Genomic DNA, 124428 nt, shown 5'->3' with positions numbered 1-124428 from the left:
ATCCATCTTCCCATCAATTTTAACCATCTTCCCTGTCCCTGCTGAAGAAAAGCAGGCCCAAACCATGATGCTGCCACCACCATGTTTGACAGTGGGGATGGTGTGTTCAGCTGTGTTGCTTTTACGCCAAACATAACGTTTTGCATTGTTGCCAAAAAGTTCAATTTTGGTTTCATTTGACCAGAGCACCTTCTTCCACATGTTTGGTGTGTCTCCCAGGTGGCTTGTGGCAAACTTTAAACAACACTTTTTATGGATATCTTTAAGAAATGGCTTTCTTCTTGCCACTCTTCCATAAAGGCCAGATTTGTGCAATATACGACTGATTGTTGTCCTATGGACAGAGTCTCCCACCTCAGCTGTAGATCTCTGCAGTTCATCCAGAGTGATCATGGGCCTCTTGGCTGCATCTCTGATCAGTCTTCTCCTTGTATGAGCTGAAAGTTTAGAGGGACGGCCAGGTCTTGGTAGATTTGCAGTGGTCTGATACTCCTTCCATTTCAATATTATCGCTTGCACAGTGCTCCTTGGGATGTTTAAAGCTTGGGAAATCTTTTTGTATCCAAATCCGGCTTTAAACTTCTTCACAACAGTATCTCGGACCTGCCTGGTGTGTTCCTTGTTCTTCATGATGCTCTCTGCGCTTTTAACGGACCTCTGAGACTATCACAGTGCAGGTGCATTTATACGGAGACTTGATTACACACAGGTGGATTGTATTTATCATCATTAGTCATTTAGGTCAACATTGGATCATTCAGAGATCCTCACTGAACTTCTGGAGAGAGTTTGCTGCACTGAAAGTAAAGGGGCTGAATAATTTTGCACGCCCAATTTTTCAGTTTTTGATTTGTTAAAAAAGTTTGAAATATCCAATAAATGTCGTTCCACTTCATGATTGTGTCCCACTTGTTGTTGATTCTTCACAAAAAAATACAGTTTTATATCTTTATGTTTGAAGCCTGAAATGTGGCAAAAGGTCGCAAAGTTCAAGGGGGCCGAATACTTTCGCAAGGCACTTTATTATAGATATATATATATATGTATATATATTTAACCCCTTTTTTTGTTGGCACAAAACTACCTCCATATGTCCATAATGTTTTTAAACCAGTACCTTCAGACAAGTCCCGTGACACATATTCGTTTGTAGCTCAAACAGACTTCAGACGAGTCCCGTGGGGCTTATGGAAGTCATGAATCAAAATAGAGAAGATCACCGTGTTCGTGAGAGTCTCATCTTTCTATATAGTGCCATGTTAGTTACGGACATTTTCCTGAGAAGACCGATTTTCAGGTGTCTCCTGGTCTGACAAACAGTGCTGTAGCTCTGCAACTTTCCACTGCAGATAGGGAAGGCCGCATAGGTGGATGCGCTGGATTGAGATGCAGCCCATGCAAAAAAACTGAAATCTCTATCTCAGACTGGCAAATGTTATTATGTTACATAGATTGAAGCACAGGTACATCAATATTAATAAGGGGAAGGTAATCCAAAACTAACTGAAAGTAATCAGATTATGTTACTGAGTTTGGGTAATCCAAATGTTACTTTACGGATTACAATTTTGGACAGGAACTGTAACTTGTTACATTTATAAAGTAACCTACCGAACCTAGGTCTTGGTGCAGCACATGTGGATGTGTGAAACTCACTCCTCATTCTGAAGTGCCACCAAATAGCTAACTTTTTGATGTCGCCGACTGGTAAGACGCTTTGTGAGGGCGTTCACATGTGCTAGCAAGGCAGAGGTCCTGGGTTCGAGCCTCGGTGTGAGCCTCGTCAGGAGGATGTGGTACTTGCTAAGCAAGCAGCGTGATGTCTGTTACATTGACACGTGGGGAAGAAGAAGGCACATATTATACTTGCAGGGTTTTCTCACGGGATGGGCTCCAGTTCTTAGAAGGGACCTAAGGGGCCCTTGGTTGACCCGGCCTGACTTTCTAGTGAATTCTAGTGATAAGGTGTTCAATATAGGGAGATCCCCGGTGACATCCAGTCAATACTGCATAGAGGCAGTGCTTGACTTGGACAGGAGCTCACCGGAACTGAGTACAGGCACCTCAAATAGATATGGAATTATGGGAGAGGGAGAAAGGGTTATAGAAAACTATTCTGCTTGATGAAAGGAGAAGCCCCTTGATATGTTTGTAGACAAACTGTTGGTGGTAGATTGCCAGGTCTAGGTATTCTGTGTTAACTGCATGTATTAAAATGAACATTTATAGTAACTTGCTATCCTGAGAGGACATGTACCATAAACATTTCTATTGAAAAGTAGTAGTGGATTTATACACGCCAACGAATGTATCATATGGATTGAGAGTCTTCAGGGACCAAGACTCGGTGCCACAAAAAAAACAGCGTATCAGATACTTCTGTTTTTTCAAAATAAATGATGAGCATAAATGTTCAGCCTTTGAAAAAATATGTTCAAATATTAAAACTGATTCGATGTAAGGTGAGGTTGAGGAGAAATATGAAAGTGAGATGGAAGAACCGGATTTGGGTTGGGATGAGAGTGACACATGAGTCTTGAAGCTCATTTCTTTGCAAATCCTTTGCGCTCTGACAGTGGTGTGCCACCCAGCCAACGATGATGCATCAAATTAGGTTGTTAATCATTTCTAGATATTCAAGACTGAGTATAATGCATTATTTTACCACAGCAGTAAACAGGACTTGAAGACAAAAAAAGAGTTTGGACACAGTGTCACCTAAACCTGAAAGATATACATACTGTGCATGCATAATGAAGTGAAGGAAGATGTTTTGTAGGCTACAGATGAGAATATCATTATTAGCTTAATGACATTGGCCATCCAATTAATGGCCTAAATGCTAATCAGATATCTCTGGGCTATGTCAATATGATTAACATTCTAGCAAGGTAGGCTAAAAAAGACAAATTATAATGACTATTGAATATGCAAAATGTCACAGTGTGTAACAGAAATATAAGCAATACATAAAGATTACACAGATACATTTATTTATAGGTTTTGGTGGGTACTCATTACACCATTACATGTAATTGACTAAATGTGTATTCCCAATTCATCATCATCATTATCATCATTATCATCCTCAGTAGTATGCCTGTTTCTCTGCTCAGCTCACCAAAATGTGTTTAAAGAAATGTGTGACCACCATTACTGTTTTATAACAACAACACAGTGCTATTTCAATCTGACGGTCCCCTGTAAATGTGCCAGATAGGGGTTTGGATTCCTTGCACGTGATTGGTCATGGATCGATGCACGTTCACGTTATTCTGTGGGTGCCGCGCGCCCGTGCTTTCAGCATCATTTTGGAGAAGAGGGAAGCGGTAACAACCAAGTCTGCATCGAATGCCTGTCTCTAACAATTGCCAATGAATTATCTTCGAATTCCTATGTCTGCCAGTTGACATAGCCTAACCTATCACACGCACTGCACACCAGTTCTGCAAAGAAACAGGATATTCGCAGGCTGTGCGTTTTTTCAGGTAAATCATCAAAGAACGATTGCTTATTTACATATTTTCCTTTTATTCACGATAGATCGAGACAAGTGATCAAGGGAGCGGGGCTTTTTGCTGTAGCTGTCCATGGTACTGAAATTATAGGCGTCTTGGCTTGATAGAGACACTTCATTGACTATTAGCTATGTGATGATGGGAGCTAAGGGAAGACTATGATATTTACATATGCTATGTATTTTGGAATAATCCTTGAAAGGATGCGGTGGGTGTCGTTTGGGGCGAAGATTAGATACGGAACCTCGGATGCACACAAAATTGCCCTCGATCATTTCTCACCGTTTGTAATGAAAGGGTATTTTGTAGACTTTGTATTCACGTTTTGTATTTCAATGGCAATAAATTAAATGTATTTTACACATTGTTCTTTACTTTCCCTTTGAGAAACAACCCGAGCCTATTTCGTTAAGTCCCCTACATCCACTGTTTTTGATTTAGAGCTTGCCTGCACGTTTTCTTGCCACCGTGCTGCCTTTTCGCATCTCAGGAGCTATTGAATTCTCCAATGTCAATAAGCACGATAGCAAGGCAGAAATCAATAAGGCCTTTGTGTAAGCTTTCATTAAATCTCGATATTGTGCATATGTTAATCGGGTCGAATAGTGAAGGAATGTATATAATGGTAAAATATGAAATGATGAGGAGGAGGAGGAGAATGATGGTGATGATTATAATAATGATGATCACATCACTGTAATTACTGCTATTTGTACTGAAATTAACCAGCCAAAACATTTAGTTAATACATAAATTAGTTGATGATATTAACATTTCTACCATGTTAGCCTATGATTGGAAATAGACTCACTTACATCTAATAGGTAATTTTTATGCACTCAAAGGATTCTTCTATTTTGTATGTAGCTTAAAGGTAAGGGACATTTTGTTCCTGTAGGATTCCTCTTTAATGTTTCCATGCCATAATGTTCTCCACTGTCCTATCTCTCTGCTTCAGCACCTGAGCATTACTGAGGCTGTTCACCCTACTGGATCATGGCACAGACCAACAGTGTGGGGAGCAATGGAGTAGCCGATGAATCACCCAACATGATTGTATACAGAAAGGTAAGGTGTGCAGAACAGTGTTCAAACTGGGTGAAAACCCATTCTACCTCAGTGCACTTTTTTTGTGCACTTCAGTAGCGATAAGACACTGTGTAGGCTGATACAAACCCAATGCTAAAGGACACACATGTACAACTAGAAGGCTTTGACTCTACTGAAATCCATGTTCTTGATTTGGTTTTGTAGCGACAGCTAGTAAAGGTATGTGGCATCGAAATGATTGTATGACGGGGGTGTCACCATGTGCACTGATGCACATGACTGTACATAAATGCAAACATGCATATAGACACTTGTACTTGCATGCAAACACACTCAGGTTACATGGTCTGGTTTGTTCCAGAGGCTCTGGTTGTGTATATATGACATTCAGCCATTTTAACCAGTTGAGTTACACATTTTGGAGCAAAAGGAAGGAAAATGCATTAGAATGTCTAGTATGTTGTCAATGCAGTATTTCTTTAGATTCAGCTGTGGAATCTATCTAGTCCATCAGTGCAACTCCCCACTGAGAAAGATAAATGTATTGATGATCTGTAGGGATATCTTATTAATATATTCTTACCTCAAGCTTCAAAATAGCTTGAAAAAATATAATGAAAAGTAGGGAGAACAACGAGATTAACTTTTTTCTGTGTATTTTACTCAGTGAATGAGCATGTGCATGTGATTTAGCATGATTTAGCATTTTTCATAGCTGCAGAGTATATGGTTAGTGGGGATTTGGATTCAGCTCACTATTTTGTTTTGTTTTATATGGAAGAGAGTATTTATTTGTTTATTTGTTTTGTTTTGTATGGAAGAGAGTATGTATTTGTTTATTTGCTTTGTTTTATATGGAAGAGAGTATGTATTTGTTTATTTGCTTTGTTTTATATGGAAGAGAGTATGTATTTGTTTATTTGCTTTGTTTTATATGGAAGAGAGTATGTATTTGTTTATTTGCTTTGTTTTATATGGAAGAGAGTATGTATTTGTTTATTTGCTTTGTTTTATATGGAAGAGAGTATGTATTTGTTTATTTGCTTTGTTTTATATGGAAGAGAGTATGTATTTGTTTATTTGCTTTGTTTTATATGGAAGAGAGTATGTATTTGTTTATTTGCTTTGTTTTATATGGAAGAGAGTATGTATTTGTTTATTTGCTTTGTTTTATATGGAAGAGAGTATGTATTTGTTTATTTGTTTTGTTTTATATGGAAGAGAGTATGTATTTGTTTATTTGCTTTGTTTTATATGGAAGAGAGTATGTATTTGTTTATTTGTTTTGTTTTATATGGAAGAGAGTATTTATTTGTTTATTTGTTTTGTTTTATATGGAAGAGAGTATGTATTTGTTTATTTGGCTCCCTATTGGCTTTTGCTGAAGTAGCAGCTACTCTTCTTGCGATCCACAAAATAACACAAAATATGACAAGTAATAAAACACTGATACACTGATAGACAAGGACAGTCACACACATTTACAATACAACCATATACAAACAATACAACAACAGCAAAATATGTGTTAGAGTGTGTATGTTTGTGTGTGTGTTTGTGTGTGTCCCCTCACAGTTCCCGCTGTTCCATGTGATGTTGTTTAATCCTGTTTTTAAAATTTTGCTGTTTGCGTGAATAATTAGAAATGGAAGGGATCATCGCTCTGTATAATACTGTGCAGTGCCATTAATTAGTTTTGGACTTAGGGACTTTTAAATGACCCCTGGTGGCATGTCTTGTGGGGTATGTGTGGGTGTCTGAGCTGAATGTTATTTGATTATGCAGACAATTTGTAATTCTCATCACATTAATATTTCTCATAAAAACTTGAAGAGTAGCAGTTAATCTATTGTCAACCCTCAACCAAGAAAGACTGGCATGCATGTTGTTGATGTTATTTGCAATGGACCAAAAGCCAACTTACTAATTGCACAGTAAAAATGACTTGTGTTCACTGTTTTCTGTTAATATTATTTGCCAGGTTAATGGCAGAACATAAGTGAAGAGGCAATAGCTGGGGTTTTGTTTTTCTACATTATTCTCTGACACATCTTTTTAGCAGATAGGTCAGATTACTTACATTGCTCTGTACATTCATTGCTGAGGTTAAATGTGAAAAATGAGGTCTCAATTCAATGTGAAACATATTATGGTACACTGTAGCTCTTTGTCCCTGGTCAAATGAAATCTCAGTGTTTTTAGGGAACTGTAAGAATTTACTTCTACTACCAGGTACTCTCCATATGTAGATGCTTTCAGAGTGTGTGTAGGCAGTTGGAAACAAAATTAGGTGTAAAAATGACAGAGATGGGCTCAATTGAATTCTAATGAAGTCTGTAGATAAACATATGACAGATTTTGTGTGAGGACTCAGAGGAAACATGGTTCCCTACTATTTCAATCAACTCTCCGGTACACATATCATTACAACTTGAAGCTGATCCTTAGAGACAGCCTAACAGTCACAAACCTCTGGGTCTGTGAATTCAATCACATGTGCGAGCTGTTTGTATGTTGCCACATAATCAGAGGAGGAAAGCCTCTGTCTCACGTTGTCAAATCCATCAATAAAGTGATAATTTTCCCATCACAGACCCTTGTGGTCTGTTCTCTATCGGGATTTCTTCTTCATTTCATTTCCTTCACCCATCAGTGGATTTTCACATTTCCTCTGCAACAGCACTTGTTTTCTATTACAAAGCAAGAAGAATGTGGGGAAACTATTCCATGTATTGTCTTTCATAGCTGTGGGATGTTGTGCTATATTTACAGTCCTTGTAGAGAGATTTGGTGGAAGTTTCTCCTTTCATGCTGTAGCTACATGTGAAAAACAAAGGTACAGTACTTAATGTCCTCCTTATACTGCAGCCTCCTACTCCACTGGAAGAGAATGGCATTCAAAGTTTGACTATTTGAAAACGGGCAAACACTAAGAGTGAGAGGGTTGGGTGGGTATATTTGGACGGATTTGTTATTCCTAATTTGGTTGGGAGGGGAATTGTGTTACTTATTCGATTAAATAAAGGAAGCGGTTTGGAGAAACAGTAACAAAGACTCCCGGACCTATTGATTTGTGGTCTTTTTGGCAACTCAATTACAGATATGATGTTGCTTCCTTCCTTCCGCTATTGATCTCTTGAACTTTCATTTTTGTCAGGGTAAAAAATTGTTCTGGTAATGGAAATAAATTAGCACCAGTGTATGTAAAATACATTTCTAAGCAACCTCCTTTCACATGGCTGAGATATCATTCATAATGTATTACCAGATCTATTTCTCATCTGTTCTATGACTGTGATCTTCACTGATCTCATCTACTCTTCCATTCGGTCACTTCTTGACTGCATGTGGCCGCTGAACTGCTGGATGACCCACTTACACTTCTGAACAAGATGGTCAATGCAGAGACTTTTCTAAGTGGCCTAATGGCACAGACACACTGGTAGCGTTAGTTGGCCGAGAGTACTTAGCACATGGTTTCCCAAACTAGGGGTCGCCTGATTTGAAAATGGGGCAGCAAGAGAAATTTGAGCTTGGTTCATAGAACCGGGGTTACGTCAGTAACCTCCAGTAGCTGCTAGACATGGTTGTAATAAACAGAGCGGTTTCTGTCTTCTTCCTACAAATGTGGCTCTATCTTTTGAGTGTTTTAAGCTACAAAATATTATGACCCCTTCACTGAAAGATCCTCAGGATCTTACATACTTTTCCCCTCTAGTTTGCCCACAAGCCGTTAGAACCGAGTGGACAAGAGCAGGCACTAAATCAGACTTCTTGTCACGACTTCCGCCGAAGTCGGCTCCTCTCCTTGTTCGGGCGGCGTTTGGCGGTCGACGTCACCGGTCTACTAGCCATCGCCGCTCCACTTGTCATTGTTCCATTTGTTTTGTCTTGTTTCCACGCACACCTGGTTTACATTCCCTAATCACACTACTTATATGTTCCCTCTGTTTCCCCCATGTCTTTGTGTGGAATTGTTTTGTTACATGTTTCGTGTTACGCGCCAGGCTGGTTTTCCCCCAGGTACCGTGTTGAACCCGAGTGTGTTTAATTGTTTAACTCCTGCATTATTTTGACTGTTGTCGCGCTTTGCACTTTTGCCATTTTGGCTGGAGGTTTTTGACGCAGTTGCGTCCGTCTGTTGTTACTTCTGCCAATTAAAGTGTGTGCCTGATCACAACTCTCCGCTCTCCTGCACCTGACTTCTTACCAGTAGCGCACAACCTGACACTTCTACACAGAAGGTCATACAACATTATTGCCTGATGATCTTCTGAACTTCCCAATACCTTTCTGATGAATTTCAGTCACTTCAAACCATACTGTCTTCATACTGTAAAAAATACTGTCAGACTTATTTGTAATAGACTGTCAAAGCCCAAATAAAAAAAGTAAACATTGGCCGTTGATCACATAACTTGTTTTACATGGTGGGGTCGTGAAAAATAATTTATATTAAAATGGGGTTGCGGGCCAAAAATGTTTTGGAACCCCTGACTTTGACTCTGAACACAGTGAAGTCTGTAATTTGTAATCCGAGTGCAAAACGATTCTACATGTAGAACCGCACGAAAATGACGGCAATCAGACGCCTACCGGCGGGGTGTTCGCTATTACACTGGAAGGTAAAAATGTCCTAGTTGGCCTGCATACTCACCAGACATGTCACCCATTGATCATGTTCGGGTTGCTCTGCAGCGACATGTGCGACGGCGTGTTCCAGTTCCCCGCTAATATCCAGCAATTTTGCACAGCCATTGAAGAAGAGTGGGTCAACATTCCACAGGACACTATCAACAGCCTGATCAACTCTATGTGAAGGAGATGTGTCCCGCTGCAAGAGGCAAATGGTGGTCACACCAGATACTGACTGGTTTTCTGATCCACACCCCTACTTTTTTTAAAAGGTATTTGTGAATTTAAATTGACTGATTTCCTTATATGAACAGTAACTCAGTAAAATCTTAGAAATTGTTGCATGTTGCATTTATATTTTTGTTCAGTATAACAGTAGGATGATATCATACCAAAAACATTCAGAGAATGTTTTTAATCAAATCTATTTATCAAAAATGTTTCAGATGAAAATCCTTTGAATATTCTCCTGACGTTCACTAAAATGTTGTTCACAACCTCTGTAACAACCACCACAGAACCTTCTCCAAAAGTTTGTATATTTGTGTAAAACATTTGCCTGATGTTGCAAGAACGTTCCTATAACACATTTAATCTGTTCTTTAATGGTTCCCAAAACACCATAACTGTCCAGTTGTGTGGATTATTCTACAATGTTTATTTTAGTGTGCAAAAACATTCGCCTGATGTTACAAAAACACTCACAGAAAAAATGTAGTCTGTTCTTTAATGGTTTCCAGAATGTTTCAAAAGGTTGTGGTAACATTTTTGGGACATGACAAGTTCCCAAAACGCAAAAACTGTCCAGTTGTGCTGACATTCAGATAATGTTTGTTTCATATTCTTTTGATGTTACAAGAATGTTGACAAAGCAGCCTTTCTGAGTTCTTTAAAGGTTCCCAGAACATGTAATTAGGTTGTGGGAACAGTGTGGGTACATTACAAAACACAAAATATGCTCAGTTGTGATGACATTCACACAACGTTTAAGTTAGGTTGCACATACATTCCCTTAATGTTGTAAGAATGAAATAAGTATTTTTTCTATGATCTTCATAGCATATTTGTTTTAGGTTTCATATTCCATTGATGTTCACACAATATACAGCTTACCTTGGCATGGAGGTCCTGAGAACATTTCAAGAACATTTAGAAAATGTTAGATTTAAGTTTGACCTAATCTTACCACAACATTCTCAGCATGCATATTAAAGCATAAGAAATCAGATTGGAATACAGCCCCGTTTTGTTTCTCTCCAGATTTCATGGCAATTTGCATTTGAGGACTGTATTGTAGGTGATATAGAGACACATGGCATTCTCATTTTATTCATAGGACATTTGAACAGAATTGAATTATGCAAGCACATCCATATTTTTTACACTTCATATGTTGACACTTCATACGTTGACAATCTGCACATGTGAGTTTTAAACTTGCAAACCCCACATGTGATTAAGAAAGAAAATCATAAAATACAGTGTTATAAGTACACATCATATGAAGAGGATGGGAACATTTTAATAACTGTTCTGTGTCCTGATTGACCATATTTGACAAAAAAAATTAAATAACAAGGCCACAGCTTTTGTCATGGTGTCCATGTGGTTGCCGTTCCGGCCTTTATTATGAGCTGTCCTCCCCTCAGCAGCCTCCTGTAGTCCCTACAATGTAAGCACCAGACTGTTCCCACAACCTAATGAAACATTCTGAGAACCTTTAAAAAACAGACTAAATGTGTTCTGGGAACATTCTTGTAACATCAGTTGAGTGTTTTTTGCACCCTAAAATAAACATTTTGTAATAATCTGCACAACTGTACAGTTTTGGCGTTTATGGAACATATATTTTGTGATGTCCCCACATTGTTCCCACCAGACTCTTCCCACAACCTAATGAAACATTCTGGGAACCTATAAAGAATATATTAAATGTGTTCTAGAACCATTCTTGCAACATTAGACAAATGTTTTATACAAACATTCTATAATCATCACCCAATCAGCACAACCCAATCATTGCCTACTCCCCGACTGGACAGTTTGTGTTATGAGAACAATGATCTGGGAACTGTTACGTTCCCCATTAAGGAAACTAGAAATTGTTGCTCAAACAGAAAGGGGAACTAACAAAGAGTCACTGACAACAACCAAAACAAAACAGGTGGGTTTTTAGGAGGGGTTCTGAAAGACACTCCTGGGGGTGTCCACTGAAAGCTGCATAGCAACAACAGCTGGGACCCAAAATACACCCACCATGAGCACCCACTAAATTTGCCCACTAAGAGGCAAACAAAAGATAAACCCACACCAAACCTAAAGACAATAAGCAAACCAAAAAGGTGGAGCAAAACCAAATCAGGGAAATCAATGTTTTTTATAAATCAAGTAGTGTGTGCCTTTAAAGGTGTTAACCCTCCACATCTATCAAGACAACTGGAGCACTGGGCCAGCCACTCTTAAATAGCACCTTGGCCAGTACAGGTTAAACACCTTCCCACTAATGAGACGGCAACCAGCACAGGTGTAACACATACTGACTAACAAGGTGAATTATGTCTGAGTGTTAGAGTTGCCCCTAGCTGTCAAAAAAGTAATAAAAAAGGAAATTGTGACATCTGGTTTGCTAAATATAAGGAATTTGATGTATAGAATTTACTTTTACTTTGTACTTTTACCCAAGTATGACAATGTAGTACTTTTTCCACCACTGTACTTAAGTACATTTAAAATTGGGTACTTTTGGACTTTTACTCAAGTAGTATTTTTCTGGGTTACTTTCACTTTTACTCTAGTCATTTTATATTAAGGTATCTTTACTTTTACTCAAGGTATGACAATTTAGTACTTTTTCCACCGCTGCCTGTAACAGAACCTTCGCAGAACAATTTTCTTTATTCATTAGATAATCAATTTCTGGCACAATGTTATCACAGTCATGCCATTTCTAAGTTGTTTGAAGTCCCTTTTTCAAAATCAATTGTAGGTCATCAAATTAATTTCCTGTAAAGATTTTCATGAGATATTGGTCTCTGCTCACTATTTTAAGGCATCCAATAAATATACACTTTCTGTAATCTGGCCAAGGAGAGTTTTACTGCTGATAGTGGATGGAGGTTTTACAGGGACTCCATTGGGAATAACACTCCATATCCTCTCTCAGCTCTTGTCGTTTACTTCTAATGAAAATGGATGGAAGAGGGGTAGAGGTGTTGACCTGATTACTGTGGAGCTGTGTGCCGCTTTTCCTCCAAGCATATTAATAGCATGCGCTGTGATTACCTGATTTATTCACAACACTCCTGGCTGACACTTAAGTTAGAGCATTTCACTGGGTTAAAGCAAACGATCAAATACGAATAGAAGATACAGTATGCAGCATCTCCTTTACGATGCACATACTTCAATTCGTGGTGTTTTCAGGCACAACCCAATCATTGCCTACTCCCTGTAATGTACTCTTTCCAGTCACATACAGTATAAAGCATCTGTCAATATCGCGGTTGTGAGTGTGGTTCTCTGAGTTTGGTCACGTGCTATGATGAATAATGCTCTGCTGCGTTCTGTATGTGGGACAAAAGCAGCCCGGTGAGGCGCTCATAGTCACACAGAGAATAGAACAACATCCTCCTCCAGTAGGTGTGTGTGTGTGTGTGTGTGTGTGTGTGTGTGTGTGTGTGTGTGTGTGTGTGTGTGTGTGTGTGTGTGTGTGTGTGTGTGTGCGTGCGTGCGTGCGTGCGTGCGTGCGTGCGTGCGTGTGTGTGCGTGCGGGCGTGCATGTGCCTACTCTAGATGCTTATAGATGCTTAGATTGATCTGAAACATCACAGTGCTTTCATTGAATACAACGGGTGCCTGTCACCAAAATGGCTTTGGAAAGGATGAACAACAGATGAAAGGTTGGGGCTCTTTCATAACATTTTAAACACCTTTGATATTATTGGTCATGCATATCCATTATTTTAACCTGTATGTCAATTATTTGAGTACCCACTTAATCACTTTATAAGCCCGTCCATGCCAGGATTTAGGTAAGCTTTTATAGCTCTATATAATGGCTGGGGAAACCTCCGGATCTTTAGTTACCAGGTTTTAAAACTTTGTGTATTTATGTCTCAATATTTGTTAAATTGTCTCTCTCAAATGGTTCCTAAGGTCTGCTTCAGCTGTGTGAGTGACTGTTTGAGGGTGTGAATGACTATTTGAGGGTGTGAGTGACTGAGGGTGTGACTGTTTGAGGGTGTGAGAGCCTGTTTGAGGGTGTGAGGGTGTGAGTGACTGTTTGAGGGTGTGAGTGATTGTTTGACAGTGTGAATGACTGTTTGAGGGTGTGAGTGACTGAGGGTGTGACTGTTTGAGGGTGTGAGAGACTGTTTGAGGGTGTGAGTGACTGTTTCTTTTGATTTGCATTTCTTCTGTCTCTTTAGCCAGAAGCTCGAATCTGCAGAAAATGTTTTTTCAAGCGGCCTGATCTTGTATTGTGTGTATGGCAGTTCAGGCTTTTGTTTTTCATGTCTTGGCAGCCAGTGAGTGGAATGGTGAGTTCTTCTCTCCACTCTCTAGAGTACGTGTATGACCATTGAACACACAGCTGAGCAAATGTTATTGTATGATTCCGTTATTGTTATTCTTACTTAATATTGGTCTCATTTATATTATTGTGCTTACAAACCATAAACAGCATGTGTGAATTAATTGTACTATTGATTATTGAATTGTTGATTGATGAGAGCATACTGTGGTGAACACGCAGGGCATTATGTAGGAACAAGCCTATAGTTTTGCCTCTGCCATGGTAACACAGCTGTGTAAAACGAATCCTGTCTACAGATATTACAGTGAATCATCAGCTGGGTATCAGGTCTATTCAGACCCTTGCAATTGTACATCATATGAAACGGAGTGAAGAGCTGTGAAGTGCCAAGCTCCCCCAAGCAGCATTCAAATTCACTCAGTGAGAGGCTCATTAATTGGCAGATCCGAGGAATCTTTGTGTGAAGCCCTTTGTGTGCTATGTAGGCCAGCGGAAATGACTACTGCCCACATTAAAAAATGCTATAGTATACTATGGTTAAATACTATAGTATTCACTGTATTGTTTTTGTGGACTTAACTGTAGTAATCAATGTACTGTTTTTGCGGACTAAAGTCCGCATAAACACTTCAGTGAATACTGTACTATTAATTGTAGTGTCTCGGACATGACTGTACTATACTGTATTATTTATAGTTTACTATAGTATAAATACTGTGGTAAAAAAACTAGTATATACAGTTGAAATGAGAAGTTTACATACTCTTATGTTGGAGTCATTAAAACTCGTTTTTCAACCACTCCACAAATTTCTTGTTAACAAACTATAGTTTTGGCAAGTCGGTTAGGACATCTACTTTGTGCATGACACAAGTCATTTTTCCAACAATTATTTTCAGACAGATTATTTCACTTAATTCACAGTATCACAAGTTTACATACACTAAGTGGACTGTGCCTTTAAACAGCTTGGAAAATTCCAGAAAATTATGTCATGGCTTTAGAAGCTTCTGATAGGCTAATTGACATAATTTGAGTCAATTGGAGGTGTACCTGTGGATGTATTTCAATGCCTACCTTCAATCTCAGTGACTCTTTGCTTGACATCATATGAAAATCAAAAGAAATCAGTGAAGAACTCCACTTTTGTAGACCTCCACAAGTCTGGTTCATCCTTGCGAGCAATTTCCAAACACCTGAAGGTACCATGTTCATCGGTAAAAACAATAGTACGCAAGTATAAACACCATGGGACCACGCAGCCGTCATACAGCTGAGGATGAAGATGCATTCTGTCTCCTAGAGATGAACGTACTTTGGTGCGAAAAGTGCAAATCAATTCCAGAACAACAGCAAAGGACCTTGAGAAGCTGCTGGAGGAAACAGGTACAAAAGTATCTATATCCACAGTAAAATGAGTCCTATATCGACATAACCTGAAAGGCCGCTCAGGAAAGAAGAAGCCACTGCTCCAAATCCGCCATAAAAAAGCCAAAGCCAGGTTTGCAACTGCACATGGGGACAAAGATCGTACTTTTTGGAGAAATGTCCTCTGGTCTGATGAGACAAAAATGTAACTGTTTGGCCATAATGACCATTGTTATGTTTGGAGGAAAAAGGGGAGGCTTGCAAGCCAAAGAACACCATCCCAACCGTGAAGCTCGGGGGTGGTATCATCATGTTGTGGGGGTGCATTGCTGCAGGAGGGACTGGTGCACTTCACAGAATAGATGGCATCATGAGGGTGGAAAATGATGTGGATATGTTGAAACAACATCTCAAGACAAGTTAAAGCTTGGTCGCAAATGGGTCTTCCAAATGGACAATGACCCCAAGCATACTTCCAAAGTTGTGGCAAAATGGCTTAAGGACAACAAAGTCAAGAAATTGGAGTGGCCATCACAAAGCCCTGACCTGAATCCCATAGAACATTTGTGGGCAGAACTGAAAAAGCATTTGCGAGCAAGGAGGCCTACAAACCTGACTCAGTTACACCAAAATGCACCCAACTTATTGTGGGAGTCTTGTGAAAGGCTATCCAAAACATTTGACCAAAGATAAACAATTTAAAGGCAATGCTACCAAATACTAATTGAGTGTATGTAAACTTTTAACGCACTGGGAAATAAAAGCCGAAATAAATCATTCTCTCAACTATTATTCTGACATTCCACATTCTTAAAATAAAGTGGGGATCCTAACTGACCTAAGACAGGGAATGTTTACTAGGATTAAATGTCAGGAATTGTGAAAAACTGTACTATATTAATTACTCTAGTGTTTTTGCGGACATCACTGTAGTATTTATTACAGCGTTTTTGTTTTATTATATTTTTCACATAGCAGTGGAGGCTTTGGCCTTGAGGAAGCCTACTGGACAAAATACTAAAAGAGCACATTTTCTATAACCTGTAGGTAGATAGGACTGAGGTCTGAATGGATATTTCAGAGCTTCTGCTCTTTTCTATAACCTGTAGGGAACACAATTTTTGCGGTTTTTAGTATACTGTAGTATTTATTATAGTATTTTACAGTATACTACACCATTCTATAGTAAGTACTACACATGATTGAGGTATACTACAGCGTCTAGTATAGTATTCAACAGTATTAATGATTAAGTAAGCAGTATTTTAGTTTATCAAAGTAGTTGGCTTTTGTAGTAGTATTTTATAGCAAACTGTGGTATGTTTTCATGTGGGTGTATATGAAAACATACAACCTCTAGTTCAAAAGGGATGAAAATATATTTCACAAGGAAATAGTGATTTTGATGTTGGATTGCTGGATTGCGTAGGCATTTCTGTCTTGGTGTTTTTCCACTATTGCATATAAGGCTAGGACTCATACAGATGTAAGATCTTAATTTGATCACCCTGTTGCAAGAGAACGTTCCTGCAATGTCTGGCCTTCCTGTGTGTCTCAGGTCGACTCTGTGTCTTCCTGTTGGACGTGTCTGACAGGTGTCTCCATCCTCTTGTTAAGCCTCTACAGAGGCCCCAGACTTTACAAAGCCTATACAGATGTAGGATCTTATTTGGATCTTATTTGATCAACCCTTTGCTGGAGAACTTTCTAAACATCAAGGTGTATTTAAGGTTTAAAAAAGCTTCTTAAGTTTTTGTAATTTCCACTTTGAAATTTCAGACTTGATTTTCCCTTATGAAAAATGTATCAACCCCTACAAAAATGTCCATTAATTATAATCCACATAATAGTTCACATATCCTGTTGCTGGAGGATTATTTTTATGCTGTGGCAAACTGGCTCTAATGAAGATGCTATGTCTGTATGACATCAATCCTAGAAATGATATCTCCTGCTGTCTATGAAAATGGAACAGCCTGAGTTTGTCTTTATAGTCTATGCCAAATGTTACTCCGAAAGTAGGACATTACAGACCACTATCAGTAGATTATGAAAGTATTGGTAAAATATGTATCATTATTCCTTGGCAGACTGTTGCATATTACTGACGCACCAAATACAGAATGGCCTGTACATCTAGATTTACTTCCCTTGCTGGCATGGTATGGCAGTGGGAGTGTCCACACATTTGGCCATCTCTCCTCCCTCTCTTGTGAAAAGCCTAACCGTTGTTGGCTAGCACTATAATCATACTAAACTATTTTCTTCTGTATTATACAAGGGGCTGAGGACGTCTAGGTATTAAAGGGATAGCTGACTCAGGGTCTCGTAGGCCTTGTCTGTCTGTCTGTCTGATTCATTTAATTACAACTCTCCATCTAATGGCAGATTAGCAGGGTCTGGCCACACCACTGATGAGCTCAATGAGCTCAGAGATGGTCAGCTCTTAATGACTGCAGGGAGAAAAACTGACGGATTGGCTTAACTGTGTCTCTCTGCTTTCCCCTTAGATCTCAGATGTGTCGGTGTGTCCATCCTGCTTCTTCTCTCTCGCAATGTTCTTCCTTTTATTTATTTCACTCGCTCTCCTCTGTTTGCTACCACCTCATCTCTTCTCTCTCCTTTCTCTCCTTTTTCTCTCCCTCTCTCTCTCTCTCCACTCTCTCTTCCACTCTCTCTTTCACTCTCTCTCTACCCCCCCAACCCAGTATGGAGTCCTACCAGCAAACCATCCCTCTCTCTCTCTCCTTTGAAGTCCAGAGAGAGAGAGAGACAAAGAGGGAGTGAGACAGAGAAAGAGAGCGAAAGAGAGAACGAGAGAGAGAATGTATTGAGGTGCTGCGTAGCATAATTATTTTTCCTCCCATATGAAATGTTGATTCACCCATGATTCACAGCTTTTTTGGTAGGAACACTCTAAATAAGCATGTTATGTTGCAGTCACATCAAAACTGTTATTCGAGGGGATTGTCTTGATTCTGTTCTATGATGATGTATTTTTGGAATAAGTCAGTCCTCCAACCAAACAAGGTTTATAATAACTAACAGTCACATTTAAATAAATACTGTATTGCATCATGCCTATGACAATTACATGACTAATTACCATACATATTTCAGTGCTTATTTGTGACCTCAATATGGAGTCACATTAGTCATAGACCAGCGGTCACAGCTCATCGAGTTGTCTCCACCTGCAACCCAGCTCACTGCTTCATGCCATTAGTTCAGCTTGGCAGCCATAGCCCTAGCTCACCTCACCAGTCTCCATCTTGGCTCTCTGTGCCTCTGCGTTGTCTCTGTTCACCCATAGAATGTCTTGCTGTAATAGTATTTGTGTGTTTTTCTGTCCGTACATGTGCCAGGATTTTTATATTAATAATGATGACAATACTAGTATTACAAAAGCCAACTACTTTACTACTACTACAAAAGCCAACTACTTTGATAAACTTGTACTTATATTGGGATTTTCATTCTCCAGTCTATGTATTCATTTGATAAATTCATCTTCCAGCTCTGTTAAAAATGAACCCTTATAATTGGTATCAAAATTACTTTTCTTACTTACATTAATTTAACATGGTGCAATTAATTAAAGCCTCCCTAGTTAAATTAATTGGTAGTGTGCAACTCTGTCCAAATCCCTAGAAATTCTCCTGAAGCTATGAAAGAGACTACATTCAGGATGGTTAAACAGTTGCAGAAATGCTCCAGGATGTTTTCAAGACGTACCCGCCATAGGAAAACGCAAGTCATTCTTCTTGTCATTATTTTTCTCACAGAGTGTTTCAGTCTCCCTGCTTTGGTTATCTACTAATTGGAATGTGACATTCCTGTGGACAATACCAGTGTCTGGAAAAGTTGTGCTTTTTCACTCTTCCCCACTCTCCACTGGGATTACTGATGGTTGCATTCCCATGACAACCAGCACTCAGTCAAACGCTATTATCTCCAACACTTCAACAGGGTGTCCAACAGATCTCTGGCTAACTGAGGGTGTGAGGAATGTGTCAGGGTTTGTGTGTGTGTGTACAGTATGTATGTATGTGTGTGTGTGTGCTTGCCTGCGCCCAGAAGTGCATGCAATGATTTCCCAGTTTCCCACATAAACACTTAAAAATAACAACCAAGCTGTAACCAAGCTGATGAACAACCAATTAAACAGTTCTCCAAGATAGAGGAGAAGAGAAAGACAGAACCCTGTCAGCAATCCTTCAATTTGAGACAAGGGGCCGCGTCTTACCGAGCTGCCTTGTACAATGCCATATAAATCAGATGTACAATCCTCTGTCTGGGCTTCCTGTGTGTCTCAGGTCGACTTTGTGTCCTCCTGTTGGACGTGGCTAACAGGCTTCTCCATCTTCTTGTTAAGCCTCTACAGATGCCCCAGACTTTACAAAGCCTATACAGATGTAGGATCTTAATTTGATCACCCTGTTCCAGGAGAACTTTCTAAACATCAAAGTATATTTGAGTTTTAAAAAGGCCTGATTTTCCCTTACGAAAAAGGTATCAACCTCAAATCAAATCCATTAGAAACAATAAAAACATAAAAATAAAAGTGAATGCCAATGTAAATGTTTGTCGAGCATCCAGAGAGTTACTGACAGAACCCTACCAGGTTAACAAAAAAGTTAATTAATTATAATCCACATAATTCACATTTCCTGTTGGTGCAGAATTATTTTTCTGCTGTAGCAAACTGGCTCAAATTAAGATCCTACATCTCTATTTCCCCCTGTGCCAGAGATAACCGGTAGATCATGTATTATCCTCTCAGTACAGTGCCAGCGGGAGCTGATGGAAGCATGCAAACCTTGCAGAGTAAAAACAAGGTTGATTCTTAAGCAGTGCATTAGGAGATGGTAAGCTATTTTTTGTGCCTTACTATACAAATGTAGAATCTTAATTTGAGGATCTTAATTAAGATACGGCATTTGTAGATTGATTTGGATTCTTTCAGCTATCTTGCTTCTCCTTTGTCCTTTCATGAGTGTGTCGAATTAATAACTGGAAGGATGTTATTGATGCAACCTGCTCTCCAACAGACCATCACAAGCCCTCTAGCAAGTATGTGAATGTTCAGTATAGATGTATCAATAGTGTGTATCAAAACGCTTGTGATCTCCATACAATTTTAGCATTACTCTGCCTGTCAGTCTAAGGTTATTGGCTGTGTGTCGGTCCCATCTGACTCTCAGTCCCTCTCTGCTCCAGAGACAGGGATGTGGCCCGGAATGCCCGTTAGGATCCAGCTGCTTCCAACTCATTGGTATTTGCGAGACAGAGCGTTCCCGAGCGTCTGTTGCACGTGCAAAGGAGGGGCTTGGCTGGGCTAGAGATGCTCTTCTCTCTCTCTCTCTCTCTCTCTCTCTCTCTCTCTCTCTCTCTCTCTCTCACTCTCTCTCTCTCATGTTATCAGGACCTAAAAATAGAAGCCATCCCCCCTCTCCCTCCACTCCCAATGCATCTGTGTTTTCCTCCACAACCTCCCTCCTTCTCCTTCCTTGTCTTTTTTTGTCCACAGATGAGACTCTTCACATGTTGAGAACTTTGGTCTATAAGGTTCTATCTGCATTCATGTCAAAAATGAGTTATTGACCTAGCCTTGTTCTGTTCAATGTTCTCTACCGATATACCCCAATTCATGTTGTTAAGTTCAAAAGAATACAAGATAGAAATTGCTGACACCATTCAAATCAATGAGGATTCAGAACGTTAAAGCCAATTATCTCAGAATCATCTTTTTGTAGATAGAACCTTATAGTCCCAAGCTCTAGATGTGAACCCTGACTATTTAGACTGTAGTTACATACAGTACTTGCCCCAATTTGGGTGGAGCCATGCTTATTAAAACTTACTGCTGTGGTACATTTCCTTGTTTCACATGATCAGTAACTGTTAAAATGCATCCATCTCTGAATCTTTAAACTGGGTTAAAGTTTGATGAACTCCCCCCGCTGTGTCATAGCTAATCAGCAGATGCTAACCCCCAGGATGCACTGTGGTTGGTGTATGTGGACGTAATGCCCCGTGCTGCTACATCACATCATTATAAAACTGGATTTGATGAATAGATTGCGCTCTCATAGAATACAAGAGAGATGAACGCATACAGTAGTATCAATATTAGAAAATACATTTACAGGCCAGGGTTAACTGTATGTATTTGTTTTGTGAATACCCTCATAAACATGGTCATGGGCATGTCATGTAGTAATATTCTCTGGTTTCTTTCTCATCAGTATCTCCTGTGGCTGAATTGTCATCAGTGCAGCTCAGCCAGCTCAGTTAGACACTGCAGAAAATGATTATGCATCTTTTATTTTTTACTTTATTTATTAATTTTCAGCAGGCTGTTTGAGTGATGAAACCACAGTAGGTGGGCAGCGTTATATACTCTCAGTGGAATTTGTTCCAGCACACGACCAACCTTGGCTTAGTCATTTCGCCCACCGTCCGCCCACTGAGAGACACAGCGAGAGAGAGAGGCCTTGCCCCAGGATCTCTATCCCACTATCAGCCAGAGAGACAGCCGTCCAAACAGCAGAAACAACAACAGAGAGCCTAGACTCAACATTAGAAACCATAGACCCATCAACAGACACCTTAGAGACAGCAAAGGAATAGAAACAGAAAGAACAACATACAGATACAACAGAGACAGCATTGGACATACCGGTATAAACAGTGGTTGTAAAGGCAGACTTAGCAATAGAAACAGTTATAATGGATCAATGGCTGCAAAGCCAGCATTAGAAACATCAAAATGGATTATTGGGAGAGTAACTGAAACAGCAGTATCAGGGTCGTTCCACCAAATGAGGGCCTTTTGCATCCCTTTGATATTTTAAATAGAAATTAAGAGTTTATTTCCAAAACGCTATATATCCATTTTCAGAAATGTTGGTAAATGAGCTTTTATTGTTTCAAGAACTTATGAAAGAGATTGGTATGTTTTTTTCAGTATCTAACAATGGCATCGGGTGGTTCAGTGACAGACAGGTATTTGTTTGAAATCTATCACTTGATGGTTTCATTTCAGAGAGACAAATAATGATAATTGTTTGCAAAATGCTATATATCCACTAAATAACTACATTTTTCATAAAGAACTGTTCAAATGATACATTTGTGACATTAATATTTAAAAACATGTTTTAAAAAATGAATCAATAGAGTAATATGAGATCTGTACTGTATGTAAAACATTTACATTTGACATTTTAGTAATTTACAGTTGATTTTAAGATAGCTAGGACAGACAACCACATATCACAGTCAAATATACAGGATACGAACATTTCATTCCAGCTAAACAATGGAAATATGCCTCCCGAGTGGTGCAGTGGTCTAAGGCACTGCATCTCAGTGCTAGCTGTGCCACTAGTGAACCTGGTTCAACTCTGTCGCAGCCGGGAGACCCATGGGGCGACGTACAATTGGCCCAGCGTTGTCCGGGTTAGTGGAGGTTTTGGCCGGCAGGAAAGTTCCTGTCCAATCGCGCACTAGCGACTCCTGTGGCGGGCCGGGTGCAATGCACGCTGGCTCTATCGCTAGGTTTATGGTGCTTCCTCCGACACATTGGTGCAGCTGGCTTCCGGGTTAAGTGGGTGTTGTGTCAAGAAGCAGTGCTGGATTGGGTTTCAGTGGATGCACGGTTCTCGACCTTCGCCTCTCCCAAGTCCATACGGGAGTTGCAGCGATGGGACAGGACTGTAACACATCAAATCAAATATTGGTCACATACACATGGTTAGCAGATGTTAATGCAAGTGTAGCGAAATGCTTGTGCTTCCAGTTCAGCAATGCAGTATTATCTAACAAGTAGTCTAAAAATTCACAACGACTAACAATGGAAGGGGATGGAATAAGAATATGTACATATAAATACTGTATATGGATGCGTGATGGCCGTGCGGCATAGTCAAGATGCAATAGATGGTTTAAAATACAGTATACACATATGAGATGAGTAATGTAGGATATGTAAACATTATTAAAGTGGCATTATTTATAGTGACTAGTGATACCATTATTTAATCCATTTATTAAAGTGGCCAGTGATTTGAGTCTGTATGTTGGCAGCCGCCTCTCTATGTTAGTGATGGCTGTATAACAGCCTTGAGATAGAAGCTGTTTTTCAGCTGAAGCTGTTTTTCAGTCTCTCGGTCCCAGCTTTGATGCACCTGTACTGACCTCGCCTTCTGGATGATAGCGTTGTGAACAGGCAGTGGCTCGGTTGGTTGTTGTCCTTGATGATCTTTTTGGCCTTCCTGTGGCATCGGGTGCTGTAGGTGTCCTGGAGGGCAGGTACTTTGCCCCCGATGATGTGTTGTGCAGACCGCACTACCCTCTAGAGAGCCTTGCAGTTGAGGGCGGTGCAGTTGCCGTACCACGCGGTGATACAGCCCGACAGGATACTCTTGATTTTGCATCTGTAGAAGTTTTTGAGGACCTTCTTCCCCACGCTGTCTGTGTGGGTGAACCATTTCAGTTTGCCCTTGATGTGTACGCTGAGGAACTTAGAACTTACTACCCTCTCCACTACTGTCCCGTCGATGTGGATAGAGGGGTGTTCCCTCTTCTGTTTCCTGAAGTACACGATTATCTCCTTTGTTTTGCTGACGTTGAGTGAGAGGTTATTTTCCTCGCACCACACTCCGGGGGCCCTCACCTCCTCCCTGTAGGCTGTCTCGTCGTTGTTGGTAATCAAGCCTACCACTGTATTGTCGTCTGCAAACTTGATGATTGAGTTGGAAGCGTGCATGGCCATGCAGTCATGGGTGAACAGGGAGTACATGAGAGGGCTGAGAATGCATCCTTGTAGGGCCCCAGTGTTGAGGATCAGCAAATTGAGGATACTGCGAAATTGGGGAGAAAAAGGGGTATAATTAAAAAATATATATATACAAAACAAATGTACAAATAATAAATAAAAATGACAAATAATGAAAAAAATCTATGGAAATTTAGCAAAAAAACACATTTTAATACAGAACTAAAATAGATTAATAAAAAAATCTGAAAACAGTAATATTCTACACACACACACATGAAGGTACCCATCCATAAGCAATCATTTCTGGTGAAAAAACACAAATGTGACAAATTGGTGGATGTAGCATTTTGGAAATTAACTCTTCAAATTATGCACCAATAAGCCAGTTATATTCAATGAAGTGCCCTTTAAAGGAAATATTCACCCATTTTGAATGTTGTATTGTATTTGTGCATCCCTGAGCGATGTTCTGTCGAATCCCGGGGTCATTTCATGTTTTCATGTCTATCTGAGATCTTTCCATTCACACAGGCAGAAATACAGGGAGGTGTATTATAATGGTGGTGGTGGTGGGGGGGGGGGGGGGGGGGGGGGAGAGAAACCAGCAAAGAAATGAGAAAGCGACCTGGCATAAAACTCCTGCCAGGAATATCTCGCCTGTTAATCAGACAAAATGTCAAACGAGGATAAATGCTGCCGTTTTTCCAAGCAGCAGGCCTACCTCACATCCATGATTCACAGCTCAGCTTCCAATACAGGGATAGGGAATGGCAGGATTCTCCCTGGGGAGGGGTGAGGGGGAGAGAGAATTCAACAATCCCCTGTAGGTATCCTGACATTTGGCTTATTCCCTCTGGACTCCAGCTTCGATCAACCACATCCTGTGAGCCTGGTACAGTAGCCCCAGGGAGTCACAATCCTCTCTCTCTCTCTTGCTCTCTCTCTCTGTCGTTCTCTCTCTCTTTCTCTCTCTCTCTCTCTCTCTCTCTCTCTCTCTCTCTTCTCTCTCCCTCTCCCTGAAAGCTCACACGTAGGAGAAATGGGGGCAGCATGTTCCAAACGCTTGCCTTTGATGAAAATTCACTGGTTTGAAAATTCAAAGGGATGGGTGATTGACTGTAGAATAGTATAGGCCTTGGTATATTTTTTTTATTTGCATTTATTAGGATCCCTATTAGCTGCTGTCAAGGCACTCTTCCTGGGGTACAAACAGGATTAAAACAATTATATCACAACAAAAACACAACAGCCCACATCATCAATAAAACAATACGTCATACACTACTTCATTATATTATTACTCTCTTATTACAAACGTACAATATAAAATGTATAATACTACAATACAACAACATTACAATGTGTGCGTGTGCAAAATCAGATTTTACTGCTAGCTTGAGTTCCATGTAGTCATGGCTCTATGTAGTACTGTGCAATTCCTAGAGTCTGTTCTAGACTTGGGGACTGTGAAGAAACCCATGGTGGCATGGCTTGTGGGGTATATATGAGCATCTGAGCTGAAAATAATTATTCGAAGCAGAATAGGAACGTTGGTGTCTCCGTCGGCAACCATCTGGAACACAATCTAAATTGAATACAGAGTGAGAACGCTATCATCAAAACCCTCTTAGAAATCACACCTGTATATTATTAACTGTGAACTGGGGTAGAACGTTCAGACATGTCGCTCTTTCGCTCATTGTCTGTCCACTTCAGGATGTTGTGGAAGTTCATGTTGTCAATTCAAATGGCACTTTTTAGGGGCCAGAGGGGAAACGCTGTGTCGAATGAGGGAGAGTTACAAAAGGAGACAAAAGAAGAGTTGAATTGCTGTGCCCACTGGGTTAGATGAATTGCTGTGCCCACTGGGTTAGAATGTACTATTCATTTTATGGTCCATTACAGTGTCTTCAAAGGGAAAATGCAATGACAATGACGTTATGATAATGATATCGTTTACTGATGTGGGCAAATGTTGCTTGTTCTTCCTCATGTTTGTTGTGGCATAACTCTTCTACAAATGGATAGTTCCCTGAATTGGTGTGACAAAACAGAAGCCTCTGGAAGTGAGCCTCTCATTTGCATGGCTAAGCGTCTCTTATCCGGGCACCATTTGTACTCAGGCATCTGCTCTTCATGTTCTCTAGCCCCGTCCTGCTGTGAGCCAGAATGCAGCCTCTTCAGCATGACTGTGCTCCAGGTTTACTAGTACCTACGAAAGGGAGGAAGAGAGAGAACCAAATACTGCCAGTCATGTGTATGACTGTATTTACAGTTCCAGTTACAAAACCAAACTCGCTTCTCCTCCCAGTTTTCCCGGTACAGGGGCTCTCCTTCACAGGACCTAAGTATCCTCCCACTCCCTCTCCGTCTCCTGTTAACGACTGGCAAACTGTGATGTCGTTGCAGTACTACGTCTTCCGATGTTGCCTTAGTAACAAAGAGACATAGACAGAGAGTGGTACTTAAAATTCACGTCATTCTTGCACTAACCTTGTCTCTAGGAGGTCAATAACTTCTCCCTCCTGTCCTGAAGGTAATGGCCATTTCAATGTCTGTCTGCCATGTGTTAATATTCCACTGTGCCAGTTTATGGGGGAGGGGGATTGGGGGGTGGGAGGGGGAGGGGGATTGGGGGGTGGGGGAGGGTGGGTGGGTGGGTGGGGGAGGGTTTCTTGGAGAGGCAGTAGTGTATTTTTGGCACTTGGCATCATTGCTTTTCTATCTTTATTAGCTGCAGAGGCAGAGCAATATCAATATATGTGTAACCAGAACCTTCACTCAGAATAAATACCCAGTTTAGATGATGAAACAGTAGGCTATGGCAATGCAGAGCGAATATTTTATGATGACAGCTTCATGTGTAAATGTAATTGATATTAAATCTGAATATGTCCATTATAGCATTGGGACATTATAACATGTCATATATTTCTATTCACTTCATATTTTGAAAAGTTGGACACTGGCATTATGGAATATGCTGAATGAAGCTCATCGGTCAATTGATAGACATACAGAATATTATTGTGACACATGCAGGGTATGCAAATATGATGATCAAAGTAGTTGATTGGTTTTCTATTTTTCAATCATTTATCATTTGTGTTTTTTGATGATGCCTCTCTCTCAAACAGTAAGCTCATATCACTATGTTTGACGGTTCTCTGCGAGAAGGATGAGTTTTAAGCCTGATATGTTTGCAGGTTAATTATCCTGTTGAAATGAGGTGAAAATGGTTACTGAAATGTGGGGGATTGAATCTAGAAAGGTATCTTATGAATAAAGACCATTTTAATATCTTAGGTCAGCACACCTTTATAACATTGGCTATTCGATTATTTATTTATTTCTCCATATAATTTACACTATATGAGCTTGAATATAAAAAAATAATTATTAACAAGGGCAAACAGTCTTGGATGGATTTAGCTGATAAAGCCACCAAGTCAGAGAATTGATCTATTCACATTTGACTCTATTCTCTAGATCTGTTCATATATGGCATGTACATTTGAATGAGGATCTCAAACAAGCCTATGTTCTGTTTTTGCCTAAGGCATGCGGAGAACATTGTGTTTTTGGAATGAGTCCATATTATGCAAACGCATCACACTGTTCAACACTGTGTTTCTTATTTGCTTGTCGACATAACTGTGTTTTCACTCAACATGCCACAAATCATGCCCGAGGACTGTGAGCAATTCTCTGTGTAGTGGATGATTTAAAAATGGAACGGGAAGAGGAAGTGTCCATGACCAATTCTCACTCAAATCTGCATTAAATCTGCCTGTATGCTCCGTAATGTGTGGTGTATTTTTCTTGTGCTGTATGTGTGACATGCAACAGTGTTGCCTTTCTAGAACACTGTGATAGAAGTGTGTAGGGTAACTATAACTGTGTAAAAATCTACACTTGTGTCCTCCTCAGATAACACTAGCTGGATAATTCCATTCCCCTCAGGATAAGCAGTTCTTAAAGCCCCATAATACACTAAATGCACAGCTTTCATTCAAAATCTGCAATCATGGTGCTGCCGGATAAAACGTAAATGTTTACAAGATAACACAAACCTGCCACAATAGGCCATTGTCGTTAAATGGGCAATTCATGAAGCTTCTGTAAAGCCCTACACGAGCAGCAGGCCCACTGTAAGGAAATGAAAAGCTCCTCCATTATTCTCCTCCGTGATGGATGAGTGTCCCACTTCCATGCTGGTGATGCTGTAAAAGAAACCCACTCTTTCCTTTCTCTCTCTTTTCCTGGTAGCGAGCAGTTCAAGTGAGTAGAGGTATGAAGCAGAGTAAAAAGTTTAGTGCTTCATTAAAAAGTGAATGTTTGTTCTTTTGTCTCAAATGCTCATTGGCGCTCCCTGAAAATTCTGAGACACATTATACACTACAGATGTAGGATCTTCATTTGAGCCAGTTTGCTACAACAGGAAAATGATACTGTAACAACAGGAAATGTAAATTATTATGTGGATTATAATTAAGGGGAATTTTTGTGTAGTGGATGAATACATTTTTCATTAGGGCAAATCAAGTCTGAAATGTCAAAGTGGAAATGACAAACTTTTTAAAACTCAAATACAACAAGTTTGCATTTCTAAGCAACAAAAGAGTGATCAAATTAAGATTCCACATCTGTAGTTGGAATAGCAAAGTGGTAGCCTTTATTATATTTGGAGCTTTTGTTAGTCATTCCATATTTACATACTTGTGTTCAGAAAACAGGCAATTCGCTGTAGAAAGGCAGCAAGGTGTAGTTCTAGGCATTCAGTACAAGAGAGAAACACTCTTCTTCATGATATGTACTCAGAAAAAAAAATTCAGTGGGAGGGAGAGACAGTGTGAAGTATCGATCATCACTCTGTTATCCTGCCGATTAGCTCAGTGAATCATGTAACTAAGTTCTAAAAAGGTGTCAGGATGTTTCATTTCTCAATGTGCCTGCTGTCATTTAGCTACTGTATGGATAATCTATTGGCATTGTGAATAGTGGTAGCAGCTGTCTTTTACCTAAGGATCTCTGTTGTCATAGTGACAGTGCTTTGTTAGAGACTTGCTCAGAATGATCTGATGAGAGCTGTTCAGCAAGGCGTTCGATCCTCTGTCTGTCTGGCAGCAGTTGCACCCGTTGAGGAGGGAGGACATACACGTTAGATAGGCATCTCTGTTACCCCATACTCTTTATACTCTATACCTTTCAGTCCATTACAAAGCCAATTACTCAATAGGTTTTGGCTTCAGGGTACTTGAAATAAGGCAAGCACTTTTTGTAAGATTCTCCATTTTCTCAAAAGAGTTGTGACATGCATGTCTTGGTTGCCCTGGTGAATTGATTTTAATAAGGACTTGTGTGTTTACATATCTATATTTGATGCAGTTGTATGTACTATTCTTGATTACAGAGGTGTCTGCTCTACTCTGTTCCATATTCTATTTCAGTTGAGACGTTGGTACATCCTAGGTTGCTGTGCTACTGTGTCCAGCAATTGCAATTATGTGTTATTGTCATCAAATACTTAGGACAACAAAACAGTCCATTGTGACTTCAAATGAAATCATCGCCTTCAGTGGAGGCGGTAAAACATTTAAAAAGTGCAGATAGCTAGTTTATCCTACTGTAACACCCTGCTCAAACAGAGGGGATGCTATGTTAGCTAGCTGGCTAGGACTATCCAACACAACACTGGAACTCTTCCAAGTCAAGGTTAGCTTTTGGTTTTACAAATGTATTGCCACCGGGGCCCGCTGGTGTTACTGCTTACTGACTGTACACTAACGCTACTGCATGATTGTAGCGGTTTTACTAATGCGTTAGTTCCATTAGCTATGCTGACTATGACGTTATTTTAGCTAATATGGGGACAACAATGTAGGCTGTGTGTAGCGGTTTGGCTTGGAAAGTTTTTTTCGCCTGGGCACATACAGCTGAGGTGTTGTGCATTGAAGTCCACAAGTGAAAGGAAGAGGTGAGTGGAGGAGAGCGCATAACGTAGATGCGAGAAGGAATACAACGTGGCTGTTATGAGAGTGAACTATGTCTATGCATGATCAGGGGTGTATTCATTCCGCCGATTCTGTTGAAAAATGTATCTTAAACGGAAGCAAATGGAACAAAACGGGTATACATTTGTCCGGTAGAAACTCTTGTTCGCAACTGTTAGACTAATGATTACACCCTATATCAGCTAGATGCAGGCAAGAGTGTGCAAGGCGGTATTGAATGTCACTCACTGTCACCTCAAATTTGTCTCTCGACCAGTGTGCACCTGCGTTGTAAACTTTCATTCATAGGCTAGGTTGTAGCAACCTCATGATGGGTATAGAGAAAATTAGAGTATCATGTTGTAGCCTAAACCTATCGCTGTTACACCGAACTGGGTGAATGGAATATGAATAAAAGTCATCCAATATGCTGTAATAGAATTAAGGCCGTCCTCCCTCATCTTAAACTGCACTGACTGCCATTGGACGTATCTGAAGATTGAACACCATTTCTCAGTATGTACCTCTATTTTAGACTATTGTACAAAGATCCAGTGCTTAGGTAATGGTAACTGAGACTAACATGGCAGTTTCAGGTACTCAGCCACAGCATTTTTGCAAATGACCACTATAAGAATAACATTATGGTAATGTTGCTGTGAAGAGAGGCCTTCAGGGGGTGCCTGCCATCTATACAGTGCCTTGCGAAAGTATTCGGCCCCCTTGAACTTTGCGACCTTTTGCCACATTTCAGGCTTCAAACATAAAGATAAAAACTGTATTTTTTTTGTGAAGAATCAACAACAAGTGGGACACAATCATGAAGTGGAACGACATTTATTGGATATTTCAAACTTTTTTAACATATCAAAAACTGAAAAATTGGGCGTGCAAAATTATTCAGCCCCTTTACTTTCAGTGCAGCAAACTCTCTCCAGAAGTTCAGTGAGGATCTCTGAATGATCCAATGTTGACCTAAATGGCTAATGAGGATAAATACCATCCACCTGTGTGTAATCAAGTCTCCGTATAAATGCTCCTGCACTGTGATAGTCTCAGAGGTCCGTTAAAAGCGCAGAGAGCATCATGAAGAACAAGGAACACACCAGGCAGGTCCGAGATACTATTGTGAAGAAGTTTAAAGCCGGATTTGGATACAAAAAGATTTCCCAAGCTTTAAACATCCCAAGGAGCACTGTGCAAGCGATAATATTGAAATGGAAGGAGTATCAGACCACTGCAAATCTACCAAGACCTGGCCGTCCCTCTAAACTTTCAGCTCATACAAGGAGAAGACTGATCAGAGACGCAGCCAAGAGTCCCATGATCACTCTGGATGAACTGCAGAGATCTACAGCTGAGGTGGGAGACTCTGTCCATAGGACAACAATCAGTCGTATATTGCACAAATCTGGCCTTTATGGAAGAGTGGCAAGAAGAAAGCCATTTCTTAAAGATATCCATAAAAAGTGTTGTTTAAAGTTTGCCACAAGCCACCTGGGAGACACACCAAACATGTGGAAGAAGGTGCTCTGGTCAGATGAAACCAAAATTGAACTTTTTGGCAACAATGCAAAACGTTATGTTTGGCGTAAAAGCAACACAGCTCATCACTCTGAACACACCATCCCCACTGTCAAACATGGTGGTGGCAGCATTATGGTTTGGGCCTGCTTTTCTTCAGCAGGGACAGGGAAGATGGTTAAAATTGATGGGAAGATGGATGGAGCCAAATACAGGACCATTCTGGAAGAAAACCTGATGGAGTCTGCAAAAGACCTGAGACTGGGACGGAGATTTGTCTTCCAACAAGACAATGATCCAAAACATAAAGCAAAATCTACAATAGAATGGTTCAAAAATAAACATATCCAGGTGTTAGAATGGCCAAGTCAAAGTCCAGACCTGAATCCAATCGAGAATCTGTGGAAAGAACTGAAAACTGCTGTTCACAAATGCTCTCCATCCAACCTCACTGAGCTCGAGCTGTTTTGCAAGGAGGAATGGGAAAAAATGTCAGTCTCTCGATGTGCAAAACTGATAGAGACATACCCCAAGCGACTTACAGCTGTAATCGCAGCAAAAGGTGGCGCAACAAAGTATTAACTTAAGGGGGCTGAATCATTTTGCACGCCCAATTTTTCAGTTTTTGATTTGTTAAAAAAGTTTGAAATATCCAATAAATGTCGTTCCACTTCATGATTGTGTCCCACTTGTTGTTGATTCTTCACAAAAAAATACAGTTTTATATCTTTATGTTTGAAGCCTGAAATGTGGCAAAAGGTCGCAAAGTTCAAGGGGGCCGAATACTTTCGCAAGGCACTGTATGCATACTTTCATCATTACACCTTGATCCATTATTCTTAAGTATGTGTATGAATAGGAGATGTAATGTTATTATGTTGTGCTATCATTTGTTCTGTCTTTGTTCCCTCTCTCTCCTCCCTCATCACAGGTGACGAGCTGTACCTGTGACCAGTGGGAATGGTTAATAGTAGAGTGCTATGGAGTGGGGCTGCAGGTCTCCTGGGTTCTGGGCCTGGGAGAACATGAGTGAAGGTGTCTCTGCAAGGAGGCCTTCTTATTGTGTTTGTTATTTTCAGTCTGAGGGCCATGTATTTGTAATAAATATCCCTCAAATGTTGCATCAGACAATGTGGTCCTGCGATTCTTTTCATAGATACAGCCTATGAAAATCCCTTCCAGAGGACAGCTGCCAGAAGAAAATATTTACGGAGTGTAGTTGTCAAGATACTGTACAGACTGAGGGGGAAAGTTGACGAGGCACAGGGCAGCCAGTCAAATTAACCAAATGCAATCAACGAGGGTTGAAAATGAGCTTTTGTAATCAACACTAACCAACAAACCCTAATGGTTACCAATTAGTTATCCTATATGATACAGTATATGGGAAGTACATTGAAGTCTATAGAGTAGAAATAGAACAACAGGCATTGCATTGTGTCTGTGTGTGTGTGTGTTTACGTGTGTGTATATGTGTGTGTGTGTGTCACATTGTTACATTGTATTTATTTATGCCAGAGGGCTACTTTGGGATATATTTTGGCATCCATCCGTGAAGGCTGACGAATCCGGGCCACGCTTCACTTCACTCTGTCCTGTCTGTTTCTGGAAATAGGGCCTTCCGCCAGGGCAGCTGAGCCATAGCAATGCTCCAATCCTGGAGAGTTGCGATGCAGATCTGCCTTTCTGTGGCATGTCTGTTTTTATCCAGGTTGTCATGTCACATTTCTTTTAGGTTTTAGCTTGAAGGTGTGATTCAGTCATCACAATGTCCTTTTATATTTCTCTGATGTCTTTTTTGTGACATCTTGTTTTGTCCAGTTTTTTTAAGACGCATAGGATGGGGAAATATTAGGCAGACACTTTGCTATTAGGGTTGATAAACTAAATTATCACTAATCCAGTAACATAAACTGACATTGATATGAGAAGTGTCTGGTTGAATCAACGTTGTTTCCATGTCATTTCAACGAAGGGACGTTTAACCAACGTGGAATAGACCTTGAATTGCCGTCTGTGCCCAGTGGGTCTGCTGCAAATATACGTCCCAGAGCTGTGTCACAGAGGCCATTCACAACAGCAGCCTTTTCCGGCCACTTTCCCCAGTCTCCTGACAATATTTCCACTGATCATTTCTAACATTATGTCTTCTCTCTTTTCTTCCAGATGGAGGACGTAATAGCCCGCATGCAGGATGAGAAGAATGGAATTCCTATCCGCACTGTGAAAAGTTTTTTATCCAAGATTCCAAGTGTTTTTTCAGGTAAACATCTTACCTAAAGCTTGTGTTGTAATATATTGTAAACGGTGAAATGGTAATGCCAGCTATTAAAGTCTTCTGGCTTCTGACTGACTTGGAGAGCTTTCCGTGGTTGTGAAACCCATACACCTAAACCAGAGATGAAACAGAATACCAAAATGAATCATAATGTTGCAGGGAGCTGTGCAGAGTTCTGAAAAGAGAACCTAGAGTTGAGAAACGACACTCAAAACTGAACACAATGGAAACTTGAAGGCTAGATAGCCTTGTAAATGTGTCTTGTTCTCTTTAATACCTTATGCAAAAGTGGAGCATGCGTATTCCTTTTGCAGGATAGCAAACAACAGATATGAGTTGCCATTATTCAGGAAGTCACTAGTCACCTTCCCTAGAATACGTATACAAGCAGAACAGTTGATGTAATGTGAGTGGTGATCCTGGAACAGTAAAGTACTCTGGAGCCAAGATGAAGTCCATAGAAAGACTAAATGAACAGCACAGCCACAGGATGAATGGAGGAACTGTTTTGTTCAGTCTTATTCAGTGCTGCTCAGCATTCAATTAAAATGAAATGCCCCCTATTTAGTAGTAGCTGCAGTACAATAGTTTGTTAATTGAGTCACGTATACACTCCCCTCCATATTTATTTAGAGAGTGAAGCTACATATTTTAAATACAACTCTACACTAAGCGTTCGGAATGTAAAATAAAATGTTTGTATGAAGCGACAATACAGAATGTCACCTTTTATTTAGGGTATTTTCATACATACATGCATGCATACATGCATACATACATACATACATACATACATACATACATACATACATACATACATACATACATACATACAGTACATATGCATCATACATACAGTGCATTCGGAAAGTATTCAGTCCCCTTGACTTGTCCCACATTTTGTTACGCTATAGCCTTATTCTAAAATTGATCAAATATGTATATTTTCTCATCAATCTACACACAACACCCCATAATGACAAAGCGAAAACAGGTTTTTAGAAATTTTGGCAAATATATTAAAAACCGAAAACAGAAATACCTTATTTACATAAGTATTCAGACCCGTTGCTATGAGACTTGCAATTGAGCTAAGGTGCACCTGTTTCCATTGATCATCCTTGAGATGTTTCTAAAACTTGATTGAAGTCCACTTGTAGTGAATTCAATTGAATGGACATGATTTGGAAAGGCACCCACCTGTCTATATAAGGTCCCAGTGTTGACATTGCATGTCAGAGCAAAAACCAAGCCATGAGGTCGAAGAAATTGCCCGTAGAGCTCAGAGACAGGATTGTGTCGAGGCACAGATCTGGGGAAGGGTACCCAAACATGTCTGCAGCATTGAATATCCCAAAGAACACAGTGGCCTGCATCATTCTTAAATGGAAGAAGTTTGGAACCACCAAGACTCTTCCTAGAGCTTGGAACTGAGCAATTGGGGGAGAAGGGCCTTGGTCAGGTAGGTGACCAATTGTGATGGTTACTCTGAAAGAGCTCCAGAGTTCCTCTGTGGAGATGGGAGAAACTTCCAGAAGGACAACCATCTCTGCAACGCTCCACCAATCAGGCCTTTATGGTAGTGGCAAGACGGAAGCAACTCCACAGAAAAAAGCAAATGCCAGCCCGCTTGGAGTTTGCCAAAAGGCCCCTAAAGTGTCTCAGACCATGATGATTAAGATTCTCTGACTGATAACATCAAGATTGAACCCTTTGGCCTGAATGCCAAGCGTCACCTCTGGAGGAAACCTGGCACCATCCCTACAGTGAAGCATGGTGGTGGCAGCATCATGCTGTGGGGATGTTTTTCAGCGGCAGGGACTGGGAGACTAGTCAGGATCAATGGAAAGATGAACAAAGCAAAGTACAGAGACATCCTTTATGAAAACCTGCTCCAGAGCACTCAGGACCTCAGACTAGGGCCAAGGTTCACCTTCCAACAGAATAACAACCCTAAGCACACAGCCAAGACATCGCAGGAATGACTTTAGGAAAAGTCTCTGAATGTCTTTGGCCCAGCCAGAGCCTGGACATGAACCAGATTGAACATTTCTGGAGAGACCTGAAAATAGCTGTGCAGTGACATTCCCCATCCAACCTGACAGAGCTTGAGAGGATCTGCAGAGAAGAATGGGAAAAACTCCTCAAATACAGGTGTGCCAAGCTTGTAGCACCAAGAAAACGCAATGCTGTAATCGCTGCCAAAGGTGCTTCAACAAAGTACTGAGTAAAGGGTCTGAATACTTATGTAAATGTGATATTTCTTTTATGATTTAAAAAAATACATTTGCAAAAATGTATAAAAAACTGTTTTTGTTTAGTCGTTATGGGTTATTGTGTGTATATTGACGAGGATAAAAAAAACTATTTAATCAATTTTAGAATAAGGCTGTAACGTAACAAAATGTGGTAAAGGTTAATGGGTCTAAATACTTCCCCGAAGGCATACATGCTGTCATAATATTACACTATTTTCAGAATAGCCTTTTAGCGGATTACCTCACACATCTCACCATTTTAACCTCCTAGAAAGTGATAAATTGCTGAAGGTGTGAATTTTACTGGGTGTATTAATGATGGTAATCCATGATCAATCTTATCTGGATATGCTAATGCTAATTGGCTGTTATCTTACAGTTTTCTGTAAATGCTATCAATTTTCAAAACAGTGTACTCAAGACACCGAACTTTGTAGCCTTTTGTAAAACAGTAAATGCATTTGATAAACACATTCATCAAATGAACACAACAGATGCTCTTTTGATGAAAAAAAGATTAACACAAACATTTCTCTTGAGTCTAACCTGACAAAACAGAAAGTAACCCTGTCTTAAAATAAATCCCAGTTGATCAATACATTTTATTTGCAGTCGATGATCACAATTGGACATACAACAATTAAAATGTGCAGAATTATGGGCAAATACTCTCCTTTTATGCATAATTCACCCAACAATTTCATACACATCAAATCAAATATCATTCATGTTCAAAAAATAATTGGAAAGTAAGCACATAGTGTACAGGATCCAATTCTCATCACAACACGTTTGTGTATTCAATACATAGGCTGGTCTACTCATAGGTTTTTTGACTTTCCATCAGCAAGCAGAAACACAGCGTTAATTCAAACAGTGCTTCCCAAACTGTGGGCCGTGGCAGGGTTAGGTGGCAGGGTTAAATGATTTTTGCATTACAACTCAAAAAATGTACATATACACATTTGTAAACATAAACAACAAAAAAGCTAATATAAAGTATGTAGAAAAGATACTGGACCTATATATTTTTTAAATAATAAGAGAATTGCTGAAATAGTAGTGGGCCGGATTCAAACCCATGCTGCAGCATTATATGTGGTCTAGTGGCAGCAGCTAAGACTACAAGACCAACATAGGTCACAATATTTTCTCTTCTGATGAAAACAACGTGTTGATATTCTTCGAGCAAACACTTTACATGGAATTTTGTATTCATTGATGACAATTGTATTTCAAGTTGTGCAAAAGTGGGTCTAAGAAATGCAATCCAGGTACAACACCAAGAAAAGGATCAGACATTCCGAAGATGGATTTAAGCGTTTGATCATTATTGTTCTGCTTTGCGTTAGTTTATCCACAGTTTTTAATCCACCTATTTTCCTGAAGTTGTGGTAAGACGTGGCGAGTCCTCAGGAGCTCATCTCAGAGACAGGGGAAGAAAGAGACAGGTGTGGAGAGTCACTCCATCTCTTGGTGACCCCTCTGATCCCTTTTCTTCACTTAATACATTCTGTCCATCTCTTACACCACACCTAGAGAGGAGAGATGGAGAGAGAGACACAGTGATAATAACTTTTCTATCTAAGCCATGTGAAAACCAGTGGTTGAGCTGGGGTGTGAAGATGGCTTGAGGCCAGATGTTGCACTCAATATTGTGGGCTGTTAAGATTATTTACTTGTAAGATCATTTTTATTTACGTGCACTAATGATGGCTTTAAATCCATTCTAAATATACTAGCCATGTTGTCCTTAGCATTAGTTAGACAGGTTCTGCCATGACTGTTCCAGCCACTATCAGGGGTGTAATTTGTATGAATGAGAACAGAGGTAGGTGGTTTCTAATGGTAATAAAAGCATAGTGTGTTGGACTGCCAATTACCCACCCACATGCTAGGAATTTGCATGTAATTAATGGACCGACTCTGGTGTATTAAAGGGGCAATCTGGAGTTCAAACAATAACAAAAACAAACATAACACCTGTCACGTTCTGACCTTCTTTTGTTATGTCTTTCTTTTAGTATGGTCAGGGCGTGAGTTGGGTGGGTTGTCTATGTTTGTTTTTCTATGAGTTGGTATTTCTGTGTTTGGCCTGGTATGGTTCTCAATCAGAGGCAGCTGTCAATCGTTGTCCCTGATTGAGAACCATACTTAGGCAGCCTGTTTTCACCCTTGATTTGTGGGTGATTATTTTCTGTGTCTGTGTGTTCCACACGGAACTGTTGCGTTTTTTTGTTATTTCACGGTGTTATTTTGTATTTTTCTGTGTTCTATTAAAAGTATCATGAACACTTACCAAGCTGCGCATTGGTCCTCCGATCCTTCCTACTACTCCTTGTCAGAGGAGGAAGAAGACCGTTACAACACCAATGTTTTGCAAACAAATGAGGGAGGGGGCTGGAGAAATGCAACCACTCTTAAATCCATAGATTCAGCTTTGGATGCAAGGACTGACCGTCAATACTATCCAAATTATAGTTTTAACTATGTTGTGAGAGTATGCAATGTTTATTTAAAATAACATTGTTTACAAACAATGGAGCAAAACAAGCTTATATTTTGGGTTGTGATGGGGTATGACAGTTGAACTAAGCTTATGAGGCATTTATACGTTATATTCTTCAAGAATTAGTGGGTACATATCATTGATCTATAAGTCCACAAATAGATGTAGCAATCCCATTTTGCCCCTTTAATAACGACTATAGTTTACATCACTGGGCTAAAAGGTGCTGTATACAGTATGCTTTGGGGTATTTATGTATGTGGTTTTCCATTCCAGGTTCTGACATTGTACAGTGGATGATCAAAAACCTGAATATTGAAGATCAAGGTAATGCATGCTTATTAGTGTCCTATTACGTGACACTAGATATGTGAAACAGTGAATCATTCACAGTTAAATTATCGTTCAAACGTTTGGGGTCACTTAGAAGTGTCCTTGTTTTTGAAAGAAAAGCACATTTTTTTTGTCCATTAAAATAACATCAAATTGATCAGAAATACAGTGTAGACATTGTTAATGTTGTAAATGACTATTGTAGCTGGAAATGGCTGATTTTTAATAGAATATCTACATAAGAGTACAGAGGCCCATTATCAGCAACCATCACTCCTGTGTTCCAAATGGCACGTTGTGTTAGCTAATCCAAGTTTATCGTTTTAAAAGGCTAATTGATCATTAGAAAACCCTGTTGAAATTATGTTAGCACAGCTTAAACTGTTGTGCTGATTAAAGAAACAATTAAACTGGCATTCTTTAGACTAGTTGAGTATTTTGAGCATCAGCATTTGTGGGTTCGATTACAGGCTTGAAATGGCCAGAAACAAAGTACTTTCTTCTGAAACTCATCAGTCTATTCTTGTTCTGAGAAATGAAGGCTGTTCCATGCGAGAAATTGCCAAGAAACTGAAGATCTCTTGTACAACGCTGTGTACTACTTCTTTCACAGAACAACACAAACTGTCCCTAACCAGAATAGAAAGAGGAGTGGGAGGCCCCGGTGCACAACTGCGCAAGAGGACAAGTAGATTAGAGTGTCTAGTTTTAGAAACAGATGCCTCACAAGTCCTCAACTGGCAGCATCATTAAATAGTACCCGCAAAACACCAGTCTCCACATCAACTGTGAAGAGGTGACTCCGGGATGCTGGCCTTCTATGCAGAGTTGCAAAGAAAAAGCCGTATCTCAGACTGGCCAATAAAAAAATATATATTAAGATGGGCAAAAGAACACAGACACTGGACAGAGGAACTCTGCCTAGAAGGCCAGCATCCCGGAGTCGCCTCTTCACTGTTGACATTGAGACTGGTGTTTTGCGGGTACTATTTAATGAAGCTGCCAGTTGAGGACTTGTGAGGCATCTGTTTCTCAAACTAGACACTCTAATCTACTTGTCCTCTTGCGCAGTTGTGCACCGGGGCATCCCACTCTTCTTTCTATTCTGGTTTGAGCCAGTTTGCGCTGTTCTGTGAAAGAAGTAGTACACAGCGTTGTACAAGAGATCTTCAGTTTCTTGGCAATTTCTCGCATGGAATAGCTTTCATTTCTCAAAACAAGAATAGACTGACGAGTATCAGAAAGTTATTTGTTTCTGGCCATTTTGAGCCTGTAATCTAATCCACAAATATGCTCCAGATACTCAACTAGTCTAAAGAAGGCCAGTTTTATTGCTTCTTTAATCAGAACAACAGTTTTCAGCTGTGCTAACATAATTTCAAAAGTGTTTTCTAATGATAAATTAGCCTTTTAAAATGATAAACTTGGATTAGCTAACATCGTGCCATTGGAACACAGGAGTGATGGTTGCTGATAATGGGCTTATGTACGCCTATGTAGATATTCTATAAAAAAACTGCAGTTTCCAGCTACAATTGTCCTTTACAACATTAACAATGTCTACAATGTATTTCTGATCAATTTGATGTTATTTTAAGGGACAGAAAATGTGCTTTTCTATCAAAAACAAGGACATTTCTAAGTGATCCCAAACTTTTGAAAGGTAGTGTATGTGACATATCAAAGATCTTGGGACTATAAGGTTCTATATGTGCAAATCATAGTCCTGAGATACTGAAAATCTAAGTTTTCACATCCCAGATCTCAGAATTGTTCTGTAGTGAATTATTCTCTCATAACCCTAGACTAGCCTACACCATACTTAGAGGGAGATGGCAAAGACGTATTCTGATTGGTCCGTCTATATTTGTTCAGGCTTGTGATTGGATCACAGATAGATAGAACCTAATAGCACCAAGTTAAAATGTACTTCATAGACATATGAAGAACCATCTAAAGATCAATTACAGTGGGGCAAAAAAGTATTTAGTCAGCCACCAATTGTGCAAGTTATCCCACTTAAAAAGATGAGAGAGGCCTGTAATTTTCATCATAGGTACACTTCAACTATGACAGACAAAATGAGAAAGAAGAAAAGAAAATCACATTGTAGGATTTTTTATGAATTTATTTGCAAATTATGGTGGAAAATAAGTATTTGGTCAATAACAAAAGTTTATCTCAATAATTTGTTATATACCCTTTGTTGGCAATGACAGAGGTCAAACGTTTTCACAAGGTTTTCACACACTGTTGCTGGTATTTTGGCCCATTCCTCCATGCAGATCTCCTCTAGAGCAGTGATGTTTTGGGGCTGTTGCTGGGCAACACAGACTTTCAACTCCCTCCAAAGATTTTCTATGGGGTTGAGATCTGGAGACTGGCTAGGCCACTCCAGGACCTTGAAATGCTTCTTACGAAGCCACTCCTTCATTGCCCGGGCGGTGTGTTTGGGATCATTGTCATGCTGAAAGACCCAGCCACGTTTCATCTTCAATGCCCTTGCTGATGGTAGGCTTTGTTACTTTGGTCCCAGTTCTCTGCAGGTCATTCACTAGGTCCCTCCGTGTGGTTCTGGGATTTTTGCTCACCATTCTTGTGATCATTTTGACCCCACGGGTTGAGGTCTTGCCTGGAGCCCCAGATCGAGGGAGATTATCAGTGGTCTTGTTGTCACGTTCTGACCATCGTTCGTGTGTGTTTTCCTTGTTTTAGTGTTGGTCAGGACGTGAGTTGGGTGGGCATTCTATGTTGGATGTCTTGTTTGTCTATTTCTATGTCTGGCCTGATATGGTTCTCAATCAGAGGCAGGTGTTAGTCATTGTCTCTGATTGGGAACCATATTTAGGTAGCCTGGGTTTCACTGTGTGTTTGTGGGTGATTGTCCTTGTTCCTGTCTCTGTGTTTTGCACCAGATAGGACTGTTTTAGGTTTTCGCACGTTTGTTGTTTTGTTAGTTTATTCGTGTACAGTTTCTTTATTAAAGTACAATGAATAACAACCACGCTGCATTTTGGTCCGCCTCTACTTCACAACAGGAAAACCGTTACAGAATCACCCACCACAACAGGACCAAGCGGCGTGGTGACAGGCAGCGTCAGCAGGAGCAGCGCATGGAGGACTGGACATGGAGGATGAGTTGGACGGTAAAGGACCCTGGGCACAGCCTGGAGAATATCGCCGCCCCAAAGAACTGGAGGCGGCGAAAGCGGAGATGCGCTGGTATGAGGAGGCAGCACGGCGACGCGGATGGAAGCCCGAGAGTCAGCCCCAAAAATGTATTGGGGGGGCGCTCACAGGGAGTATGGCTACGCCAGGTAGGAGACCTGCGCAAACTTCCTGTGCTTACCGGGGGGCTAGAGAGACCGGGCAGGCACTGTGTTATACTGTGGTGCGCACGGTGTCTCCAGTGCGGGTGCATAGTCCGGTGCGGTACATTCCAGCTCCCCGTATCGGCCGGGCTAGAGTGAGCATCGAGCCAAGTGCCATGAAGCCGGCTCTACGCATCTGGTCTCCAGTGCGTCTCCTTGGGCCGGCTTACATGGCACCAGCTTTGCGCTCGGTGTCTTCGGTTCACCTGCACAGCCCAGTGCGGGCTATTCCACCTCGCCGCACTGGCAGGGCGACCGGGAGCATTCAACCAGGTAAGGTTGGGTAGGCTCGGTGCTCAAGAGCTCCAGTGCGCCTGCACGGTCCGGTCTATCCAGTACCACCTCCACGCATCAGCCCTCCGGTGGCAGCTCCCCGCACCAGGCTTCCTGTGCGTGTTCTCGGCCCAGTACCACCAGTAACAGCACCACGCATCAGGCCTACAGTGCGCCTCGCCTGTCCAGCGCTGCCAGAGCCTTCCTCCTCTCCAGCGCTGCCGGAGTCTCCCGCCTGTTTAGCGCTGCCAGAGCCTTCCGTCTCTACAGCGCTGCCGGAGTCTCCAGTCTGCATAGAGCTGCCAGTCTGCATAGAGCTGCCAGTCTGCAAGGAGTTGCCAGTCTGCAAGGAGCTGCCAGTCTGCAAGGAGCTGCCAGTCTGCAAGGAGCTGCCAGTCTGTAAGGATCCGCCAGAGCTGCCAGTCTGCAAGGAGCCGCCAGAGCTGCCATTCTGCAGGATGCCGCCAGAGCTGCCAGTCTGCAAGGAGCCGCCAGAGCCGCCAGTCAGCATGGAGCAGCCAGAGCCGCCAGTCAGCATGGAGCAGCCAGAGCCGCCAGTCAGCATGGAGCAGCCAGAGCCGCCAGTCAGCATGGAGCAGCCAGAGCCGCCAGTCAGCATGGAGCAGCCAGAGCCGCCAGTCAGCATGGAGCAGCCAGAGCCGCCAGTCAGCATGGAGCAGCCAGAGCCGCCAGTCAGCATGGAGGAGCCAGAGCCGCCAGTCAGCATGGAGCAGCCAGAGTCGCCAGTCAGCATGGAGCAGCCAGTCAGCATGGAGCAGCCAGAGCAGCCAGTCAGCATGGAGCAGCCAGAGCTGCCAGTCAGCATGGAGCAGCCAGAGCTGCCAGTCAGCATGGAGCAGCCAGAGCTGCCAGTCAGCATGGAGCAACCAGAGCTGCCAGTCAGCCAGGATCTTCCAGATCCGCCAGTCAGCCTGGATCCGCTATTCAGCCAGGATCTTCCAGATCCGCCAGTCAGCCAGGATCCGCCAGTCAGCCGGGATCTGCCAGAACTGCCAGTCAGCCGGGATCTGCCAGAGCCTACTACCTGCCCTCCTCTCAGTGCTGAGCTTCCTCTCAGTGTTGAGCTTCCTCTCAGTCCCGAGCTACCCCTCAGTCCCGAGCTACCCCTCAGTCCCGAGCTACCTCTCAGTCCCGAACTTCCCCTCAGTCCCGAGCTTCCCCTCAGTCCCGAGCTTCCCCTCAGTCCCGAGCTTCCCCTCAGTCCCGAGCTACCCCTCAGTCCCGAGCTGCCCCTCAGTCCAGTGGGGCCCTTGGTGAGGACTACTAGGCCAAGGTCGGCGGCGAGGGTCGCCTATCTAGGGACGCTAAGGAGGTGGACTAAGACTATTATGGAGTGGGGTCCACGTCCAGTGCCAGAGCCGCCACCGCGGACAGATGCCCACCCACACCCTCGCCTATAGGTTTAGGTTGTGCGTTCGGAGTCCGCACCTTGGAGGGGGGGTACTGTCACGTTCTGACCATCGTTCGTGTGTGTTTTCCTTGTTTTAGTGTTGGTCAGGACATGAGCTGGGTGGGCATTCTATGTTGGATGTCTTGTTTGTCTATTTCTATGTCTGGCCTGATATGGTTCTCAATCAGAGGCAGGTGTTAGTCATTGTCTCTGATTGGGAACCATATTTAGGTAGCCTGGGTTTCACTGTGTGTTTGTGGGTGATTGTCCTTGTTCCTGTCTTTGTGTTTTGCACCAGATAGAACTGTTTTAGGTTTTCGCACGTTTGTTGTTTTGTTAGTTTATTCGTGTACAGTTTCTTTATTAAAGTACAATGAATAACAACCACGCTGCATTTTGGTCCACCTCTACTTCACAACAGGAAAACCGTTACACTTGTATGGCTTCCATTTCCTAATAATTGCTCCCACAGTTGATTTCTTCAAACCAAGCTGCTTACCTATTGCAGATTCTGTCTTCCCAGCCTGGTGCAGGTCTACAATTTTGTTTCTGGTGTCCTTTGACAGCTCTTTGGTCTTGGGCATAGTGGAGTTTGGAGTGTGACTGTTTGAGGTTGTGGACAGGTGTCTTTTATACTGATAACAAGTTCAAACAGGTGCCATTAATACAGGTAACGAGTGGAGGACAGAGGAGCCTCTTAAAGAAGAAGTTACAGGTCTGTGAGAGCCAGAAATCTTGCTTGTTTGTAGGTGACCAAATACTTATTTTCCACCATAATTTGCAAATAAATTCATTAAAAATCCTACAATGTGATTTTCTGGATTTTTTCTCATTTTGTATGTCATAGTTGAAGTGTACCTATGATGAAAATTACAGACCTCTCTCATCTTTTTAAGTGGGAGAACTTGCACAATTGGGAGCTGACTAAATACTTTTTTGCCCCACTGTATATGTGACTAACACATTTTTTACAAAAACATTATAGTCCCAAGGTCTATTCCACCCTTATTCTGGAGAAGTTCCTTTCATGTTGTATCAATTTAACATGTCAATGGCTAATTAGAATCATTGTAACATAGTGGCAAACTTTGTTTCTCTAAAACCTCAGTGTACAGTAGCAGACTTTTCTAAAGCAATATAGATTTTAAAGACATGTATATACTGTAACCTAGTAGATGCTGCCACTTTAGGTCAGGTCACTCAGAGGGAAGCTTTTCAATGGCGGACAAAGGGAGGCAATAGGCATAACCCCTATCACTGATTTAGAGGAGAGCTTGTGTGTGTGTACATTCTGGTGCATGTGTTGGTATGGATGGGTCGATTCCCCCGCATTAGTGACACATTTATCACTTTCTAACACAAAGCTGACTCAATAGTACTTCATAAACCACGCATGGACTCTGGAGCACTGGAGAACTCTCAAAAGGACTGTAGCCAGGGTGAAATATCTGCTCCTAAGCCTCAGCAGGAAACAGGTTCAGACTGAAAAGGGTAGAGCTCTGAGTGAAACCTTTTGATTGCTTGACTTCAAGGGGTTTGATTGAGGAATCTCACTTTAATGTGTCGTCACTGACAAGGTCTTACAAGAGCAGGAAATTGCACTGAAACACAGTTTCAGCCTGAGAGAATCTTGTTGGAGGCCGCAATGGTCATGTGAGGAAAGTTTACATTTGGTTACAAATGTTATAGAACACAAATGGACGGTACCAATACACCCATAGCCACATACTAGTGCAGAAATGACCTCAAATTAATTATAATCTCCAGTCTGCAGGGTATTTAGGAGGAAGTGTACATTTGAATGGCTCAGCCATTTTAAAGACTATTACAGGGCATACGAGTAGAGTCAGGGGTCACAAAGTCAGACAGTTGTACTTTAGCTAGGGAATAACAATTTGAGGATACTCTTCCCAAGCCAGACACTAATTTCTATTCCAGTTTAAGAAATAATATTTTTTATTTTCCTGTTTCATCCTTTTCCCTCTTGAGTTTAGGATATGAATCCGATTAGCCTACGGAGCAGCTGTATACTTCTGGGTATACCACAATTTGTGGTAATAAATGCATGATTTAGGGCTATGTGCTAAGAATCCAGAAAGTTGTTAAAAGTAAAGAAATATAAACATTGAGTAGACTTAAGTTATTTTGGGTGGGTGAGTGGATTTGTCTTTAAGCCTGTTTGATATCCACAGTGTGTGAAGCTCTAACCAGACATTAATTTAGATGAATGTGCAAATCCACTCTCAGAATACTTGAATATATGCAATCTGTGTGTAGTCTTCTGAAGGGAAGCTATCTGGCTCTTTCTGTAATTGCTATATCTCTACAGTATGTTGCTGTTTCGCTTCAAAACATTGCATCTAACATGCAGACTAACAATCTCACACAAGCACAAAATGCATAAACACACACAAATCCACATGCAAACACGCAAATACACTTGAAGGGCACTCACATTTATCAGTAAACATGTCTTTAAACATGAATGAGTGATAATTTATTGATGCATAGCTGGGTCTTACATACATTCTAGATACAGAGAAATAGTGATAAAAATAGAATGGGTTTAATTTTACATTAGGAGAGGTGACAAGGGTATGGCATATGAGGTATACATCCCCATCGGTACTATACTGACCTCATTTACCATACCCCTGTGAAGGGGGGGAAGTGAGGTGTGTCAAAGGGGACAGTGGGAATATTAGGGGTGTTGTGGTGGAAAATTATAGGATTTTATTTGTGTTGTCCAGTGGAGGCCCTTCACCTGGGGACCCTGATGGCTGCCCACGGCTACTTCTTCCCCATATCAGACCATGTACTCACACTGAAAGACGATGGCACTTTCTACAGGTTTCAGGTACAGTGAATTCATAGGCTGCATAGCTCTTATGTGTACTATAATGTACTCCTACTGTCTACCGTATCTGATCCAATCCATATCAGACCACACATGGAGGACTAGGATTCATATGTCTTTATTGAGCGCTTATCCACAGGGACTTATGGGCTTTATACTTTACACCTAATCCAGTTATATTGCTGGATGTTTTACTGAGGCAACTAAAGTGCCTCGCTCTAGAGAAATAACAGGGATTTTAGTTAGGTGTCTCTGTTTTTAGATCAAGGTGTCTCTGTTCTTAGATCAGTTCTTAGATCCAGGTGTCGCAGTTCTTAGATCAGTTATTAGATTAAGGTGTCTCAGTTCTTAGATCAGTTATTAGATGAAGGTGTCTCAGTTCTTAGATCAATTAGATCAAGGTGTCTCAGTTCTTAGATCAGTTATTAAATCCAGGTGTCTCAGTTCTTAGATCAGTTCTTAGATCAAGGTGTCTCAGTTCTTTAGCTGCCTTGTCCCTCACTATTTCCTCCTCACAATCGTTGTCCCCAGACCCCCTACTTCTGGCCGTCAAACTGCTGGGAACCAGAGAATACAGACTATGGTAAGTGTGTCTTAGCAGTAGTGAATAGTTTTACACAATGGAAGGCTGTACAGAGCATTGAATGTAACCATCAACATGATAATATCAAAATTGATTTTATTTGTGTAGCATCTGACATGCAGTACATTGTGGCCCAAATGGCTCTGCAGAAGAAAACAGAACCATCAATGGTGGTTTGTTCATTTCAATGTGTGAATATATGTATTTGTATGTAAGTTGCTACAACCCCTCTAGCCATATAGATAGCCGTTTGCATCCTCAAAGCAGCGATGGATGTTGTTAAGACCATTTTACATGCCACATGGTACTCTGGTTATGGAATGACATCAATGTTGTGGCCTAGACTGCAGCTGATGCAGAAAGGGTTTGGCAAGTAAAAATGTTATCTGTAAAACAGCATCTGGTCAACAGTAGTTTTCTCTGTTTTCTGATTGATTTGTTCTTCCTCTGTGTTCTGTGCCCCAGCCGTTTACCTCTGCAAAAGAACAATGCAAAACAAAGCTCGTCTGGAGCTGGCAGACTACGAGGCGGTAGGTCTTCTCTCTTCATTGTCATTGTCTCTGTAGTGTGTTAGCACTAGCACTAGCACTAGCATTGATATCAGCCTGTATCTTCATCTCTTTAGTATGTTAGCACTAGCATCTGTAACTTGCCTAGTTTAGTGTTAAGGATGCTATTGCTAATATACTAAAGAGATGAAGATAAATGCTGATATCAATGTTAAGGATGCTAGTGCTAACATACTAAAGAGATGAAGATACAGGCTGATATCAATGTTAAGGATGCTAGTGCTAACATACTAAAGAGATGAAGATACAGGCTGATATCAATATTTTGTATTTTTTTATTTAACTTTTATTTATTAAGTAGGCAAGTAAATATGTTAGCACTAGCATCCTTAGCATTGATATCAGCCTGTATCTTCATATCTTTAGTATGTTAGCACTAGTATCCTTAACACTGATATCAGCCTGTATCTTCATATCTTTAGTATGTTAGCACTAGTATCCTTAACACTGATATCAGCCTGTATCTTCATATCTTTAGTATGTTAGCACTAGCATCCTTAACACTGATATCAGCCTGTATCTTCATATATTTAGTATGTTAGCACTAGCATCCTTAACACTGATATCAGCCTGTATCTTCATCTCTTTAGTATGTTAGCACTAGCATCCTTAACACTGATATCAGCCTGTATCTTCATATCTTTAGTATGTTAGCACTAGCATCCTTAACACTGATATCAGCCTGTATCTTCATCTCTTTAGTATGTTAGCACTAGTATCCTTAACACTGATATGAGCCTGTATCTTCAAAGTGAAAACCTTTTGTTCTGTTGCTATTATTGTGTTATTATATCATGTCATGAGATAAGACAAATCATTATTTGGCTAGATTTACTATTTTGATTTTTTATGGTTATTGTTGTTTCAGGAGAGCTTAGCGAGGCTACAGAGAGCATTTGCCAGAAAATGGGAGTTCATATTTATGCAAGCAGAAGCACAAGCAAAGTAAGTTTCCAAATGAAACAAATCTACTATGTGTTGATGAGTGTTAAGTTGAACACCACACTCCTACTCATTATAACGGATGTGCCATCATCTCTTAACTACCATTTCTCAGCAGTTTCCTAATAACACCACATTTTAGGCAGGGGAAGTGTCAAAGAAAAAACATGAATATTACATATGGTTTTGTGAAAAGACCTAAAAAGTAATTGCTTGTACTGTGTATCCTTTGTCCTCAGAGTTGACAAGAAAAGAGATAAGATTGAGAGGAAAATTCTCGATAGTCAAGAAAGAGCGTTTTGGGATGTGCACAGACCAGTGGTGAGTTTATTGAGCTTTTAAAATCTCATGCTACAAGAGTTACACTATCTCCATAACATAAAACCTAGCTACAAGGTTTGGCCAAATTTTCCACTGGAGAATACAGCTAACTGGAGCCTAACATGCTGACCAAACCGGAACTTTCATTAGGCACACCTGTCCCCTGTTCCCGCTGATTAGTACTTGTATAAGTGTGCCCTTTGGTTTCCATTGGGCTGTCGATTATTGTTACAATGTCCGTTGGTGCATGTGAGTACCTGTGCTGTGTATTTTGGCTTTCGTGCCATTGTGGATTGTGCCGATGATCCTCACTCTTTTGTTTGTTCACCCACACCAGAAGCGATCAGGCCATCAAAACAAACTCTAAACCAATTATAATAATTTGGGGACATGTCAAAAAGCATGAAACATTTATGGCAATTTAGCTAGCTAGCTTGCCGTTGCTAGCTAATTTATCCTGGTGTATAAACATTGGGTTGTTATTTTACCTGAAATGCACAAGGTCCACTACTCTGACAATTAATCCACAGATAAAACAGTAAACTAAATTAATTTCTCATCATCTCTCCTCCTTCCTTCAGGCTTATTTTTCTTCTTTGGACTTTATATGACGGTTGGCAACCAATTTATGGTGCATTACTACAACCGACTTCAGTGCGGACCTCAGTTAATCTTTCAATCACCCACGTGGGTATATGCTCCTAAAAACCAATGAGGAGATGGGAGAGGCCGGACTTGCAGCGCGTTGATCATCACAAATAGAACCAATTTCTATTTTAGCGCCTGGCCATGCAGACGCTCGCTGACGCGACGTGAGCGGTGTGGTCAGCATGTAAGGGATTGATTCAATCTGTATCACTTAACATTTCAATCGTGCTATTGCGTTGCAGTTAAGTTAATTTCCGATTGAGTGGACATATGTAGCATTTACCGCGATTGCAGTCTCCACGAACGCAGAACATTGCCTTTAAATTTCAATCGCACTATAGCGCTGAACTTCCGCAATACGGATTGAATCAAGCCCCTAACTTAGTATTTCTGTTTGTGGATATTGTTGTGTATTGTCATGCATCCCATGCTTAGAAATATCCATTGTCAAAAACTTACATTGATCTTATCTTAGAAATTCAAAATACATGTCATGGATTTTCTTTTTATTAGATGTTTTTTGTAAATGTTAAAGAACTTAACCTGTGCTTTCTTCAGTCTACAAAGTAATTTATTTCTCTATTCAATGTGAATAATGTTTAATATGAATAATGTGAGGGGTTTGATAATCGTATTATTTTTTTTTGCCTGGTAAAGGCAGAGCTTTTTGTCTTTCCTCTTTGCCTGCCATAATATCAAAATGTTATTATTGAGGTACCGTCAATTAAAACAAATATATGTATTCACCTGCAGCTCTTTATGACCTCATCATCCATTCAGACACACTTCCTTCTTAGTAATATCTTCCACTAGGGAATGGAGCCGCTTCCCTGGAAAAATCCAGCTCCATGAGCTTAATTGGAAAATAACAGGATCAATTCATGCATGCTTGGAACATTATAATCAGGTTCCTTTCTGATTTCACAGCAGCCTCGTCAAACCAATTAGCCACCGTGGTCCTGGAGGATACCTTAATTGTGCCCCTTGTTTGATCATGCAGGACGTACAGACAATATGTTTTACATTAATATTTTACTAGATCATGTTTGACTGAGCGTGTCGCAAAGTGCAATAGAAGAAGCTGTTTTTCTGGGTTCCCTAAACAGTCCTACCTGAGCTGCTAGTGAATCAATAGGAAGAAGCAGAGAATGCTCCCTGAAGGGCTTGTTTTTCTTCTGTTAATTTCTGTTGCTCTCCAGCCCGGATGTGTAAACACAACAGAAGTCGACATAAAGAAGTCCTCCAGAATGAAAAATCCCCAAAAGACAAGAAAGGTGACTTTTTCTATAAATCCATTAATTCTGAATAACAGGTAAACTGAAACACTGTTCTTTTAAAATATTTGATTTTGGGTGGGTTCTGATTGTCTCTCTGTCTCAGTCAGTATATGGGCCTCAGAATGATGTGCGAACCCACAGCCCCACCCACACCCCTGCCCCAGAGGCCAAGCCAGCCACAGAGGAGCAGCTACAGGACCAGGTAATGTAGAAGCTGCTGGACTTCCAGGGTAGTTTCTCTTGCATTGCAAAATGTATGTTTGGAAGGAAACTGTTCTTTCCAAATTTACATTTAAGATGGCAACACTTTTACTGTCTTGTCAGTTCGACCAGTTTCCAGAAATTCACAAAATATTGTTTCCCCATGTTGTTCCAGATCAATTATTGGGGAGGGCAATTAGACAGACATCGACTGAAAATGTCCAAAGTGGCTGAGAGGTGAGCGAAGTTCTCCGTCTCTTCATTCTCCCCCCCATTAATCCCTTCATGAACTCTCTAAAACTTAATGTAGCCAGTAATTAAGAGCTTAGACAACCTTGAAAAGTGTTTAGCCCAAACAATACCTGGTGTGTATCATCAGCACTAAGACTAATTGTCATTTCTTGTGCTGTTATGTAACACTAAACATAGATTCCCATTCTCAGCTGCCTGGGTTACACACTATTGTGTTAAAGCAAAGATACTGCATCACTTCCTGCTATCTTCAAGGTCAAATACTGTGTAGCATTGATGTTAGTCATATCCTGAGTTCCCCAGGGCGCACGATACATTGTTACATTTTCTGCAGACTCTACCTGCCTGAACTGAAGAGTAAGGTGTCTTTCTTCACAGTTTGTTGGCCTATACAGAGCAGTATGTGGAATATGACCCCTTCATCACGTCGACCGACCCCTCCAACCCGTGGATCTCAGATGACACCGCAGTATGGGAGCTGGAGGCTAGGTGTGTCTTTTTCTCTGTGGTTATTCTGTGTTGATTTACACTGGTACAAGTAGTAAGTGATACCAGTAAATTATTTGTGAGTTGCTCTGGATCAGACCATCTCCTGAGGGATGTCAGGTAGTAATCAAAGTATTTGTAGCTGTGTAGTGTGGACTGTGTACTGTTAATTGTTCACTGAGGTTTTCCCTCTGTACACTGTGATGTCTGACTGCGTGTGTCTCTCCCTAGTAAGGAGCCAGGTCAGCAGAGGGTGAAGAGGTGGGCGTTCGGTATCAACGAGGTTCTCAAGGATCAGGTGGGGAGGGAGCAGTTCCTCAAGTTCCTGGAGTCTGAGTTCAGCTCAGAGAACCTGAGGTAGGGAATCAGTACACACACACACACACACACACACACACACACACACACACACACACACACACACACACACACACACACACACACACTCACTTCTTTTCTCTCCCACACAATCATAACCTATCCTTGCACTTCATTCACGCTTCCTGTACTTCCTCGTCTGGTACTTGTCTGAACTGTTTTGCCCAGAGCTAATCTTCAGGTCAATCTGGTAATGTAACTAAGTGAGTGTTGTTATTATCTAACAAAGTCAGAGGTGGAATTTAACACCTAATTGGTCACATTAATTACCCTAAAATTAGATGTGATGTTATCACCATTAGAGGACATAACTGAGCTCTGAATTTATATTTCAGACAAATATTTTCAGACAAAATCTTTGCAGTACATATCCAGAAATTCCATAAGAAACCATGTTGGACATGCACAAGCATTCAAATGTACAATATGTTGCTTGTCCTATATTAGCCTAAATAGTGATAGAGAAAGACAAAAAATAGAAGGGTTCAAGCGATCATGTTTATAGTTAAAGGGAAAATCCACTCAAAATTATATTTTGGTATTTTGTAATTAGTCCACTGTTGATACAGTCCCAAAATGTTTTGCATGTCTATCAACGCACAAGGCGAGACCCAGATGCAGACACAGGAGGCAGACGGTTGGAGTCTTACAATGTTTATTAATCCAAAAAGGGGTAGGCAAGAGAATGGTCGTGTACAGGAAAAAGGTCAAAACCAGGAAGACTAGTCCAATAGGTACCAAAGGGCAGGCAGATTCAAGGCCAGGGCAGGCAGGATGATCAGGCAGGCGGGAAAGTAGTCCAGAGTCAGGCAGTGGTCAAAACCAGGAAGACTAGCAAAAGAGAATAGAAAAGGAGTACGGGGACAAACACGCTGGTTGACTTGACTTAACATACAAGATGAACTGGCACAGAGAGACAGGAAACACAGGGATAAATACACTGGGGAAAATGAGCGACACCTGGAGGGGGTGGAGACAATCACAGAACAGGTGAAACAGATCAGGGCATGACAATGTCAGCAGTCAAGTTTTCAAGATACTGGACTTTCAAGAAGCAAAGTGTCACCGGCCTCATCATGATGATGATGATGATGCCAAATACAACTGTGTTTTTCCCTGCCCCCATGTTGTGTCTTGCAGGTTCTGGCTAGCGGTCCAGGAGGTAAAGAAGAGGCCCATCCGGGAGGTCCCGACCCGGGTTCAGGAGATCTGGCAGGAGTTCCTGGCCTCTGGAGCTCCCAGTGCCATCAATGTTGACTCAAAGAGCTATGACAAGACCACCCAGAACGTCAAGGACCCTGGACGCTATGCCTTTGAGGACGCACAGGTAACACTGTAGTAATATGTTAGTGAACTGTAGGGTAATTATAGGCAGGTTACTGACTTATGCCGGTCGTGTGTTTGGGATATCAGCTGGATAAGCTACTGTACTGTTGAGTACATTTGTCTCCACAGACAGTTACAACGTGACCATCACTGTGGTTGAACCATTTGCTTGTGGTTGACAGGATCACATCTTCAAGCTGATGAAGAGTGACTCCTACAGCCGCTTCATCCGTTCCAGTGCCTATCAGGAGCTGCTACAGGCCAAGAAAAAGGTAAGGTCTTCAAAGAATAAACATGGCTGTGTACACTGCTGTTCTCTGACCTGCCCTGCCTAGGACCTGGAACAATGACATTGGTGCCTCCAGCAGTGAAGGAATAACTATTGTAGCAGCATTTTCACATGCAAAGAAAATGCCTCATAAGGTGTCTGACCTGTAACGATGGTTGTGATAATGGGGTAATTAAGCAATAAGGCCTGAGGGGGTGTGGTATATGTCCAATATACCACGGCTAAGGGCTGTTCTTATGCACGACACAAAGCGGAGTGCCTGGATACACTCCTTTGCCGTTGTATATTGGCCATATACCACAAACCCTCGAGGTGCCTTATTGCTATTATAAACTGGTTACCAACGTAATTAGAGCAGTTAAAGTAAATGTTTTGTCTTACCCTTGGTATACGGTCTGATATACCAGGGCTGTCAGCCAATCAGCATTCAGGGATCGAACCACCCAGTTTATAATTAAAATGATAGTTCATTCATGGTTTTCTATGATTTGGCTTATGTTTTGTGTTATGTCACATATCACTGTATAATTCTCATCATAATCACATCAGCATATCCTTATCTTTGATATTATTTTTCAAAGGGCCTCTCCTCACAGTTCAGTTTTTTTCCCATTACTTCACTTTTTGGTTTCAGCTCTGTCCTTCTTTTCTGGCTTTCCCTTTCTTTTTCGTCTTTTTTTTGTTGTTAAGTATGGAGGCATTCAGGACCGCAGAACTTCATTTGAGAAATTCACTCGAAATGTGGTAAGAGGACATGGATTTTTCTGGTTGACCAACGGGCCTGTTCAGATAAAGCGTATCCACTGCTTTATCACTCTCTCCTTCCCTCCCTCACCTCCCCTGGACACGGGCATGGTGGCGTTTCATGACCATCTTTTTCAGGGCCTTGTCAACATGTACTGTGCCTCTCCTTTCCTTCCCTTTTGACTTGTATGTTGCAGTTATAGCACCAAGTAAGCTTTTCTAAGAGTTTTGTTAAAGGAATTATTGTGTTTCATTTGAGAAATTAGCCTATACAGTTGTCTTCAGAAAGTATTCATACCCCTTGCGTTGTTGCAAACAGAATGCATGTTTTGGAATATTTTTATTCTGTTCTGTCAATTAGGTAAGTATTGTAGATAACTACAATGTTGCTGATCCATCCTCAGTTTTCTCCTATCGCAGCCATTAAACTCTGTAACTGTTTTAAAGTCACCATTGGTGAAATCCCTGAGTAGTTTCCTTTCTCTCCGGCAACTGAGTTAGGAAGGACGCCTGTATCTTTACAGTGACTGGGTGTCTTGAGACACCATTAATAACTTCACCATGCTCAAAGGGATATTCAATGTCTGTTTTTTTTTAATTTTTTTATCTATCTACCAATAGGTGCCCTTTTCCGAGAGGCATTGAAAAACCTCCCTGGTCTTTGTGGTTGAATCTGTGTTTGAATTTCACTGCTCGACTGAGGGACCTTACAGATAATTGTATGTGTAGGGAACAGAGATGAGGTAGTCATTCAAAAATCATGTTAAACACTATTACTGCACACAGAGTGAGTCAATGCAACTTATTATGTGACTTGTTAAGGACACTTTTACTCCAGAATTTATTTAGGCTTGCCAAATGCTGTAACACAACTAAATGTGGAAAAAGTCAATGGGTGTGAATACTTTATGAACGGCACTGTATGTTTCATGATTAACTGATTAATCAGATGTTAATTAATAAAAAACAGATTTATTCAACAATGGTAGTTAGACATTCATCATTCCATTTCAAGACTTAGATGCAATAGGAGCATAAGTATATCTGGATATAACCTATACATATTGGTTTATTATTCTTGTGAAATCATGTTTTTGTGTAGTTTGATACACAATGTTGCATTTGTTAACTCCTCCGAAATTTAAGGATGGATTTAATCCGTATAGCAGAAGATCCGCGTTAAAATGTAAAGGTAATTTCCTTGAGCCCACATACAGTTGAAGTCGGAGGTTTACATACACCTCAGCCAAATACATTTAAACTCAGTTTTTCACAATTCCTGACATTTAATCCTTGTACAAATTCCCTGTTTTAGGTCAGTTAGGCTCACCACTTGATTTTAAGAATGTGAAATGTCAGAATAATAGTAGTAGAGAGAATTATTTATTTCAGCTTTTATTTCGTTCATCACATTCCCAGTGGGTCAGAAGTTTACATCCACTCAATTAGTATTTGGTAGCATTACCTTTAAATGGTTTAACTTGAATCGGGTAGCCTTCCACAAGCTACCCACAATAAGTTGGGTGAATTTTGACCCATTCCTCCTGACAGAACTGGTGTAACTGAGTCAGGTTTGTAGGCCTCCTTGCTCGCACATGCTTTTTCAGTTCTGCCCACAAATTTTCTATAGGATTAAGGTCAGGGCTTTGTGATGGCCACTCCAATACCTTGACTTTGTTGTCCTTAAGCCATTTTGCCACAACTTTGGAAGTATGCTTGGGTTCATTGTCCATTTGGAAGACCTATTTGCGACCAAGCTTTAACTTCCTGACTGAGGTCTTGAGATGTTGCTTCAATATATTCACATCATTTCTCACCCTCATGAAGCCATCTATTTTGTGAAGTGCACCAGTCCCTCCTGCAGCAATGCACCCCCACAACATGATGCTACCACCCCCGTGCTTCACGGTTGGGATGGTGTTCCTCGGCTTGCAACCCTCCCCCTTTTTTCTCCAAACATAACGATGGTCATTATGGCCAAACAGTTCTATTTTGTTTCATCAGACCAGTGGACATTTCTCCAAAAAGTACGATATTTGTCCCCATGTGCAGTTGCAAACCTGGCTTTGGCTTTTTTATAGCGGTTTTGGAGCAGTGGCATCTTCCTTGCTGAGCGGCCTTTCATGTTATCTCAATATAGGACTAGTTTTACTCTGAATAAAGAGACTTTTGTACCTGTTTCCTCTGCGTCTTCACAAGGTCCTTTGTTGTTGTTCGGGGATTGACTTGCACTTTTCGCACCGAAGTACGCTCATCTTTAGGAGACAAAAGGCGTCTCCTTCCTGGGCGGTATGACGACTGCGTGGGCTCATGGTGTTCATACTTGCGTACTATTGTCTGTACAGATGAACGTGGTACCTTCAGGCATTTGGAAATTGCTCCCAAGGATGAACCAGACTTGTGGAGGTCTGCAATGTATTTTTTCTGAGGTCTTGGCTGATTTATTTTGATTTTCCATGATGTCAAGCAAAGAGGCACTGAGTTTGAAGGTAGGCCTTGAAATACATCCACAGGTACAGGTCTCCAATTGACTCAAATGATGTCAATTAGCCTATCATAAGCTTCTAAAGCCTTGACATCATTTTCTGGAATTGTCCAAGCTGTTTAAAGTCACAGTCAACTTAGTGTATGTAAACTTCTGACCTACTGGAATGGTGATACAGTGAAATAATCTGTCTGTAAACAATTGTTGGGAAAATTACTTGTGTCATGTACAAAGTAGATGTCCTAACCGACTTGCCAAAACTATAGTTTGTTAACAAGACATTTGTGGAGTGGTTGAAAAACGAGTTTTAATGACTCCAACCTAAGTGTATGTTAACTTCCGACTTCAGCTGTATGCAGCGTTTACTGTGAACGCAGTCTCCGCGAACATGGGAACATTGCCTTTAAATTTTTGTCAAGCTGTAACGTGGATCTTTTGTGATGCTTCTGCAATGCAGATTGAATCCAGCCTTTAGAGGAGTCAGCTGAGCTGTTAGAGGACAGAGGCATGTGACCTCTCCTGCATGTCTCACATTTTGGTCCCTGAAACCAACCTGCCAAAATGTCCTACCTCATTCTGTGTTCTCTCCTTGTCCCCACAGAAAAGTAAGAACTTGTTTTGAAGGATTTTACATCCAGGTAATAATTCCAAAACTCAGTGCAGAGTGTTACAGTAAATTGCATGCGGTTGCTCATCTCACCTTACTTTCATCCTCTCTGTGTTCTCCCTCACATTTTTGCATGGAGACAGCTCTTTTGACAGCTCTTGATGTAAACTGTATTCAATGAATGAACTTTACTCAGATGAAGGAACCTACAGCATGTCTGACATACGGTATAACACAATAACACAATATGATGCAAAATCATGTTGTACACTTGATGCCCATAGGATGTCAGTATAATCCAGACGTTACACACTTTCATATTCCGACCAGGTAGAACTCTCACTCTGCACAGACATTTCCACACGCTAGATTACAGGAGGATATTAGAGTGGATCTTAGATTACAGTAGACAATTGATCTTATTCTCCTTCTTTATCTTTCTCCATCCCTCTTCTTCTCCCAGGGGAAATCCCTTACATCAAAGAGGCTGACCAACCTTGTGCCATCATGCTAAAATACAGCCACTCTGCAATATAGAGGACCATTTCTACGTCATTTCTACGTCATTTCTACATCATCGCCGTCTGCTTTCCACTGAGACGATGAGCAGGGCAGTACATCAGATGTTGCATGTCCAAGGAGAAGGCTTGTTATTTCTTTTACTTGATCTATATCTACTATTGGCGAGGACATTCATTTTGGGTCAGGTAGGCATTTTAGGACAGACATTGAGACCGGATAATGCCTTTACAGAAAGTCAGTGTCCAGTTACTTCCACCATATCTGATGGACACGCGTGCTCCTCTCCAGCTGAGCTAATGATGTCAGAAATTTAAAAAATTAAGAAACGACAGCTTAACAGTAAAATCTAATAAAAAAATATTATTACTATACAGTTCACGATCTGTAATCACACCTACTTTTGTCACGCTAAGGGAAGTGTTGTGCAGTATGCATATATATATAAATGATTATGTTTATTTTGCATTGCTTTTATTGCACTACAGTAATTGGCACAGTTTTCATTACATGTGTAAAGTCTCATTCAAGCTGCTGTCTGTTGTCTTCTGTAGAACGCACTTCTTTGTTACTCTCTCCTGCATTTATTTTTATACCATATTTAAAGACACTTAAAAATGTATTAAAGTTGTCCCTTTATCTGTTTTTACTGTCCTGGTAATGAATCAATACATTTTGTAATGACTAGCAAGGAGTAGATGAACATACTGATCTGGAGTCATTGCTATGATTATTCTCACTGATCTGTCTGCTAAGGGCACAGACTGTCATCTGCAGTTTAGGTGTTGCCACTAGATGGTGGTAGATTTAACAGAGCATAACACACAGTAGTTTTGGGTATCCGTTAGATTAGAAATGGTCTTCGCTTATTTGACTATAATTTAAGGGAATAAGTTGTACATTTGCAAAAAAATAATGCTTTGTTTGTTCATTTTGTTCAAATGTGTTATTTGTTAGCAATTTAGACATTTTATTATACTGTACAAAATATGCTACCACAAAAAGTAAGGGCTCTATTCAATCCGTATCGAGGAAGTTCAGCGTTAGTGTGATTGACATTTAAAGGCAATTTTCCCGCTTTAGCGGAGACTGCATTCACCGTAAACGCTGCGTATGTCTGCTCAATCAGAAATTAACTTTACATTTCTAGAGCCCTGTGGGCTCGATTCAATCAGTAGCGCTGAAGATCTGCTTTATAGCACGATTGAAATTGAAAGGTCATTTCCGATTGAGCCGACATATGCAGCATTTACCGTGAATGCAATTTCCGCGAAAGGCAGGAACATTGCCTATGTCGCACTATATCGCACCAGAGCGTGGGTGTTCTGCCATACGAAGTGAATTGAGCCCTAAGGCTTAGTGGCTAATATCACTAACAGAGTTTTACAAAACATAACCTTGTCAGTTCAGGTCTGTCAGTATATTAAAGCCATGAGAAACCATGACTTAAGATATTAGTCATAGTATGGACAAAGACTGAGGCTTGAATTCAGCTGCTATAGTTTCCTGCTATTCTCTACTGGTAGGATCAGATGGTAATTGTTTAGACAGTGAAGTTTTTTTTGCGGATGTTTCAGATCTTTGACGGTGAATGACAGCCAGTGTTTTTTGTCTCAGTTCCAGTTCCCAGTACATCATTGTCTTTCTTCTTTATACCTAAACCAAAATAATGGGAATGGCAATTTCAAAGGGTTCTGTTGACATGTGAGTAGGCAGCAGTAAGAATGATTTATGGATTATGTGATTTCACACACCCATGTTTGGGAAAAAGGAACAATGTGTTGTGGTCTTATGAGAGTCTCAGAGAGAGCTGAGATGGATGTGTCAGATAAAAGTTTCCTTGAACCGGTCTTTGTTTCTTTGGTGGTGTGTGTTGAAGGCTTTCAGTGGTACTGGAACACCTAATCATTGAACCCACCTCATGGCCAAGGGAGAAGAAAGGTGGATAGGTGGAAAGAGAGAGTGAGAGAGAGATATTAGTATGAAAGTGAAGGAGAGACAGGGAAAGTGAGGGAGGAAATTGCGTGAAGGGGGCGATAGTGGGAGAGCAAGATGGATTTAGGGTTTCAGAGTACGAGAGGGAGTGATAGAGGGAAGAGGGAATGAGCAAGACTGACAGGGGATTCCAAGAGTGGAGAGTCAGCAGTGAGTATGTTTGTGGAAACAGGAGGGAGGATAAGTATGCAGAGAAACAGAGAGGGTATGGGAGAGAGGTGAGGCTTGGTTTGATTCATGTTGTGGTCAGAGCCAATAGAAAGCCCCCATCTATGTCTAAGGGGAAGCAGAAGTGCGACTCCAAACCCAGCTGGAAACACACAGAGACACCGAACTAGAATACTGAGACACAGAAACCCAATGGCATAGAAAGACAGATTACAAAGAGAGGAGAAAAAGATATATACATATTTTGAGATAAATATGGATTATTAACAAACTCAAAGATACAGACTCAGTGGAGAGAAACAGGACCACAGACCTTGGGACACTCAGCTGAAAGTCCACCTCGGGTACCCCTGCTGTTCCAATGGAAACCAACACCAGGATTCCCTCTACAGGACCAGTAAGGGTGGACAGCTACCCCTAACTGAGACAGGATCACCCCACTGTCCTGGGACACTGTGGCAAGAGGTACAGTCACTGTCTTCCTCCTCCTGTTCATACAGTAGTCTTGGTGGCTGCTCAGTTATTCAGGCTGGAGAGCAACAGATATAGAGGGTGAGATTCAATCACAGGAAGAATTTTCCTGAATGTTTATGGAAGTGAGTGCTTTCATTGAGTTAATGGGTGTGTGGGTGATTGTTGATTTGGCTAATGAATGAAAGACTATTAGTGATACATTATTTGGCGTGTGTAGGTGTGGGAGAAGCTATAGCATTAAGGTAAGAATGTAACTTTGTGTCACAGTGTAAATCCATCAGTGTGTAAGAGAGACTGTAGCCTTGTTTATACCTGGTGCTAACATGGGTCATTTGTCCTGATCTTGTCTAAATTATGATTGTGCCCACGTTTCCAGAAATGTGTCTACACATGGTATTAAAATGTGTCTGTTATCCGTCCACTGAGTCTGCATTGTGACCAGATTTCCTGGTCCCTTCCTTTACGCACATTTCACACCTATTCTTTCAAAATAATATGTATTTATTTATTGTAAGATACATATTGATGTAGTCAGTCAATTGTGCCACCTGTCAATGCTTTCAGAGAGCGGAATAATAAGGATTTAATTGGTTTCTCTGTCCAGATCTGTCTACACTTGTAAGATATCCAGACACCATGCATGTCTGACTACCTCTGGAGGTGGACAGGATGATCTGATCACAATCAGATCACAATGTGTCTTTTGATTGTCTACACCTGTCTAATAATGTGGGCACAATCAGAATGTGGAAAATATCAGGAATAATCATGCAAGTTAGGTATTAACGGGACTTGTGAATATGTGAGAGACAGATGAATTACATGTGTGGGTGAGAGTTTGCGTGTGTAAGCGTTGTGTGAGTAGTGAGCTTGGCTTCTGATCCGATTCACCGCTCCGGTGACGGCTCCACCTTGGACTGATAGCTCTGATTCCAAAGAGGATTTAGGCAGGACACATCTTTGTCCTAATATAAACCCTTTGATATAAACCCTTCCCCACACTCTATTATTTCCAGTTTAATCCAAAGAGCTTTTTGTTAATTAATATTAGATTTAAATTTCCAAACACTGTATGTTTGTAATATTGGAACAATGCATTTAGCATGCTATTCACCTGCTATTCGTTCAGGGTGGAAATCTAAGAAATGAAGGTGTGTCTACAGATTAACCATATTTATATTTCCTTCCTTCATAATTCCACTGCCTTTACAAGCAAAGGAAACCATGAATAACGTCGAGCGAACCTGCCAGTTCCAATTGGAAAAAGCATTTAATTTGCGATTGAAATAACAACATTCTCGTTGCACTGGAATTTATGTGTTTAAGAGCTATTGTTAAGAGCTAAATGAGTATGAGTACACCCAAGCTGTAGGTTTCTTTTAGACCTGAATCTGCCGAGTTGATTTTTTGAATTTCTCATTTTTATTATACAATTTGTATCATATTAAATATTAGCCATTATCGGGAGCCACCATCAGTAATACCCACATACATTTATAACTGTCACTTTAGTGTTCGTTTTCTTCAATTTGTAGTTTACATTTTGCATCCTTCCATTCCGTTGACTTGTCTTTTCTCTGTCATGTCCAAGTTGTTCCTGAGGGTCGCTATTAGTGCATAATGTTAGGATGACGTTGTGCAGTAATATGGAACATGTAGCCTGTTTGAATCATTATGGAACTCAGACCACACCTACTGTAGCAGGTTCAACCTGGAGCCTGACGCACAGTTCACAACGACTGGACGGTTGATATACAGTTCCATGATTAGTGAGGATTAAGGTAGATTTATAGGATTATTGTTCAACCCCTATTGGGGGATCAGGTGCTTTCGGAAGATGGACAGGGACTCTGCTGTCCTAGCTTAACCGGGAAGCTAGTTCCACCATTGAGGTACCAGGACAGAGAATAGCTTGGACTGGGCTTAGCAGGAGCTGCCCTCCCGTAGGGTTGGGAGGGCCAAGAGTCCAGAGGTGGCAGAAATACTGTGTACCTAATTAAATATACACAGTATTTAAAGGAATGGCTTACCATAAATGTAATGAAAACCCTATTGAATGAAAACTCCTAGAGAAAATGTGTTGGCAAGCACTTGGGAGTGTTTTCAGCGGTTGAATTACATTTATCCAGCGCGCGCAAGGGAACAACGCCTGCAAAACCCGTTACTCAACTTCATAAGGTAATACCAGCTGGTGAGAAGTGGGTAGGAAAGGCGTAATTTCCTAAATTAGAATCGGGTCCTATATGAGCCATGTTACAATTCCCACCATGTGAGTTAACCCTATTGGTGCGATGTGTAGGGAGTTAGTCTTTCAGGCCAGCAAGCCGGGTTTACTTCCCTGTCTGGTCATTCTCTACAATATGTTGCTCTCACTCTGTGTGTCTACTATTAATTGCGGGGTAAATATCTACTAATACCGAGGGGGATGGAGAGCAAAGTGCCTCTCCTAACTGCTGGAGACTTGGAGACCAGTAGAGCATCTCTCAGCTGGCAGTAATTATGAAAATGGATTGTGGTGACAAATGGCTGTCCAAACAGCTCAGGGGCATGTTGGCGTTGAACACATTCAACCCAAGCTCCTCAAAATGCACATTTTCACAGTTAATGAGCCAGAAGAGGCCAGTTTGGGGAAATGCAAGCCACACATGGAGATAATGAAGTCCAATGTAATTGCCTTCATGTAAAAACACAGAGTTTTGTTTTCTGTGTGTGAGCTTTGGCCTGTTGAATTGAATACAATAATTGACGTCAGTTATCCTGTTCTTGTCATTGCTAACACTTTATCTCAGGGCCCATGTGGAAGGTACTGCTTTGAGCTTATTGACTGAATAATTAGCAGATTGCATTATTGAAGAACCCTTGACCTAAAATGGTTGATCTGCTACGATAGAGGCGCTGGTACTTTGGTGCAGACGGAAAGTTCATCCAAGTGTAGCCGCCCACTGCGGTCAGTAAAGCTCAAGTTGCCATTGGCAATTCTTACTCTGGGAGATGGCTATCCCAGTTCTGTTTTTGGAGTCCATTATTTGTAGACCTGAGGTCTGAGACGGTTCATTCAAGCGTATAGAGCCTGGTATTTGTGGTTGTGATATAACATGCAGTGGCCCTGTAAGTGGACAGATAGCATGGTCCAGTTCAGCTCTGTCTCACCGATAATACAAAAACCACAGTCTCCCTCCGGCTCAGACTCCATGATGATTGGTGAGAGAGAGAGTCAGGGGGGTGGATGAGGGGGGCTGCAAGCAGTAAAGTCAGGGCTAAAGAGTTTGTTTTGTTTTCCAACAGTCTCTCTGTACACTATCATTATCCCCCCACTTCCCCACCCAACCTCCAAACCGCAATTTGTCTTGCTGTGAGATTGATGACGATAGCTGGCAGGGTCGTCTGTATCATACTTAGGCAAAGTTTGGAAGTGGAGAAGGACTGAAGCACTGACTGTATAACATATCTGTCATCTGCTGTGTACACAGTCAGGATATCCCTCCAACCCCTAGGGCCTTTAAACTCACCAGACCTGGGCTAGTCTTCTTAACTAATGAAGAGGAAATAGAGAGGAAAAACTTTGCAGGAAGCCCACTGTGTTGGATTGAGTTCATCCATTCTGATCAGTAGTCACTGGATGTTTTTAGGGACAAAAGCATTTGTTTAACTGGTGAGTAGATCATTGAATGATGGAGGAGGGTCATGACATTGAGATGCAGTGGGGACAGACGGAAACATCATCATTACATTTGACACTGTGTGGTCAAGTGTGTGTGTGTGTGTAAGAGATGTGTCCTTATGATAGAGTTGAGCCAGACTTAGTCGTGCGTAACTTGAACTTTCACAGAAATCTCCTACTGACATCAATGCATGAATTATGTAAACATTCTTATCACACATCAGTTGCTCTGGAAGACACTGAAGAGGTGAATGTTAACTCCCCCTTGTCCTTCTCATGACCACCATCATCCACCATCCAATCAGTCCTCTTCTCTAAACCCTCCACCATCCTCATGGTTCCTGGGTATACCAGTACCTAGCCCTCCACCATTCTCATGGTTCCTGGGTATACCAGTACCTAGCCCTCCACCATCCTCATGGTTCCTGGGTATACCAGTACCTAGCCCTCCACCATTCTCATGGTTCCTGGGTATACCAGTACCTAGCCCTCCACCATCCTCATGGTTCCTGGGTATACCAGTACCTAGCCCTCCACCATCCTCATGGTTCCTGGGTATACCAGTACCTAGCCCTCCACCATCCTCATGGTTCCTGGGTATACCAGTACCTAGCCCTCCACCATCCTCATGGTTCCTGGGTATACCAGTATCTAGCCCTCCACCATCCTCATGGTTCCTGGGTATACCAGTACCTAACTCTCCACCATCCTCATGGTTCCTGGGTATACCAGTATCTAGCCCTCCACCATTCTCATGGTTCCTGGGTATACCAGTACCTAGCCCTCCACCATCCTCATGGTTCCTGGGTATACCAGTACCTAGCCCTCCACCATCCTCATGGTTCCTGGCTCGACTGTTCTATTCTTCATTACCTTCTGGTCATAGACACAGCTGCCCAATAGATTACTGTGAACATTGGGACAGTTTCATTGAGACAGAGAGGTTAACAGGGCAGAGCGCCATGACCCAGGGTCAAGAGCAGAAACTAAACAGAGACAGAAACCCAAAGTAGATCATGATAAAGTCATTGTCCCACGTCCAATTGTGTTGTCCCACGTCCAGGAAATGGAGAAGGGATGCACAATTTGCACAGCAAAGAAGTCTTTCAGGGAATTGGAGCAGCCAATGGCTTTGGAGGGCTTTTGGTCCGCATTCAGAATTCTTACTTTATACTGTATATGCAATTCAAGAACAACATCTGTTGCAAAGATTTTTGAGTGACTGACAAATTGTACTGGCATTAATACAGATACATACCAGTAATTTTCTTTCCCAACAAAGGTATTCAACTTAAATCATACTTCCTTTTTCCAGTAAAAATCAGAAAGACAAATTCTAAATAACTTTTTTTTGGATTACATTGTGAATTGTATGTGTGTGTGAGCGTTTAGGCATGTGTTTATGTGTGTTTATGGAGAGTTTCATCTCGGTCTCACATCTGCCAGTCGGCAGTGTGGAGAGAGACACAGACAGAGCAGTTTATAGTGCTCATAGGGCTTAGGGCTTGGTCACAGAGTGGGAATGGAGACCCACAGGGTACTCTTCTCCTCCCCTAATAACATTCAGATGGGCCTGCTAATGCATGTTTACATATCTGCGGCATAGTTCATGACTAGAGTAAGCAAAGCCCTAATTATTTTACCCGGCGACGAGACCAATAAAATCAACTTCCTTTTCTCGTTATGGGTGTTTAAGGGTTTCCTTTGATGGCAAGACATGTTTATTTTTGGAAGAGTTCTGTAGCTGAGAAGAAAGCAAATATAAGTATTGACACAGACGTTGACAAGATGATCGATTGATTAACTCAATGATGCCTTAAAGGGCAGAGTGAAGAGGAGGGGGAAGTGCAATATGACATGTGAACATTCACACACAAACATAGGCTAAACACCAAAGCATACACACACAGACGGAATGCTGTTACACTGGAATAACTTCAGGATTGAGACATACCCAGTAGACTCAACCTCGCTTAAACCAATACATTCTAGTCACAGTATAGTCACTGTTTATGTACAAGGCTCAATCTTAGTTTTGTAGCACTGAAACTAACCTTTCTGTCTAATTTTCCCCAGAATGTTTTGGAGAATCACTCTCCCGGTCCTACTGGCTGGGGTGCTCTGCGTTGCCACAGACACCAGGAAGCCCCGCCCCCAGGGCTCCATCCCCTCACTTTTCAAGACCAAAGGCAACATGTCGGAGCGTCAGCGCCTGTTGCCGCGAAAACCCGAAGTCCTTTCGTCAAGTCGGGAGGCCCTGGTGGTCACGGAGCGCCGGTACCTCCGACGTGACTGGTGCAAGACACAACCCCTCCGCCAGACAGTGAGTGAGGAGGGCTGTCGGAGTCGTACGGTGGTCAACCGCTTCTGCTATGGCCAGTGTAACTCCTTCTACATCCCCCGCCACATGAGCCCTAGCTCAAATCGAGGCTTGGGGTCCGGCCGGAAGAACCACAACAAGGCCCAAGAGCCCTTCCAGTCCTGTTCCTTCTGCAGGCCGCACCGCATCACCCAGCTCACTGTGCAGCTGGACTGTCCAGGGCTGCAACCAGCCTTCCGCCATCGCAAGGTGCAGCGTGTCAAACAGTGTCGCTGCATGTCGGTGGATGTGAGTGGTAACGGAAAACTGTGAGGGATTCTTTGGAACCAGACCATGACAGTCACCATGGACACTAATGTGACTGTGAAAGTGAACGTTAACATGAACATGAATACCGTAGACATGACAGGGGACAAGCTAGTAGTACCTCTCCCCTATATTGGACTATGCTGCATTATCACTTTGTACACAGGTCTACTGGTCACACAAAATGAACCCTACAGGTACTGGTAGTACAGAGTGGCCCATCTATTAGCCCTTTGACTATATGGACAGCTATGGTAAAAACTACAAATTGCAGACATAAATGGATGCATTGCACAACACCAACTGAAGCACAGACATGTTTCAGTTCATATTAAACAACTGGGTCCTTGGACATTTGGAACATATAAAACCATAAGCACAGCACCAAGTTCTAGACTGAAAGTGGAGCTGCCTATGGCATGCTGTGGACTGGGCTTACCTGGGGGAACTGTCCAGGCAATAGGGCTTCAGACTGAGAAAAAAGAACCTAGTCTGTCTAAGTATCTGCCTGTGGATTTAAGAGCCACCTGTGAAATAATTGACACAAATATCAAGCTAGCCAGTAAAGAAATTATATTACTATTTTATGTATAACTGTTGTACTATAAATATATATGTATATGTCAAAGGATAAGTAGCTATAAATATATATAAAATCTATTTCATGTGAAACATCTGTGTGGTCTGAATGCAAACAATGTTGTGGCAATAAAGGATATAGTTGACTAATGATGTTTGAGAAGAATAGGCTCAACAACTATTCAGATAAAGACTTTCAGGATGATTCATCTTCAATAAATAGTATTTTATCAGGAACAAAGGCGTTATTGCAAATGGGGACACAGTCACCAACAGCTCTACAAGGCTCATACAAAACATAGAACAGGAAAACAATTCAAACATACAAATCATACAGGATATGTCACATACAGATTGCATATCATTTTACATGTAATGTGGATAAGGTTATTTTTTAAAATTGTAATATTATTTCAATATGTAGCTATGGTTCCATAATAAAAAAAACAATAGAGGATGATGTGAAATCCTCATGACCTACTAAATACCTTGGTTCTAAATACCTTAGCAGCTAAACTCAAGTCATGGTTAAGTTCATGATTTATTGCATAAACTACAACTGTACATCACGTATCATCCTTCTATGAAACTACAGTGTATGATAAACTGATTATTGTCACAATGCAAGTTTTCACTAAGCAGGTCTGGTTTCCATACAGGTTGTAATGTAGATTAATTGAATTGGCTCATTTGTCATTAACTAGCTCAGTGTGCTATAAAGGCACTTGACTTGCTGTCTGGTAAGCAAATATATATACAAGCTCACTCTTGTTCTCCTTTTTATACTGGAAGGCAGTGCAGGGATGGATAGAAATGGCTTATTGAAACATGATTGTCTTAACTGGTGTCTTCTATCAAATGCTACAGGGGATAGGCTGGATACCAGAACATGTGTGTCGCACTGTAAAACGAAGCATTTCTCATTAAAATGGCATCTGTCCAAAGATAATTAACTGTTTAATTAATTCTACAATACTTACTTTGGACTTGGGAGAAATCTCTCATTGACAGATAGCGCCAAAGCATGGTACAGGGTTTATATCAAACTTTCCAACAAGTATGTTGGGCATAGTTACATGTATAACCAGTTGGATGACAGAAATAAACTATTAAAAAAAGAAAAGAACATAACATATTTTTAAATACAATAGCTAAAAAGACATATCAGATTGTGTTGATCTCACTTGTGCAAACTTTTCCTGGGTAAGACTTCTCCAGTCCATTGGCTCAGATCTTCTGACCGAGTTTGGCTTTCTGTGGAATAAAAACAGATGGAAGTGAGTTTCAGACATTACAATGGGGCACATAAATGAATTCACCCCCGCATTTTGACACTAAAATAAAGTGGTAACGGGGGTGGAGGGGGGATTTCTACAGAGATTTTAAAAACTAGGAGTGAGAAGGGGGAAAATACAGTTGTAGGATCTTAATTTGATCACTCCTTTGTTGTTGAGAATTTTCCATGCAGATGAGCTTTGTGATTTACATAAATCGACTATTCATTAAAATCCTATTGCTGCATGATTATTTTGTGACAGTAAAGGTCAAATTAAGTTCCTACATCTGTATTTTATGGGGAATAAAGAGACAGAAAGCGGTTAGGAGAAAATGGTTTAGGAAGAAGGAAAAAGAGACTTAAAGAGAACTCACTATTCCAGAGGACTGTTTGGGTTTGACGCTGTACGAGACCTTCTCTCTGGCTTGTTTGAAAACCTCCTCTGCCGTTTTCAGTCTGAAAAGACACCACTAGTTTCAGCCATGCATTTGTAATATACACACGCTTGCATTTGAAATGTACCTTCTCCTAGAAATGGAGATAAGGTATGTTTGCAGTAGTAAAAGGTCAGGCAACTCAGCAGTGAGGTTTTCCAGGCAAGGTTTGGGTCTCTGCTGTTTATACAGGAGAAAGTTATGGGTGACCAGTTCCAATGTTTTAAGAAGCCCATTTCTGATCCACTGTGATGATAGAGACAGGTTTAAACCATTCAGTGGCCTGACTCTCAACACTGCACACTGTAAAAAAAAAAAAAAAAACACATTCTAGACAGTACATTCATGTGTGTGTTTGTCCAAATTTGGTATGCCTTTGTAGTAAGTCAGGTTGGGGGCGGGGGGGGGGTGCTCTACATTTCCCAATTGTCTAGATGGTGGTAGGCCAAATAGGTAATGATTACAACTTTGTTTTAATAATTTCCCGCAAATTAACAAAACACAAGACATTACTTTTTATTTTTACAAGTACATATCACAATGTAATCTACATCCAGCAGAACGAAACAATTAGCATTTGTTGACTTTTCAAATGTTATCTCCAAAACCATCAAACCACTGGAAGCTAACAGAATCGCCCATGTGTTCTTTTCACTATTGGGGTTATGAAACCGATCTGGGTCGTTTCAACTCTTCTCTTTCTTATCTTGTCTATGAATTTGAATGACTCTGATAGGATCTAATAGTGAACATGTGATGCATGCTATTGAAAACTCATGTTTGGGGATCATTCATTCCAACACTGAAGATTCAACACTCATCTATGGCAACTCCTGACTTTCTGCTTGATATTTACCTCACAGGGTAGGTTCAATAGAAATATGAGTATATCTATATGAATCAAAATGTAAGTTTGTCTGATACATTTCCCTTCTACGAGATTATTACATAAAACATGTATTGCATTCTGGGATTAATGGTGTTCGGTTGCTTCAGCATCCTTGGTTGTTACAACACACAGCATTCTCTATTGTTTCAAGGGGAGTCGAAGAGCTCAAGGTGCACGACATTTGACCTCAATCAAGGTGCTTTATTCTTCACATTAAGCTGACAGATGGCTTCACATGGCTTGTCAAGGTAATGTGCTTGGTGTGCTTGAAGGTGAATGTGAAACAGTAGGTTCCTTGTGTTCCAGGGAGATATACAGTGCCTTCGGGAAAAGTATTCAGACCTTTTCTAAGATTGATTAAATGGTTTTTTTTGTCATTAATCTACACACAATACCCCATAATGTCAAAGCAAAAATAGGTTTTTAGAAATGTTTGCTAATTTATTAAAAGTGAAAAACTGAAATATGACATAAGTTATACGTTTTCAGACCCTTTACTCAGTACTTTGTTGAAGCACCTTTGGCAGCGATTATAGAATCGAGTCTTCTTGGGTATGATGCTACAAGCTTGGCACACCTGTATTTGGGGAGTTCTCCCATTATTCTCTGCAGATCCTCTCAAGCTGTCAGGTTGGACGGGGAGCGTTGCTTCACAGCTATTCTCAGGTTTCTCCTCAGATGTTCGATTGGGTTCAAGCCTATGCTCTGGTTGGGCCACTCAAGGACATTCAGAAACTTGTCGAGAAGTCACTCCTGAATTGTCTTGTCTGTGTGCTTGGGGTCGTTGTCCTTTTGGAATGTGAACCTTCGCCCCAGTCTGAGGTCCTGAGCGCTTTGGAGCAGGTTTTCATCAAGGATCTCTCTGTACTTTTCTACGTTCATATTTCCCTCGATCTTGACTAGTCTCCCTGTCCCTGCCGCTGAAAAACATTCCCACAGCATGATGCTGCCACCACCATGCTTCACCGTAGGGATGGTGCCAGGTTTCCTCGAGACGTGACGCTTGGCATTCAGGCCAAAGAGTTCAATCTTGGTTTCATCAAACCAGAGAATCTTGTTATCTCATGGTCTGAGAGTCTTTAGGTGCCTTTTGGCAAACTCCAGACGGGCTGTTATGTGCCTTTTACTCAGGAGTGGCTTCCATCTGGCCACTCTACCATAAAGGCCTGATTGGTGGAGTGCTGCAGAGATGGTTGTCCTTCGGGAAGGTTCTCCCATCTCCAAAGAGGAACTCTAGAGCTCTGTCAGAGTGAACATTGGGTTCTTGATCATCTCCCTGACCAAAGCCCTTCTCCCCGATTTATGAGTTTGACCGGGCGGCCAGCTCTAGGAAGAGCCTTGGTGGTTCCAAACGTCTTACATTTAAGAATGATGGAGGCCGCTGTGTTCTTGGTGACCTTCAATGCTGCAGACATGCCCCCATCCAACCTGACAGAGCTTGAGAGAATCTGCAGAGAATAATGGGAGAAACTCCTGAAATACAGGTGTGCTAAGCTTGTAGCATCCATAATAAATACAATACAAATACACAATCCTGTCTCGGCGCTCTATGGACAATTCCATTGACCTCATGGCTTGGTTTTAGCTCTGACATGCACTGTCAACTGTGGGACCTTATATAGACAGGTCGGTCTCTTTCCAAATCATGTCCAATCAATTGAATTTACCACAGGTCGACTCCCATCAAGTTGTAGAAACATCTCAATGGAAACAGGATGCACCTGAGCTCAATTTCGAGTCTAATAGCAAAGGGTAAATATATATATATATATTTTAATAAATGTGCAAACATTTCTAAAAGCCAGTTTTTGCTTTGTCATTATGGTGTATTGTGTGTAGATTGCTCTTTTTTTCTAATCCATTTTAGAATAAGGCTGTAACGTAATAAAATGTGGAAAAAGTCAAAGCTCTGAATACTTTCCGAAGGCACTATAGTAGTAAAAGTAGACATGTAGATTTGACATGTACCGTACAGTCGACCTGTGGTAGGTCTGTAGAAGTTCAGAACATATGTTGTACAACCCTCCCCAAAGTAAGACCCAGCAAAGAGTGGCATTCATTGAATAGGATGGACTCAACACACATAAAAGAACTGCAAAACACAGCTTGCACCAATCCTTACCGTTCCTGTAACCTCAGTTTGTTTTCCTTCTTCCAAAGATCTTTGAAATCAGTGGAGAACTCATGCCACACAGAAAACAGCGTGTTGGGAGAGACTTCCTTCTCGCCCGCCTTGGCCTTGACTGAAAAGAACATGCTCAGCTCCAAAAAACTGAGGATAGAGAGAACAAAAACATTACATCAAACCCAAAATACACAAATTACAATAGTAGATTACAGAAACACTAAGTTATTGTGAAACCTGTAGGCTTATAATAAATATGTGAAATGTGAAAGTTAATCTTGGAAAAATAAGAGCATTTCAGAAAAACACTTGATATGGAAGTATGCTAAGTAAAGGTGACTGGGCATTTCAGAACACAAAGAAATACTAGAATGTATTAGCTGGCACAATCACATTCTTTCCTAACTCAATAACATAAAGTGATATTATCCCTCTACACATAACATTCCAAATGAATAGGTTATAAACCCTTTAAAGGGAATGAATCTCACTGTGCTCAAGTCTCAGAGACAAACACATAAAGGGAGAGAGAGACAAACACATAAATAAATGGAGAGCGAGAGAGAGAGACAAACACATAAAGAAAGGAAGAGAGAGCGAGAGAGACAAATATATAACACAAAGAAAAGGAGACACAACAACACATAAAGGGAGAGAGAGAGACAACACATAAAGACAGGGAGAGAGACAAACATAAAGAAAGGGAGAGAGAGACAAACATAAAGAAAGGGAGAGAGAGAGACAAACACATAAAGGGAGAGAGACAAACACATAAATAAATGGAGAGCGAGAGAGAGAGACAAACACATAAAGAAAGGAAGAGAGAGCGAGAGAGACAAATATATAACACAAAGAAAAGGAGAGAGACAGAGAGAGACAACACATAAAGAAAGGGAGAGAGACAAACACATAAAGAAAGGGAGAGAGACAACACATAAAGAAAGGGAGAGAGACAACACATAAAGAAAGGGAGAGAGACAAACACATAAAGAAAGGGAGAGAGACAACACATAAAGACAGGGAGAGAGACAAACATAAAGAAAGGGAGAGAGAGACAAACATAAAGAAAGGGAGAGAGACAACACATAAAGAAAGGGAGAGAGACAACACATAAAGAAAGGGAGAGAGACAACACATAAAGAAAGGGAGAGAGACAAACACATAAAGAAAGGGAGAGAGACAACACATAAAGACAGGGAGAGAGACAAACATAAAGAAAGGGAGAGAGAGACAAACATAAAGAAAGGGAGAGAGACAACACATTAAGAAAGGGAGAGAGACAACACATAAAGAAAGGGAGAGAGACAACACATAAAGACAGGGAGAGAGACAAACATAAAGAAAGGGAGAGAGAGACAAACATAAAGAAAGGGAGAGAGACAACACATAAAGAAAGGGAGAGAGACAACACATAAAGAAAGGGAGAGAGACAACACATAAAGAAAGGGACAGAGACAAACACATAAAGAAAGGGAGAGAGACAACACATAAAGAAAGGGAGAGAGACAAACACATAAAGAAAGGAAGAGAGAGCGAGAGAGACAAATATATAACACAAAGAAAAGGAGACACAACAACACATAAAGGGAGAGAGAGAGACAACACATAAAGACAGGGAGAGAGACAAACATAAAGAAAGGGAGAGAGAGACAAACATAAAGAAAGGGAGAGAGAGAGACAAACACATAAAGGGAGAGAGACAAACACATAAATAAATGGAGAGCGAGAGAGAGAGACAAACACATAAAGAAAGGAAGAGAGAGCGAGAGAGACAAATATATAACACAAAGAAAAGGAGAGAGACAGAGAGAGACAACACATAAAGAAAGGGAGAGAGACAACACATAAAGAAAGGGAGAGAGACAAACACATAAAGAAAGGAAGAGAGAGCGAGAGAGACAAATATATAACACAAAGAAAAGGAGAGAGACAGAGAGAGACAACACATAAAGAAAGGGAGAGAGACAACACATAAAGAAAGGGAGAGAGACAAACACATAAAGAAAGGGAGAGAGACAACACATAAAGAAAGGGAGAGAGACAAACACATAAAGAAAGGAAGAGAGAGCGAGAGAGACAAATATATAACACAAAGAAAAGGAGAGAGACAGAGAGAGACAACACATAAAGAAAGGGAGAGAGACAACACATAAAGAAAGGGAGAGAGACAAACACATAAAGAAAGGGAGAGAGACAACACATAAAGAAAGGGAGAGAGACAACACATAAAGAAAGGGAGAGAGACAACACATAAAGAAAGGGAGAGAGACAAACACATAAAGAAAGGGAGAGAGACAACACATAAAGAAAGGGAGAGAGACAACACATAAAGAAAGGGAGAGAGACAACACATAAAGAAAGGGAGAGAGACAACACATAAAGAAAGGGAGAGAGACAACACATAAAGAAAGGGAGAGAGACAAACACATAAAGAAAGGGAGAGAGAGACAAACACATAAAGAAAGGGAGAGAGAGAGACAAACACAAAGAAAGGGAGAGAGAGAGAGACAAACACATAAAGAAAGGGAGAGAGAGACAAACACATAAAGAAAGGGAGAGAGAGACAAACACAAAGGGAGAGAGAGACAAACACATACAGGGAGAGAGAGACAAACACATAAAGGGAGAGAGAGACAAACACATAAAGGGAGAGAGAGAGACAAACAAAAAGAAAGGGAGAGAGAGACAAACACATAAAAAAGGTAGAGAGAGACAAACACAAAGGGAGAGAGAGAGAGACAAACACATAAAGGGAGAGAGAGACAAACACATAAAGGGAGAGAGAGAGACAAACACATAAAGAAAGGGAGAGAGAGAGACAAACACATAAAGAAAGGGAGAGAGAGAGACAAACACATAAAGGGAGAGAGAGAGACAAACACAAAGAAAGGGAGAGAGAGAGACAAACACAAAGAAAGGAGAGAGAGAGAGACAAACACAAAGGGAGAGTGAGAGACAAACACAAAGAAAGGGAGAGCGAGAGACAAACACAAAGGGAGAGATAGAGACAAACACAAAGAAAGGGAGAGAGAGAGACAAACACAAAGAAAGGGAGAGAGAGAGACAAACACATAAAGGGAGAGAGAGAGAGACAAACACAAAGAAAGGGAGAGAGAGAGACAAACACATAAAGGGAGAGAGAGAGACAAACACAAAGGGAGAGAGAGAGACAAACACACAAAGGGAGAGAGAGAGACAAACACACAAAGGGAGAGAGAGACAAACACAAAGAAAGGGAGAGAGAGAGACAAACACAAAGAAAGGGAGAGAAAGACAAACACATAAAGGGAGAGAGAGAGACAAACACATAAAGAAAGGGAGAGAGAGACAAACACAAAGGGAGAGAGAGAGACAAACACACAAAGGGAGAGAGAGAGACAAACACAAAGAAAGGGAGAGAGAGAGACAAACACAAAGAAAGGGAGAGAGAGACAAACACAAAGAAAGGGAGAGAGAGACAAACACAAAGAAAGGGAGAGAGAGACAAACACACAAAGGGAGAGAGAGACAAACACAAAGAAAGGGAGAGAGAGACAAACATACAAAGGGAGAGAGAGAGACAAACACACAAAGGGAGAGAGAGACAAACACATAAAGGGAGAGAGAGAGACAAACACACAAAGGGAGAGAGAGACAAACACACAAAGGGAGAGAGAGACAAACACATAAAGGGAGAGAGAGAGACAAAGACAAAGAAAGGGAGAGAGAGAGACAAACACATAAAGAAAGGGAGAGAGAGAGACAAACACAAAGAAAGGGAGAGAGACAAACACAAAGAAAGGGAGAGAGAGAGACAAACACAAAGAAAGGGAGAGAGAGACAAACACATAAAGGGAGAGAGAGAGAGAGAGACAAACATAAAGAAAGGGAGAGAGAGAGACAAACACATAAAGAAAGGGAGAGAGAGACAAACACATAAAGAAAGGGAGAGAGAGAGACAAACACAAAGAAAGGGAGAGAGACAAACACAAAGAAAGGGAGAGAGAGAGACAAACACAAAGAAAGGGAGAGAGAGACAAACACATAAAGGGAGAGAGAGAGAGAGAGACAAACATAAAGAAAGGGAGAGAGAGAGACAAACACATAAAGAAAGGGAGAGAGAGACAAACACATAAAGAAAGGGAGAGAGAGAGACAAACACATAAAGAACGGGAGAGACAAACACATAAAGAAAGGGAGAGAGAGACAAACACATAAAGGGAGAGAGAGAGAGACAAACACATAAAGAACGGGAGAGAGAGAGACAAACACAAAGAAAGGGAGAGAGAGAGACAAACACAAAGAGAGAGAGAGAGAGACAAACACAAAGAAAGGGAGAGAGAGAGACAAACACAAAGGGAGAGAGAGAGAGACAAACACATAAAGGGAGAGAGAGAGAGACAAACACAAAGAAAGGGAGAGAGAGAGACAAACACAAAGGGAGAGAGAGAGAGACAAACACAAAGAAAGGGAGAGAGAGAGAGACAAACACATAAAGAAAGGGAGAGAGAGACAAACACAAAGGGAGAGAGAGAGAGAGACAAACATAAAGAAAGGGAGAGAGAGAGACAAACACATAAAGAAAGGGAGAGAGAGACAAACACATAAAGAAAGGGAGAGAGAGAGACAAACACATAAAGAACGGGAGAGAGAGACAAACACATAAAGAAAGGGAGAGAGAGACAAACACATAAAGGGAGAGAGAGCGAGACAAACACATAAAGAAAGGGAGAGAGAGAGACAAACACATAAAGAAAGGGAGAGAGAGAGACAAACACAAAGGGAGAGAGAGAGACAAACACAAAGAAAGGGAGAGAGAGAGACAAACACATAAAGGGAGAGAGAGAGAGACAAACACAAAGAAAGGGAGAGAGAGAGAGAGACAAACACATAAAGAACGGGAGAGAGAGAGACAAACACATAAAGAAAGGGAGAGAGAGAGACAAACACATAAAGGGAGAGAGAGAGACAAACACAAAGAAAGGGAGAGAGAGACAAACACATAAAGGGAGAGAGAGAGAGAGAGACAAACACTTAAAGGGAGAGAGAAAGACAAACACATAAAGAAAGGGAGAAAGAGAGAGACAAACAGGAGAGAAAGATAAATAGAGGAAGAGAGAGCACACGTGAAAGTGACAAATGCCCTGGTTTTGTGCTTGATCAATACCCGGGAGTTTGGAGGGAACACATTCCTGCCTAGTGTTAACAGAAGCCTGGAGCCAACGCTGTCTACTCTGTCTCTGCTTGGATAAACAACCCAGACACTGGATGTCTTCAGTCTATCACAGGAGCCGCAGTATAGGCCATCTATAGGTAGAGTTACATGTTCCATGTAGCCTGGGGATCTAAACATTGATGAAGGACAGTAAAGAGTGAACTTAGCTGATAATTTTGTAAGCTGTACTTACAAAATTGTCATTGTCACAATGTTATCATACTGCAGCTCTAACAGCTGAAAAAAATATAATCAGGTGTATTCTTACATCTTGTGAGTGTTCTCTAGTTGTGTTTCTTGTGCCTCCAGATCAGTTTTTGCTGTGAGAGAAAAAATAGTCAGAATATAGGCATAATAAGCCACTCAACAGGACAACATCATACAGTAGGCAAAGTTCAGCAGTAATGGATCATTAAAGAAACATGTGGCACTCCATCCCATGAGCTACTGTAGTTACCAGTTCAGTTACTATGGACAACATGAAGATACAATGCGATGATGATAACAATGTGGCCGGTTACACATAAGCCATAAACAAGGTTTAATTATTAGTATTGATAAATACGCTTCAAAAGTATGTGGACACCCCTTCAAATTAGTGGATTCTGCTATTTCAGTCACACCCATTGCTGACAGGTGTATAAAATTGAGCACACAGCCACACAATCTCCATAGACAAGCATTGGCAGTAGAATGACCTGTACTGAAGAGCTCAGTGACTTTCAATGTGGCACCGTCATAGGATGCCACCTTTCCAACAAGTCAGTTTGTTAAATTTCTGCCCTTCTAGAGCCGCCGGTCAACTGTAAGTTGCTGTTATTGTAAAGTGGAAACGTCTAGGAGCAACAACGTCTCGGCCGCGAAGTGGTAGGCCATACAAGCTCACAGAACGGAATTGCCAAATGCTGAACCGTGTAGTGCATAAACATCATCTGTCCTCAGGTGCAACACTCACTACCGAGTTCTAAACTGCCTCTGGAAGCAACATCACCACAAGAACCGTTCATTGGAAGCTTCATGAAATGGGTTTCCATAGCCAAGCAGCCACACACAAGCCTAAGATCACCATGAGCAATGCAAAGCGTCGGCTGAGTGGTGTAACGCTCGCCGCCATAGGACTCTGGAGCAGTGGAAGCAGTTTACTGGAGTGATAAATTACGCTTCACCATCTGGCAGTCCGATGGATGAATCTGAGTTTGGCGGATGCCAGGAGAACGCTACCTACCCCAATGCATAGTACCAACTGTAAAGTTTGGTGGAGGAGGAATAATGGTCTGGGGCTGTTTGTATGCTTAGTTCCAGTGAAGGGAAATCTTAACGCTACAGCATACAATGACTTTCTAGACGATTCTGTGCTTCCAAATTTGTTGCAATAGTTTGGGATAAGCCCTTTCCTGTTTCAGCATGACAATGCTGACCAACTGCGAGCCAGGCCTAATTTCCCAACTTCAGTGCCCGACCTCACTAATGCTCTTGTGGCTGAATAGAAGCAATGTTCAAGCATCTAGTGGAAATCCTTCCCAAAAGAGTGGAGGTTGTTATAGCAGTTATAGCAACTCCATAGTAAAAATCATAAAAATCAATGGATTTTGGAAATAGATGTTTGATGTCCATATACTTTTGTCCATTCTAGTGTTGCTTATACAATTTATCATATAGGCAGAATGACTGGGTTTCCCCTGTATAGACAGTTTACACAGGATTTCACACATCAACATTAATAACACTTGCTGTCATTTTCAGGGTTAGTTCATGCAATTGAGTGTTGAACTGACTGCGGTGGCATCACTGTGTTCTTTGTGTACATTTAGTATTAATGAGTTCAGGGAATTATTGTGAAATATCCTCAAACTCAGAGGAATTCTAGAAGTTATCCTTGGTCTTAGGAAGATTTTTTCATAATTCTCTCTCTAATTCTCTTTTCCACCATGTATAAACAAAGATGTTGATTCGACGTACAATTGTAAGGTAACCAGCTGCAATAGGATAGTGAGTTTGCAAAAATAATTATGTGTTAAGCAAACTCACAATCCTATCGCAGCTGCTTGCCTTACAAATGTACAACGAATCAACATCTTATAAATGTTTTTTGATGTACAGCGCAGTTCATTTTCATTGAGATATTGAGGAAGTCTGTGATACTGTAACCAAGGTGTTCTGGTGAACCAGTCTTTTTCTGAGACCTGACTTGCATTAGCTCCCTGAGAAAATGCCTATAGGCCAACGTTTTAGCTGAGTGGGCTAACACAGTCTTGTAGTACGCAGACGAGGATGTCAAAGCGAAGGTGAACTGTACCTTAGGTGGTTTGGTGAACCACGCTTGCTTTTGGACTGACAACAGTCTTGTGGCATGCATGCAACCCAGGTTCAAACCTAGCCAATCTCATCTGCGTGTTTCACCAGCTATATTGCTTTCACACACAATCCTATATGGTAGATAGATACCATATAAGACATGTTGTTAGTAGCCTTCAAGGGCAGCTTCCAAATCCATAGCAACCTAAAACCTATAGCCTCTTCATAGCCTTCCAAGACATCCACTAAAGTAGACGGGTAAGAATCTTTCTTGGCATGGATCTTCGGCCTGTCTTTATCGAGGTAACATCAAATCACTGCGTGTAATTGAAGCCAGAGCGACATCTAAGAAACCTTGACATGTCCAATGGGACGATCACTTTTGTCCACGGCTCCCTGTACTAAATCATTCTAATACTGATCCTCTCTTCTACATCTGCTTCCTATTGCTCATCAATAACCAATCAGAAATCTGAACAGGATGGACGTCATCAGATCAATGCAACAGAATAACAATCAGCAAAGAAGTATGGAATCCATTTTAAATCCATCCAAAATGTCATACAACATGGACTGTATGTGGTGAGTTAATACAGGCCTTCTATACACATGTACACTACCGTTCAAAAGTTTGTGGTCACTTAGAAATGTCCTTCCTCTGTCCAATGTCTGTGTTCTTTTGCCCATCTTAATCTTTTATTTTCATTGGCCAGTCTGAGATATGGCTTTTTCTTTGCAACTCTGCCTAGAAGGCCAGCATCCCGGAGTTGCCTCTTCACTGTTGACGTTGAGACTGGTGTTTTGCGGGTACTGCTTAATGAAGCTGCCAGTTGAGGACTTGTGAGGCATCTGTTTCTCAAACTAGACTCTCAAATCTACTTGTCCTCTTGCTCAATTGTGCACCGGGGCCTCCCACTCCTCTTTCTATTCTGGTTAGAGCCAGTTTGTGCTGTTCCGAGAAGGGAGTAGTACACAGTGTTGAACGAGATCTTCAGTTTCTTGGCAATTTCTTGCATGGAATAGCTTTCATTTCTCAGAACAAGAATAGACTGACGAGTTTCAGAAGAAAGTTATTTGTTTCTGGCCATTTTGAGCCTGTAATCGAACCCACAAATATGCTCCAGATACTCAACTAGTGTAAAGAAGGCCAGTTTAATTGTTTCTTTAATCAGAACAACAGTTTTCAGCTGTGCTAACATAATTTCAAAAGGGTTTTCTGATGATCAATTAGCCTTTTAAAATTATAAACTTGGATTCGCTAACACAACATGCAATTGGAACACAGGAGTGATAGTTGCTGATGACGGGCCTCTGTACGCCTATGTAGATATTCCATTAAAAATCAGCCGTTTCCAGCTACAATAGTCATTTACAACGTTAACAATGTCTACACTGTATTTCTGATCAATTTGATGTTATTTTAATGGACTTAAAAATGAGCTTTACTTTAAAAAATAAAGGACATTTCTAAGTGACCCCAAACTTTTAAACGGTAGCGTAAGTACCTGTCTAGAGGTTTAAAAATAGATTCTGGACAACACCGAATAAATCTTATCTGACATGGTATGAGTAGGCAACCCTTGTAACCAAGGCAGTAATCAGTCCCCTAAAGAGAGCACGCAGACAATATTAGTAATCTTAATATTTCCATCAGAAACAGATAATCACATGGCCAATGTTCTGTTCGGAGGCACAGCGACTCCATCAAAGACATACAATGCATGAGAATCTGTGAAACAAGCGGGGAAAATCGAGCTAGACCAAACAGTGCCGTTCCTACGAGTCCCCTTTCACTGTTATTCTGTGGTTAGTTTCATGGTCAGAAAATAAACAAGAGTGGTGGAAACTGTGGAGCCAGAAACTGTTTAACTCCAGGGTCTGAAATGATAGAAATAACACAAATAAGACATTGCTGTTGTTGCTTTTTTTTGCCGCAGTGGAGGCAACCAGCGAATTTAGTCTGGAGCCTTCCAAGTCACATGTCAGTGTTACGCCGAACATTCCTCTCTCTGAGGACAACCTCGTCATTTGCATCAAAGGGAAAACCCAATATTTATTTCAGAGAGACGCTTTCATCCAGGCTTCCTTTAAAGTTGGACTCAAGGACAGTGAGCAACATAGCAGAAGAGCATGTGTTATAGATTACCAACTCTCATTTGAATACAACATCACTTGAGAAGGGGCCAGTGAGCTCAGAATTACAAGAAGAATGGGAACAGTTAGCTAGAAATAGCCTGCTATGTAAAACTGCCTAGAATGATATCCTACATGTTTTAATAGACATGAAAACCAAACCTAATTTTCTCTGTTATGATGAGCATAGTTCCATTATTTTAAACAGATTTTCTACGCTTTACCTCAGTGTTAAGTAAGTTAAAAGGACTGAGATACAGGGGTGAAGGTACTCTTTTACAGGAGGTTGTTGAAAGGGTCTGGGAGGGAGGGTGATAACAAACACACTGTGGTCAAATGAAAACAAACATGGTCGATCACAAAGGGAAGGCGCTAGGTGGATTCATCATCAGCGCTCGTTCCACTGCTAATTCATCATCCCTGTTTTAACTGTTCCCAGGGTAAACAGCTTCCTCCAAGTGTTTATTTGATTTCCTGGTATGACAGAGGGAGGAATGGAGAGAACGAGAGAGTAAACGAGTGAGGTTGAGAGAGGAGGCTCTTCCAGAGGCCATGAAGTAAAAAGAGAAAGAAAACAGGTGAAGAATGAATAGGAGGAGGAAGACAAGGACAAACCAGATTGCTATCACAGTTACACTATCTAACCTGTCAGGGTCCAATCCTGCCTATAGCCCTCATTATGTGTTCATGTTTGGCCTGGATGTACGTCTGCTCTTGAAATGTCTTTCAGACAGAGGTCAAAGGCTCAGCTAACAGGTGCTGCTGCAGCTCATCATAACAGGGACAAAGCTGAAACAATAGCCTTGAGTTATTCAATGCAGTCTGGTGTAAGCAAAGGTCTCCATGGAAACTGCGTTGATTCAAATAAAAATCTAATCAAACTGTATTTGTCACGTACACAGTTTATATCAGGTATAAAATGTGCAGTGAAATGCTAGCTCCCTCAACATTGCAGTACAATAAAGTTATAAGAAGGTAATATGCATTGCAATAACCTGATATGTATACAATGTACAACATAGATTATGAGTGTGCTATGCCAATTATGACTGTATTTACAATATAAAGTGAGAAGTGACTTGGTCGTTCAGTTGAATAAATAGTATATAATAGAACAGCAGCATTGACTGTGTGTGTGTGTGTCTGTTTGTGTGTCTGTGTGTGTGTGTGTGTGTGTGTGTCTGTGTGTGCGTGTGTGTCTGTGTGTCTGTGTGTGCGTGTGTGTGTCTGTGTGTGCGTGCGTGTGCTTGTGTGTGTCTGTGTGTGTGCTTGTATGTGTGTGAGTGTGTGTGTGTATATGTCTATGTCTATGTTCTTGTGTGTATGTGTGTGTGTGTGTGTGTGTGTGTGTGTGTGTGTGTGCGTGCGTGCGTGCGTGCGTGTGCTTGTGTGTGTCTGTGTGTGTGTGTATATGTCTATGTCTATGTGCTTGTGTGTGTATGTGTATGTGTATGTGTGTGTGTGTGTGTGTGTGTTTGTGTGTGTGCGCATGTGCTTGTGTGTAAGGGTTTGATGTGCGGAGAGTCAGTGCAAATAGTCACAAGGTGCAGGTCTGAGCAGGTAGAATGATGTTCTCTGCACATCTTTCTTCCTAACACTGTACATTAACCAGAAGAGCAACTGAGACATTAGTCTTGGCAGGACAGATGCAGTGCAGTCTAACCAAAGGTTAGCATGATGATCAACTGCCCATCTCTACACTCTATTCTCTAACACAGATCCAAGATGGCTTCCTCATGTCAGGTATTCTGACACTGAACATTACCCAGTGAAATATCTGAGGCATTAGCCTTCATCTTTGGGGCAGCTACACTTTAGTTGCACCAAGGATAAGGGGTATCAATGATCCGTCTCGAAGCTTGACTCTCACTACTTGAAGAACAAAAATGGCTTCCTTTGTCATTGATCAATGGTCCATTTGTCTCAGCCACAACCCAAAATGGCCTCAGTGATGGTTGAGTCATTTGTCAAGTAACCACAACTGGGGCACCTTCACCTCTTGCCTGTCTGTACTCTGTGTTCGCAAACTCACCTTGGCTCAGAAACCCCTCCATCTTCTCTTTAAAGGGTTGCAGGTGCTCTTCAGAAGAGACCTGACAGACCTTCTCTGTCTCGGCCGAGCATGCTGGAGTGGAGGAGGACAAAGAAGGAAGAAAAAGAACGAGACAGCTTGTAAAGACTATTTTTGACATTGCAGTATTACACTCTACCTGTTTGTGTAATTGGGGCTAATTACTGTACATAATGTGTATAACTGATGTGGATTGGGCAAAGGCAAACTAACCAGTAACGATGCATTCCCATTCACCCTAATACTTTTCTCCAAACAATGAGTGATACCCATGGAACCTGCAGACCCCTTAAACGTCCCTTGGCGCACCCCAGAGTCATGGTCCATCAGCGCCCATGATGAATCCAAAACTTGCCTGCCAGAGTTCTCAGAGTTAATTGGTTGACCATATGGCCCCCTCTGTGGAGCTAGCTGTTGTCCTGAGGGCCATCCAAGCCCACTGCTGTGGGATGCCTACTAATTAACCTAATCCCCAGGCAACTGTCATCGAAGCCCACATCTGTTGCAACACTCAGCTGTTCCCTCTAAAGTAAAGAGAACCTACAGTATGTGATGAAACCTTTATGTACACCATCATGGTACTCTGCCATTGGGAATGAGGACGTGAGTCAGTCTCCCAGTGGACCTTGGAAACCTGATAATCGGAAGCTTCACAAGATTGATTGCAGTGCAGTAAAAAACAATAGGAGCCTTGGTTTAACAGTAAGATACATGAAACATGATAGAGAAGAGAGGAGATTTGGGTGATTATTCTTGATTGACACATATAAAATAGATGCACTCTGTTAGCGTTAATGTTTCCCCACCTGTAGACCCCTATAATGTGCTGTAAGTGTTGAATGAGTCAGGACTGACTAATGAATATAATAAGTATTTCCCCATTCAGTCATTCATTCGGTCGCACAGGGATTTTGTTTTCAACCAATGAGCTTGGCTTTAAGTGTGTAATCTGATTTCCACACTTCATCAGGGCTTTTTGTTGGGAAAAGACTTGACAGACTTCAGCCTTAGTCAGTAATTCCCTGTAAACCTCTAAAACATTTTTGTAAGTGCTACCTGGACTTGTATTTTATGCGAAGTGACCTAGTATTTAGGTTGAACTATTATGAAAAGGATACACAGACTATATTCTGTTCTTGCTCAACTGGATGACTGTCAAACAGTATTGCTACCCACCCAGTACACTGATAGTTTTGAAGGTTTTAATTATGGGACCTTCAGATCTTATGGTTTGTAATGTGAGTATGCAGGGGGTAGCATAAATAAGGCGGCCTCTCCAGGTCCTTGACCCACTCTGAGGGGCCTGAGCTGGGGCAAACAGGTAGGAGAAGCCCCTTGAACCTGGCTTGTTTGGCTCTCTGTGTTGTGATTCTACAGGAGTCTGCTCCTGACTCTCCATCTGGTTTGGTGGTCTGTACGACAAACAGATGCTATCTGTTGGCCCTGTTCTGTGATCAAAACATCACTATGGCTGGGCACACTTGGAAGAATTTCCCCATGATAGAGATACAGGGATGCATTTCACCTGAGTTATACTTTCATAAATCCTACACAATGGGTCATAAACATGATGTGACACCTGTCATAATCAACATTGACTCAGGTTTACTACCTGGTGTTGGTGACATACAGTCCAAGGTTTGTCAGTGGAGCTCCAAATGGAGATAATATATTTGTGGGATTCAGTCTCACCTTTGAGGTCTTTCCTTAGCTTGCGTAGATCTCTCTGAAAGTCCTCAAACTTCATCTGAGAGGCCTGGAAGAGATCCTGGGGTTCAGGGAGAGGGTAGACACAGGTCTCTCTACCTGCGTCCTGACAACATACAGACACACAGTCAAAGTCAATCATCATCAAAGACCAGAACAACCCTCTCCAGCATACATCTCAGTTAACATTGGGCTGGATGTCTCGACCATTCTTATCAGTAGTCCAAACATTCCCAGTAAGATAAGGTTGCAATGGTGGTAGTGGTTATAGTTGTCAGCTAGAGAGGAGCCATTGTAATCAAAGAATACGTTTATCCTGTCAATCAGTGTTACCAGGGAGCCATTAGGAGCCCAGAACAGTGTCGTGTAGGTTGATTTTGGCAACATACTCTCGCCTGAGTTCATCTCATCTGGCTAACCTAATTATTTACAATAGGCCTCCTTTGGATCCTGTGCCAGCTAACGTGCTACAGGTCGAGCTGAACTGAGAAAAGGAAAGGAAAATAAATAATTTGATTAAAAAAATAAGCCACGCTATCCTCTGGCGAGAGAGAAGATGAAAAGGGCTCTGGAAAGATATCCCAGCAAATCAGAGTAAATCAGAAAGTGATTCAAATAAACAGGAACTAGAACATACCTCATCAAAGTGCCTTAGATAGTAAGCAACGATGAATGACAAAAGACTCTGAGAGTTATCCTGAAAGAGAGACAGTTGAAAAGATCCAAATAAATAAACTGTAAATCCTTTTTGTCATTAATCTAATCATTTTAGAGCAGAATGTTATAATTTGTATGGAGAAAACATCTAAAGAGGACTTAGAAGCAATGCATCAAACACAAGTGAAACCTCTGCTGGGGAGAGTGTCATAACTTAACGCTGGTAACTTGTCTTATATTCTTTATGGGCACCTCTCTGGGATTCCAATACTGAAAACACTGACCACTATGTTCTTACAGGACAGCACTGGCGGTATACCAAACATCTAACAAGCAGCCAGTCACTCACTAATTTGGGGACAAAGACATTCCCTAAGCACCGTAATAAGGCAGTTACGGTCAGAGCTTAACATACACTCACACTGCTCTTGACGTCCTTGAGTTTGGGCAGGATGTCCAGAGTGAAGCCGTCAGCCTGCCCGCGCGATCGGTTCCCTCCGTTCATGAAGTTCCCAAAAGCTAAGACAAGACCTAGCACCTGCATCACACACTGACCTCTCTGCAGAGTCTGATACGCAGCATGGGGAAAGACAGAGACAAGGAGTTGAGGAAGGGGTGGAGAAGGGACGAGAAGGAGAAAGGGAAATATATAAGAGAGAGGTAGAGAAGAGGGAAGCAAAGTGATAAGAAGAAGAACAAAGAAAAGAGGATAGAGAAACAGAAGATCGAGGGGGGAAATAGACAAACTGAAGAAGAGCAAGAGATAGTTCAGTTCAGTGCATCTGGTCTCTAGGAGGCATACTGTATATTATCCCTCGCCAGAGATTCTGGCTTTCATTCCTTATGTACTGAACACTCTCGATGCATGGCTGTACATTACATTGTCCGCTAACACCACAGGCTGTTTTTAGACAGAATGTAGAGGAGACTCACCGTACACACTCTCTGAAGGATTTCAACTTTCCGGAGTATGGAGGAGATACATTCATCAAAGGTTGATTGAAAGAGGATACAAAACACCCTTCCTGAGAAATTGGGGATTTGGGACAGCTGGAAGAGAAACCTTTAGGGAAGAGGAAAGTACAAGAACAAGATGATAGGGATAAAAGGCAGACACCATTTTGAAATTGTGATTTTCTTGGCCTACATTTGCTCTCACTGTTCAGGCTTGTCCAATGGCTTTGCGTCGTCTTTATCTTTGGATGACTTGATGTGCTTCTCAATCTTCTCCATCTCATCTTGCTGGGCTCTCTGAAATAGGTAAAGAGAGTGATATTGGGTAACAGTAAGTGAAACACAAAAGTGTACCTTGTGCTTGAGATATACCGTACATGCACACATACCCTGTTCTTACACATAGAAGGGAACTGAATGTGGCCAAATACAGCCTTTGTAGATACTTTATGAACACTGGTTTCGATTTATAAGATATTTTCACATTCTCCGACACAAAACCACAGTTTAGTACAAGGTGATCGAACAAAAATAAACCAGTCCAGAGATGGCGTATCATTTAACAAAAGCAAGAAGACAATAGAGGTTGACAGGCCTGATGCAAAATGGCAAAGCCATAAAACGGCCGACACAGAGAAATGTAAACTCTTTAAGTCTCTCATGACTTCAGGCTTGTCTGAGGAAGCAGGTTAGGGGAGCTGACGTTGACTCCAGTCTGGCCCAGGAATAACTCAGCAGCAGCAGATCAAACACAGGGCAAATTAGTATTCAACACACTCTGCCTTGGGTCTGCCAGGGTAAGCTCTGGTTCTGGTTAACGATATGTTTTAAAGTGTAAATACATTTAACATGAAACAGGTCCTTTTTTAACTTCTGGGTGTACCATCGTGAGGAGTAATTTGTGGACAAGACGATATGATGGTGAGATCTATGAATTGGTACATTTCTCTTTGGCTGTGAGAGAAATGAGTATGAGAGAAAGTTGCATGCAACATTCCAGAGAAAGGCAACTGCTGTGTGACTAATCCTTTATTTCTGGTCAACTGTGTTTTTCTAAACCTCCCATGTATGGCACTAAACTTCAAGTTAAGATTGTTTTCTGATGACCGAGAACATAGCCTGAGGTGCTATTATCGTATTGACCCATGTCACTGTCACCAATCCTGTGTTAATCATACAAGGTGACAGTGTTGTTATAATGTTCCTCAACCCCTGCAGTCTCAGCCTCTGAGTAGATGTCATGAGCGCAAGTGTTGGGGTTTGTCACGCTGATGCTTATCACGTGCACAGTAATGTGGTGTTGGGAGGGGTTCCCTGAACTTCTAAGTGTCGTGTCAGATGATTATGACTCCTGATATTTGTGGGGAGGGGTACCTCACAGTGACCTCTTCCTTCCTGTGGGATTGTGTTGTGAGAGCAGTAGTGGTTATATTTTCAGAGCCCACAGACAGGGTGACTCCACGTCTTACTGTGAAGTGAGGAGTGACCTTCTCCATGGCTCTGTGTTTGTGAGTGTGTTCTAGAACTGTGAGGGTGTAACCATTAGAACCCCTTATTCCGAAGTCAGGGTGGCTACACTGCCAACTGTGGTTAGGGGTTGGAGACTGGGAGACAGGATGGAGTTGCAATACAAAAGAGAAACAATTTGGCTCCTCAATTTAACTCCTGGTTTGAGCAGACCCTCTGTTATTAAGGTCGATGTCCACGCCCCCTGTATGGGCTAATAGCAGTAACGCCAATTAAAAATGTTCATCAAATCATTTTAGAATATATTTTTTGGATTCTTCAAGGGGTCTTAAAATTCTAAATCAAATAGCAAAATGATCCTTGGTATGACCTTGTTAAAACAATTCCATATAGCTTAGTAGTACTTCCCCCCCAACTCCGGTTTAGACAGAACTTAGACTCTTATGGGTTATGACACATTTCCTCAAAACTACACCATGTCTTAAGCCACAGTCATTTTCAATATTATTAATGTGGCTCTAGAAGTCAAAGGACGGGCCTCTTGTGTTGCCCAGCCAAAAGCTTCTCAGGAATGTCATAGTATCTTAAACCTGTATCAAGGTTGAAATTGAAAAAACATGTTCCTTTTCATGCTTCTCTCTTTGTTGACATAACGATCCAAATGTTCAGCTAAAAGAGACAGGTTAAACCACAGGAGGTTAGGGGAACTTTAATTGGGGAGGACGAGCTCGTGGTAATCAGTGGAACGGTATCAAATACATCAAATACATGGTTTCCATGTGTTTGATGCCATTCCATTGGCTCCGTTCCGGCCATTATTATGAGCCATCCACTGGCCGGTTAACGTCTTGCAGGGCTAATGATGTGGCTATTGTAATTAAATAACAACACACTTTATTACATTATCCCATTGTACTTTAATAAAACAGTGCCTATTATACCAGTGTAGAGAAATACATTAAAATCCAATAGAGATAATATGTATAATTATATGATAATGCATGTCTTACAAGAGAGGAGCCAACTTCTTTAAATGACAATAGATGTTTACTAGAGAAAAGTCTATCCCCTTCCAACATACATACAGTACACAGGGCTGACTCTGTGGCCAAACACCACACATACCAATAGGGATTGTGGCTTCCATGTTTGTTTTGGTATTTAAAGCACATTTCCTTTAGTTGGCCTTTCAAGTGGACCAGATGGAACATGAACTCCAGATACAGAGGCATGTTCAGAGCAGACGCTGTGGAACTGACATCCACAGCAAAATCATTCAGCTATTCTGGAAACACTATAAAGACTTAGGTAATGACTAAAGATTCAAAGACTGTTTATGAAAAGCCCGACTTCCCACATGTTTCAAGGAAGGTGCACATAATTGATGGGAATTGTAGTTTTTGTTTAGTAGTCAAAATAAAACAAAATGAATAACTGTTGACTGATTTACAACTAGTTGCTAATACTGTGGCTTGACTACATTAGTACTGTAGCTTTCTGTAACTATATGACATGAAACTTAAACAACGATTGTTTCGTTGGAAACCACTACATTTGGAGTCTAAAAGCTCCAAATCTAGTTGATATTGTTGTTCAATAACCTCTACATGGAACTTGTGTGAGTTGGTGAATCTTACATGACTTGTGGTAATGTAGACACGTTTGCCTGTCCATTGATTAACCTTTCATATTCCACATGCCCTGTGTTTCTCAACATTTTTGATACCAGGGACCGGCAAGCCATGGTCCCTCCTCTGTCAGGGACCGGCAAGTTATGTTTTTTCACTGTAGTGCTGACTAAATTAGTGTCAGTTAACCAGCTCAGGGACCAGCAGCCAGCAAAATCCTAAGGACCGCCACAGGTCCACGGACTGGAGGTTGAGAAACAAAACATGTTTGTTTTTTCCTTCAGTGACAGATTGTTTCATCAAACGTTTACCAATGAAAAAGCGTAGTGTATAATCATTAATATATTTCAAACAACTTACATTGTCATACAGGGATTGCAAGGTCTCAAGGTCCACCACAGTGTTGTCCATGTTCAGAATGGCTTGAAAGGAAGGGAAAGAATAGGTAGCATTTAATGAGAATATCTGCCGAGTTCCTATTTGAAAAAAAGATTTTGGTTCCATCTTACAAAGAAATCTTAACCAGTCATGACAAGAACAACAACAGCATGTGTTCAATACACTCATACAGTACATTTAGCCCCCTGACTGAGTTATCATTAAATTCGGACTAAAAGATAACTAATGTCAGGATATCTAGACTGATTACAGTCCCATTTCCCTACTAAATTAATTTGATCCATGAGAAATATGAGAAACAGATTTTGGCCTGTTGCTGGTAAGCGCACAGTGACTTCAATACATGCATAATCTACAGTACAAAATACCATACATCTTCTGAGCTCGTGCTACTAGGTGACCTAAACTGGGACATGTTTAACACCCCGGCTATCCTACAATCCAAGCTTGATGCCCTCAATCTCACACAAATTATCAATGAACCTACCAGGTACAACTCCAAATCCGTAAACACGGGCACCCTCAAAGATGTCATCCTAACTAACTCGCCCTCCAAATACACCTCTGCTGTTTTCAATCAATATCTCAGCGATCACTGCCTCATTGCCTGTATCCGTAATGGGTCTGCGACCAAACGATCACCCCTCATCACTGTCAAACGCTCCCTAAAACACTTCTGCGAGCAGGCCTTTCTAATCGACCTGCCTGGGATATCCTGGGATGACATTGACCTCATCCCGTCAGTAGATGATGCCTGGCTATTCTTTAAAGTGCCTTCCTCACCATCTTAAATAAGCATGCCCCATTCAAAAAATGTAGAACTAGGAATAGATATAGTCCTTGGTTCACTCCAGACCTTTCTGCCTTTGACCAGCACAAAAACATCCTGTGGCGTTCTGCATTAGCATCGAATAGCCCCCGTGATATGCAACTTTTCTGGGAAGTTAGGAACAGATATACACAGGCAGTTAGGAAAGCTAAGGCTAGCTTTTTCAAACAGAAATTTGCATCCTGTAGTACTAACTCAAAAAAGTTCTGGGACACTGTAAAGTCCATGGAGAATAAGAGCACCTCCTCCCAGCTGCCCACTGCACTGAGGCTAGGAAACACTGTCACCACCAATAAATCCACTATAATTGAGAATTTCAATAAGCATTTCTCTACGGCTGGCCATGCTTTCCACCTGGCTACCCCTACCCCGGTCAACTGCCCGGCACCCTCCACAGCAATCCGCCAAATCCCCCACCACTTCTCCTTCACCCAAATCCAGATAGCTGATGTTCTGAAAGAGCTGCAAAATCTGGACCCCTACAAATCAGCCGGGCTAGACAATCTGGACCCTCTCTTTCTAAAATGATCCGCCGAAATTGTTGCAACCCCTATTACTAGCCTATACAACCTCTCTTTCGTATCGTCTGAGATTCCCAAAGATTAGAAAGCTGCCGCGGTCATCCCCCTCTTCAAAGGGGGTGACACTCTAGACCCAAACTGCTACAGACCTATATCTATCCTACCCTGTCTTTCTAAGGTCTTCAAAAGCCAAGTCAACAAACAGATTACCGACCATTTTGAATCCCACCGTATCTTCGCCGCTATGCAATCTGGTTTCAGAGCTGGTCATGGGTGCACCTCAGCCAGGCTTAAGGTTCTAAACGACATCATAACCACCATTGATAAGAGACATTACTGTACAGCCGTATTCTACAACCTGGCCAAGGCTTTTGACTCTGTCAAACCACATTCTTATTGACAGGCTGGTTTCTCAAATGATTGCCTCGCCTTGTTTACCAACTACTTCTCAGACAGAGTTCAGTGTGTCAAATCGGGGGCCTGTTGTCCAGTCTCTATGGGGGTGCCACAGGGTTCAAACCTTGGGCTGACTCTCTTCTCTGTATACATCAATGATGTTGCTCTTGCTGCTGGTGATTCTCTGATACACCTCTACGCAGACGACACCGTTCTGTATACTTCTGGCCCATCTTTGGACACTGTGTTAACTAACCTCCAGACGAGCTTCAATGCCATACAACTCTCCTTCCGTGGCCTCCAACTGCTCTTAAACGCAAATAAAACTAAATGCATGCTATTCAACCGATCACTGCCCGCATCTGCTCGCCCATCCAGCATCACTACTCTGGACGGCTCTGACAACTACAAATACCTAGGTGTCTGGTTAGACTGTAAACTCTCCTTCCAGACTCACATTAAGCATCTCCAATCCAAAATTAAATCTAGAATCGTCTTCCTATATCGCAACAAAGCATATTTCACTCATGCTGCCAAACATACCCTCGTAAAACTGACCATCCTACCGATCCTCGACTTCGGTGATGTCATCTATAAAATAACCTCCAACACTCTACTCAATAAACTGGATGCAGTCTATCACAGTGCCATCCGTTTTGTCACCAAAGCCCCATACACTACCCACCATTGCGACCTGTACGCTCTTGTTGGTTGGCCCTCGCTTCATACTCGTCGCCAAACCCACTGGCTACAGGTTATCTACAAGTCTCTGCTAGGTAAAGCCCAGCCTTATCTCAGCTCACTGGTCACCATAGCAGCACCCACTCGTAGCACGCGCTCCAGCAGGTATTTCTCACTGGTCACTCCCAAAGCCTTTTGTCGTCTTTCCTTCCAGTTCTCTGCTGCCCATGACTGGAACGAACTGCAAAAATCTCTGAAGCTGGTCACTCATATCTCCCTCACTAGCTTTAAGCACCAGCTGTCAGAGCAGCTCACAGATCACTGCACCTGGACATAGCCCATCTGTAAACAGCCCATCTATCTACCTACCTCATCCCCATACTGTATTTATTTATTTATCTTGCTCCTTTGCACCCCAGTATCTCTACATGCACATTCATCTTCTGCACATCTACTATTCCAGTGTTTAATTGCTATGTTGTAATTACTTCGCCACCATGGCCTATTTATTGTCTTAACTCCCTCATCTTACCTCATTTGCAGTCACTGTATATATACTTTTTGTTTTCTTTTGTTCTCCTGTATTATTGAGTATGTTTTGTTTATTCCATGTGTAACTCTGTGTTGTTGTATGTGTTGAATTGCTATGCTTTATCTTGGCCAGGTCGCAGTTGCAAATGAGAACTTGTTCTCAACTAGCTTACCTGGTTAAATAAAGGTGGAAAAAAATAATCTACATTACACTTGGTTTCTAGGTTGTTGGTACAAGGGCTGTTCTTGCTGGCCATCTGATGAGCTGGTGACACATCTCACACACTGCAGTACAGACTGCTTTATCACACCACAGGTACTACTGGAACTGAGTATCCAAGTTGTCATCCCTCCCCTTTAACACTGGAAGTCATAAACTAAAACATAAATGTGGGTTCTTGAAAAATCTGTCAAGGTAAAAAGCGCTGTGTTTGAATTTCAGTGTATGATGTCACCTTTTTGTCTCAACGCAAGGACCTCGCACCTGTGAGTGTAATCCTTTGAAAGTAAATGTTAAAGATAAACAGAGCCTGGGGGTCTAGCTTGTTTAACCTGACGTGTTGAGGTATGCATTGAGCACAGAGAGACCACATAGGTATATAATCTGATCTATGTTGAAGTACTGTCACAAAGCTCATCTAAAAAGGAAAAGGATATAATAAACATGACATATTCAGGCTCTTCTGCAGTACGTCTGATTACGAAAGGTTAATGAACTTGCATGACACATGCATTCCTAGCTGAAACTTTTGCACACAATCTCCTATTTAATAGAAGCCGAATGTAACCCTCCCTGGAATATAAGTGTAGATAAATCAGTTGAATGAGTGTTCTATGAAAACCTTTGTAGTTACTATTCACCACCACATCTACAGTGCCTTGCGAAAGTATTCGGCCCCCTTGAACTTTGCGACCTTTTGCCACATTTCAGGCTTCAAACATAAAGATATAAAACTGTATTTTTTTGTGAAGAATCAATAACAAGTGGGACACAATCATGAAGTGGAACGACATTTATTGGATATTTCAAACTTTTTTAACAAATCAAAAACTGAAAAATTGGGCGTGCAAAATTATTCAGCCCCTTTACTTTCAGTGCAGCAAACTCTCTCCAGAAGTTCAGTGAGGATCTCTGAATGATCCAATGTTGACCTAAATGACTAATGATGATAAATACAATCCACCTGTGTGTAATCAAGTCTCCGTATAAATGCACCTGCACTGTGATAGTCTCAGAGGTCCGTTAAAAGCGCAGAGAGCATCATGAAGAACAAGGAACACACCAGGCAGGTCCGAGATACTGTTGTGAAGAAGTTTAAAGCCGGATTTGGATACAAAAATATTTCCCAAGCTTTAAACATCCCAAGGAGCACTGTGCAAGCGATAATATTGAAATGGAAGGAGTATCAGACCACTGCAAATCTACCAAGACCTGGCCGTCCCTCTAAACTTTCAGCTCATACAAGGAGAAGACTGATCAGAGATGCAGCCAAGAGGCCCATGATCACTCTGGATGAACTGCAGAGATCTACAGCTGAGGTGGGAGACTCTGTCCATAGTACAACAATCAGTCGTATATTGCACAAATCTGGCCTTTATGGAAGAGTGGCAAGAAGAAAGCCATTTCTTAAAGATATCCATAAAAAGTGTTGTTTAAAGTTTGCCACAAGCCACCTGGGAGACACACCAAACATGTGGAAGAAGGTGCTCTGGTCAGATGAAACCAAAATTGAACTTTTTGTCAACAATGCAAAACATTATGTTTGGCGTAAAAGCAACACAGCTGAACACACCATGCCCACTGTCAAACATGGTGGTGGCAGCATCATGGTTTGGGCATGCTTTTCTTCAGCAGGGACAGGGAACGAAAACCTGATGGAGTCTGCAAAAGACCTGAGACTGGGACGGAGATTTGTCTTCCAACAAGACAATGATCCAAAACATAAAGCAAAATCTACAATGGAATGGTTCAAAAATAAACATATCCAGGTGTTAGAATGGCCAAGTCAAAGTCCAGACCTGAATCCAATCGAGAATCTGTGGAAAGAACTGAAAACTGCTGTTCACAAATGCTCTTCATCCAACCTCACTGAGCTCGAGCTGTTTTGCAAGGAGGAATGGGAAACAATTTCAGTCTCTCGATGTGCAAAACTGATAGAGACATACCCCAAGCGACTTACAGCTGTAATCGCAGCAAAAGGTGGCGCTACAAAGTATTAACTTAAGGGGGCTGAATAATTTTGCACGCCCAATTTTTCAGTTTTTGATTTGTTAAAAGAGTTTGAAATATCCAATAAATGTCGTTCCACTTCATGATTGTGTCCCACTTGTTGTTGATTCTTCACAAAAAAATACAGTTTTATATCTTTATGTTTGAAGCCTGAAATGTGGCAAAAGGTCGCAAAGTTCAAGGGGGCCGAATACTTTCGTATGTGTAAACAATTGGTATTTTTGCCGACCTGTGAACTAGTGTTTCGTAATTTTTTTGTTGTTGTTGTACTTTTTACCCCTTAATCTCCACAATTTCATGAGAACTATTGGTTCTCATGAAATTGTTGCAATCTTTTTTTTGTGTGTTTTTTTTGTGTTGAATTTTTACCCCTTTTTCTCCCCAATTTCGTGGTATCCAATTGTTTTAGTAGCTACTATCTTGTCTCATTGCTACAACTCCCGTACGGGCTCGGGAGAGACGAAGGTTGAAAGTCATGCACCCTCCGATACACTGCTTCTTAACACAGCGCGCATCCAACCCGGGAGCCAGCCGCACCAACGTGTCGGAGGCTACACCGTGCACCTGGCAACTTTGGTTAGCAGGAGTCGCTGGTGCGTGATGAGACAAAGACATCCCTACCGACCAAGCCCTCCCTAACCCGGACGACGCTAGGCCAATTGTGCGTCGCCCCACGGACCTCCCGGTCGCGGCCGGTTACGACAGAGCCTGGGCGCGAACCCAGGGACTCTGATGGCACAGCTGGCGCTGCAGTACAGCGCCGTTAACCACTGCGTCACCTGGGAGGCCTAGTTGCGATCTTGTCCCATCGCTGCAATACCCATATGGACTCAGGAAAGCTGAAGGTCGAGAGCCATGCGTCCTCCGAAACACAACCCGCCAAGCCGCACTGCTTCTTGACACACTGCTCGCTTAACTCGGAAGCCAGCTGCACCAATGTGTCAGAGGAAACACCGTACAGCTGGCGACCGAAGTCAGCATGCATGCGCCCGCCACAAGGAGTCGCAAGAGTGCGATGGGACAAGGACATCCCAGTCGGCCAAAACCTCCCCTAACCCGGATGACGCTGGGCCAATTGTGCGCCGCCTCATGGGTCGCGGCCGGCTGCGACACAGCCTGGGATCGAACCAGGGTCTGTAGTGACGCTTAGAACACTGCGCCACTCGGGAGGCCCGTGTTTCATTACTTGTCATGTTTTGTGTTTTTGTGGATCCCAGGAAGAATAGCTGCTGCCTTTGCAATAGCTAATGGGGATCTGAAAACAAGTAAACACAGCATCAACCCAGTTGTGATCTTCTTCCAATCATTCATATTGCTGGCCTTGATCTGTAGGAAATCATTGGGGATTTGGAAATTGCTGTGTAAAGGCCTTTTGGTGTTTCTGAACTGTGGTCAGTCTGGCCAAACAAGCAAAACTGTCAGATCTTTATTTTATTTTGTTATCCCATGTCTGTCAACGGAAAATTGCTGTGAGAGAAAATGAACAATCCTCAAACAGCTTTCTTCTTCTATAATATGAATCCCTCTATCTCTTCTTCAATCCCCAAGTGACTCCATCACATACTCCATTTCGATCTCTCTCACACCCTACCCTCTATCTGCCAGTTTCTCTCTCTCTCTTTATTTTGCTTTCACCCTAAACCCTTTCACACTCTCTTTCCCTCCACAGTCACCACAGGGACAGCCTCTCCCTTCCTCTGCCTGCTCTCCCTCTCTCTGCCTGCTCTCTCACTCTCACTCATTTGGTTTAAGTTACTGACTCAAACAGGGATGAGTATCTGACAGAGAGGAAAAGCCTGTATCTTCTCTCCCATCCATGACCAAACCCAGCAGCAACTTCCAGCATCCTCCATACCGCAATGAGCCAGGTTCCAACCCTGGCACCTAGCACGATGACTAGCCCTCTAAAAGCCTACAGGAAGCCCACGTCGCACGGAGGTGTCTTATGAAAGTGTCAGCCAAATAGAAGACTAATTCTAAACTGGGTGGTTCCAGCCCTGAATGCTGATTGGCTGACAGCCGTTGTATATCAGATCGTATACCACAGGTATAACAAAACATTTGTTTTTACTGCTCTAATTATGTTGGTAACTAGTTTATAATAGCAATAAGGCACCTGGTTTGTGGTATATGGCCAATATACCACGGCTAAGGGCTGTGTCCAGGCACTTCGCGATGCGTCGTGGATAAGAACAGCCCTTAGCCGTGGTATGTTGGCCATATACCACACCCACTCGTGCCTTATTGCTTAAATAACCACCAATGGTGAGCTATCATGACTCTCTATAAAACAATGCCACAGTCATAAAAAAGAAGATCAAAACTATGATTCAGAAAATGTCTCTTTCTCCCTTGTCTCTTTAGATGTGGGGTTTAGAGAACATATTACAATCCCAAACAGTGTAACATTACGTGGATGGTTCCCAGATCATTCTGAACATGTGAAGCACTGTATTTCTCTTTCCCTATCTCATCACCCCATGATATACTGTACCCTCTAATCAACACTAATGCTGTATGCTGAAAGAAAGTCCTAACACTGGCGACTGATGAGTATGGCCCACCTCCTCCCGTTGAGATAAGCCTATGAAGAGAACTTATAGGATAGACAGACCCTCCCCAGCGTACATCTTTTAAGGTGTGTTTAGACACACGGATGAGGGATGAATGGCGAGGCAATCAGAGGACTATAACAGGAGGAGATTCCATTCTCAGTTAAGTCTGGAGTAGTTCCCCTTTAAAAAGGCAATTTAGACTAGGACACAGACTGACAATAGATTAGAGAACGAGAGAAAGCGGGATAAAATAGAATATAGTAAACCAAATGAAAGATGGAAACACATAGAGAGAAAGAGAATACCACATCCTTCCTACTTGAAAGTCTAGTGATAACTCAATAATGAGGCATCTCACTTGAGGCAATAACACACATGAATTATGACTAGATCCATCAGAAGTCTAGCGAGTTCAATGCTTTGTCCGAACGAACTTGAATTTAGGTAATTACAGAGCGGGCGTAGCCGGTTGCAATAACGTCATTATGCTGTGTTGAGGTGGAACATCACCACTCACCATTCTGAATGTCCTTCATGTCCAAGTGGATGCTGGACATGAGGATCCCCACATTCTGAGATCGCTTGGTGTTCAAAAGCTTCACCACCTGAGAGAGAGAGAGAGCGAGAGAGCGAGAGAGAGCGAGAGAGAGAGAGAAAGAGCGGGAGAGAGAGAGAGCGAGAGAGCGAGAGAGAGCGAGAGAGAGAGAGAAAGAGCGGGAGAGAGAGAGAGCGAGAGAGCGAGAGAGCGAGAGGGAGAGAGCGAGAGAGAGCGAGAGAGAGAGAGAAAGAGCGGGAGAGAGAGAGCGAGAGAGCGAGAGGGAGAGAGCGAGAGGGAGAGAGCGAGAGAGCGAGAGAGAGCGAGAGAGAGAGCGAGAGAGCGAGAGGGAGAGAGAGAAAGAGAGAGAGAGAGCGAGAGCGAGAGAGCGAGAGAGAAAGAAAGAAAGAGAGAGAACAGAGAACTTTTGAATTTAGTATTTAGTATTTATTACTCTTCCTGGGGTCCAAACAGAAATACATTAATACATCATAGTAAAACAACAGACTACATCATAAATACAACAATACATCAATACATTGTCCATTAAAAGTAACAATGCTCAGATATTACACATTTACATTATAAAATGTACAATATTACAATGTGTGGGTGTGTGTAGTCTGTGTGTTAGAGTGTGTGTGTGTGTGTTAGAGTGTGTCTCTTCACAGTCCGTGATGTTCCATGAGGTACTGTTTTATCAGTTTTTTTAAAATCTGATTTTACTGCTAGCTTGAGTTGAGGTGGAAGAGAGTTCCCTGTAGTTGTGGCTCTATATAAAATAAGTCCAAAAGAGGCCAGAACTGAGGCTCAATGTCCCGTTATCATTTCCTTTTATGGGAAGAGCACTGTTGCCAATTCACCCACAAACATTATGCAAATAATAAACCGGATTAAAGTGATTGAACATTTCCCCTTCTTGTTCAGTTCTCCACATCCATCATATTTTCAATGGGAGGATCCAGAATGCGTAGATCTTAGATCTCGACTTATCACTTCAACCCGTTACAGTGATAATAGAGTTCATATGGAGATCAGTAGGGAAGGCCCACTAAGTGTACAGTAGTGTACGTCCACTGTGCTCTTTTCTCTGTAATTGTTTGTTTATCAAATGAAGTTTTTCACAAACCACAAAATGCATTAAAGGCCTGTGCGTATCAATGGCGAGACTTCACTATTTAAAAGTAAAATGTCACAACAACAATGTGAGAATAGATTGGCACATCACAAATACAGTACCAGTCAAAGGTTTGGACACACCTACTCATTCAAGGGTTTTTCTTTATTTTTACTATTTTCTACATTTTAGAATAAAAGTGAAGACATCAAAACTATGAAATAACACCATTTGTCTTGATGACAGCTTTGCACACTCTTGGCATTCTCTCAACCAGCTTCACCTGGAATGCTTTTCCAACAGTCTTGAAGGAGTTCCCACATATGCTGAGCACTTGTTTTCTGCTCTTCCCTCACTCCGTGGTCCAACTCATCCCAAACCATCTCAATTGGGTTGAGGTCAGGTGATTGTGGTAGCCAGGTCATCTGATGCAACACTCTATCACTCTCCTTCTTGGTCAAATAGCCCTTACACAGCCTGGAGGTGTATTGGGTCATTGAATTGCTGGAAAACAAATGATAGTCCCACTAAGCGCAAACCAGATGTGATGGTGTATTGCTGCAGAATGCTGTGGTGGCCATGCTGGTTAAGTGTGCCTTGAACTCAAAATAAATCACAGACAGTGTCACCAGCAAAGCACCCCCACGCCATCACACTTCCTCCTCCATGCTTCATGGTGGGAACCACACATGAGCAGATCATCCATTCACGTACTCTGGTTCTTGTTTGGAACCAAATCTCATATTTGGACTCATCGGACCAGATTTCCACCGGTCTAATGTCCATTGCTCATGTTTCTTGGCACAAGCAAGTCTCTTCTTATTATTGATGTCCTTTAGTAGTGGTTTCTTGCAGCAATTCGACCATGAAGGCCTGATTCACACAGTCTCCTCTGAACAGTTGATGTTGACATGTGTCTGTTAATTGAACTCTGTGAAGCATTTATTTAGGTTGCAATTTCTGAGGCTGGTAACTCAAATTAATTTATCCTCTGCATCAGAGGTAACTCTGGGACTTCCTTTGTTGTGGCGGTCCTCATAAGAGCTAGTTTCATCATAGCGCTTGATGGTTTTTGCGACTGCACTTGAAGAAAGTGCAGTTTCAAAGTTCTTGAAAGTTTCTAGATTGACTGATCTTCCTGTTTTTAAAGTAATGATGGACTGGTGTTTCTCTTTGCTTATTTGAGCTGTTCTTGCCATAATATGGACTTGTCATTTACCAAATAGGGCTGTCTTCTGTATACCACCCCTACCTTGTCACAAGACAACTGATTGGCTCAAACGCATTAAGAAGGAAATACATTCCACAAATTAACTTTTAAGAAGGCACACCTGTTACTTGAAATGCAATACTGTAGGTGTGTCCAAACCTTTGACTGGTACTGTATATTAAAGATGTTTTTATGTCAATATCAAATCATTTCTGGGTAACAATTAACACTTTATTTGGATAGTCAAGAAAGTTGGTCGGTAGATGCTCTAAAGATGGTCATACTATCAACAATTGATATTTTTATGCTATACTATCAACTATTGATATTTTTATAAGCAACTGCATGCTAAGGTTACAGTTAGGGTTAGAATAAGGGTTAGGGTAAGGGTTAAGGTTAGGGTTAGAATAAGGGTTAGGGTAAGGGTTAAGGTTAGGGTTAGAATAAGGGTTAGGGTAAGGGTTAAGGTTAGGGATAGGATAAGGGTTAAGGTTAGGGCTAGGGTTAGTAGATAGTTAGTTTAAATATTACTGATAGTCTGTACAGAGTCTGTAGAGCATCTATAGATGGACTATCCAATTAAAGTGTTACCCAATGTACCTTACTGTGATTGTTTTCAATTAAAATGGTCAAAAACGAACAAAAATATCTTCTTAACAAAGAGCAATTTCTCAAAGAAGAATTTTGCTAGGACTGTCTGTGAGTGGTCTGAGTGGGGAGGGAAAAACGCAAAACTAGCTGTAATCGGCAGAGAGGTTTGGACCTCTCTTTCTTATTCAGGCAGTCTTTTCAAATAGCTTTTACAATAAAATGGCATTATCACCCATTTCTAAATTTCACACTAGGCTGTTATGGAAATGTATTTTCATATAACACAGGAAATCCCATTTTTGACTGCACTGGGCCTTTAAAACCTGTTGTGACTAGGGGGCACTATTTTCATTTTTGGAAAAATAACGTACCCAAAGTAAACGGGATATTTTGTTAGGACAAGATGCTAGAATATGCATATAATTGACAGCTTAGGATAGAAAACACTCTAAAGTTTCCAAAACTGTAAACATATTGTCTGTGAGTAAAACAGAACTGATATTGCAGGCGAAAGCCTGAGAAAAATCCAATCAGGAAATGCCTCGTGTTTTGAAAGCTTTGCATTCCAATGCGACCCTATTGAGAAGTGAATGGGCTATCAACCAGATTACTTTTTCTACGTATTCCCCAAGGTGTCTACAGCATTGTGACGTAGTTTTACGCAATTATGTTGAAGAATACCCGTAAGTGGCTACATTGTGTAAGTGGTCACCTGATGGCTCTCAGAGTGACTCTCGCATAAAATACAGAGGTAGACAGTTTTCCAATCTACTGAAAAACCAATTGTCCCGGTGGATATATTATCGAATAGATATTTGAAAAACACCTTGAAGATTGATTATAAACAACGTTTGTCATGTTTCTGTCGAAAATATGGAGCTACTTTGGAATATTTGTCTGCGTTTTCGTGACCGTAATTTCCGGACGATTTCTCAGCCAAACGTGAAGAACAAACGGAGCTATTTCGCCTACAAAAATAATATTTTGGGAAAAAAATGAACATTGGCAATCTAACTGGGAGTCTCGTGAGTGAAAACATCCGAAGCTCATCAAAGGTAAACAATTTAATTTGATTGCTTTTCTGATTTCCGTGACCAAGTTACCTGCTGCTAGCTGGACAAAATGCTATGCTAGGCTATCGATAAACTTACACAAATGCATGTCTAGCTTTGGCTGTAAAGCATATTTTGAAAATCTGAGATGGCAGGATGATTAACAAAAGGCTAAGCTGTGTCTCAGTATATTTCACTTGTGATTTTCATGAATAGGAATATTTTCTAGTAATATTCATGTCCATTGCGTTATGCTAATTAGTGTCAGTCGATGATTACGCTCCCGGATCCGGGATGGGGAGTCACTAGAGGTTTTAAATTACCTGCTTTAGATTGTGGAGTCTCTAAATATCGGTTCTTGAACAGATGAAAAATCTTAATTTGAGCAAGTTTGCTAAAGCAGGAAAATAATCCTGCAAGCAACAGGACAATTAAATTATTATGTGGATTATAATTAATGGACATTTTTCTAGGGGTTGATATCAAGTCTGAAATTTCAAAGTGTAAATGACAAATTCAGAAGCCTTTTTAAACCTCAAATACACTAAAGGTTTCACATTTTCTGCATTGCAAGAAAGTTCTCCTGCAGCAAGGCCATCAAATTAAGATCCCACATCTGTACAAGAAATATCCATCATCATCACTATATTTTACTATATGCCACTATATTGTGGCAAGTAAATCATACCTACATTTACAACTGCTGATCAAGTTGAAATACAGTGCCTTGCAAAAGTATTCACCCCCCTTGGCGTTTTTCCTATTTCGTTGCATTACAACCTGTAATTTAAATTGATTTTTATTTCCATTTCATGTAATGGACATACACAAAAAAGTCCAAATTGGTGAAGTGAAATAAAAAAAATAACTTGTTTCAATTATTATTATTTTTTTTAAACTCCGGAAAAGTGGTGAGTGCATATGTATTCACCCCCTTTGCTATGAAGCCCCTAAATAAGATCTGGTGCAACCAATTACCTTCAGAAGTCACATAATTAATTAAATAAAGTCCACCTGTGTGCAATCTAAGTGTCACATGATCTCAGTATAGAGTGGGGCAAAAACGTATTTAGTCAGCCACCAATTGTGCAAGTTCTCCCACTTAAAAAGATGAGAGAGGCCTGTAATTTTCATCATAGGTACACAAACTATGACAGACAAAATGAAAAAAAAAATCCAGAAAATCACATTGTAGGATTTCTAATGAATTTATTAGCAAATTATGGTGGAAAATAAGTATTTGGTCACCTACAAACAAGCAAGAGTTCTGGCTCTCACAGACCTGTAACTTCTTCTTTAAGAGGCTCCTCTGTCCTCCATTTGTTACCTGTATTAATGGAACCTGTTTGAACTTGTTATCAGTATAAAAGACACCTGTCCACAACCTCAAACAGTCACACTCCAAACTCCACTATGGCCAAGACCAAAGAGATGTCAAAGGACACCAGAAATAAAATTGTAGACCTGCACCAGGCTGGGAAGACTGAATCTGCAATAGGTAAGCAGCTTGGTTTGAAGAAATCATCTGTGGGAGCAATTATTAGGAAATGGAAGACATACAAGACCACTGATAATCTCCCTCGATCTGGGGCTCCACGCAAGATCTCATCCCGTGGGGTCAAAATGATCACAAGAACGGTGAGCAAAAATCCCAGAACCACACGGGGGGACCTAGTGAATGACCTGCAGAGAGCTGGGACCAAAGTAACAAAGCCTACCATCAGTAACACACTACGCCGCCAGGGACTCAAATCCTGCAGTGCCAGACGTGTCCCCCTGCTTAAGCCAGTACATGTCCAGGCCCATCTGAAGTGTTCTAGAGAGCATTTGGATGATCCAGAAGAAGATTGGGAGAATGTCATATGGTCAGATGAAACTAAAATATAACTTTTTGGTAAAAACTGTGATTTTCTGGATTTTTTTTCTCATTTTGTCTGTCATAGTTGAAGTGTACCTATGATGAACATTACAGGCCTCTCTCATCTTTTTAAGTGGGAGAACTTGCACAATTGCTGGCTGACTAAATACTTTTTTTTGCCCCACTGTATATACACCTGTTCTGAAAGACCCCAGAGTCTGCAACACCACTAAGCAAGGGGCACCACCAAGCAAGCGGCACTATGAAGACCAAGGAGCTCTCCAAACAGGTCAGGGACAAAGTTGTGGAGAAATACAGCTCAGGGTTGGGTGATAATAAAATATCCCATGGAGCACCCATTAAATCCATTATTAAAAATGGAAAGAATATGGCACCACAACAAACCTGCCAAGAGAGGGCCACCCACCAAAACTCACAGACCAGGCAAGGGGGGCATTAATCAGATGGGCAACAAAGAGACAAAAGATAAGCTGCAAAGCTCCACAGCGGAGATTGGAGTATCTGTCCATAGGACCATTTTAAGCTGTGCACTCCACATTGAGAATCTGTGGTATGACTTAAAGATTGCTGTACACCAGCGGAACCCATCCAACTTGAAGGAGCTGGAGCAGTTTTGCCTTGAAGAATTGCCAAAAAATCCCAAATCCTTGGCAAGATGTGCCAAGCTTATAGAGACATACCCCAAGAGACTTGCAGCTGTAATTGCTGCAAAAGGTGTCTCTACAAAGTATTGACTTTGGGAGGTGAATAGTTATGCACGCTCTAGTTTTCAGTTTTTTTCTCTTATTTTTCTCTTATTTCTTGTTTGTTTCACAATAAAACATATTTTATGCATCTTCAAAGTGGTAGGCATGTTGTGTAAATCAAATAATACAAACCCCCCCAAAAATCTATTTTAATTTCAGGTTGTAAGGCAACAAAATAGGAAATATGCCAAGGGGGGTGAATACTTTTGCAAGCCACTGTATATGGATAAACCAACAGCCAACAGCCTTGGTGAAACCATGGAATGTATCATGTACGGTTCACAGTAGAGTAGACCAGTGGAGGCTGCTGAAGGGAAGACGGCTCATAATAATGGCCAGAACGGAGAAAATGGAATGGCATCAAACCATGTGTTTGATGTATTTGATACCATTCCACTGATTCTGCTCCAGTCATTACCACAAGCCTGTCCTCCCCAATTAAGGTGCCACCAGCCTCCTGTGGTGTAGCCACTCCAGGTGACCACAGTCAGACTGAGAAAGCAGCGTGGCTTCTGGGTAATAAAGTGGTGTGGGGAGGGTAGCTAGTAAACCCCAGACTCAAACAGACCAATTTCATGTGCTCCAGATCACACAAACCACAACATAGAACATGGACACAGTTACATCACTGCCCTCCTGCCTCCAACACACTGTAGACGTCATAGAATTTTCATTTTCATTTTCAATGATAAAAGTAGTAATATATCAGTTGGCCAAGCTCCTATTGCAGGTGCATAATGGTGGTATTACACTGCAGTATAATATTGTCTGATGTGTTCATAGTGATGATCATTCTACCACATTGGTTATCCTTTTTGAAGATAATTCTACCACATTTGATTTCCTTTTGACAGGATCTACAGAATAACTATTCTCCTGCAGTATATCATAACTAGTTTATCATAAACTGTTTATTAATGTACAGTTCATTATCCATTCAAAATGTTTTCCTGATGGGAACATGGTTTCAATGAAAATATTACATACAAACCATGTGCAGAAATTGAATCCTAGGTTTTAAAAGATCTTTAATTCCCGTCAATCACCGTTTGATGTTTTATTTGTGTCTCCTCCCTGTCATGAGTCAATCATTCCAGTAATACTGTGTTTTCAATGTTGGCCTACACATATTTCTACGAAACCCACAAAGCCCTGCATCACATGCCAGAAATAAACCCTGAGGGAAAATTTGTTCTTCATTAGACCATAAAAGAGAATAAATTATCACAAAACAACATTTGTTGATGTGGAAAAAGTACTCAGAGGCAGAAGAGAAACGCAGACGTCTGTTAATGTAACTAAAACTAAAGGCCTGAGTACAGTATTCTTTCTCTACAGTTTCCCATTTAACATTGAATATAACAAAGTGGGCTAGTACAATGTGAAGTAGCCAGTCCACCGAAGACACAAATCCAGTCATAACAAAGACAGAAGGTGTGAGAGGGAAGAAAGATGATAGATGATAATAACAAGGTATATCCAAATATCTAACACTTTCGACATAACGCATAAAAAATGCTTTGCAAACACTATTCCATTATTACTTTAAAAAAGGTATTATTCATATCCAAGTGATGAATGAATGTTGTATGGTCGGTAGGTTGATTGAATCCAGACATAATGAGGTCTGACTGAGAGTGAGTTTAAAAAGTGACTCAGCCTAGCTTTCTGCTCTTCATCAATCATCAAGTCTGCCTGTACTGAATACACAGAGGAAGTCCCTCTCACACAAGAGGGAAGAGCACACGAAAGGCTCTGTCCCAATACTCTACTAAACCCTATTTTTTTTATCCTAATTTCCCCTGTGACCACTTAGAGCGGAAGTGCTTGGCTAGCTAGTTCTCCACCATGGTACTTAAATCCATCAGATCAGTGGCTGTGACAGAAAAGTACAGTAAAAAGTTTGAAAGGGAAGCTATGCTAGACTATTGGATCTGAGCCACGGAGCAGCGGTCTCAGGGGAGGAATCACAGGACAGACGAGGCTGCCACAGTGTCTCCCAGTCATCAGTGTGGGTTTGCGAACCACACGCCACACACTGGCTCCGAGTTTCGCTGGGCCTGGAATCCAGGGGCAGCCAGACCTCACACCACATAATCAGTCTCTGGCTACATCACTTCCTCATGTCATTTACAGGCAGGGGATTAATGTGACGGAGAGAAGTGCAGGAAGAGACAGAGATGGGACCAAAGAGCATCACGGGGAGGAAGAGACAGGGATGGGACCAAAGAGCATCACGGGGAGGAAGAGACAGAGATGGAACCAAAAGAGAGTCAAGGGCAGGAAGAGACAGGGATGGAACCAAAGAGAGTCAAGGGCAGGAAGAGACAGGGATGGGACCAAAGAGAGTCAAGGGCAGGAAGAGACAGGGATGGGACCAAAGAGAGTCAAGGGCAGGAAGAGACAGAGATGGAACCAAAGAGAGTCAAGGGCAGGAAGAGACAGGGATGGGACCAAAGAGAGTCAAGGGCAGGAAGATAAATAGATGGAACCAAAGAGCGCCAAGGGCAGGAAGAGAAAGAGATGGGACCAAAGAGCGTCAAGGGCAGGAAGAGAAAGAGATGGGACCAAAGAGCGTCAAGGGCAGGAAGAGAAAGAGATGGGACCAAAGAGAGTCAAGGGCAGGAAGAGACAGGGATGGGACCAAAGAGCATCACGGGGAGGAAGAGACAGAGATGGAACCAAAGAGAGTCAAGGGCAGGAAGAGACAAGGATGGGACCAAAGAGAGTCAAGGGCAGGAAGAGACAGGGATGGGACCAAAGAGCATCACGGGGAGGAAGAGACAGAGATGGAACCAAAGAGAGTCAAGGGCAGGAAGAGACAGGGATGGAACCAAAGAGAGTCAAGGGCAGGAAGAGACAGGGATGGGACCAAAGAGCGTCAAGGGCAGGAAGAGACAGAGATGGAACCAAAGAGAGTCAAGGGCAGGAAGAGACAGGGATGGGACCAAAGAGCGTCATGGGCAGGAAGAGAAAGAGATGGGACCAAAGAGCGCCAAGGGCAGGAATAGAAAGAGATGGGACCAAAGAGCGCCAAGGGCAGGAATAGAAAGAGATGGGACCAAAGAGCGTCAAGGGCAGGAAGAGACAGAGATGGGACCAAAGAACGTCAAGGGCAGGAAGAGACAGGGATGGGACCAAAGAGAGTCAAGGGCAGGAAGAGACAGGGAGAAGTGCAGGAAGAGACAGAGATGGAACCAAAGAGAGTCAAGGGCAGGAAGAGACAGTGATGGGACCAAAGAGCGTCAAGGGCAGGAAGAGACAGAGATGGAACCAAAGAGAGTCAAGGGCAGGAAGAGACAGGGATGGGACCAAAGAGCGTCATGGGCAGGAAGAGAAAGAGATGGGACCAAAGAGCGCCAAGGGCAGGAATAGAAAGAGATGGGACCAAAGAGCGCCAAGGGCAGGAATAGAAAGAGATGGGACCAAAGAGCGTCAAGGGCAGGAAGAGACAGAGATGGGACCAAAGAACGTCAAGGGCAGGAAGAGACAGGGATGGGACCAAAGAGCGTCAAGGGCAGGAAGAGACAGGGATGGGACCAAAGAGCGTCAAGGGCAGGAAGAGACAGGGATGGGACCAAAGAGCGTTAAGGGCAAGAAGAGAAAGAGATGGGACCAAAGAGCGTCAAGGGCAGGAAGAGAAAGAGATGGGACCAAAGAGCGCCAAGGGCAGGAAGAGAAAGAGATGGGACCAAAGAGCGCCAAGGGCAGGAAGAGAAAGAGATGGGACCAAAGAGCGTCAAGGGCAGGAAGAGAAAGAGATGGGACCAAAGAGCGTCAAGGGCAGGAAGAGAAAGAGATGGGACCAAAGAGCATCAAGGGCAGGAAGAGAAAGAGATGGGACCAAAGAGCGTCAAGGGCAGGAAGAGAAAGAGATGGGACCAAAGAGCGTCAAGGGGAGGAAGAGACAGAGATGGCGCCAAAGAGAGGCAAGGGCAGACAGGCAGACACAAGCTCATACAATGTACAGTACCTGTTTGGCCTTGGACTTGGTGATGGTGTCTGATATCGGCTTTTTTTTCTCCTTCACAGCACTTTTGGAAAATAAGTTGACAAACTCATCAAAATCCACTGACGGTTCCTCGATCTTCTCCCAAACCAGAGAACCACTCGCATCCCTCAGGTAGAAGAGAGAAAGATCTGCATTACATCACTTTCATTTCATCTTTATCCTGGTGATGTATACCTCAAACCTACAACTGAAAATGTTTGGCATGTTATGCTTTACCGAGCCCCAGAAAGCAGGAAGACCAGCACTATTGCACCTCTTCAGACAACTGTACAGTACATTACATTTCCAATAACTATAAATAAAAACACCACTATGTATCATGCCCACTGATTATCATAAGATGGACTTATTTACACTTCACAGTACAATTTGAAGGCTATTATAAGACTAATTTACGTGTGTGGAGTCTGACCAAGTGCATCAGTACCAAACCGCCAATGTTAGGGAGAAGTGAACATACATGTAGTTTAACTAGAAATGTATCTTCATTTGGCAGTAGCTTGGTGGTAGTTGAACTAAATTCAAATCTAGGTAGTGTTTTCAGTAGTTAATAACGTTTTGGCCATGTAGTGGTGTAGTTAACTACTGAAACTACACACTACTTTTATTGCAAAAAGAAAAGAAAATATTTGTGAAGTAGGGAAGAATTTCCTTTGTTTTTCGGCATCAGACCTACGTAAATCACAGTTGAAACATAGTTTTTGTGTTTAATAGGCTAAATGACACATTCTGTTAACACCTGACCCCAGAGTGATCTGTTTTTGCAATTTGTAGTCTATGACATTTCAGATTTAGATATGACAATTTTTCACGAAGTAGCTTGGATGTAATGAACTACTTTTTCGAATTAGTTTTAGTTCAGGAAACTATATTTTTCTTAAGGTAGCTTTAGTGTAGCTTAACTTCTTCCAGTGTTGGTAGTTTGGGAAACTATGATTTCAGAGAAGCTTCCCCAACACTGCAAAGCACATCTCAACATCTGTTTCAACTCAAACAACATCTCACCAAACTCTTTCCCCACATCTTTCTCAGATTTTAGACTGGGTTACCATCTGTGTAGCATTGGTTTACAAGGCTGATCTTTATCTTCAGTAGAAAACCCATTCTATAGCCTCCATGAATGTCAATGATCTATCTCTATCTTTTGCATACGTTCTCTTTCATGCGTTATGTTTATGGATATCTCATATACTGTAGTTAAACAGGAAGCTTTGGATAAACATACTGTATATGTATGAACAGTCATTGGACTAAAGTGGACTAGTAATTACTTTTTAGCATGCAGCTGGATCCTGGTCCAGTAGAGAGGCTTCATGGGCTTGGGGGGCTCAATGGGTGCCTTCTGAGGGCCAGCCTCCTGGGCCATGGGGGCCATGAATCCACCGGGAGGGGGAGGAGGGCCAAATCCTGGGGGAGGTGGAGGTCCACCGCCGGGGGGTGGGGGCGGAGGAGGGGGGCCAATACCTGGTGGCGGGGGTGGAGGTGGAGGTCCAAAGCCTGGCAGGGGAGGGGGTGGAGGTGGGGGACAGGATCCGCCCATACCTGGTAAAGGAGGAGGAGGGGGTGGAGGAGGAGGACCATCCCCACCAGGGAGAGGGGGTGGGGGTGGTGGGGGCCCTCCAGAGAGCTGAGGTAGAGGAGGAAGGGGAGGAGGAGGAGGGGGTATACCTGGGGTGGGAGAAGGTGGGGGCTGGGTACCACTCTGCTGCTGCTGTTGGCAGGTACAGACAAACTCAGGTTTGTGGAGGGAGGAGGAGGAGATTGCTGGGAGAGAGGCTGAGGAGGGGATTGACCCTCCCCTGAAAGGCACTTCAAATCTAAAGGCCTCCTCCAAAGGGGATGTCTGTACGGAAACCTCGATCCTCTTCTTTCCTGCGAGGCTGATACCCCCCAAGGCCACAGTATTGTCCCCATCTCCACTCTTCTTTGAGTCGATCTCCATCTCCAGAGATGCATGCTGGATTTCCAGTGCTGCCATCTTTATCCTCAAGTCATTAATGGTCTTCTCCAGCCCTGGAATATCACTGCCATTGTCTTCTTGTGACAGATTCCTGGACTTTGACGAAATCTGTCACAAAAAAGGATTTCAGACCACCTTTCAAGCAGAAGCAATAAAATACAGTACGTTGTGCATTTGAATATTACATAAAGGGATGTTTGAAGCCCTTTTTGATGGATGTAAACAGTCAAGCCATTAACACTTTCCAAGGAATGTGCTTTTTAAGTTGACTATTTATTATACCTTTATTTTATCAGGGAGTCATACCGAGACCATTACCCACATCCAAATACAACATGCAAGCAGAAAGAAAAAAACTGTCATAAAAAACTAACACATTCGTCAACTTTCCGAATTGCCCTAGAGGTACCAGAACATCACATTTAAGAACATTTTGAAGACTGTTGCACAAATAAAGTGCAACAAAACTAAAAGCTGATTTACCTAACGCAGTAGAGACCAAAGTAATGTCCAGAGTTAGCCATCCCTGAGAGCGGGTGTGGTAACTCGTATGTCTAAAGTTTAGTAAAGATGTTAGGTACCGTGGGACTTTTTGTAAAAGGGCTTAATAAATGAAAACATAGCGATGTATCAACATACAGTATGTGACATCAAAGAGAGCCAACCAACTTTCTGGTAGATAAAGCAGTGATGAGTGCTAAAACTGTCTCCCTTAATAAAGCACAGTGGGCTATGATCAACTGTATCTAATGGCTTTAATGAAGTGGCAGCTGGGTTCATATTGATGATGTCACCATAGTCTAGGACTGACAGGAACATTGACTAAATAATCTGCTTTCTACTATTTAACGAGAGGTAGGACTTATTTCTATAGAAGAAGCCCATTTTACAAAAAAATACATGCTTACAAAAAAGCTATATTTTTAACAATTCCTCAGACTTCAAACCTAGTAGATGCCACAACCTGAGTGAATAAGGGTAAACAAACACCCACAACTGAGGGTGTTTGGTTCCAGGGTTATAGGTCAGGGTAAAGTGAGGGTCAGGGTCATGGTCAGGGTCAGGTCAGGGAAGACCACATGTCTAGACTCCAGGCTTCCAGCACCTGGGTAGTTAGAACATTGATGGGGAGACTTCAAAGACTTGACCCACGAGATGATCAAAGTCTCCATGATCTTCAAAGAGGCCATGTGTAGAGTGCAGAGACCAGAGTTAGATGCACATCACAACACCCATGTCTATGCATACTACAGTTCGTGTTGACTTTACAGTTCGAGTCTTTCTGAGTGACGTTCAGGAGACCATTACAAGGTTAGGAGCTTGACAGGATATGAAGTTAACCTGCTTCTGACAATGACCTATGAAAGTTATCGTAAGAATTCAAGCCAAGCCTGACCTCTGTTGGAAGAGCAGGAGTAATATCCTCATGCGCTGTCATTGTACAAAATATACAAAATATAACCACAAGAGGACAGTATTGTAACAAAACATGTCTGGGCATTCATTCACTTCCAGTTGTAATAGCAAACAGAAGATTACAAAGATCTGTTGTCCTCCTGAGGCACACAGTCATCGGTTGAAGTTGACGCAACATTTTCAATGTCACACTATTTGAATAAATGTTCTCCTCTGGATCTCATCTGCTTGGTGTGGTACACTACATAAAACACACAGTGCTGAAAACATACCTGAGCTGGTTGTGGAGGGGGCCACAGGTCCTGGATGCGGCCTGGGGTACGGCCTTCATGGGGTTCCCAGAGGTGGGAGGGCAGGCCGAAGGTGGCCCACGTATACAGCTGGTCCTCCTGGGGGAGGGAAAACAAACAATGATCATGTTAGTATGTCATTTTACAGAATTTTATTCACATGATATATTAACACCATATAATAACCAGTCGAATTTAACTGGGACATTAGACCTACATCATTTTCAGTTAATTTTTTATTTTTTGCACTGCCCTGTTTTGGCATTTACGCATTTACGGCATTTATACACACAAATAAAGGCCAAAACGGGGAAGTGCAAAAAAAAGGCAGACAGCTATTTAACATACAGACAGAGAAACAGGAACTCCCTTCATATTTAATCACATTTTACTCCAAGGAATAAATCAATAAAGCAACCTATGTAAAGCCCTCTGTTGATTCAGAGGACATCAACCAACATTGGCTAAACAGAGAGGGCTTTCACTGTACTAATCGAACCAATAAAAACGTCCACTTTTCCTAAGTGATCTAAGGTACAGTGTTTGCTTAGCACAAGACTCCCTATTGTACAGTGGAACATGTAGAACATTGCGAGAAGCTAAAAGAAAGCCAATCTCATTCATCTGAGATATGAAAACTCAGCTTGTTACCGTGTATATTCCATTAGTTCAGCTTAATGCATGAGAGCTTATTACTTATCAACTGAGCACATTTTCTTCCTGGGAAATGGCTGTGAATGATTCCATTGCAGCAAGCAGTTTCAGCACGGCACGGTAATATGATATTGAATACATGCAATTGGGCAATTCTAAGGGCCCAATTTAGTCTGAATCTAAATATATTGTAAATCAATCGGATAATTTACAGACCTCTACATAATAGCTATCCATCTATGTAAGAATATCAAGCCATTCCAACACTGTGCATGTCAAGTGTGTGTGTTTGTGTGTACTGTATGCATGTGTATGAGTGGGTGTCTACACTTTACGTAGCACATATTCATTCTGTTCCAGTCTGTGAGCTTGCCTGGGGCGTTGTTTTCTCTGTGAAGTCAATGCCAGAACAAAACCTTAACCAGAACTCCAGTTTGAACTGGAGACAGAATCACAACTACAGTACAGACAGAGACAAAAACATGGTCAGAACCTGTCATAGCCCCCTACTCTATCACATCAACAATATTTTCCCCATAGAGACAATGCTGATTCATTATAGTGGCACTATAGTGAGTGATTAGATCTCAGGGAATCAAAAAAGGCTGTCTACTTTTACAGGGGAGAGGACAGTGAGGACAGAGAGAGAGAGGGAGGGAGGAAGAGAGAGAGACAGGAATGAGAGTGGAGTTGAAAGAGTGTGAGAGAGAGATAGGAATGAGAGTGGAGTTGAAAGAGAGAGAAAGAGTGTGAGAGAGAGATAGGAATGAGAGTGAAGATGAAAGAGACAGAGTGAGAGAGAGAGAGAGAGAGAGAGAGAGGAATGAGAGTGAATATGAAAGAGTAGCATTACAAAAATGGAAGAGAGGAAAATAAAACAGGGCAAGAGATTGAGTGAGAGAGAGAAAAAAGGGTGAGGGAGGACAGCGGGTGAGGGAGGAGAGCAGGTGAGGGAGGAGAGCAGCGTTGTCAATAGACACGGTTAGAGGTTGACTCTGGTCAAGCTGAATAATGCAGGGTTGCGGGTCCAACCCCAGGTAGAGACAGTGAAAGTGGATGACATGCGCGAACCAACCCAGCCACAGTGAGCCTTCTCAAGAGCAGCCTGAGCCCTGGGCACGTGGGGCTCTTATGCAACGCAGTCAGCAGATGGTCTACGCATGCAGATGTATGTGTGTCACAGAGTGACTGTTTGTAAGGCATGCGTGTGTGTGCGCATACTGTATTTATATGTGATTTTGTGTGCATGTTATGACTGAGTGTTTGTGACAGTGTGTTTATGTGTGTGAGTGTATCTAAGGGGGAGGTGCACAGCGCAGCCAGAGACAAATGCTCATCTGTTCAGACACAAATCTGCTTTGGTGGCTGAGCAAAAGAAAAGCAGCTCTGATCACATGGCACATCAAGAAAGGAAACATGACAACCCATTGCCTCACAACACAATGTTCAGTCCCTATGGAGATACTGCAACAGGAAGCCCCCCCCCCCCCCCCCCCCCCCCCCCCACACACACACACACTCACACACACACACACACACACACACACACACACACACGATTGCATGTACACACGCAATATCATTTTTTTCTAGTTATGAAAAATTACTAAGCCGTGAAATCTATATTTAAATCCTCAGACTAAGAACCTTACAGCTGAGTGGATTCAGCTGCAAGGGGCATGTGATAAAAATGGCACTGACAGCGCGCTCAACGAACTTTACTTGGAAAATTATAACCACACAAACATGAGATTACGTCCGAGTGAAGCGTTACTGGGAAAAGGATTTAAACATTTATGAAATCAGTTTCATATGTTTAGGCTGACCATGAGAACTGTTGTCAACATGAGGAAACGCTCAAATATAAAAACATCCAGATATGGAGATAGAGTATAGAGAGGGAGATGGTGGATATTTGATACATAATCCAGAATACATTTGTTTGAATAAATTTGTTCATAATAAACTATCCTCCAGTGAGTGATACTAGCCAGTTCAGGCGATCAGCCTTTGATCAGTGTGATATTTGTTGAAACGGCAGCAGTAAAACAATGTAAGTAAGTAAAGGGTTGGTTCTCACATTAAAGGTGACTGTGGCTGGAGTGACAATGTCTTCATGCTGCTCTCTGAAACAGTCACTGAGGGGCTGCAGCAGCCCCAGGCCCAACATACGACAACACAACCTCTCCGCCTCCTCCTCCGTCACTCCCTTCCCTTGCTGCTGCAGACATAGACGCTCCAACAGGGTGTGTCCTAAGGAAGAGAAAGAGAGAGAGCGAGAGAGAGAGAGAGAGAGAGACAGAGAGACAGAGAGGGAGACGCAGAGAGGAAGAGGGAGAGAGAGCGAGAGAGAGAGAGAGAGAGAGAGAGGGGGGGGGAGACAGCAACAGAGACATAGAGACAGAGACAGTGACAGAGAAAGAAAGAAAGAAAGAAAGAAAGAGAGAGACAAAGAAAGAAAGAAAGAAAGAAAGAAAGAAAGAAAGAAAGAAAGAAAGAAAGAAAGAAAAAAGAAAGAAAGAAAGAAAGAAAGAAAGAAAGAAAGAAAGAAAGAAAGAAAGAAAGAAAGAAAGAGAGAGAGAGACATTCATAAAATAGATCTGGGGAAGACACACCGTTATGAAGAAACAGATACTGCAGAGGATATTGATGCGACAGCAGAGGGATTTTTGTAATTGATTGAGATACACACAGATGTAAAATGAAGAGAGAAACATTTAACGTTCAAAGATCTACAGATAGAGAGTGAGATAGTAGATCACAGATTCAGACAAGATAATTAACACCTACATCTACATGTGCAAGCAGCTTCAATAATTGACTCATACGAGTGCAAGCAGTTTCGATAATTGGCACCTACAAGTGCAAGCAGTTTCAAACTTCTAATCTACATCATTATAGAAAATGCTGGAGCAAAAGCGTATATGGCTTATATTAGTTATCACTAAGTAGCTAACGTATCACTGTATAATGTTTGTTTTTATAAACTGGGTGGTTCGAGCCCTGAATGTATCTTGGGGGTTTGTTGTATATGGCCAATAGACCACGGCTATGGGCTGTATCCAGGAATTCTGCTCTGTGTTGTGGCTAAGAAGAGCCCTTAACCATGGTATATTGGCCATATATCCCACCCCCTTATGTTGCAAACACAATTAGAACAGTAAAAATACATGTTTTGTCATACTCGTGGTACATGGTCTCATATGCCACAGCTTTCAGCCAATCAGCATTCAGGGCTTGAACCACCCAGTTTTTAAAAACAAACATTATACATTGATACGTTAGCTAGATGTAGTACTGCAAAACAGTATTGTGTTACTACTATAATTTTATATATACTGTGTTTTCAACTTCTCTGTGCAACATCTATTGGTCCTGAGGTGGCCAAAAGAGGGCACCTTCTTAGAAATCACATGATGGAAGATGCTTTCTGCAAATGCCATGGCTTAACCTTCACATTAACAGCTGGCATTTAAACAGTACTCTAGGCTACCATCAAAATAACAATATTTATCAGAACCATCCTGGTCATTGAGTCATAGGAGGTGGGGAGGAATAATCCTACCACATTGCTCAGCTGTGTATGTTACGAAAGGGATGGCCTAGACAGAGCAAGGGAAGGCCTGGTTTTCTAATCCAGAGAGGTCACAAGTCATGGCAATGTGACCAGAGGAGCTTTGGTGGGGAGACGTAGGCCTACTCCTCTACTGATCCATGTTCTACTGGCAGGAGATTCAATTAAAACAGTCAAACTAATCATCTATAATGCTATTATATGCGTGTTATGACTTGAATTAGCTAGAACACGTGAGCCAACTGCAACTAATGACTAATAGCTAATAGCAAAGAAAGGTCAATTACTTAGGACTAATAGCAAAGAAAGGTCAATTACTTAGGACTAATAGCAAAGAAAGGTCAATTACTTAGGACTAATAGCAAAGAAAGGTCAATTACTTAGGACTAATAGCAAAGAAAGGTCAATTACTTAGGACTAATAGCAAAGAAAAGTCAATTACTTAGGACTAATAGCAAAGAAAGGTCAATTACTTAGGACTAATAGCAAAGAAAGGTCAATTACTTAGGACTAATAGCAAAGAAAGGTCAATTACTTAGGACTAATAGCAAAGAAAGGTCAATTACTTAGGACTAATAGCAAAGAAAGGTCAATTACTTAGGACTAATAGCAAAGAAAGGTCAATTACTTAGGACTAATAGCAAAGAAAGGTCAATTACTTAGGACTAATAGCAAAGAAAGGTCAATTACTTAGGACTAATAGCAAAGAAAGGTCAATTACTTAGGACTAATAGCAAAGAAAGGTCAATTACTTAGGACTAATAGCAAAGAAAGGTCAATTACTTAGGACTAATAGCAAAGAAAGGTCAATTACTTAGGACTAATAGCAGAAATCTAAATTAACGCCGCACGACGCTGCAAAGTAGTTTTTTTCAACGTTGTGATACAAAACTTCTTCTTGTCCTTGCAATGGATGTTTTTTAGATTATGATCAGGTAAGGATAGTTCAAAGCTATTTTAGGCTTATCTAAGCAGTGTGATTAAAGAACATGAAGAAATCAAAATGTTTGTTAAAATGCGACGTTGCTCTCTGTTCAAGAGCCAACCCTCTTTTAGATACACAGACAGTATGATGATGAACAACCTTATCCAAAGAAACTGTATTTTTGTTTCCTTTAAAGTGTGACAAAGATGAACACAAACAACAACAGCACCAGCAAAGAATCTCCTTCCCCTCAGTGTAAAGGCTAGTGACCCCTGTCCCTATTGATATTCTCTAAAACAGATCCATGTCACATGACTGAGTGCTCCAATAGCTGAGGCAAACCAGGGCCAGACTGGATAACAAGATGGTCTGGTTGATAAAATGATAAACTGATAATTAAGTTTGACAGCTCAATCCTGGGCAAGACAGCAACCTACCACTGTATCAAGGAATGATCTGAATATCTAGCTACAGTTCAGCTGTGCAAATGTGAAGAGGTTCAATCAAATTTGATTTATCACAGACTTTACCGTGAAATGCTTACTTATGAGCCCTTTCCCAACAATGCAGTGTTAAAAAGTAATACAAACATTCTGTGAGTGTGGGTGTGTGTAGCCCTCTCAGACAGTTAGGCAAAGAACGGCATTGCCATGGGTGAGTGATAATTTTCACAATCAGCACTGCTGCGGGAACAGAGAGCTGAAACAGCTGAGCCCCAGACCATCAGCCTTCTGTAGTCTAATAATTCTGAGGAGGATATCCATGTCAACATATTGCTCCATAAGGTACAGCACAGTATGTTCTTACAGGGGTTGATATTCAAATTCAATATAACAGTATAATTACAGAAATACATTTATATCTATTGGTCCTATATTTATAAATACACAATGGTTATTGTAATTTTACATGATGATAATTATCATTACACACTCACATTACACACATTATCATTACACACTCACATAATCCCTGTTTGGCAAAAAGGCTCAAAGCCCAAAATGATGGCTTACTACAACCAGCCTTCCATGGATTCCCAGCCATAATAGGCCTAAATTATTATCTAACCAACATATTTACCCCATTTATGCCAATGTTACCCTGTAACTCATTTAGCACCTCTATGCTCAATCACTTACCAGAGAAGACATCTTGATTTGGCCCTGTGGTGGTGTTCTGGACACCTGAGCGGCGTAGTCTGGTGCCTAGGGTCAGACTAGCCCCTGGGATGCCTCTCTCTGACCCCCCATGCTCCTGGAGGTCAGCGGCATCCTCATGCCTTGCTCTGAGGCCTTCCAGATCCTTGGTCCAGTCTGCAGAATGACTGAGAGGCCCGGCGATACTGCAGGACCTTTGCCTGGTGGTCCTCCACAGCTGGGCCTTGTGGCCCCCATACCCTGCCCCAGAGCCTGGCCCCATCCTACGGGGGATAAGGGGGCTTTGGCTGGGGGAGCCTATGGGGGATGTCAACTGCCTGGTGGTGGTCTTCACGTAGGAAGGGTGGATGGGAGGATAGGGCTTGACAGTGGAGGTAGTGGAGGACGTCCTTCTGGAAAGGGCTCTTTTAGAACTGTCAGCCGTCAGCAGAGAGACAGAATAGCTACTCTTCCTCCTGCTCATAGACCGGAAGTCTCTCCCCCTGTCCCCCTCCTCCCTCTCCACAGTCAGGTCCATGTTACTGACACTTCTGGGTGACCCTGAGGTCGATCCCAACCTGATGCACCTGACCCCCTCGATGGTGCTACCCCCCTCATCAAAGCTCTGGCTCTGAGTCAGCTGGGAGGTCACCACCGGACTCTCCAGGTCGTCCTGGGGCTCCTCGGCGCTCTCATAGGATGTGGTGGTGGCGGTGGTGTCTGGGAAGCTGTAGGTGCTGGTGGTTTTGGGCAGGGGGCTTCCACTGCTCCTCTCGGTGTCGAAGGCAGCAGAGGAGGGGCCACTGTCACTTGGTGAACCTAAATCTGACTCCTCCCCAGATGCAACACCTCCCTCTGCCTCTGACTGTCCAAGCTCAGCACTTTGGTCTGGTCCTACAGTATCAGGAACAACAGGTGTCTCATCCACCTGTCCCTTGTCCAGGTCTGGCCCCTGAGTGCAGACTACCTCTTGTGGGTCAGTGGGGTCAGGGGCTAGGGGTTCAACATCACCATCGGAGATGGGGGAGGTGAACCCCTCAGCCAAAGGGACAGTGACCCTATCCAGGACCCCGTCAGAGGCCCCATGCTGCTCCCTAATAGCCTGCTGGATGTCCGACAGCAGATCTTCATGATCAGCCGCAGCAGAGTGGAAGCTGTAGAGGTCCCCGTCTGATCCTGAACTAATCCTCTGGCCCTCGTCCTCCGGCCCCGATGTTGTCAAGTGGCCTTGTTCTGGCTCACCATCCGACATCATTCCCAGCTCATCTGCCGAGAGGCTGCTGTTGACCCCACCAGTCTCCTCCAGCTGGGATCCCTTGCTGTCCAGGATATCCTCCTTGGACAACCCCTTCGCCTTCGACAGACTCTTCCTGAGCCGCATACTGGAAAACACAGAGCTTTTGGATTCCGATTTGGATTTCTTCTTGCCGGCATCTCCCCCTTTGGATTTCTTGCCTTTATTAGAGCACTCCGGTTCTCTGTCCTCGGCTCCCCCATCACAGGGGGTGTCTCCCCCAACCACCTTCCTCTGCTTGGCCTCCTGGTTCCCCATGTTCCTAAACAGGCGGACCCCCTTGGCGATCAGGCCATGCTGCTGGGGCTGTTTCTCATGGGTTGCTGAACTGGTTCTCCGGGAGCTCAGCACTAATCCCTGCCTGCTCGTCGGTGTCAGGAGCAGCTGTGAGGATGCTGCTGCTGAGAGGAGGCTGACAGACTCACTGTCTCCCTCCCCCTCCCTGCTCCTATCTGCTCGCTCTGCTTTGTTGCATAACGGGCTGCTGGATGAGCGACCCAGTCGAGCATGCTCAATGCGAGGCTCCTCCCCGTCCAGAGAAGGCGGAAGCGGATGGTGAGTATGATGTTGTTGTTGTTGCTGTCTGCGGAGCAGGTTAGTCACACTACTCTTCCTCCTGTCTTTAAACGCTGTGGTGAAGAAGCTCTCCTTCAGGAAAGGTACCTGGGTCTCTACAGTCTGAATGGTCTGCATCCTGACTGCAATCCTGACAAGCTGGACAGTCTAAATTAACAACAGAGAGAGTGGAAGTATTCAGTAGCCATTCAGTCAGTTTATATTGAAACATAATTCTTTACAGTAAGATCAGAGGCACTTTGTTTTCAATGGAACCTATAGGGAAGACGGAAAAAAAAATTCCAGGCAAAATTCCTATTCAAATCACGTTTTGTCATGTAATATAGTTAAACCCTAATCTATGCTTTCAAAGTGTCTGCTAATGCCATTATCATTAATCCATCATCTGGAGGAAAAATATAATATAATAATAGCTCTCTGGTTTGTGCTACAACAGCATTATAAACATTTCATATCCATTGTGGTGTTTACCCATTATAAACCTAGTATTTAACACTGCCTTGTTTTTTCTCATGTTTTATTCTCCTGGGTATTCCCTGTACTGTTACAAATATGTCAGCAGTTGTTTGCGTATGAATAGCTCTGTGTTTAGTCTGTGTTTTAGTACACTGAACAAAAATATAAACACAACATGTAAAGTGTTGGTCCCATGTTTCATGAGGTGAATTTTTCCCCCCCAGAAATGTTCCATAGCTAAAAAGCTAATTTCCTTCAAAGTTTGTACACAAATGTCCCTGTTAGTGAGTATTTCTCCTTTGCCAAAATAATCCATCCACCTGACAGGTGTGGTATATCAAGAAGTGATTAAACAGCATGATCATTACACAGGTGTACCTTGTGCTGGGGACAAAAGGCCTCTAAAATGTGCAGTTTTGTCACACAACACAATGCGACAAATGTCTCTCACGTTTTGAGGGCCGTGCAGGAATGTCGCTGAGTGCAGGAATGTTTACCAGAGCTGTAGCCAGATAATTGAATGTTAATTTCTTGACCATAAACTGCCTCCAACGTAGTTTTAGAGAATTTGGCAGAATGTCCAACCGGCCTCATGTCCAGAATGTCCAACCGGGGGGGAATTGTTGCAACAATCTAAGAAATTGTTGCATGTTGCATTTATATTTTTATTCAGTATATTACTATGACCCTGAACTAACACATCTTCCACAGTGACATCTTCAGTACTGTACAGTAGGTCCATGTAGCTAAATATTTATTTCAGGGTATTCTGTTGATTCTTATCATTTAGACACTGTAATCAATACATCTAATTCAAACAGTGATTACTTGTTGAACATTGGGTGTGGCTCATTGGTAGATCATTTCTGGAGAATGCTTGGCAAGAAACTGGCCACCACGGTACATCTATCAATGATCAGCATTTGAACTCAGATGTGCAATGCATATATGTTTACCTGAGAATAATACTTTTCAACTTTAATTATTAAAAAAAATGTATGCAACATCACTACTTTAAGATTCATTTTCTTGATTATTAATATTAATTATTATCTGTGTAGTAATAGAACAGAACGACTAGATTAGGCCTACCGTACACTGTGATACAGTATAGTCCAACCAATTAAATACTTGCCCAGTAAACTGTTTAAGCAATTTATCACTAACAACTGTCTGCACAAAAACGGAAGGCTACTGTTTATCTTCCAACATAGAACAAAATACATTATCACATTGGGCGAAAAGGAAAATCTGCTAAACGGTTTACATGAATAAGATACAAGTTATACATACCTTCAGTTCAATATATATAATAGCAGTCACTCTACACCCACAGGAGAGAAGAGAAAGTCCTTTCCTGAGCGTTTTTTCTCCAGTTTTGAGTGGAACACAATCAAATGTTTGTAATCTCCACTGGGCTGCTCCTCTTCCTCGGTCACATGAAGAAGTGGTACTTATCATCACATGTCCTGTTCCTGGTCATACTCAACTTCGCTCTGCTCCTCCTTCACAACACACAACAACATCCTGCTGTTACTAGGAACACAGCCTGCTGACAGGCAAACTCTTTCATTATGATATGATTAGCACTAATGCTAATGCCTAACACATTTTCCAATACAAACCATGTGGTCGTACCACAGTAATGCACTGAATGTATACATATAATTGTATTATAAAGGGCCCCACCAAAAAAAATTAAATGCAGCAGACATACAGTCAGTCAGCCGGTATCATATTTTAGTATAGTTTAGATGATTCTGTATCCAATATCTCTTGATGTTTTAATTGGGGTGAAACGTGTAATATACATGTACTTTTTTGTCATATAATTGCAAGGTGAGGTCAGAAAGCTGGAGTCTTTTAATCTGTACATTGGAAGTATTTCAGAGTGTTCGCTCTCTGGAACGTAATGAATAAAAACGTTTAACATGTACAGAGAATATAATATAGAATATAATAATAGAATAATAGAATCTTTCTCAGTCTGTGTGAGATAATAGTCAACGCTTACAAGTCATGCGTGCGTGTTTGTGTGAGTGTGTGTGTGAGTGAGAGTGTGTGCAGGTGTTTCTCTTACCTTGTAGGTGAGGTCCTTGACTCTGCGCTCATACTTGCAGACTCTCTTGACAGCATCCACACCTCCTCTCTGCTCGGTCTCCACCTCAGTCTCAAGATCACCCACCTGTAGCACAGGGGACATGGA

General features: G+C 41.7%; 3 protein-coding genes across 6 annotated transcripts; 2 read left to right on the top strand and 1 right to left on the bottom strand.

Moving 5' to 3' along the window:
- Positions 1–3263: 3263 nt before the first annotated feature.
- Positions 3264–60174, top strand: LOC110529688 (regulator of G protein signaling 7). Of its 2 annotated transcripts, XM_021612147.3 has the most exons (18): positions 3264–3488; positions 4477–4586; positions 33574–33670; positions 38729–38779; positions 46591–46697; positions 47229–47280; positions 47746–47810; positions 48718–48794; positions 49031–49112; positions 50960–51034; positions 51141–51239; positions 51414–51475; positions 51869–51979; positions 52208–52333; positions 53495–53681; positions 53863–53952; positions 57800–57836; positions 58269–60174. In XM_021612147.3, exons 2-17 carry the CDS (start codon positions 4515–4517, stop codon positions 57818–57820), a joined length of 1374 nt encoding a protein of 457 aa, XP_021467822.1. In that variant the 5' UTR covers positions 3264–3488; positions 4477–4514; the 3' UTR covers positions 57821–57836; positions 58269–60174. The 2 variants fall into 2 exon arrangements, with proteins under 2 accessions (XP_021467822.1, XP_021467805.1); XM_021612130.3 differs by lacking the exons at positions 57800–57836; positions 58269–60174 and adding an exon at positions 54660–54994 and having other exon boundaries at positions 3273–3488.
- Positions 60175–60392: 218 nt separating this feature from the next.
- On the top strand, positions 60393–68776 carry LOC110529704 (gremlin-2). Of its 3 annotated transcripts, none has more exons than XM_021612160.3 (2): positions 60393–60952; positions 66699–68776. In XM_021612160.3, the coding sequence occupies exon 2, from the start codon at positions 66700–66702 to the stop codon at positions 67252–67254; it is 555 nt and encodes a 184-aa protein (XP_021467835.1). In that variant the 5' UTR covers positions 60393–60952; position 66699; the 3' UTR covers positions 67255–68776. The 3 variants fall into 3 exon arrangements, with proteins under 3 accessions (XP_021467835.1, XP_090097477.1, XP_090097474.1); XM_090241351.1 differs by having other exon boundaries at positions 60608–61039; positions 66699–67977; XM_090241348.1 differs by having other exon boundaries at positions 60946–61083; positions 66699–67977.
- Positions 68040–123775, bottom strand: fmn2a (formin 2a). The gene is made up of 18 exons (XM_090241334.1): positions 123516–123775; positions 119900–121913; positions 116342–116514; positions 113590–113706; positions 111213–112009; positions 109903–110047; positions 99317–99404; positions 91018–91079; positions 87768–87859; positions 87542–87671; positions 87030–87176; positions 86589–86648; positions 85937–86057; positions 84206–84298; positions 78014–78065; positions 72549–72698; positions 69478–69559; positions 68040–69081 (listed from the first exon to the last, which is right to left on the bottom strand). The coding sequence occupies exons 1-18, from the start codon at positions 123681–123683 to the stop codon at positions 69055–69057; spliced, it is 4518 nt and encodes a 1505-aa protein (XP_090097460.1). The 5' UTR covers positions 123684–123775; the 3' UTR covers positions 68040–69054.
- Between the last annotated feature and the right edge of the window lie 653 nt (positions 123776–124428).

This window comes from Oncorhynchus mykiss, chromosome 1 (genome assembly GCF_057628025.1).
Source record: "Oncorhynchus mykiss isolate SJ-2025 chromosome 1, ASM5762802v1, whole genome shotgun sequence".
Classification (NCBI taxonomy): domain Eukaryota; kingdom Metazoa; phylum Chordata; class Actinopteri; order Salmoniformes; family Salmonidae; genus Oncorhynchus; species Oncorhynchus mykiss.
Note: the sequence above shows the minus strand (reverse complement) of the source record. Positions and strands in the feature narration are given on the sequence as shown.

What these genes read in the sequence shown, in the direction of transcription:
- LOC110529688 (XM_021612130.3), top strand. Translation starts at nt 4,515, where the DNA reads ATGGCACAGACCAACAGTGTGGGGAGCAATGGAGTAGCCGATGAATCA. An exon ending in TTCAGCTCAGAGAACCTGAG is followed by an intron (nt 52,334 to 53,494) that starts GTAGGGAATCAG and finishes TGTGTCTTGCAG; the next exon opens with GTTCTGGCTAGCGGTCCAGG. An exon ending in TGCTACAGGCCAAGAAAAAG is followed by an intron (nt 53,953 to 54,659) that starts GTAAGGTCTTCA and finishes TTTGTTGTTAAG; the next exon opens with TATGGAGGCATTCAGGACCG.
- fmn2a (XM_090241334.1), bottom strand. Translation starts at nt 123,683, where the DNA reads ATGATAAGTACCACTTCTTCATGTGACCGAGGAAGAGGAGCAGCCCAG. An exon ending in AAATCAAGATGTCTTCTCTG is followed by an intron (nt 116,515 to 119,899) that starts GTAAGTGATTGA and finishes TCTCTTCCTTAG; the next exon opens with GACACACCCTGTTGGAGCGT. An exon ending in CCAAGTCCAAGGCCAAACAG is followed by an intron (nt 99,405 to 109,902) that starts GTACTGTACATT and finishes TCTCTCTCTCAG; the next exon opens with GTGGTGAAGCTTTTGAACAC.
- LOC110529704 (XM_021612160.3), top strand. Translation starts at nt 66,700, where the DNA reads ATGTTTTGGAGAATCACTCTCCCGGTCCTACTGGCTGGGGTGCTCTGC.